The sequence below is a fragment of the Ovis canadensis genome, chromosome 3, assembly GCF_042477335.2.
Source record: "Ovis canadensis isolate MfBH-ARS-UI-01 breed Bighorn chromosome 3, ARS-UI_OviCan_v2, whole genome shotgun sequence".
Lineage (NCBI taxonomy): Eukaryota > Metazoa > Chordata > Mammalia > Artiodactyla > Bovidae > Ovis > Ovis canadensis.
In genome coordinates, this window is record NC_091247.1 from 224,849,972 (window position 1) to 224,993,485 (window position 143,514).

Here is a 143,514-nt window from a genome sequence, read left to right on the forward strand (position 1 = left end):
TGACTGCAGCCACAAAAGTAAAAGATGCTTGCTTCTTGGAAGAAAAGCTATGACAAACCTAGACAGTGTATTCAAGAAGAGACATCACTTTGCCAACAAAGGTCCATATAATCAAAGCTATGGTTTTCCAAGTAGTCGTGTTTGGGTGTGAGAGTTGGACCATAAGGAGGGCTGAGTGCCGAAAAACTGATGCTTTTAAACTGTGCTGCTGGAGAACAGTGTCTCTTGGACAGCAAGGGACCAGTCAGTCCTAAAGGAAATCAACCCTGGAAAGACTGATGCTGAAGTTGAAGCTCCAATACTTTGGCCAGTTGATGTGAAGAGCCGACTCACTGGAAAAGACTCTGATGCCAGGAAAGAATGAGAGCAGAAGGGGATGAGAGAGGATGAGATGATGGCATCACTGACTCAATGGACATGAGTCTAAGCAAACTCCAGGAGACTGTGAAGGACAGGGACGCCTGGGGTGCTACAGTCCATGGCATCACAAAGAGTCGGACCCTGAGCAACCAAACAAGAAGAAGTGAGCTATCATGCCATGAAAAGGCATGGAGGAACCTTAAATGCCGATTACCAAATAAGAAACCAATGTAAAAAGGCTACATACTGTGTAACTCCAACTATATGACATTCTGGAAAAGACAAAAACTATGGACACAGTAAAAGATCCGTGGTTGCCAGGGGTAAAAGGAGGGAGGGATAAAGAGAGGGAGCACAGAGAATTTTCACAGCAGTGAAGCTGCTCTGTATGATACTATTGGTGTTGACATGTCATCATGGGCTTCCCTGGTGGCTCAGAGGCAAACAAGCTGCCTGCCAATGCAGATGTGGGTTTGAACCCCGGGGTCGAAAGATATCCTGGAGAAGGAAATGGCAGCCACTCCAGTATTCGTGCCTGGGAAATCCCATGGACAGAGGAGCCTGGTGGGCTACAGTCCATGTTGTCACTGAGTTGGACAAGACTTAATGATTAAACAACAGCAAACCCATGTCACTGTATGTTTGTCCAAACTCAGAGTGCACACCACCAAGAGTGAACCCCAACATAAACTATGGGCTGTGGATGACAATGATGTGTTGATGCAAGTTCACCAAAGAAAAGGCACTTCTCTGGTGGGGAATGTTGATACTGGGGGAGGCTGTGCATGTGTGTGGGGGTAGAGGATGTGTGGGAAATCTCCATGCCTTCTGCTCAACACTGCAATGAACCTAAAACTGCTCTAGAAATAAAGTCTGTCCAAAAAATATGGAGAACTCAAAAGTGTGGCAGGAGCTGAAATGCCCACGAACAGCTGAAGCTTCTTGCAGAAGCCGGAAAGCTAGAGTTGGGAGTGAGGCGTGGAACAGGGCCACTCCCCAGTGAATGGTCACTTCAGGAGCCAGTTTGAGGAACCATCACCAGTGTTTTACTCAAAGTATCATCAGCCCAGTCAAAAGAATTTAAAAAAGGCAAAATGAAGAAACAACCATTTGCTGTCAGCAAAGTATTTTCCTGACGATACGTTCAAGGTTTGTGGTTTAAGCCTAATACCTGCAATCTCTCAATCTCATCTGAACTGTGTTAATGCCAAGACCAGACAGGATGCCAAGGAAATAAAAAAAACATCATTCCTATGCAAGTTCCGTGGCTCACACAGCACACCCACCCACACCTCCATCCTGGTGGAGCAAAATGAGAAATGGACCACACTGCATTATAACAAAATTAATCTGCCATTTCTGGAGCCTCAAACTGATAAGCACACCAGAACTCATTTATAATTGCTTATTTCTACTTCACAACATCCCTTCCAGTGTTTCTGTTCTCTAAAACAAAGTCCATTAACACTGCATTATTTTTTAATAAGCTTTAAAATTCACGTTGATTGGAATTTTGTCCTCCTCTCAAGTAATCTGGCCATCCTCACACACAGCTGAGTTCCACACGCCAGGCTGAGCGGCTAGAACTGTCCTTGGTTGGGATCATTCCAGGGTCTGCTGCAAGGGCCCTGGGCCTGCGGGAGGCCTAGGTGGCTGGGCCAGTCTGAGGGCAGCCACCTCTGCAGCAGAACCAGAGCCAGCCCGAGGGCTGGAATGGGAGGAGAAAGAGACGCGTTTGCTTCAAACAAAAAAGGAAACAAGGTTAAAATGAAGTTTATTATTTTTTTGATTTTTTTTTTGTTTTTTAAATAAAACTGTTTGTGAAACAGCTATTTTATCCCCACAGCAGAGTGACCCCTGAAAGATGCACTAACCCCTTCTTAAGGCCTTAACAAGATTTTTTTTTGTACTTTTTTTCTTTTTTTAAAACTCAGATATTTAAAAATTATACAATTTACAAAACAAAACAAAACAACACAACATAGAGAATCATGTAGCGTGGGGCTGCTCAACTGACAGGCTCCCTTTTCCTTTATAAAAGTGAAAGCAAAAGAAGAAAGGGTGGAGTGGGTGCTCCTCGTCAGCTTACCCCACGTGACCACACCTGACACCATCCTTCCCTGTGTTCACTCCCATGGCGTAGGTTCGTCCCGTCCGCCCTGTGGGTCAGGGCACAACAGCTGCCTGGAATGTGCCCAGGGGCGGCCATCCCTTGATCCTGCCAGCCGAGCCGCTTTGTGGGACCCTCGGGGCTCTCACCGGCCAAGGACCCAGGACACAGTTGTGACCGTGGGGCCTCCGCCTTGGGGCATCCGCCAATGTCCCCTCCCCCGAAAAAAAATAAAAATTTAAAAAATAATAAATAAATAGTGTTTCTGGAAATGAAAAAGATTTATTTTTGTGTTTAAACATCATTCTCCCATTCTTGAAAACACGGACCATTCCCCACTTCCCTCCCCCTCGACCTTCCCACTTTTGAGACAAATTACTGACAAAGACATGGTTTGGTGTGGTTCATCTGTTTTTCTGACCCCAGGTCTAGAGTCTCTGAATTGTGTGAGCTGGGCCAAGGATCTAAGCCACCCCTGTCCTTGTGAGATCAGAGTTTGTTCGGTTCAATTTCACATTTAAATTTCACGTCATTGGAACAAATTTGGAGTTCTTTAACTAGATAATTTTAAAATAGAATCAAAAGGGATAGCGCACCTTTCATTTAAACAAAGTCTTTCCAGACTAAAAATAGATTTATATATATATATTTTTATCCCTCCCTTTTAATTCCCCCCACCCTTTCCCATCATCCCACCCCCTCCCCCCTCCCCCCACACTGTCACTATGGAGATTGTGTCCATGGAAACAGCCATTCCAACTTCTTGGGCCTCTCTTTCCTGTGGTGTCACCGGTTTGAGAGTGATGTAAGAATTTAGGAAGGAAGTGCTGGCGCGGGCAGGCACGCGGGGTGGGGCGGGGTGGGGTGTGGCTGCACAGGAGGACCGTTTCCATTCCATCACGAGTATCCACCGCCTTCTCATCTCCACAGTCTCACCTGCAAGACAAACAGACACTGGGTGCTGGGAACCTCTGCGCGGTGCTGTAGCCCACAGCCCCAGCTCTGTGGTGGCGCTGGGGTCGGGGGACCTGCAGGGTCTGGCAGCTGGCATGAGACACCCAGGGCCCATGGTAGAGCCGGCTGTGCGGCTCTGGGCCTGAAACAGGGTAAAGGCAGCAGTGGCCTGGCCGGCTGCACCGGGTATGGACTCGGAGTGCCCCTCCCCAGTGCGGGGAGGGAGCTCCCCTGACCCCCGCGGTGGGGCTGCCCGCAGTGGGGCAGCTCTTGGGGTGACCCTTGCTCAGGACGCTGCCCCCGGGGCCTGCAGTGGGACTCAGCACGTGGGGCCGGGGACCTGTCCTCACAGAGGTGGCTGAGCACCCAGCTGATGTGTAAGAACCAGCTCAGGACCACGCCCGGGTCACCTCCAGCCGTGGGCGGCTCCCACACCTAACAGAGAACACTCCTGGGAGCTCCAAGGGGAGGGCGGCTCTCAGGTCACCCTCTGGGGCTCCCCAGGCCCTGCCACTGGCGTCTGTCTCTCCTTCCAGCCCGGGCTCCAGGCTTAGGAAGACTCTCCTGGGGACCACCGAGGGTATGCGGGCTTGCACTGAGGGCATCCTCAGGATACTTCATGGGTCCTTAGATCTCAGAGACACAGCAGTTTCTGAGGAACTCAGTCCAGAAAAATTAAGCCAAAAGCCACGTGTGGTGACACCCCTGTGTGTGTGTGTGTGGGGAGGCTCACCTGGCTTCTTCCTCAAACCCTTTCCGGTGCTCTCCACCAACCAATAAACCTCAGGAAAACCCAGGCATCACCAGTCCCTTTTTCCACTTCTGTAAAACTTACTAATACACAAACTAGTTAAGGCTAGCCTGTGTATACAAGCTAAGAACAGACATTCCCGCCACCCTTGCCAGAAAGAGATTCCTAGCTGCTTGGCAGAGAACAGGAATAGACAGTGAGAGACTTGCAGGCAGCAGGACAGCGTCGCCGCCCTCAGGCAGAAGCAGACCCTGGGCCTCCGGCTTGCCAGGGCCGGGAGCTGAGCCGCCCTGCCACGGCCAGAGTGGCTTCCCCAGCGCCCCCTTGCCCAGCACAGACTCTCTCCACTCTGGTTTCCTGAGGCTGAGGCTGCCAGGAAAGGGGGAGAAGAAGTGGCCTTCTCTAGTGTCGCCCCAGGAACCAAAGGCCCTCTATCAAGGCGATGCCAGGGCAGGGCTGCCAGGACGCCTCAAACAAGGATCAAAGGGGTCAAATCTTGCTGGAGATGTGGGCCACCGGCGGGAACAGAGGACAAGAGCTGCACATCCCGCAAAGCTTGGCTCGTGGAGCGAGGGCCAGGGGTGGGGTCTGCCCTCTCCCCAGCACTTGGCACAGTCTCTGGCCTGCACCCCCCAGAATGCAGGTGGTCTCAGCACCAGGGTCTGCCTGGCTGGAGGGCTCCGCAGGCTGCTGGCCTGGTCTCCTTCCCTTGGTGCCAATGGGGAGCCTGGTGGTCCGTCCACACCCCCTGCCAGTGCCTGGCCTTCCGGCCTTTCTCGCAAGGACCTCCCCAGGGTCTGATACTTGACTGGCCCAAACACCTGGTACCCTGAATATAATGGGGCCCTAACTTCTCCGTTTTTCCTAAAAACTATTCTTTTAGTAGGAATAATGGGAAGAAAACTCTTGAAACATCTAGTAGGGGCCAGGCACTATGCCAGGAGCCCTACAGACACTTCTTCACTGGAACACTGCGAGGCCTGCCCCCTCACCCCATTATTTTGGAGACAAAGCCCGGAGGGAGGGGACCTGTGCAGCCCAAAGCCCTGGGCTGGTTAGACTTGGGACTGGGGCTCACGGCCAGAAAAGCTCTTCTGACTGGGCCCCTGGGACTCTGCCTCGGAGCCTCCATTGCTCAGGTCTGTCCAAAGGTGCCGGAGGTGGCTGAGAAGGCAGCACTGGGGCAGAGCTGTAGCCCGTGAGCAAGCGGGCGGCCCTCTGTGCTGAGGCCGCTCTCTTCTCTGTAGAAAGGTACCGGCATGTTCGGCTGTCGGCGAACAATTGGGCCTTTATCCCAGGCCAAAGCATTCCCATCAGCCTCTTCCTGCTGCCCTTCAGCTTCACCCTGGCCACCTGGACCTGGGTGGGCTCCCCCACCTGGCTGAGGCTGCCCTCGCCTTCGTAAGCTGAGACCCGAGCCTGCTGGGGAGCACATGAGAAGCCTGTGCCCGCCCGATGCCATCAGGTCAGTGCCCTCCTCCCTCGGCCACCCCGTGAGGACAGGAACCACCCTGCGTGCCCCGTTCCCCCCAAATCCTGGGTCAGTGCATGAAGAGGCCGAGACAGCCGCCCCTGTCCTCGTGGGAGGACAGTCTAGTGGAGACGTAGATGGTTCATGAACATACCAGCAACTCAAACCCGTGGTGACACCAGGGAGGTGGCAGAGTGGGGACAAGGGGACTGGGAAGGCTGCTCTGAGGACGTGCCCTGAAGCTGAGGCCCAGAGGGGAGCTGATCATGGGCACAGGAGCCCTGAGGGAGGCGGCGACCCCAGGGCCCTCGGAGGTGAGCTGAGGAGCTGCACTTGGCCCTACAGGTGGCAGGAACCTCAAGTCGAGGGGAGACAGGAGTTGGTGCAGAGTGGCAGTGTGGGGGGCCGTGGGGGGCCGTGGGGTGGGTGGGAAGGGGGACCCGGGACGTGACCACGGGCACTAACCTGGCACCCAGGACAAGGCAGAGCTGGATGGAGGTCACAGCTTCCTGCCCACTGGGTGGGCCAGGTGGGAATGGGGCTTCCCGTGTCTACTGCCGAGGAGAACGGGGGACGGGCGAGGAGCCTCGTCCACTAGCTGCCCCGAGCCGGGGAGAGGGTGGCACTGGCCGGCCAAGGCTCCCGCACCCGCAGACCCAGGAGGGGGCTGCCCACTGACCTTTCCTCCTGGGCACAGCTGGCCTGGCCAGGTACCTCACGTGGCAGTGAGAGATGAGAACTCATATCTCCGTGCCCTCAGCCCTGGGGTTTTCTGCCAGACAGGGCTGCGCCAGGCACAGTGGAGACATCTCTTAACTGCATCCTCACAAGGTTGGCCACTGATGGTCCTCTTTTCACAGGAGACGCTGAAGCACAGAGACACTAAGCGGGCTGACGCTGCCACACAGCACTCTCCATACCACAGGAATAATCACTGCCCCTTCCCCACCCTGTGATGGTGGATCTACGCCCCCAGCACAGACCCCATGGTGGATGCTCCGAGGGGAGGGGCTGCGTCTGTCCCTCATGCTGGGGCTTCCCACCACCTGCAGAGGGCGGCTGAACCCAGGGGAAGGGCCCTGCCTTGACAAGAACTTCCAGGGGCGAGCCAGCGCTCTGTCCCTCCCTTCCCTCCAAGAGGGAAAGGTCTGACCTCAACGGACTCGAAACAACCCCACACTGTGGGACAGGCCACTTAATCACTCAGCGCCTCGCTCCTTTGGTATAAGCGTGACAGTGGCACCAACTCTGTGAGGAACAAACATGAGGCTCGTCGTCCTATGAGAGCCAAGGGCTCTGGAGCTGGCAGAGCCCAAGAATGGGCAGAGAGGAAGGCGAGGATGAACAAAGTTAAAATTTCCAAGAGGAAACTGGGCCCAGACTTCCTATTTTTCTCAAACACAGGCTGGGATTCCAAGACAAGAACAAAAGGCCCCAAGTAACCCATGGTTCTCCTCCAACCGGCTCTTCCCAGACACTTCCGGGAACACTCCCCATGGCTCCAAGTAAGATTTTTGAGTGGGTAGCCATGCCCTCCTCCAGGGGGTCTTCCTGACCCAGGGATCGAACCCATGTCTCCTGTCTCCTGCGCTGCACTGAAGGTGGATTCTTTACCCGCTGAGCCCTAGGGAAGATTCGTAAAAAGGGGGAGGGAACATTCCAGAGACTCAGGCACACAGTGCTGCCCCAGAGAGCCAGGCCTTGCACACTGGTGTGTGGGTCACAGACCCTGGAGTAAACACAGATGCCCTTCCCTGAAGAGAAATAATCCCTTAATGAACATTTCTGAGACAACTGGCCGCCCACCCCATCCTGTAGAAGCAAGTGCCCCAGGTTAGTTACATTTTGCTGCTGCTTCTCATAATCTCTTTTGCTTTTCCCTCGGTGACGCAGTAAGGAGGCGGAGGACGTGGAAGGCGGGGTGGAGGTGGGCACTACGGGCCCACTGCTTCGAGAGACCCAAGTCATATAATCCTGCTCTCACAGGCACACGCTACCAGCCACGACCACGAACCCACAGACACACTCATGGAAAGCACAACTCAACTGAGATTTTTGAAAGAAAAATTAAATGTGGAGCCAAAGTCTACTAAATCTTTGAGGGGATTTTCCTTCCCTTTGTACTTCTATGAAAGGAATCTTTCATAGCACCGGGAGGCAGGGGAAGATTTCACATAGCAAAACTTGGGGAATTTTTTGTTTTTCAAAGAACTCACTCAAAGGTTTAGAGCTGTGGTGGTGGTGTAGTCGCTAAGTTGTGACTCTTTGTGACCCCATGGACTGTATGTAGCCCACCAGGCTCCTCTGTCCACGGGATTTCCCAGGCAAGAATACTGGAGTGGGCTGCCATTTCCTTCTCCAGGGGATCTTCCCGATTCAGGGATGGAACCTGCATTTCGTACACTGCAGGCAGATTCCTTCTGGCTGAGCCACCAGGGAAGCCCAAGCTTTAGAGACATCAAGCAAACTAAAAAGAAAAGATCTCTGGTGAGAAGCCTTTCTGAGACGGGGAAAGAGCGAGGGCTGCAGGCGAAAGCACCCCCACCTTAGAGGCTCTGTCCCAGAAGCCAGCTGCCCCCAGGAGCCCCACCCAAGGCCTGCCTTCAGGAACAGCCCCCCAGTCCCTATTGGACGACGGAACCATTTTAAAGCCCCACAGTATCTTTCTACACGTATTCTGGGGGGCGAAGCAACAGAGAAGTGCTTTGTCCGCCGGGTGCTGGCCTCATGCAGTTAGATACCCGGGTGCCACCTGGCCTGGGCGAGCAGCAGGCAGAGGCCACGGCACCCCCTCGCAGCCCGCAGGGGCGGCGGCCCCGACTCACCTGTGCTTGCTGTACTTTCCATTCCCACGAGCACACTGCCCCCCTCACCCCCGCTCCGACTGCTCTGTGCTGAGGCTGCCTTTCGCTGTCTTGTTCTGCAAGGGGGGGACAGGGCATGGGAGGGGAGGCTGACGCCGACAAAGCCAAGGAGATGAGACAGGAGGGACAGAGAACGAGCGTGTGGGTCAGGGCGGGCGGAGGTGAGGCGAGGAACGCACATGGAAAAGGAAAGAAAAAGCAGAGAGTCAGTACTGAATGACATACAGGAGATACTCAAGACAGGGTTTGCTGAGGCAAAATGTGACCCTTCAAAAATGGAAGTTTAAAAAAATAAAATACAAATGAAGTAAAAAATAAAGAGAAAATTTTAAGATCCAAGGATCCATCTCGGGAAATAATTTTTAAAGAAAAGCATCAGTAAGCATCCTTCAGAAGCAATCTGAGGGCAGACCATCAAGATGACCTCTTTCTAGTGCCTTCTGGCCCCACTGAGTGGAGACTGGAGACTGCGCACGAGTGGCCACCAGGGGTCAGTGTGGCCTCAGCCGGAGGAGCGCCGCCGCAGGAGCGCCAGGTGGAGGCCTCCACCCGCCTGGCCCTTGGTGGGGGGGGCCCCCTTCTCCACACCCTCCCCTCCCCACACCCGTGAGTGGTGTCTTGGAAACAGGCCATTCACACACTCCGCCCGCATCTTCCTTCCCTTCCTAAATTTGAGAGGCGACCAAGAGACCAACTCGTGAACCGAATGCAGACACCATGGGCTGCGCCTGCGGGAGCAGAACCTGACGGGGACGGCATTTCCCCGAGAGCTGGGCGTCAGCTCTCGCTAGTTGGGGAGGACGCCTCTGCTCTGGGTCCAGGCCTAGAGCCAACCTCACCCCACGCCAGTCTGTGGTCTGGGGTTCCACTAAACTAAGGCGGAAACCAGGAGTTTCGTGCATTTCTCTTAACAGACAAACACCTTCTCCCCAGCTCCGCCGACCCCACATCACAGGGCTCCCTCCCGTTTGCCCCTCCGCCCACCAAGCCCTGGCCTGAGACGGACTATCAGGTCTCCAGGTCTTTCAGGAGGAGCCCCCGGCCCCCTCGTCCTGCGGGCAGCCCTGGCTCTGCAGGCTGACTCACCTTGTGCTTGGGGCACCTCACCGAGAAGTTCTCCTCGTGGAGCAAACAATCTGCAAAACAGAGGGGACAGTCAGGAGGAGCCTGGCGCGGGGCACAGCCCGCGGGGCGCGGGATGGGGATCACACACGGAGACAGAGGATCTCGCACTGTGATTCTAATAGGAGAGCATGAGAGACACCCCCAAATAACCTATGGCACCTCAACATGGTGGACTATCAGCCGGTTAGGCAAGGTTTCAGAACAGGTAACAGCATGGGGAAGCACGATGCAGACTGCTCGGATGCACGCACGTGCAAGCACAATCCCATTCGTCACGCTGCTTACATGCATAAAGGACAAAGGAAATCTACCAAAATCTACCTGATCTACCAAAATTCAGTTCTGTTCAGTCGCTTAGTCGTGTCCAACTCTTTGCGACCCCATGAATCGCAGCACGCCAGGCCTCCCTGTCCATCACCAACTCCCGGAGTTCACTCAGACTCACGTCCATCGAGTCAGTGATGCCATCCAGCCATCTCATCCTCTGTTGTCCCCTTCTCCTCCTGCCCTCAATCCCTCCCAGCATCAGTCTTTTCCAAGGAGTCAACTCTTCACATGAGGTGGCCAAAGTACTGGAGTTTCAGCTTTAGCATCATTCCTTCCAAAGAAATCCCAGAGCTGATCTCCTTCAGAATGGACTGGTTGGATCTCCTTGCAGTCCAAGGGACTCTCAAGAGTCCTCCAAGACCACAGTCCAAAAGCATCAATTCTTCGGCGCTCAGCTTTCGTCACAGTCCAACTCTCACATCCATACATGACTACTGGAAAAACCACAGCCTTGACTAGATGGACCTTAGTCAGCAAAGTTTAGGTGACACTAATTTTATTTTTTCTGTATTCCCATGATCATATCCTGTTGTTTTAACAATCTCCAGTAAATGTTCTTTTTAGAATTTCTTATCCTAGGTTAAGCCCACTCCACAGGCCCACGCCAAGGCTTCCTTGTGAAAATACTGAATCTGTAGGCCTCTTTTCTCCTGTCGAGTCACAGGTCAGAGGCAGAAAGGAGGCCAGGCCCAGCCCTGCTGCCGCCCTCTCCCCCCAACCATGGAGATGCTGGAGAAGCTCTGCAAGCCACGCTAAGGGCTTCAGGGGAAAGTGAAACCCCATGAGGGGCTGTGAATCCTCAGCCCCCGAGCCAGACGTGGTGGCAGGAGGTTAATACTGGCCACACGTTCTCAGAGAGCTCCCGGGCACCACGGCAGGGGGCGGCGTGGTACTTAGCCTTGTTAAATTCACAATTTAACTCAGCTTTAAAGCAAGGTCCAGATGAGTGGCCTGTGTAGCCACAGATTTCAAGTGAAATAATAATAAGCAAGGGGATACACAAATGGAAATTTCTGAGGCCCTCTACATTTTATATAGACCAACAGAGACCCTCTCACAATTTGGCTGAGCCACCTCCCCTCTGGAGTCCCAGAACCCTAGGACTGGGCAGGTTTAGTCCTCTCAGCCCTAGGCAAGCCTGAGGGCTTGGGAAACAGCAAGTCCTGCTCATCTGTGCCTCACTCCATACCCCCAAGCAAACAGCACAGCAGTAAATGAAATGTCCTAATTTACAACCCACAGGTATATGGTGTGACCTAGGCTCTTGCTGCTCCAGTTGGCCAGAGAGCTCCCGGACAGCAGGGATGGACAGCTGGAGCTGAAGGCGGCGCCCTTGCCTCACCTGGGCAGCGGCCACAGCATGCCAGCAGAGATGGCGCAGGCCATGCGGGGTGCGGCCACCCTCCCACCCCAGGGGTTTACAGCAATGAAGAGGGGGGGTGTGAGTTGGGAAAGATACCATCAGGAAGGCAGAGGTCTGAGAGGGCCCTCACACAGCCATGAAACAGGGACCAGCAGCAATGAACCATTAGTGAAATGTGCTTCTAGTTAGGAAACATGTTCCCTCAAAGTTAAAAAGCAGAAAAGAAATAAAACAATAGAAGTGCATGCTAAAGGCAACTTGGAACTAGTGCCTGGTACTTCTGGAAACGGAGTGTCCTGAACCAATCTATGAAACCTTCTCACAAGGCCTCCCATGCGGGCAAAGGCGCTCTGCAATCTGGTGAGGTCACAGGCCCGCAGGACATGCACTTCCCCTTCCTGGCAGGATGAGAAGCCCAGCTGCAGAGCGCAGACACCTGCAGGGGCCGGGGAGCCTCTTCTAGACTGCCTCCCGCCGGCCTCCGCCAGGGCAGAGTAAGGAGGGGCGAGCGGCTCGCAGCAGGCGCCAGTGGCTCACTGGCTTCCATGAGCCCCTGGCCTACCCAGTGCAGAGGGCCTGGTCAGCACTTTCCCACAGTGAAGTCAGATCACCACACAGGCCAGCAGAGACTCACCAGGCTGCCGAGTCGGCAGGGCGGCTTCCAGACATGGATGCCAACGCCCCAGGCCAGCGCTCCGCTTTGAGTCCTCTCTAGGTATAGGGGCGGAGGACTCTGCTGAGCTCCTCGCCACAAACTATGTGGAGCCTCAGATACCCATGCGCACCCACACACGCTCCAGCTAGGGTGGTGAGCCCAAGGAGGAAGCAAGTGGAAGGGTGTCTTGGGTCCTTGGGGTCTGCCGAGCCCCAGCAGCCTCCAGCTCAGCTACGGCCTCTCAGGGCTACACTGCGTGCTCTGACTGGCAAAACCAGGCTGGAACTGGGGGGTCCGCCAGCCTCACCCTGCCTCACCGAGCAGCAGTCTCCTGGGGCCAGAGGAAGGGGGAAGAGGACAGAGGAAGGCCTTGAACTGGCTTCTGTGATGCAGACAGCTCCTCTCCAGGGAGTGGCCAGACCACCGGTCGTTTCACAGAGCCCATCAGGGGCTCTAAACCTGCTGCCAAGATCAAAGCTGGCAGAGAGAGCAGCTTTAAGATGCTGTAGGAAGTGGGGCTGCAGGTGAAATTCCCAGCTGTGCTTCCTCACAAAGCCCCTCTAGGCAAGATTCCTGAGGCACAGTGGGATCACTGCCGAGCCGCCGCAGGCCTTCTGTCTCTGGCCTCTGTGTCGTGGCTCGCTGCGTTAAATACGTTCCATCTTTTTCTGTTTCAACTGGTGCTCATGCTCTTATTACTGCCTCTTCCTCTGGGAGATAAGTCTCATGTCTGTGACGTAACGAGCAGCACAACAGAGCGAACCACGACGGCACAAGTGTGTGACCGCAGTTAGCCAGAGCCACAGAGCCTCAGGTTTCCATGGAGACGCGCCCAGAGGTAAAAGTTTTCCCTTCACTACCTACGGCTCTCTAAGGTTTGGGCAGCTGGCAAGAAGGCAGAGATGAAAATGCTAAACTGTTCTTTAGTCTGCACAGAGATGGGGGACTTGACTAGAGGACTTATTTTTATTATAATTAGAAAGAAAAGAAATCAATGAAGGCTTTTCCAGACAAAAAGAGTCCCCACTTACAGAATTCCTGGGAAGACTGTGAATAAATCCAGGCATTAGTCCGCAGAGTGACACGGGCTCTGAGTTACTGTGACTCAGGTCATCAGACAGACCAACACATGCCCCAGACACAGTCACCCGGTGAAACTGCTGCTCTGGGGCCAGCCCCGCGTGGAGGAGCAGAGTGTGCAGCGGCTGGGGCAGCAAAACCAGAGGGCCAGGGCCCCGACCCGGACAGCCCCTCTCTGCCTGGACACTCGGCCACCAACTTCTGCCAAACAGAGATGTTACCAACTTACCTGGCAGGCCACACCAGACAGGCTCAAAGACAGTGACGAGGAAGTCATTGACTTCCTAACTCTCAGCTGGCGAAGTCAGTCCTGCCTCCTCCATCAGAGGGAGGAGAGCCCAGGGCCCTCCCCAAAGAACCCCCACCGCCCCTCTTGACCAAGGTGGCTGGGCCTGTGCTGCCAGCCACCAAGGGAAGTAAGAAAATAAAACCTCAGTCTCTCCCTTCCACTAGCTATCTTCCAAGCACTCACACATGGCCTGTGGCTGCTGCATTGGACAGCAGGTCCAGAACATTCCCCCACTGCAGCAAGTTTATCGCGTAGCACTGCTCAATCCCTGGAGGCGCTGCCTGGAGGCAGGTGCTGGGAGCCTCCTGCAGGGGCAAGGCGGCCTGCCTGCGGCCCACCTGGTGCTCCTGGGCAGAGCCCTGTGCAGGAGACTGCCACTCACTGGCCACTAATGGGAGAGGTAATTCTTGCTGTATCTCCTCCATAAAACTTACAAACCACTGCCAAACACCCGAGACTTAAAAATCTTCATTTAAAGACCATGAAGCTTAAATTAGAAAAAGAAACAAAACATTCTGACAGAACCCTGACTGCATCATGAAAATGAGAAAAGTCAGTGGTTGGCCCCGAGAGAGAAGGATTTAGTGGCTGTTCTACAGAACAGCCCAGACCATGGTCCAGGTGAATTACAGCTCAGATTCAACCTGGAAACACGCAGAGGAGGACAGAGGACGGAAGGGACAGACCGGAACCCAAACTCCCTGAGCTGACATTTCAAGGCTCTCTTCTCATGCCCACTTTCCCCTCCGGCCACATGGGGCCCTGGTGGGCCACATGGAGCCCTGGCCACCAGCTGCCCTTCAGCATGTGCAAACACACTTTTACCAGAATCTAACTTCAGCATAGAGTTAGAGCATTATCTTTCTCTATCTTTCTTGTTTTTTGGCTGTGCCGTGTGGCTCGTGGGGTCTTAGCTCCCAACCAGGGACTGAACCTGGGCGCCCGGCAGTGAAAACCCAGAACTCCTGGACTGCCAGGGAATTCCCAGAATTCCCTTTCTTATTCTTTTCAGCTACAGCCCCTACAGAAACCTGGAAAGAGAAAAGGGAGGGGGAAAGGAGGGACAGTGAGAGGCAGGGGGGTGCGCTTCAGCAAGTGTAGGTGAGCGGGGTGAAGGGTAGTCCAGAGGAACTTGGGCTCCTCCTTGCTTGCCAGATTCGACTCCACGTGCTCTGTGCTCTGCACGGCTGTCACCTGCTCAGCCCCCAGGCTCCGTCAGCACTCTCATCTGTCTGCCCCTCTTCTCTTCCTCCATCCTGACTGCCAGCATTATGAGCGACCTGCTAGGTGAAGGTGTCAGACCCATCTAACACTCAAAAAGTAACTGGTGAAGACAGTCAACAAAGAGCTATGAGTCAGGAGAAAGAAAGAGGATTCTCCCAGGCACTGAAGCTCTGAGTCAGACTCGAGTCTCCTGCACTGCTCACCGGATGGCATTTTTCAGACAGAAGGGATCCCTCTTTCAACAGTTGTCACACTGCGAAACACCACTCTGATTACCTCCAGAGAATTGGGGAAATGTCTGACAAAACCCAACACCAGTTCATGATAAAAACACACATCAAACTAGTAACAGAAGGGAACCTCCTCAACTATATCAAGAACGCCTATGAAAATCCCACAGCTATCATCATAAGGGGTCAGAAACAAGGCAAGCGTACCAGTTCTTGTCACTTCTATCCAACGTTATGTGGAAGATCCAGCCAGAGAACTAAGGCATCTATCTGACTGGAAAAGAAGTAAAGTGACCTATTTGCAGGTGAGGAATCTCGTCTATAGAAATCCACTAAACCACTATTAGGACTAATCAATGAGTTGAGCAGAGTTCCAAGATCCATGATCAATACATATACCTCAATCAATTATACTTCTATACACTCACAGTGAACAACCTGAAAACTGACTTAAAAAACAATTTTATTTATAATTGTACTAAAAATAATAAAAATGCTTAGGAATAAATTTAACAAAGGAAGCGCAAAACGTCTACCCTGAAAATTACAAAACAGTATTGAAAGAAATCAAAGGCTGAAGTAAATGGAAAGACAGATGCCTCATGATCATGGATTGGAGGATACATTGTTACCAAGATGGCAGCACTCCCTAATTGATTTTCAGCATCAGTGTAATCACCATCCAAGTTTCAATGGCTGTTCCCCCTCTCACCCACAGGAATGGACCAGCTGATCCTAAAATTCATGGTAGAACAGCAAAAGATCCAGAAGAGCCAAAACAATCTTGGAAAAAAGGAACAAAGCTGGAGGACTGACACTTTTCACTTTCAAAGTCTACTACAAAGCTACCACAGTCAAGACAGTGTGGTGCTGCAGAGTCCAGAAATAAGCCTAGACATCCACAGGCAACTGGTTTTCCACAAAGGTGACAAGGTCAGTGAATGAGCAAAGAGTAGCCTTTTCCACAAATGGTGCTGGGACAACTGGGATCCACGTGGAAAGAAAGGAATCAACTGGACACCATATACAAAAAATAGCCAAAACAGATCGAAGACTCGAGTAAGGGCTAAGACTAAAACATAGATATAAATCTTTGTGATTTTGGATTATACAATAGTTCTCAAATGTAAGAAAAGCAACAAACAGCATAAGCAGGAAAAGAAAAATAAACTGGATTTGCTTAGCGTCATTAGCCACCAGGGATGTGCAAAGCCAAATCACAAAATGAGATACCACTTCATGCCCGTGGGGATGGCCACGGTGAAGAAGACAGATAAAAACAGGTGCTGGTGATGGAGAAACCGGAACCCTCACACACTGCTGGAGGGATGTAAAATGACTCAGCCACTTTAAAGAATGGTCTGATCATTCCTCAAATGGTTAAACAGAGTTACCATGTGACCCAAGAATTCGACCCCTAGGTTTATGCCCAAGAGAAATGAAAACACTAGGTATACACAAAGACTTGTCTATGAATGTTCACAGCACCACTATTCATAATCATAAAAAAGTGGAAAACCTAAATGTGCATCAATGGAATGATAAATAAAATATGGTGCATCCTTACAATAAAATACTGTTTGAAAATAAAATGAAGTACCAACACATGCTGTGCTGTGGATAACTGTGAGAATCAAGAAGCAAAGTCACATAGAAGCCCGTCATGAAGACCGCATGTTGTGTGATTCCAACACACATGATTCTGTACATGAAACGTCCAGAGCAGACAGACCCACGGAGACAGAAAGCGACTCATGGCTGCCAGTGGGCAGAGGGCGAGAGACCGCCAATGGGCAGGAGTTTCAGAGGTGATGAAAGTGCTCTAAAGTTAACTGCAATTTGCGCCTGCACCACGATGTGAATGTGATGGTAAAAATCACTGAATTGTACACTTAAGTAGTTGAATCTTCTACGAATTATAAAACTTATTAAAAAAATCACCCCATTTAATTCATTTTTAGTACCTTCTCTGCATTCCTTCAGAATTTACAAATAGAACAGGGTTAGATGAGACAAAACAAGCAATAAAGAAGACAGAGAATCACAGTGCATGTCCTACCCTTCAGATGTTCTGAACAAGGGCCCGTGGTCCCATCTTACCTGCGTCAATGGCACACGGGTAATGGTATCGGAAGGAGCAGCCTTTGTTGTAGCAGCCCAAGGTGGCACCTGCCTCCTGGCAGTGGGAACATTTCTGCAAGGGAGGAAGAAGTCAGGCGTGTCAGCATCCCAGACACCCTCTCCTCCAGGCCTGCCCCAGACCCCGCCGGTCAGACCTCAGCGTGTGTCTCTGCGGTTACTGGAGTCTGGCGGCAGGACGGGCTGTCAATTTCTAACCGCCACTCACTGACCACATCGTGGACGCCATCCAGCAGCAGCGTTTCAGGCCAGGCCTCCCAACGTCCACAAATAAAGCAAACAGAACAACACACAGGCCCCCAGCCCTGCCTCTGGCGCTCCCGCTGCCCGCCCGCCCGTGAGCGCCTCCCCTCCATCCTCACCGCTTCGGTGAGCTGCTTACAGATTCTGCCTGTCTATTTCTGCTGTGGAAGTCTGGGGTAGGAGGAGAGGGTGAGATAGTAGAGTTATATATATAAGTCTTTTAGAATTAAAAGTGGAATTTGGTTTCCAGTTCCTATTTTTGTAAGAATTTATTTTTATTCTGCTTATCCCAAATGCCCAATACAAGTATATTTCTCTTTTCAGAAAATGCGGGCTCCTGTGTGCACACGGTATTTTTACACCCAAATCCTATTTTAAAGGCACTAGGAAACCTGCCATGAATTTCTGGCTGAGACGTGATCCTGTAATTGAGACGTTCCTCCTCCTATGCTCAGGTTTTCATAAAGTGGGGCACACCTCTAGCGTGTGATGCGGCTGCCCGTGCGTGCTCGTCCTGTGTCAACAAGAATCACATTTGTGTAATGAGCCCCATTGGCCCCACTGAGCAAAGGTGCAGACTCTTCCGGTAGGTGAGGCCACATAGATGAGGCTACCTGAACGAGGTGGACACTTGTTCTTAAATCTAGGAAAAATAAAAGTGCTCCATAAGCAGTTACACTTGTGGAAAATGCCCCCCACCCAACACACACCGCACCCCTCCAGGGACAAAGAAAACCAAAGGGCGCCCTTCGGTCTTTGCTCTGTTGCCTGGGATGGCAGCCCATCAAGGTCCATGTGGCTCACAGGCCTGCAGCAGTCAGAACGCCTCACAGAGCGGGGCTCGTGAAGCCCGCCTGGACGGAGCCATGGTGTGGACACCCCTAACCCACAGCGGCAGCAGGAGGGTGACAGTGAGCTGGATCGAGCGCCCCTGATGCTGACGCTGACGGAGAACTACACGGATGCAGCCACAGCGCGGCCCCAAGTCGCCCTGCACCGCGGCGGGCATCGCTGGACGTGCCCCGTCTGGTCATAGCCAGCCTGTGATAGCCCTGCTCTCAGACGAGGTGCCTGGAGCCTGAGAAGGGGAGAAACCCGCGCCCGGTCAGAGCCGGTCCTGGCTGACCACACCTGGCCTCCTCCAGAGGCCACCGGGGCAGACACAGCGTGCTGAAAGAGCCCTGGCAGAGCGACATCCTTCTGGGCATGGATAACCACGTGCCCTCACACCCTTGCCAAGAAATAAGACTTCCTGGCCCAGGGTAAACCAAGGGCGGTTGGCAGCGTCGCAGGCAGCCCTTGTCAGTGCCACAGGGTCCCTTCAGAACCAAGGTCTCAATCATCAGCCGGAGAGAAGGAATGTGGCTAACTCCTCCACGGCCACCCGCAGCCCTTTCTGCCATACCCCTTCTCCTAAAGGAGCCCTGAACGGTCAGCCACCCAGGGGGCTCACACTCCGGGCCCTCCTTGCCCTGGTGGCCACTGAGGAATGGGTGTGTTAAACACTCTGGTAGTGAAGTCTGAAAAGAACAGAACTTCTGAGAAAGTTTAGGCCTCTACCAAGGGACAGGAAGCAGGACAGTCAGTCGCCTTCTCACTCGGCCTCTGTGAGGAGGGGATGGTGAGATCCGTCACAACCATCTCGTCACCACAAGGAGACAGCGCCCAACGTGCTGAGCACTGCAGCGTGACGGCGGACAGAGTCTGGATTTCTGGGACACAATTGAGCACCAGGACCACTTTGTGTCTAGACCTGTTGATTAACACACACACACACTCTCTCTCTCTCTCTCACACACACACTCTCACACTCACACTCTCTCATTCTCTCACACACTCACACACACACTCTCACTCTCTCACACACTCTCACACACACACACACTCTCTCACACACACACACTCTCACACACACACTCACTCTTTCTCACACACACTCACACACTCACACTCACACACACTCTCACACTCTCTCACACTCTCTCTCACACACTCCACACACACACTCATACAGTCACACACTCACACACACACACTCACACATACACTCACATACTCACACTCTCACACTCACACTCACACACACACTCTCACACACACACTCCTTCACACACACACTCTCTCACACACACACTTTCTCTCTCACACTCTCACACACTCTCTCTCCCTCACTCTCACACACTCTCTCTCTCTCTCACACACACACTCTCTCTCTCTCTTTAGTTTAACTCTGTACCTGCAGTCCAAATATCCTGACAAGCAGGAAGGGACCCAGTACTCGAGGCCCTGCTGTATTTGGCTGCAGGTGTGGACTCTGGAATCCAAGTCACTCCTTGGTTAAGTGACTCCACTGCTGCCCATCTTTGTGCTGTTCTCGGTCAAAGTTCTAACCTTCGTCTCTTCAGCCTGCAGGTGTGGACCTGCTGGTATGAGCTACCTCACAGAGATGGTGGGAGGGTTGAATGTGTTAATCCAGGCTTTTAACAGTGGCTGGGTCAAAAGTGGTCAGCAAACCTGACCCAAGACACCCATGTGCCAGACACAGGCCGACAATGAGCCACCAGCGGAGCAGCCTTGTCATCCCCTTGGGTCTGAACACTGTCCATTTCCTTCCCACCTCAACACACGCCCCTGTGTCCCTGGCAGGGCTTCACAAAATTTCTTGCCCAGAACCAGCCCACAGGCCCCATTTTTCTCATTTAAAAAAAAAAAAAAAAGCAAATTCCCTCACCAGGAAATGACATCAGTAAAATGATGCTTCTTCTAATTAAAAAACAAACAAACAAAAAAACACACAAACATGCAATTAATTTACTATTACTTCCAGAGAAGAAAGACCCTGCAGGGCCTATTCGGGCCTTAGAGAAAGGACTTAATAGCGTTTAGTTCAGGGCTTCTCAAAGTGTGGTCCCTGGACCAGCAGCGTTGGCATCACCTGGAAACGTGTTAAAAACGCAGATTTGGGGATTCTGGGCAGATTGTAGCATAGGGAGCACTGGGAACCTGTCTCCACGTTCAGACAGTAACTGCACTGGTAGAATCTACCTGATATAACTGCTCCGGAGCCCTGGAGTCTGCTGAAGGCCTGCAAATTCCCAGGTAGACGTGGATGGAAAATGGCAGTTGATTCTGTCCATCTCCCACTCCCAGCCAAGTGCAGGCAACCTAACTTTTTTTTTTATAAGTTCAGTTCAGTCGCTCAGTCATGTCCGACTCTTTGTGACCCCATGAATCACAGCACACCAGGCCTCCCTGTCCATCACCAACTCCAGGAGTTCACTCAGACTCGCGTCCATCAAGTCAGTGATGCCATCCAGCCATCTCATCCTCGGTCGTCCCCTTCTCCTCCTGCCCCCAATCCCTCCCAGCATCAGAGTCTTTTCCAATGAGTCAACTCTTCACATGAGGTGGCCAAAGTACTGGAGTTTCAGCTTTAGCATCATTTCTTCCAAAGAAATCCCAGGGCTGATCTTCAGAATGGATTGGTTGGATCTCCTTGCAGTCCAAGGGATTCTTAAGAGTCTTCTCCAACACCACAGTTTTGTAAGTTAAGGAACTACAAAAAGAACAAACTAAACCTAAAGCTAGAGGAAGGAAGGAGATAATAAGGATTGAAACAAAGATAAATGAAACAGAGAAGAACAGACTACGAACAGAGAAAAACCAAACTGAGGATGTCACTATTGATTCTACAGAAATAAAAAGGATTAAAGAGAGTACTGTGAGCAACTGTACACCAGTAAGCTGGACAATCTGCATGAAATGGACAAATTTCCAGAAACACAAAATCTACCAAGGTTAAATCACAAAAACTCCCAAAAAAGAAACGCCCTGGATCTGATGATGGCTTCATTGGTAAATTTCACCCAGTGTTTAAGAAAGAACTAATACCTGTCCTTTATTTTTCTGGGGCTCCAAAATCACTGCAAATGGTGACTGCAGCCATGAAATTAAAAGACACTTACTCCTTGGAAGGAAAGTTATGACCAACCTAGATAGCATATTGAAAAGCAGAGACATTACTTTGCCAACAAAGGTCCATCTAGTCAAGGCTATGGTTTTTCCAGTAGTCAAGTATGGATGTGACAGTTGGACTGTGAAGAAAGCTGAGTGCCGAAGAATTGATGCTTTTGAACTGTGGTGTTGGAGAAGACTCTTGAGAGGCCCTTGGACTGCAAGGAGGTCCAACCAGTCCATTCTAAAGGAGATCAACCCTGGGTGTTCTTTGGAGGGAATGATGCTAAAGCTGAAACTCCAGTACTTTGGCCACCTCACGAGAAGAGGTGACTCATTGGAAAAGACTCTGATGCTGGGAGGGATTGGGGGCAGGAGGAGAAGGGGACGACCGAGGATGAGATGGCTGGATGGCATCACCAACTCTATGGATGTGGGTTTGGGTGAACTCCGGGAGTTGGTGATGGACAGAGTTGGTGATGGACTCCTGGCGTGCTGCAACTCACGGGGTCACAAAGAGTCGGACACGACTGAGCGACTGAACTAAACTGAATACCTGTTCTTGTGAAACCTCCCAAAAACTGAAGAGAAGGGGATATCTTCAAAATCATTCTGAGGCCAGCACTAGCAGATACCAAAGCCAGAAAAAGACAAACACACACACAGAGACACACAAACCCTACAGACGAATTTCCTTTATAAACACTGATGCAAAAATCCTCAACAAAATACTAGCAAACAGAATTCAACAGCACATGGAAAGATTATATATCCTGACCAAGTGGGGTTCACTCCTGGACTGCAAGGATGGTTCACATACAGAAACGGATCAGCGTAACATGCTACATGCCACCTGTGGGGTCGCACAGAGTCGGACACGACTGAAGCGACTTAGCAGCAGCAGCAGCAGCAATGACATGCAGGAAATGACTGCATGAACTCAAGAGATGCAGAAAAAGCATCTGACAAAATTTAACACCCTTTTATGATAAAAAACATTCAACAAACTAGGAATAAAAGGAAACAAAAGAAATAATATGAAAAACCTACAAGGAACATCATACTCAATGGTGAATGACCAGCAGTGTTTCTTCTAAGATGAGGAGCAAAACAAGAACACTGGCTTTCACCACTTGTAATCAACATAATAAGTTCTAGCCAGAACAATTAGGAAAGAGAAAGAAATAAAAGGGGTTCAAACTGGAAAGAAAAAGGTAGTTATCTGCTTGAAGATATGAACCTTATGTTTATAGAAAACTCTAGAGTTCACACACAACACACACAAACCCCTAGAACTAATAAATGAATTCAGCAAAGTAGCAGGATACTAAGTTAACACAGAAAAATCAGTTGCCTTTCTATACACAATCTGAAAAGGAAATTACAAAAACAGTTTGATTCTTGATAGCATCAAAAAGAATAAAATACATAAGTATTAACTGTGGAAGTGAAAGACTTGTGAATGAAAACTACAAAACAGTGCCAAAAGGAATTAAAGAAGACACGAATGGAAACACATTCTGGGCTCATGGATTAGAATGGATTAGAAAATTTAGTATTATTAAAATATCTATAGAGTGACCCACAGAGTCAACACAATCAAAATTCCAACAAAGTTTTTTGCAAAAGCCAAAAAAGATATCCTAAAATTCATGTAGAATCTTTTTTGTTGTTGCTGCGCCTCATACCTTGCAGGATCTTAGTTCTCTGACTAGGGATCGGACCTAGGCCCTCAGCACTGAAAGCATGGAGTCCTAACCACTGGACTGCCAGGGAATTCCCACATGGAATCTTAAGGAAAACTGAATAGTCAAGACAATCTTGAAAGAAAAAGAACAAAACTGGAGGACTCATGCTTCTAACTTCAAAGCTACAGTAATCAACAGCAATAAAACAGATATCGACCAACAGGATAGAATAAACAGCCCAGAAATAAACCCTTCCATATATGATCAAACAACTTTTGACAAGGGTGCCAAGATCATCCAATGGGGAAAGGACAGTCTTTGCAACAAATGGTGCAAGGAAAAGTGGTTGGGCCTTTTCCTAACAGCAGACACAAAAATCAGCTCAAAATGGATGAAGGACCTAGATGTGAGACCTAAAACAATAAAGCTCTTTGGGGAAAACATGACGCCAATGTTTCATAACACTGGACTGGCAATGATCTTTTTTTTTTTATTATGAACCCAAAGCCCCACATAACAAAAAGTAGACAAATTAAACTTTATGAAAATTTTAAAATGTTGTACATCAAAATACACTGTCAACAGAGTTAAAAGGCAACCTACAAGTTGGGAGAAAATATTTAAAAATCATGTATCTGATAAGGGATTAATATCCAGAATCTGTAGAGAACTCCTAAAACTCCACCAAGTAATAACAACAAAACCCCCAAGCAAAACAAAAAACCTCAACCTATTTCAACAATGGGCCATGGACTTGAGTAGAAACTTTTCCAAATGAAGTAGACAAATGGCCAAAAAACAGGAAAAAATGCTCAACATCACTCATCAGTAACAAAGTGCAAATCAAAACCAAAACGAGATACCACGTCACACTCATAACTACGATCAAACAGGAAACAACGGTGTTGGTAAGGCTGTGGATAAACTGGAACACGTGGGCACCACCGGTGGGCATGTGAAATAGCACAAACACTGGGAAACTATACAGCAGATCCTCAGAAAATGAAAACGGAATTCCCACATGATCCAGCAAATCCACTTGGAGTATACATCTCACCAAAATGAAAGCAAAGTCTAAAAAGTATCTGTACACCCTTGTTCATAGCAGCATTATTCACAATACCTAAAATGTGGAAGTAACTCAAGCGTCCATTGATGAATGAATGGATAGTGACGTACAGTATACACATACAATGGAATATTATTTGGTCATAAAAAGGAAGGAAATTCTGACACACGCTGCACCCTGAGGACAAGTGAAGTAAGTCAGTCAGCAAGAATCAAGGGACACATGACTCAACTTCTATGAGGTATTTAGAATAATAGTAGCATACTGGTGGTTGCCATGGTCTAGAAGGAGGATAAACTGTGGAGTCTTGTTCAACTGATACAGAGATTCAGTTCTATAAGCTGAAAAGAGCTATGGGAAAGTATGGTGGTGACCAGTGAAGGTATTTAACATCACTGAACTATGCACTTAAAAACAGTTAGGCCAGGACTTCCTCGGCCATCCAGTGGTGAAGAGTCTGTACTCCCAGAGCAAGGGGCATGGGCTCAGTACCTGGCTGGGGAACCAAGAGACCCTGCACGATGTGTGGCACAGCAAAAAACAACAACAAAAAACGGTTAAACCTGCAGCTACCACCAGACTCGATGGTGAACAGTTGAAAACACTTCCTCGAAGATCACGAACAAGACAAGGACCCCCAATCTCTCCACTTTTATTCAACATAGTTTTGGAAGTCCTAGCCACAGCAATCAGAGAAGAAAAAGAAAAGGAATTCACGTTGGAAAAGAAGTAAAACTGTCACTGTTTGCAGATGACACAGTAAACCTGGAAAATTCTAAAGATACTAAACAGAAAATTACTAGAGCTCAGCAGTGAACTCAGTAAAGTCCAGGATACAAAACAAAATCAATATATAGAAAGCTGCTGCATTGCTACAAATACACACTGACAACAAAAGGTCAGAAAGAGAAATTAAGAAAACAATCCCACTATCATCACATCAAAAAGAATACAATCAGGAACTCCCTGGAGGTACAGTGGTTAGGACTCCATGCTTCCAGTGCAGGGGGCATGGGTTTGTCCCTGGTCAGGGCAGATCCCGCATGCCTCAGGGCAACTAAGCCCACGCATCACAGCCGCGGCACCTGCACCGCAGAGTCTGTAGGCACAAGGATTAGAGTCACCTGCAGCGGGGCACAGCCGAGAAACAAGAAAGAACGAAAGCAAAACAGCATCTAACACTATCTACAGAAATAAACTCAGAATAGACTCAAGACCTAAATGTAGGACTGGATACTATAGATATAACTTCTAGAGCAAAACACGAGCAGAACACTCTTTGACATAGATTGCAGCAATATCTTTGGATTCGCCTCCAAGAGTAACGGAAACAAACAAATGGGATCAAATTAAACTTAAAAGCTTTTGCACAGCAAAGGAGACCATAAACAAAATGAGAAGAGAACCTACGGAAGAAAATATCTGAAAAGGATGCAACTGACAAGGGATTAATTTCCAAAATATACAGACAGCTCATGCAGTTCAATATCAAAAAAATAAACCACCTAATCAAAAAATGGACAGAAGATCTAAATAGACATTTCTCTAAAGAAGACATACAGACAGCCAATAGGCACATGAAAGGATGCTCAACATCGCTAATTACTAGAGAAATGCAAATCAAAACTGCAATGAGGTACTAACTCACTCTGGCCAGAATAGCCATCATTAAAAAAAAAACACACACAAAAAACACACTGCAAATAATAAGTGCTAGAGAGGATGTGGAGAAAAAGGAATCATCTGGTGGGGATATAAATGTATAGCACAGGAAATGATACTTAATATTTTGTAACAATATGTAAGGGGAAAAATATTTAAGAATACATATATATAATATATATATACACACACACAATATATAACTGAATCATTGTGCTGGACACCTGAAACTAACATGATATTGAAAATCAACTGTACTTTAATAAAAAATAACAAAAATGGTTCAGTTCAGTTTAGTTCAGTCGCTCAGTCGTGTCCAACTCTTTGCGACCCCATGAATCGCAGCACGCCAGGCCTCCCTGTCCATCACCAACTCCCGGGGTTCACTCAGACTCACGTCCATCGAGTCAGTGATGCCATCCAGCCATCTCATCCTCTGATGTCCGCTTCTCCTCCTGCCCTCAATCCCTCCCAGCACCAAAGTCTTAAGACCAAGATAATCATGACGGTGTGATCACTCACCTAGAGCCAGACATCCTGGAATGTGAAGTCAAGTGGGTCTTAGAAAGCATCACTATGAACAAAGCTAGTGGAGGTGATGGAATTCCAGCTGAGCTATTTCAAATCCTGAAAGATGATGCTGTGAAAGTGCTGCACTCAATATGCAAGTAAATTTGGAAAACTCAGCAGTGGCCACAGGATTGGAAAGGGTCAGTTTTCATTCCAATCCCAAAGAAACGCAATGCCAAAGAATGCTCAAACTACCGCACAATTGCACTCATCTCATACGCTAGCAAAGTAATGCTCAAAATTCTCCAAGCCAGGTTCAGCAATACGTGAACCGTGACCTTCCAGATGTTCAAGCTGGTTTTCAAAAAGGCAGAGGAACCAGAGATCAAATTGCCAACATCTGCTGGATCATGGAAAAAGCAAGAGAGTTCCAGAAAAACATCTATTTCTGCTTTATTGACTATGCCAAAGCCTTTGACTATGTGGATCACAACAAACTGTGGAAAATTCTGAGAGAGATGGGAATACCAGACCACCTGACCTGCCTCTTGAGAAACCTGTATGCAGGTCAGGAAGCAGCAGTTAGAACTGGACATGGAACAACAGACTGGTTCCAAATAGGGAAAGGAGTATGTCAAGGCTGTATATTGTCACCCTGCTTATTTAACTTCTATGTAGAGTACATCATGAGAAATGCTGGGCTGGAAGAAACACAAGCTGGAATGAAGATTGCCGGGAGAAATATCAATAACCTCAGATATGCAGATGACACCACCCTCATGGCAGAAAGTGAAGAGGAGCTAAAAAGCCTCTTGATGAAAGTGAAAGAGGAGAGTGAAAAAGTTGGCTTAAAGCTCAACATTCAGAAAACGAAGATCATGGCATCTGGTCCCATCACTTCATGGGGAAACAGTATCAGACTTTATTTTTTGGGCTCCAAAATCACTGCAGATGGTGATTGCAGCCATGAAATTAAAAGACGCTTACTCCTTTGAAGAAAACTTATGACCAACCTAGATGGCACATTGAAAAGCAGAGACATTGCTTTGCCAACAAAGGGCCATCTAGTCAAGGCTATGGTTTTTCCAGTAGTCATGTATGGATGTGAGAGTTGGACTGTGAAGAAGGCTGAGTGCCAAAGAATTGATGCTTTTGAACTGTGGTGTTGGAGAAGACTCTTGAGAGTCCCTTGGACTGCAAGGAGATCCAACCAGTCCATTCTGAAGGAGATCAGTCCTGGGTGTTCTTTGGAGGGAATGATGCTAAAGCTGAAACAAAAATGGCTAGGATGGTAAATTTTATGTTGTCTTATTTCACCACAAAACAACAAAAATACAAGTTTTCAAGCCTCAGGTCAAGCCTCCAGGCAATTCTGATGCTCCAACACAGTTTGAGAATCACTGGTCCAATTTCAACTCCCAAACTTTTTAGATGAGGGAAAACAAAGATCCTATGACTGGCTGAGGTAGAATTTCAGGTTTCCTGGGTGCCAGTGAGTGCTTTTTCCATTATGCTTCTGACCCTTGCAGACTAATGCAGACAGTGGGCCATAAGAGGTAGACCGGACGCCCACAGATGTCTGACCTCATCCTGAGAAGCTCTGCCTTATGGCCTTGGACCCTGCAGATGTGGTTCAGTCAAGGACCTCAGATGGGGAGTGTTTGCTGGATTATCCAGATGGCCCCAATCTAATCATGTGGGTCCATAAAAGGAAAGAACCTCTCCGAGAAGAATCAGCATCACAGGCGCCAGGGAGATGGCGATGACGAGAGCAGGACCAGAGAGATGTAGCACTGCTGGTTTTAACGGTGGGGGACGGGGCCGTGAGCCAAGATGCGGGAGGCCTTCAGAAACTGGAAAAGACGAGAAAAACTCTTCTCTGGAGCCTCCAGAAAGGAGCACAGCCCCGCCAACACCTTAACTTGAACCTAGAGAGACTGTGTGGAACTTGTCACCTACAGAACTGCAAGAAAGCGAGTGTGTTTTCAGCCACGGAGGTTGTGGTAAGGCACTAGAGCCGTGACGGAAAACCCGGGAGTGGGGATTTCCTGACAAACTCACAGTGCGCGAAGCGACTGTTTATCTTCCTTACATTCCTCGATGTAACAAAATCTCACTCACTTTTTCTTAGGCAAATTCTGGCATCAGATCAGTGACACTGGAACTATAAGGGGCCCTCGGTCTGTCTTCAATGACTTTTTTTTTCCTGGTTCAAGAAACAGACTACAAGCAAGATGACCTGCTGAGGATCACATAACTAGAAGTACCAGCACTTAGAACTAAAGATTCTCTTCTTCTGAACTCCAAGTTCAACCATTCTTTATACCACACAGTGCTGCCTTCTAGTCCCCTTCATTTACTCAACTACCTAGCATTTGAAAAGTACTTCCTACATGCCAGGTGCTGAAGATAAAATATAAAAAATTTCCCTAACAGCTTCTGTGTCTGATCACCCTTTCTATCCTAAAATCAATACCCAAGCCAATACTGCTTCCAACTGGATTTTTATTCTTCACTTTTTACCTGAAGAAGTTAGGATACCATTCTCCCATAGTGCAAATAATGCACTAACGTCAGTGTACAGCTAAATGTCCTTGTTTTTCATGCCACTGTTGTTGCAAGTTTAATAGCACTCATTCCTAGGAGACTTAAGTCCACACAGTACTGCTCCCCACACAGGGCAGACACACAGTGGGACTTTTCAGTCATGGTTGCTATTAATAAATCAAAGTACTTTTTCAAACAAGCAATGGTCCAATTATTTCAACAGTGAATCTTTCATTTATTTAGGGGGTGGAATGAAGGTTATTTTTAAAGCAACTCTGCATTTTGTGATACTGTAAATCTTGGGAAATAAACTATAAAATATATCCTTAGCTTTAGGACATGTTTAAACAAGAGAAAGTAGCCAAACACCCTCCCTAACCCTTTCACCAGCCCTTGTCACTGCCCAGAGGCAGGGCTCATTGACTAGAGGTGGCAAACTGCAGGGGCAGAATCTCAGAGGGAGAATTTTACATGCCTCTTCACTCACAGAAACGTCTTTCCTATGAGATGCAGCAGTGACCTGAATAATTGCTTTGTTTTAATGAGTATCTCTGAGCAGCCTCTGTGCACCGAAGCATTTGGGTCAGGGTCTTATTAGTGCTGGCGACAATCAGCTCTATTGGAGCTTCAACGATCACAGAGGTTGCCACTGCTGTGCCCAAAGTGGCTTTTGCCCAGCACCGCACATGATTCTGTTCCTGCTTACAGGAGCATATCTGCCCACCTCCCAGAAACTGCGAGACTCATTCTTGTATCCCCAGGGCCTGGCACAGTGCAGGAACTGTGAATGTGGCCGGATGGAATAAGACGATGCCTGACACTCTTGAGCGTGGAGAAGACTAACGAGGCTACTCTTCAACATCAACTAAAAAGCTGCTGCTGGCAGAGCTGGGAACATGTGGAACATGGTACATGTTAATTTCTGGCCACCAGTGAGAGCTTCCTTTCCTCTTAATTCCGCCTTCCGTATCTAGGACAGAAGCCTCTGCCCCCAGCGGTCACCTCCAGCCACGTGGCAGTGACGCGGTCCACCTGCAAGAGCTGCACTCTGTTTTGGGTTCCTGCTTCTTCGGAGTTAGATAATCTCTTTATGTTTCCCGAAAGCCCGTGAGACCAGCTGGGAGTTTTGCGGCCACTCACCATTCTCAACGACATGGGTGGAGGGTGCCAGCATCTGGAGCTCACCCCACAGCCCAGAGCGCCATCAGGGCTTCTGCCCGCCTCCGAGGCGAGAGACACTGGGCCTTTCCAGGTGCACTTACTCTATGCTACGAAGAGCATCTTCATACTATAACAAAGTAGCATCTATGTCTCATAGCTGTTCCAGCAAAACCATTACATCTTGAAAAAATTATGACGATACCAGTTTAAATGCCATCATTTATGTCAGCAGCATGCACTGGCTAACAGCTAACTGTGCCTTAAGACAAGAGCTTCAGGTCCGTCTGGCTTTTTAGAATAAACACAGATGGTCTAATGAAAATACTACCCACATGTGAAGCAGCACAGGGGCCAATGGGAAGAGAACCTGAGGTATAAAAAGCCAAAAAAAGTTACCACCTCAATTTTATCATCTGCAGAATGGGGATAACAACACCGCTGACCCTCGGACAAGTCAGGTTTGAACTGCTGGTGATGATATGTGGATGGTTTCAGCCCACGGCTGGTTGAATCTGCAGAAGTGAAGAAGCCAAGGGTGTGGAGAGCTGGCCATCAGCTATACTGAGGTTAGCCCCTGTGCCCTTCAAGGGTCTACTTGTCTTCCTTTTCATAAAGTTGTTCAAAGTAACGGTGAGAGTGTTTCATAAACTAGAGTTTATGTAATTGCTAGGCTTATAAAAACATGTCGTCTATAATGTGTCTCGTTTTTGGTAGTTATGTAAAAAACAGACATAACACATACCAAGTAGATCCTGTTAAATTAAGACAAATTAAGTTTAAAAACTGCTTTTTGGAACTAATTTTTTCCTTTAGGGTACCGCCTGAAACAGCAGACCCTGGGTGGTCCTGAGTGTCTGTTGTCCGTCTTTCTGTAGCTTGGTTCGCTGTGTGTCTGTTTCCATAGTATTTCACCTCTGGGGGTGTGTATGAACAGCTGTTGGCCAAATCTCTCAACACTGCGTCTCTTAGCTACTGTTAGCTACTGGTGGAGGGTTAGTTGCTAAGTCGTGTCTGACTCTGTTTGATCCCACGGACTGTTACCCACCAGGATCCTCTGTCCATGGGATTTTCCAGGCAAGAATGCTGGAGTGGGTTGCCATGCCCTGCTCCAGGGGATCTTCCCAACCCAGGAATCGAACCCAGGTCTCCTGCACTGGCAGCCGATTCTTTACCACCACCAGGGACTCTCACTATTAGCTATTATTTTCATTTCAATTCTCTTTCTACTTCTATCCTTGAATAATACAGATTTGTGGGAATTTTAATGTTTTGTGAAGCACTTCTGCATTGGAAGGGAAGGTGTAAATAAGCAAGGAATAAGGCAGTCAAGTACAAATTAAACACTAGCAGGAGGCCAAAAGTGCCGTAAGCTGAGCACAACCAGAGTGGGGCAAAGGCCCCTCAGGCTGGCCTGCCACCTGTACCAGCGTTACCGGCTGCCCTCCGAGCCACCGTTCTCCCAGACTGTCCCGGCCCTTGTTATGCAACTCCCTCACTCACGTTAGAATAATCTCATTTCCGCCACTGCTTCTGGATCCCTCACTACGATGGGCTGAGGCCCAGCAGGCAATCCTGCTCCTCTTCACGACGCACCTGGGCCTGGCGGTTCATCTCCCCCGACCCCCAGGACAGAGTCCTCTGCTTCCCCTGGAAACCAGGAGAGAAAACGCACACGCACAAACTCTCTCTAATCCGACTGATTCTTCAGATAGAAAAATCTGGACTAAAACTATTCATTTAGATTCCCATTCACCTCCCATAAAAATTCAAGTCAAAATGAATGGTTCTGCTGCTGAAAATAATAGTTTCTGAAAAATATTAGTTTCTCTGAGAAAGCTTTTCAAACCACATTACAAACCTATAAAAAATGTGGTTGAGTGGGGGTTGGGGGTGGGGTGACTGGCCTCAGAAGTGGAGCACAACACAGACAACGTGACCAAGGTCAAAATCAAGGTGCTGCTGCTGAGGCAGCATCTCCCAGCACCGCCCTGGCCCGTCCCGAGTTCCCTTCCTATTGTCTTTGCACTTGCAGATGGGTTTACACCGCAGTTACGCATCACGGTACAAGGTGTGAGATTTAAGAACTGTTTTTCTGTCCTTTCTTATTTTTTTGCACTTCATCTGCCGAACAGAAGAGGCCAGAATCTGCCCTCAACCTTGAGCACGTGAAAATATTACAGTGCACACGCTTTTCTGTGACGGATTTGTTCATTTTTTCATTCAGCAAGCAAATAATGAAAACATTAGGACGCAGCTGGGGAAGGATGCCTTTTCTCTAGAAGATTCTATCACATACATATCTTTTCTTGTGGCTGCTGTTTTACAAGTCCGGATTCTCACGTGTTAAGTGTGTTAGAAGTAAGGCACATCTGTTGTACTTCCATCAGATGCAAAGGTTAGTAACCACTGGCTGACAATACAAACCCAGGCTGGTACTTCTCTACAGAATCACGAAATATAAGTTACTCTACTAAATACGAGTTACTCTACTAAAAATGAAGAAAGGATTCTGACTTCCTAATGAGCTGCTCTTGGGACTTTTAATTTGCCTTATTAACATGTCAATTCTGCGTCTACAGGGTAAAACTGCAAAGCCGAGAAACTGGAAACATGGGTTAGAAGGAAATTAGTAAGAACCCAATTCGTTTGGTCTTTATCGGCTCAAGTTTTCTCTACTCCTTATCTTTCCCTCTAACATTTCAACTGCTCTAAAGGTTGAAAGAAAAGAGACTCTCAAGGTGCCTTTGATTATCAGTGGCCTTTGCTTTGATATTCTTCTTAAATGGTATGAACTTCAGAAATATAATTATTTTTCCTTTCTACTCATGCAACAAATTTTACCTGCCTACGTGCCAGGCAAGAGGGCTGAACTGAAGATCAAAAGCCTGCCCTTGGGGGACTTACAGAAGGGCTTGCAAGTAAGACTCCAAAATCGTGAGGTGTCAAGATATAAACAGTGCTTTAGGGCTTAGAGCTGGGGTCCCTGACTTAGTGAGGCAGGTCAGGAAACACTCAGATGTCAGGGCAGAAGGAACAAGCTGCCTTGTAGGAGCAAGCACTTGCGCGTGTGGAGGGCTGACACAGTGGAGCAGGTTCTGAAGGGACGGAGAGCTGATGAGCAGGAAGGTAGGAACAAAGATGGCCCACTGTTGAGTTAGGGGTGTCATGGGAGAGTCTGGGTATGGGGGGTGGGGGCATAAATGCATTCAAGAGGCTGCATTTAGAGATTTTGGGATAAAATCAATAGGATTTGGTGATAAGCGACAGCCATGGAGCTCTGAGACAGGGGTCTGAGATGTGTCTCGTGGGTCCCAGGTGTGTGTGGAGAAGTGGGGGGACCCTCACTGGGTAGGCATGGTGGAAGGGGAGCCCTTCCAGCATCTGTGCAGCTGGATTCTGAGGAGGGGAGAACACAAGGGGCCTTTGAAAAAGTCCATTTAAGAAGAGAATGCTTTGGACTTTGGAATGATGAGGAAAGGGTTTAATTCCAAATGACATTTTCTGGGTAACTGAAGGTAAAACTAGAAACCTTTCTGGAACACACGGGTCTACATTATTTTGAATTAAACTGATTATTCTCTATTGCCCCAGTGACGATTTTACTATTAGGGACAGTCTTGTAAAGTACAAGGTAGAGACTAGGCTTTTTTTTTAATCAAAGTGGCTCCTAGATATAACTTAAACCTTGCTTTTAAAAATAAATCCCTGCTAGTACGCTTTTTTCCTGATGATTTTCTTATTTATCCTAAAGTGGAAAGAAGGGAAAAAAAACCCAGTTAAAGACATGTTCTGGTTCGTTGCTGACATCTCCTGGATTTGCCTGCCTTACGTTCAGCGGGCTCTTTCTCTCCATTCCTGCCTCAAATACAGGCAGCCTAAAGAGAGAGAAGACACAAAAAGAGAAAAATGGAGAGACAGCGGGCGAGGAGAGGAGGCTCCGAGCTTCCTTCCTGGGGCGAGCTGTGCAGGGAAGCTGCGTGCTGGTGGACTGGCAGGCAGCGAAGAACTCCACAGGAGAGGAGACCAGGGCCTCCAGGGCCAGGCCGGCTACCCCTCTCCTCCGCAAGACCAGCCTCAGGCCAGTTCATTAGCTTAAGCCTCAAATTCCCCCCACCCCCCCCCCCACCCAACAGTAAACTGGGAACAATACCCAGATGGGGAAAAAAGGAGGATGGAGAATCTTTCAAGAAAATTAACAAGAAAAACAAACCAAAAGTCTCCCCAGTCAACCCAGAACATGCTTGACAATGAAGGAAAAAAAGAAGAGTATCTGTTTAAATGAAGTGGAGGGGATTCCTAAGACACTGTATAAAAACAGAAGGGGAAAAGAAGGCCCAGCAGCGTTCCCGGGACAGCCCCGAGCGGGAGAGGCCTGTGGGCCGGCCCGGAAGGCTGGGCAGCGGCAGCGCAGACACCCAGGAGCAGGAAGCCCGGAACAGCGCGCCGCCAGTGCCTGCCCAGCACTGCTGCCACGCTCAAGCACTGGTTTGGAACGTGTATCTTTTTATTACAATAGCATTTTTTAAAAACCGGCCAGGCACATTCTTTTTGTTAACCACTTTTTTTTTTTCTCTCCATCGATAATGTTCTCTAAACATGTACTAGTATTAGTACAGGTCCTAGTAATTATTTCTACCAAGGTGCCCACAAAGTTGAAAGTTTTAATTACCGCATGTGGTATGAACTTCAAATGCGGCTGTGGTGGGCACAGACACTGGCCGTTCACTGTGGGTTTTAAATGTTCTATAATTTCCTGTCTAACTCTAATCCTCTTGTGTTTATAGTCGCCAGGTTCAACAATAACACATTTACAGAGGCAAAGTCAAAGCAATACAAAGCAGGTTTCCCAAGAAAATACATCCACTCACCACGACTTAAGTTAAAACCAGCCTTCATCCCCACCCCCTTCTAGAATATTAAAGTATATAAAAGGCTGGGTTCAACCATTTTTCTCCTGCTCTTGAACTGTATATTGTTACGTTAACGTGTACTCTTCATAACTCCACTTGAGAAAGCCGATACTGGCCTCACTAGTGAAGTTTCTTTGGTTTAACCAGACTTTGGTTTTTTCCTGAAACATAGTTTGCATTTTATCTACCCACAGGTACATACACTCCATTAAAATAATTCTAATCAGAGGCTTTCTTTGATATCTGGAGAAGAAAGCTGTAACTCTGTTGAGAACGTTATATAGTTTGTCTAAGGGGAGTCTCCACATGGTAGGAAGAAAAGGGATGTGTGCCCTTTAAGAAGTTAGAAAGGAGGTTTGAGGCAGTAATTAGCATGTTTGCTCTGAACAGCCGCTGAGAACCTGAGAAAGGCCAGCCCAGCAGGAGGAGGAGCACTTGGCAGCCCAGTGAGAAGAAAGACTTTTCTCTAAGTGCACAGATAAATGCTTATACACAGTTTAAAAGAAGACTACACACTAGTTTATTTTTCACTCCTTGCTCAAAGAGTGGATTGGCTCGCAAGGAGAAATGACTGCCTTCTGAATCTAAAAAGGCATCTTTTAAAAGAAATTACCTGGTAGGAAAGTGACTCCCGCTCCTTTCCAAGGCTCCTCCAACCCAGGAGTTGGGTCTATGCATCTAGAGAGGGGCTCGTGTTTACCTGTTTTATCATTTCAGCAGCAGGAAAGATGGCTTCCTTTAACAACGTCTCAAACCTGCCCAGCTTATCCTGGAACTTCTATCTCCGAAGACCTTCCAAACTCTCGGAGATCTTTCCGCTTATTTCCCTGCCTCTCTCCCTACTTGCATTTGTTCATATCTTCTTGACCAGATCTGCCCCTACCTCATCCATCCCCGACTCCCCAACGGAACAACGGAGTTCTTCCTGCAAGTGCAGATCTTGCCAGGCAAGGCCACCCTATTCCTGGAAGCAGCAGGTTCTCCAGGCGGAGGGCAGCTTGAACAGGCACAGAGGGCAGAAGCGCTTATACACAGGGACACAGTGCCAGCAGAAAGGAATTTTTTAAAATGGGGACGTCTTGGCGTATTTAAGCACATTAAGCCAGTGTAACCATCCACAGGGTCACTGGTCTCCACATCCAAGAGGCAGATCCCACCAACACTCCGAGTGAGCTGCACAGGGCCACTTACTGAGACAGGGCCTATTCTTCCCAGAAACCTCGCACCGGAAGCGAAAACTTGGCCCAAACCTAGCATGGAAACTTTGCGACCGGGTTAACTGACCAGCTTACGATCGAGCTTTAGTCAACCAGCTAACACTGAATCTACAGGGTTGATTCCAGTCTGCCACCTGCCTTGGCATCACCACCACCCAGAAAGATTGAACATGCAGCAGCCCAGTGTTTCTTCCACCCAAGGAAGTCCAACAGCTATTGGCTCACTCCACCTTCATGGATGGGGATACTTTTCTTCTTCAAGAGCAGGAAGATACTCAGCAAGAAGCCACTGCTCACTTCAGCAGATGGAGGAAATGGGAACTTGGAAATTATACGACCAAGGTCACAATTAGTTAAATTAAACAACTACCTTTGCCACCACCATTTTGCCATTTTTTAATGTCAAGTGACTGTGGACATATTTTATCCCTACAACAATCTGACAAGGTAGCTCAGTTTCTACCTCCACTTCATAGGTTAAGAAATTAGGCTGGCAATGGGAATTTGCTGTATGGCTCAGGAAACTCAAACAGCGGCTCTGTATCAACCTAGTGGGGTGGGATGGGGAGGGAGATGGGAGGGAGGTTCAAAAGGGAGGGGATAATGTATACCTATGGCTGATTCATGTTGAGGTTTGACAGAAAACAACAAAATTCTGTAAAGCAATTATCCTTCAATTAAATAATAAATTTAAAAAAATGAAATGATGGGGGAAAAAGACTAGAAAAATAATTAGGCTGGGATAGGCTAAAGTGACTTGTGTTCTGTTACAATTTCCCAAGAACTCAATCCTTATCAATATTTGGATGAAGGGAAAAATGAGATCTACAAAATGCTCCCCAACAGCCTCTTCCTGTTTTCAGAGGCATCAGTGGGCTAAATCCGAGGGCCTCTTCCCTTCTCCGCTGGTCCCTGTTCTTGGGGCAGCCTGTGAAGTGATGTGATGAACAGGGATGTGATGAAGTGTGGTTCCACCATATATTGGGTTTTCTTCCATGAGTGAGATTACAAAAAGACAACAGAAAATGGGGCTTCACAATTCCCAAGTCAAAGTAAGGAGCTAAAGGCAACAACTGGTATTTGCTGCCTGTGTGTATGTGTGTCTCTCTCTGTGTGTGAGTATCTGGATCATTTCCTGGGCTTCTGAGAGTTAATTGGGAAGGTTGTGAATGGAGTGTCTTCCAGAACTGAGCAATGAGATCTTGTTGGCATATTCACCTTAAAAGGAACTCTCTCTTTTCCAAAGCGGGGGTGGGGTAGGTGGAACTCCCCCGCTGGAGAGGCAGCACCCCGGAGGGGAGGGGCTTTCCTGAGGAAAGGTCTGAGGCACTGCAGGGCCTTGCCTGCCAGGAGGCGGCAGCAGCAGCATTCACAAGGATGCCACCTACAACCACACGGTGGCTTTGCGTATCGTTCCTCAGGGGCTGCCTTTTCAAGGCATTAATATATTTTGATTTCTTCCAGAGAGAACTCTATCAAGAAACAAGCAGAGAGAACCATCTGGCAATTATCCTATTCCTTACCTTAATTAGTGTAAAGCAATTTTTGAATGAAAAAAACAAAGTCACACTTAAGTAAACCAAGGACCTACATCTGACACCCGTCTGAACCAAGATTTAAACTTCTTAGACTACTTTCCAAGTCTGGAACCACCTGGCATCTCCATGGAGCCAGTCACAGTGAATATGCCTTACAGTTGTTAAATGAACATACATTTTCCTAAAACTCTTCCACTAGCTGCTTAGTGAAACAGATAAGAAATTAAATGCCTTTGAAGTTGATGTCACAGGAGAAAAGGTAACCCTCCTACACTGCCTGAGGGAATGTAAACTGGGGCTGCCACTTTGGAGAACAGTATGGAGGCTCCTTAAAAAACTAAAAACAGAGTGACCATATGATTCAGCAATCCCATTCCTGGGCATGTATTCAGAGAGAACCACAATTCGAAGAGATACACGCACCCCAGTGTGGACAGCATCACTGTTTACACAGCCAAGACATGGAGAAAACCAAAGTGTCTATCAACAGAGGATGGATGAAGAAGATGTCACACACACACACACACACGCGCGCGCGCGCACACACACACACAGAGTGGAATATTACTCAGCCACCAAAAGAACAAAGTAATGCCATTCACACCAACACAGGTGGGCCTAGAGCCTGTCACACTGCCTGAAGTGAGTCAGAGAAAGACAAGTATCGTATGCTATCGCTTATAAGTAGAATCTAAAAAAGGGTGCAAGTAAACTCTACAAAACAGAAACAGAATCACAGATGTAGGAAAGCAAACTTTTGGTTACCAGGGGATAAGCCGGGGAGATAAACCAGAGATTGGGTTTGACATACACACACTGCTATGCATAAAACAGATAACTAATGAGGACCTACTGTGTAGCAGAGGGAATTCTATCCAATGTTCTGTAATGACCTGTATGGGAAAAGACTCTAAAAAGAGTGGCTATATACATACACACACACATATATATAAAGGCATAACGGACTGACTTGGCTGTACACCTGGAACTAACACAATGTCGTAAATCAACTAGACTCCACAAAAAAGAGAGGCTGACATCACTGCAGGCAGTCCCCCAGAATGCACCGGCGTCACTTCAGACTCGACGTCTGTGACTTTGCTGCCCCCAGCTCAGGTGTCTGCTTACGTGGCAGTTCTTTAGTCCTGTTCTCACGAGGCACGTGACTTGACCGCAGTGTGCTGTGGATATACTCAAATCTAGTGTCAGCTGTAAGCATACACAGACTGCACCTGGCTTCCTGGGACAGGGTCCCAAAGGGCTGCATTTTCTCTTCAGTTTGACCTCTACCCAGTAAGCTTAATGACAGGAACACATCTTTACTAAAATGACATGGGAGGACACCTTCTAGGACTGACATCAGCCCACAGAACTTGTTTTGTCTAAAGACCACAACTCAAAAGCCTCTAGGAATAGTCTGGAACCCACCAAGGAAGCTACCTGATCTCCAGTGAAGTTAATTTCAACCCAACAGTCCTCTGTCATCTTCCTATTTATAGATGAGAAAACCATCTAAGAGCCCCCCTGATGCCTCACTCAGGTGGCGCTCCTGAAGAAAGGGCCTTCACACATCTGACATTTCCAGGTAACAGGTAACTTACATTTCCAGGTAAGTTATTCAGACTGGGAAAAAGATGCACAGAAAAACGGCAACACCCTGAGGAGAAACTTTCAAGTTCTAAATTAACGATCATCAGGCATAAAGCTTTAAAGCAGGAAACAGCCATACCACCAATACAAGAAATAAAATTAAAAAGAATAAAACAAATTTTAAAAATATCCAATGTCATGAGACTGTAGTAAAACATACACTCACATGGATGATCACAGTTTGGAATGATCCTCTTCAGTTAAACCACAAGATAATGCCTATCAAAAACCATAAAATGGTCACTTTTTGATTCAGTAGTGGACATCTTAAAAATTTCCCCTAAATAAAACTCCATGAATAGAAATGTATACTCATCTGTTTGCATAACAGAGGAGCCTGGCATGCTACAGCCCATAGGGTCACAAAGAGAGACTGAGCGACCGAACAATACGGATAGCAAACTAGCTGGAAACCTCAATGTCCAAGAGTCTAAGAACACTTGCAGAAATTACAGCATTAAAACAACAGACATTAACATTGTTATTATTTACTTTTATGTAGATAAGTGACACCTTTGTAAATGGTATTTCATATTTGCACAGCGTGGGAGTAAGGGACCCTGCCGGGTGCCTCCTCCAGGCCCCGAGGCCAGTCTGCCCGGTTCTCTCTCCGGCCGCCGTCTTCCATGTTTCCTGTGAGCACAGCAGCCTCAGGCCCTCAAAAAGCAAGTGTCCGTCCATGGACACAGCCTCAGAGCCCAACGGACCAACTGGTAAAGCGCATGCACTCTGCCTAGCCTCAATTCAATACACAGAAGGCTTAAGCTACATTCTGGAACTCTGAGAATATGGGTGCCTCCGTGCACCACAGAGCCTTTTTCAGACCCACCTATCAGCCAGCCCTTCCTCACCGTGACTATATGCAATTCGGTATTCCACTGTGTTGTTTATAATGTCAGTATCTTGGAAAAAACTATTCAAAAACCAAAACCAGCAAATTTCCCCTTCTGCCCCACCCCAGCCCTCCACAATCATATTTTAGGCAATGATTACAATGATAAGCTTAATTTCTTTCTTTGACACCTTTTCAGCGTTCGCTACATGAGATTTTTAAAAAATGACACAGATATGATTTTCTATTTTCCCTCCACTTTCTTGCAACTTAGATTTAAAAGTTTTCTAGTTTTCATATTAACTCAAAAAGCTAAACACAAATCAACAAGTCTTTATTAAGGAGGCCTAGAGTGCTGACTCATGTGAACTGCTTTCGTACCAGCATCTCCGGTCTGCTACGCATCAGCCACAAAGCGGAACATCACCCTCCTCTTTCTCAATCTCTCTCTCTCTGTGGTTGCTGTCCTCCTCACACTCACATGCCCACTGACCTCACTTTCTTTCACCTGCCAGGTCTAGTCAGTTTCTAGATGCTATGCACTTTAAACTCTGGAATGCTGTTAGCACCTGCCCCTCCTCTGACTCCTCACCACCCCTTCTTCAGCCCTTGCCATCTCCTGTGTAAATGAAGCCACAGCCTCTCATCTGTCAGCGTGCTCGTCTCTCCCCACGTCCTTCCTGAGTCTCTTTCATGCAACACACACCTGAGCATATGATACACGCTTAGAAACTGTCAATGGATTTGCATTGCCCACAAATTAAAGGCTACGACTGAGGCCTCCACCATCCATATATACGACACATATTAACTATTTGTGGTGGGAGACGGAGTGTGGCTGTCCTAAATCATTCCATGAATTATTTTGCAGCTCCGTTTATAGGGCTGACCCATCAAAAACGCTTATTCAAAGAACTTTATTACTAGGTAGACTCTTTACTGTTGCCTTAGGTAATCACTATCAAAATTTACCAACTCTCAAGAATATTAATGCTTTTACTTAGTGTGCAGGCAGATTTTATTCTCTTCCTTCTGCTCCTCTCCTTTGAGAAGTCTAACTCCTGAGGGTGTTCATGTGGGCTAAAGCTATTTCATGAGACAGTAATTAATACTGCACCTTACATACCAGAATCCCTGCTCCTCTCAAACTAGAGCCTCCCACAAGAATAATAAAAATGAGGAGAAACTGTTTGTTTTATGTGCAAGGCCACTTTGTTATCCAGGAGGATATGTTCTGGACACTGCTGGGACGAACCACCAATTGTGCTAGGATGAAACGATGCAAACCAGCACTTACTGAGTTCACAACGGGAATATAACTTTGCCAAAACAACACGTGAGAATGCCGCTCGAGGGCAGACGCCAGGCCACGGCACATGCCGAGCCCTTCTCCAGGCACTTTCCAAAGAGCACCTTGTTTCATGCTCAGGACAAACTGATTTATGGCAGGTGACGTCTGCTTCCATATTTCACAGATGAGGAAAGTGAAATACAGAGGTCAGTGGCTTGAGCAAGTGACCAGCTAGGAAATTCCCCAGAAGCAACGTGATTCCAGGGCTGACCTAGCCCCCTCCACACACACGCGCGGTGGCTGAGCCACACGGTGAAGGCAGGAAGGGGAGGAGGGTCTTTGAGGGCAACCATTAAGCTGACTGGATTTTCCCTTCTCAGACTTCTTTCCAATAAATGGGAAGATGGGAAGAAACTGGCCTGCACCTGTGACCTTCAGGGTCCTGGCCTTGGCGTGGGGAGGGCAGGGCTGGGGGGCGCGGAAGCCGCACCTCCCTCGCGCAGGAGTGTGTTGGGCGACACAGCGCTTTCTGCAGGAAGCACGCAGGCCTCCCTGATGGAGGCCAGGAGCCCCTGCGCGGGCTGCTGTTCGCACCCCAGCCCTGGGACCGGGCCGAGACCCCCTCACCTGAGAGGGACCAAGGTCCTCACCTCACCCTAACGTCAGACTCTTGGCTTTCTAACAAGGACCCGGATACGTGCCGAACTGAAATGAATACTTAACTTTTATGTGCTCTTTGACTCCGTGAGCTCTTTAACAATACCTAGTTTAACCTCTCAGGGATGAATTATTCAGCCTAATATACAGTGACCTGTCAATATTCTTATTTATGGTCCTTTAGCACTCCAGTACTCTTGCCTGGAAAATCCCATGGACAGAGGAGCCTGGTGGGCTGCAGTCCATGGGGTCGCTGAGGGTCGGACACGACTGAGCGACTTCCCTTTCACTTTTCACTTTCATGCATGGGAGAAGGAAATGGCAACCCACTCCAGTATTCTTGCCTGGAGAATCCCAGGGACGGAGGAGCCTGGTGGGCTGCCACCTATGGGGTCGCACAGAGTCGGACATGACTGAAGTGACTTAGCAGCAGCAGCAGCAGCATTTTCAAAGAATAGTCTGAGCCTTATAAGTTTTATTTATAAATCAGGGGTAAAGCTTCTCTCATCATCCCTCCACCCCTAAAAGAAATAAAGAAATAGACCATAGGAAAACTCTTCCAATGTGTAAGGTAATATCATCAATAAGATTAAAAACTTCCAAGTTTCATAGGAGATTCCCTAGAATTCAGAAAAGCCAAATTCTGAAAGAAAATTAACCCTTTCTCTGGAGGTTTGGTCTCAAGGCCATCATGTAGGAATAGAAAAAGAGATACCTATCACACGGATAAAATGTTAAGAAAAATAGGAAATAAGATAATTACACAACCTTCTGCTGCATGGTAACACGGCGACAGAGAGATGAACAAACCTTGGTGCCTTAATGTTACTGTGGACAGGCTGTGCCAGCTGTGGTGACTGGGGGTGGTGAGGGGGGCGGTGTGAGGAAGACGGAGGAGGAGGACAGAGAATAATGCAGGAATGAGGGAGATGGAGAGGAGAGCGGAGGGGCAGAGCATGGGCAACGGGCAGGCACGGTCACTAGGGGAAGCGGGAGACTGGAGCCGAGGGCAGAGGCCAGGAGCCAAAGGAAGGCTCAGAAGGACCTGGGCTGGTGGCCGTGTGCTTGTGAGGCTGCTGGCTTACGGAGCACACAGATGGGGTTCAGGGAGAATATGGGAGAATGTCTTTACTTTACAGATAACCGGAGAAACTAACTAACTCGCTTTTGACATTTTAACATGCAATTCCATGTTCAAGATAATCAACGCATTAGTACTTTTACACTTTTCAAATTACGTTTTTTGTCATAGTTTAAAGTAAATTAAGGGGGGATGTTAACCTGTTAGATGTAAGAGGGCCCCTTATTTACTTATAGACACTCAGAAATGCAGAGAGTGAAAGCCGTTTGTACAGGAATGTTCTAGCTTTCAGCTGTTTTCAGGTTAGTGTAACTTAGGCTTACAGGGAGAGGAACTAGTGTGTTTTGAAGACTTCGTGTTATTTTGTGAAAATATCACACTTGTCAAAACACCTGATAAATACCCAGGCCAAAATGGATCTTTAATCAAATATGTGGCCTTATCTCAACATGATAGGACTGAGAACACACTTACGAGCAGACCAAAACTGAAGGCATCTGCTAAAACCTCAGATAAAACTAGACTCAAAGTGACCTTGACAAACTGAAACAGCATGTATCAAATTAAATAAGAGAAGTCAAGTTAGTGTAGTTAGTGTCATTTTAATTTGTTCTCAAGTACATTACGGAGAATAAAAGCTAGACAAATAAAACTGAAAAGGATCTCGCAGTCACAGCGGAGCATCAGTTCCAAGAGCCAAGAAGCATAACTTTTTAAAACATTTAAAAAACCAACACATCACTGGGGGCAATGCTTCCCAGGCATGTGTCACTAAATCCAAGCCATCCTGTATTCTGAGGGTGATGGACTGGTGTCTTCTCTCTTCCTATCTCACTGGGAGGCTTGTGAGAATAAAACAGATGTGCAGTGTACTGAAAAACTAAACTCAATATACCAAGCTGGCATTCTGTTCTAAAAGAGGGATGTAAAAGATAGAATGGGATCAAGGGAAGAGAAATGTCATATTCTTAAAGGGCACTGGTAGAGTGAGAACAATACAAGACGATAAAGCGGCAGTAAGAGATTTATTTAAGAGATTGGCCATGAAAGTAATATAACATTCAATATGTCAATTACATCTCAATTTTAAAAAACAAAAGTAGGTCAACTGTTATGAAACCTGTCACTAAAGGAGACAGTGGAACCTGCGGTCCTGATGGCGCCACCGTGGAACCGCAAGGTCTAAGTTCGGGTCTCTACTGTAAAGAGAAGTGTAGGGTCAAAAAAAACCCTGTTTTCGTGCCTTTTACCTTTAAGTGAAACATTCCAACTGAGACAACTAAGGCTGCAATTAATATTTTAAAAAGCAAAAACTACTTTCAATGTTCTCTACCTAACGTGCTTCATGTTATTTAAACCATATGAGGGATGGGTTAAAGAAAGAGACTGCTTTCTTACATTCAGCATATTTGTTTCAATTATAATGTTCCGGATTTTATTTTGGGATATCAAAGCTGACAAGTAGAAGACTAAACTGGTACTTTCGGAAGACAGGAGTCCTGACTAGGAATTCCTGACTCCTGAAGATGGAGGGGGCTGTGATTTAGGGTGGGCACATCACTATAGGGTACTCTCTACCTTCTATGAACTAGGCTTGAACTGAGACAGAGGATCTAGTGACCTGCTGAGAAGGATTTAGCCTGCTGATTTAGGATTCAGGCCATCAACTGGACAGGGACACACACCAAAAACTAACAACAAACCAGCCCACCAAATACTGTAAGCTTCAGAGGAAAGCTGGCCATCAACTGGGCAAGAGGATGATTAATAGATCACTGAGCTCTCAGAACCAACTAAAGAATTTTGTACTGACTTGGCCAAAAAATTTGTTACAAGAAAACCCATAAGAACTTTCTGGCAACCCAATACGTAAGGGTCTTAAGTTTTATGTCCCTTTAGGACTGTCACAAATGCCGCTGTGGGGGAGTTTCCTGGCGTCCTAGTGGCTAGCATTCTGGGCTTTCACTGCCGTGAAAGGTTCAACCCCTGGTCAGGGAACTGAGATCCTGTAAGCCAGGCAGTGTGATCAGGAAAAAAAAAAAGCTGCGTGTCTAAGAACCAAAGCTACTTCAAACTTGGGGTTTGGGAGTGATACTGATGGTGGAGAGGAAAAAATCCTGTGAGGAAGTAAGGGGATAGGGAAAAGGTCTAAGAGGGGAAGGCGAGATCCTTGTGAGGCAGAATCAGAATGTTCTCATCTAAAATATATGTAAATTTCACACTAATTACATCCTTGACTATAGTTTCCAAGTACTCCCTTTTTCTCAGACACTGTTATGAATTCTGGGGATAATGCAGTGATAAAACAGAGCGTTGTGGGGAAGGCGTAGTGGGAGGGAGAGGACAGTATAAAGTGCCCAAGAATACCATGGTCTTGGCTGATAGGACACTGACTAAGTATGGCTGCAAGTCACCAGTACCTATGTCAAGTACGTTTTAAACATAAACCAACACAAAAATCTCTCATCTGACTATACATCACAGACTAACAAACATGTACACATCTGTTTCCTTTCCATTAAAAAAAAAAAAAGGATAAACTTATCAATGGAATAGACAAATTAAGGAGGACATGAAGAAAGGGCAGGGAAACAAACAATGCACAGGAGATGTCCCAATTCTAAAAACCAGAAACAGAACAGACAGAACAAGTGCTTCAGCTGACAGAAAGCAAGCAGAAAACGCACGCAGGAGAGGAGCCGCTGAAAGCCAGTCACCTCGTGGCCGGGAGCCGGGAACTGCAACGCTCAGCAAGTGGGGGTGTAAGACAGGGCTGGAAACCAGAGCATTCGCTCCAAGTTTTTATGAGGAGCTAGGTCCCTGGCACCCCACTCCAGTACTCTTGCCTGCAAAATCCCATGGACGGAGGAGCCTGGTAGGCTGCAGTTCATGGGGTCACTAAGAGTCAGACACAACTGAGCGACTTCCCTTTCACTTTTCATTTTCATGCACTGGAGAAGGAAACGGCAACCCACTCCAGTGTTCTTGCCTGGAGAATCCCAGGGACGGGGGAGCCTGGTGGGCTGCTGTCTATGGGGTCGCACAGAGTCGGACACGACTGAAGCGACTTAGCAGCAGCAGCAGGTCCCTTACTTACCCCAACTTAACCAGGTAACTGTCCCCTCAGAGAAACAGTCAGAGAAGAAAAAAGTTATTGAAAATATCAGAAATGAAGATAAATAAATAAAAGGTTGATCAGATTAAGTTGAAGAAAGCACGGAGAAATCAGAACAAAAGGAGTTAGAACACAGAACAGGAAAGAAAAGACAAAGCCAGAAGGTTAAGCCAGGAGGTACAATTCCTAATTAACAAGAATTCCAGCAAGGAGAGAATAGAGAAAACAGGAAATTATCAAAGAAATAACACCTGACAATCTTCCTGATCTAACAGCTATGAGTTACAGATGGCACGATCTCATAGCAGCCACCCAGTACATGAAAAGGCCAACAAAGGCCTATCGTTTGAGATTTCAGAACTCTAGGGAAATGAGAAGGTCCTCAGACTTTCAAAGGAGAAAGACTCAATGCAAAATTAAGGCCTGAAAATGAGAGCAGTTCCAGTCAACTGTAACGCCTGCTTCTCTAGGAACTAGAGAACAGGTCAGGAACCAAGACAGTGAGAGACAACTAGATTCTATACCCAAGCAACCTTCTGTTAAACAAGAAGATGGAAAAAAGACATCCCGATTCACACGATCTCAACATACTGCCTCCCAGGCATCCTTTCTCTCATGAAAATGCTAAAGGATGACACACACCATTAAATGTGGCCCAGATCAAGTAAGGCGAAGACATGGATAAGAAAACAGCGTTCAACAGAGCAAAGAAGTAGACAACGATGACGATGAAGAATGCCCCAGAAAAACAGACACAAAACAGACCTGAAGAACAAAAAACCCCTTGCAAAGTTTGCATCAGAAATGTGTGGCCCAAGAAAATAAAAAGCAAATAAAAACATGAATTAGTAGTTCTAGGAAAGTGAAAAAATTTTTAAAGAAAGAAGTTACAACCACAGTATTAATTTCATCAATATTACAGAAACAGATGTTGAAGAATGAAAAAAAAGATCCATAGATAACTCAAACAGCAGTAAAAGCTTATTTTGCTCAGAAACAGAGGAAACTGGCAGAGGACAGGTTTGAGAAGGGTGAAACACTGATGTTTGTTTTAATGAGCAGGAGGAGACTCATATGACCTGTATAACCTGTGAACACAAATTACTGATAAAAATAAAAGCTAAACAAACGCCTCAATCACTTCATTTTCTGCCCCGCATTTGGGCCTGGGGGCTTTATCATTACTGACGCACTGTGTTAGTAAGTTACAGGCATGCAACACAGGGACTCACAGTTTTTAAAGGCGACACTCCATTCAGAGCCATCACAAAGCACCAGCTGTGTCCCCTGTGCTGACCATCAATCCTGGGGCTTTACTGTGGAGGAACTACCGTGTGATTTGCAAGAATAAAAAGTACGGCTGAAACAAATGAAGGTGGAAGAAAAAGAACCCAAAGGAAGTAACCGAGAGCCACGGCAGGGGGATTTCTCCTACTCACCATCTCTCTGGCTATTTCCAGCGCTTCCTGCAGGCCATAGAGCCGGCCACAGACCAGGTAGATTCCATTGGCCCAGAGAATACAACCCTCGTGGACCCAAAATTCATTGCTGTCGAGAGGTAGTTCAGGGATTTGTAACTCCAACTCGGGGCCACCTTCTGAAGTGGTGGGCACGGAGGGCTTTGAGTCCAAAACAGTCTTTTCGCAGCTGCCCTCAGTGGTGGCTTTTTTACAAGGGAGCCCCCTGGACAGGGACCGGGGGCCTCCGGCACAGTCTTCCGAGCGGTGTCGCCGCTTAAACCTGGGGTGCGCAGCCAGGCTCCTCTGCTCCTTCTGCTGCTGCTGCTCTTCCTCCTCCTCAGTGTCCGTCTTGGAGCCGTTCGAAGCGCTTTTGTGCCGGACCTTCACCTTGCTCTGCGTTTCCGCGGCCCTCTTGGGAGGTGGATTCTTGGGGAGAGTGGCTGCATAATCTTGGGGGTAAAAGGGTCCAAAGAGGTCGCCCATGTTCCGGTAACTGGCCCACTTGCCGCACAGACAGCAAACCAGGTGCCCCATCACAGAAGACTCTGTCACCACGGGGCCCTGCAGCACGAAGGACGAAGCTGGGAGAACCTTGCTCTCGGTGCTGCTGGGCGGAGGCGTCAGGGACCGCTGGCCCTTCCTCCCCCTCACCAATTTGGTCTGCTCCTCCTCCTCGGCGTTGATGATTGTACACACGGCTCCAAGTTCACACTTATTTACTACGTGGATATAAGGGAAAAAAGACTTGTTCTTGGCGTCGGTTTTGTCCAGGGGCTGGGTGGCGTACTTCAGCTTGATCTCCGGCTCCTGGGGCTCTACGATGGGCGCGGCCTGCTTGGCCCTCCGCTTCCTGGGCTGCGCCCCGGGCTTCCTGCGCTCCCTCCGCTGCCTCTGCTTTTTCGGCTTTGGCTCTCCATCAGCAGAGCCCTCTGGTATCTGAGGGGGCTGCGGGGGTGGCGGCGGGGGCTGCTGCTGTTTCTTCTGCTTATTCACGCTACCAATGGGTCTCCCTTTCTTCTTTCCTGAGGGGAAGTAACCCTTCGGGGGGAAGCCCTCCTGTTTGGGGGAAATCGTCACGGCATCGCTCTCTTTCTCTTCAGCCTTGGGGTTTGCCTCGGGAGCCAGCGTGCCCACTGGAGGTGCGCTCTTCGAGTCAGGAAAGATTAAAGGTGCTGTCCCGCCCAGGGGCCCGTCTGGTCTCCCCTGGTTACTCCCAGGCTTCTGTGAGGTTGCGGATGCCATGGCACCAGGGGGCTCCTTCCCAGCAGCGACAGCGTCAGGGTGCGTCTCCGTCTTCACCTTGTCGTCCCCACCACCGCGCCACTCCTCCGAAGACCGGGCCAGAGGCTTTTCTCCGCTCAGCTCCTGGCTTGCGGGACAGGCCAGCTCAGCTATCACCTCACCTTTTCTCTTCTCCAGCTCAGCGTCCGGAACAGCACCGCTCCCACCTTCTGGAGGGCCGCTTTTCAAAGACAGGATGTCGTCAAGAGTAACCGTGTCTACCCCGGCCTCTGCGCTGTTCGAGGACGCACTCCTCCTAATGTTTGGGGATGTGATCTTCTGGACGATAGCTTCCAGTTTCAACCCCCGGCCTTTCCTCGGGGGCAGGATTTTGGTCTTAGCAGGACTTGTAAGGGTAACCGCAGGGCAGTTCCTACTATCTGGACTCGGAAGGTCCTTGGAGGACTCCCTCTTAGGGATGGACTTGATCTCCTGACTGTGAGAAAGATGGGCATAGGAATTGTACGCTTTGTCAGTGCCTTCTTTTGACGGGTGAAGGAGGCGCCCTTTATCTTCAGAGTTGCTGTTCTTCATGTCCTGTGACTGTCTCTTACTGGGAATGGGAGAGATAAAAGAACGGACACGCCTCCTCATGATTAAGGGGTTTTGAGAAGAATGATCCTCTTGACCTGGAAGTCTCAGCATAACGTTACTCGGTTTGGATGACTGCGTAGACTCTGTGAGCCCATGTCCGTCGGTCTCGTGGGGTGGTCCGTACCTTTTCTGACTGGACATTCCTGGGGGGCCGCTGCTTTTGGCTGGAGAAGTCTGCCGAGAGAGATCCCAGCAAGACTCTTGCTGTAACTTCTGGGAGCTGTGCTTCAGTTCAATGCCTTTGTTAGAAAGACCATCACTGGACATGAGGCAGCGCCCGCCGTCCTGGCCGCTGGGGTCATGGTGCGTCCCCACCGGTGGGCCGTACATCATGCCATCTTTGTCATTCTTCAGGGGGCTCCGGACTCGGTCAAGAAACTGCTGCTGCCGTGGACTCTTGCGGGGCCCCTCCTGCCTGTGCTGAGCCGCAGCGATCACTCCCTGAGCAGAACTGCCGCCCCAGTCCTTATATTCCTCTTGCTGCTGTTGGTACATCTGTCTCTTGTAATGGAGCTGGGAATTCAAACCTGCACTGGGGTCCCCATAAGCATGAGCACGTGTGTTTGTGTGATAAGCAGAGGCCAGGCTTTCTGAATTGGGAGAAAAGGGGGCGTGCAAAGAACTCCTGTTGGCCCTCTCGGAGAAGGTCATGTGTGGGTTCATGTGATGAGGGTCGCCCCCTGGGCCTCTGCTCCTCCCAGGGGACATCTTCAACTTTTCTGAAAAGTCATGATACTGAGAAGGGGACCGACCCCTCATGCCCTCCCGACCGCCAACTCTGCCGGGGACTCGCCGCATTGGTGTGGGTCTGCTGTCCTGCGGGCCGTAGTCTGAGATGGAATCGTGGGTCGCCGCTCCGGGGCTGGCGTTGCCTCGGTAGGACTCGTGCTTGATGCTAGCAGGGTGGCAGTGGTCTCCTGATTTCTTGTTGTTGAAACTAGCTTGGGACTTGGACTGTTCAAAGTCCTCCTCTTTTATCTGCCCACTCTGGGATTTCAGCTTTGTTTCCATGGACACCAGCCCACCTGGAAGAATGACTGACTGACTTAAACTGAGATTGAGACGCTCATTCCTCCCGAGTCTGGTGTCGGCGCCCATGTGTCCTAGCGAGTGAGCCCCTGGGTCTCTGACAATCTGTCTTAGTGGAGAAATGTCACAGATGACTGATCTTCTCTCAGAGAGGGAACCCCCGGGCTCATGGGCTGATGACGGAGGCTCTATTTCAAACTTTCTGGGAATTGGATAGTCAGCCAAATTGATCTGTTTCATCTCAGGAGCTGTGCCACTTGACTTCCTTTCCCATGGACCCCAGTGGGGGTTTTCTAACAGGGACCCAATGCTTTTGTTCAGAAGGCCCCTGCTAGCCAACTCATTGGTCTGACTCACTAAGACGTTAGGCCTTGTGGCTCCTTCGAGGCTGCCAGCCATAGCCTGGTGCTCCTGAGAACTCCGGGAGTACCTCCTGTCGGGGTGGTGGTGGTAACCCTGAAGCACCTCCTGCAGGAGGCTGGGGAACTTCTCATTTCTACCCTTTCGCTCCCCGTGGCTGGTGAAGTCCCCTTTATCTTGTCCTGTAGGATACTGAGCAAAGCCACTCATGTTTCTCGGTACGGCTGACCCAAAACTGTCTTTGTAACTATAGCGCAGGCTTCCAGGAGATTTGCTGGGCTCAGTCCTGCCTGTGAAACCAGAGCCCCCTGCGGGGTGCCCGGTCTGGCCATTCCCTTCCCCGTTGTGGTTGGAGTTACTGTCTCCGCTCTTGTTTCCTTTACTGCCTCCTCCCAGCGGCTCTGGCTGTGGAAGTGATGCGTGGCTGGCTTCCTTTGCCCCCCCGGTGCTGGGCGGCCTCTGTGTGGCTGCAGGATCCTCCTCCTGGGAGCCCTTGTCCTGCCCCCCAGGCTTTTCCACCCGGCCTGTCATGGCTTCCCGGGAGACAATCACCCCGACTGCCTTCTCGTTGGCTTTCGGGTTGCCCTCAGATGACAGCGGTGTGTCCTTGGCACCCGGCGAGGCGGTCTCTTCTCGGGCTCCGGGACTGGTGCTGAGTCGGGGGGCTTCGTTCTGAGTGCCCTGTGCTGGTGAGGAGCCTGCCTTTTCCGAGGCCCCGCCCTTGTAGGTGGTGTCCGAGCTTGTGCTCTGGCCGCTCAGCTGCCTCACCCTCTCGCCTTGATCCTCAGAACTGCTGGAGCAGCCTCCATCCAGCGACTCTGCCATTGGGGACTTCAGCTGTTCCTCGGCCTGTGAGGAGCCTTCCGAGTTTGGGCAGCTATCTGTTTTCTTGGATGACGAGGAAGGCCTCTTGGAGGTCTTCTTCTGAGGGGTCAGGGCGTCGGAAAGTAGCATGTGCTGAACCGTATTAGGAAGGTTGGCCACCTGAGTACTCAGGGCACTCAAACTACTCAAGCCGGGATCGGTCAGCCGCTTTTCAGGCACCCCTTCCAGCCCGAACCCTTTGAAGCCCGCAGCGTGAGAGTTGGGACTGGGCATCATTGACGGGGTTGGGCTGAGCTGAGGCATTAACTGCAGGATTCTGTTTCTGGAGCCCATTGGCACATTGCCTTGCCCACACTGGAGGTTCTCCCCGCTCTGCGTGAGAGGAGATGGGGTAGAGCTACAGCTTGGAGACTGAACCACAGAGGCAGCTGGGGAAGGGTTAGAGATGGGGCTGAAGTTCTGGTGAAACTGCATGGGGGACCTCACGGGAACCTCGGGCTGGCTGTACTGCCCGACCTGACTTTGCAGGGGTAGCTTCGTGGCGGCGTTGGAATACTGCATCACGTGCTGAGGGGGGTGCTGCTGCTGCTGCTGCTGCTGCTGCTGTTGCTGCTGCTGCTGCTGACCCTGCTGGGTCCCTGGTGGAATCTTGGCCTGTTCAAAATTCTTCATAGATTGAGGCTGATAGCTGTAATTGGATTGTGTTCCGTAAGCCTGTGCGTTGGAGCCCACGTTATGCCCTTCATACTGTGATCCAGCGTTCACACTGTAACTGCCATCGTAGCTCTGCCCGGACTGGCTGAAACGCTGCGGCGATGGGAAGGAGGAGGCGGCGGCAGTGGCAGAAGACTGGTAGTGCTGGCCGAACTGCCCCACTCTCAGCTGGTAGCCGGCAGCCGAGGCCGGCAGAGCTGAGGGCCGCTGCATGGGCTGCAGGTGGGAGGCACCGGACGCCGGCTGGCTGGCGGCCTGCGGCAGGGGCTGATGGGACTGGTAGAGCTGCTGTCGCAGCTGCTGCACTTGCTGCTGCTGCTGCTGCTGCTGCTGCTGCTGCTGCTGGCTGGAAGGCTGCTGCTGGTACTGAGCGCTCCCCGGAGAGAACGGCCCTGTGTAATCCTGTGAGTAATGAGACACACCGCCAAGGGCAGAGTGCTGTGCTTGAAACTGGCCCACGTGACCCTCACTGCCATACTGATTGCCAAAGCTGCTCCCCTGGGGGGGTCCGTAGCTCTGCACCGGCCCGGAAGGCCTTCGCGGAGGAGGCTGCGGGGTTCCTGCAGACACGGGGTCCTTGTTGCCTGCCATGTAGTAGAAGTCTCCAGCCTCCTTCCTGAAGCCCTGGTAGCCCTGATGGCCAGAGGTCTCGCTGGCCATCGCGGCCGCCGCCGCCGCCGTTGCTCGTCGTCCACCACCGCTGCTGCTGCCGCCGCTGCCACCACCAGCACCCCCAAAATTCTGGAACATCTGGGCCTGGCGAGGGCTGAACTCCTCTATCCGGGATGAGCCGTGCACCTCCTGGGGGTAGCTCTGCTGGTTCCCGTGGTAACTGCTTTGCTCCCGGAAGGACTGCATACTGCTCAGCAGCGCAGCAGCAGGCCAGCAGCCCTCCTGGAACCAGAAGGAGAAAAGAGAAGCATTAGACACGCATCTCCCGAGGACAAACAAAGCCAAGTTTAGAGATGGAGGGGACACGGAAATTCAAATGCCCAGGTGAAGTTAATTATATCTTCTTTATTTCTTATTTGGGCTTTCCTGGTGGCTCAGCTGGTAAAGAATCTGCCTGCAATGCGGGAGACCTGGGTTTGATCCCTGGGTTGGGAAGATCCCTTGGAGAAGGGAAAGGCTACCCACTCCAGTATTCTTGGGCTTCCCTGGTGGCTCAGCTGGTAAAGAATCCGCCTGCAATGTGGGAGACCTGGGTTCGTTCCCTGGGTTGGGAAGATTCCCTGGAGAAGGGAAAGGCTACCCACTCCAGTATTGTGGCCTGGAGAATTCCATGGACCATATAGTTCATGGAGTTGCAAAGAGTTGGACACGACTGAGCAACTTTCACTTTCCTATTTCTTATCCTATCTGTTTCTAAAGACGCAAATACACAGAGAAATGGCCATAAGTGTGAGGCCAAAGTCTATGGCAGCAGGAAAAGAAAGCACTCTGGGTAAATACAAACTACAGCACACTTCACTGCAGTAAGGACCTCGCCCCAAACAAAGGAGCCCCGCCCCCGTCCAGCTGGGCTACCATAGGGGGCTATATCACCACTGTCAACAAAGTATCCAGCTAGTTTAAAATAAGTCTTCCATTTATGGTGGGGGAGAGATGAGAAAAAAACACATTCATTTAGTTTGGTCCATATAGTATTAGACTGATCACGGAACATCACGTGAGAGCCTCACATAATGACGAGGCAGTCACTCCCCTGGCCTATTCCCTCCCCGACTTAAAACAGAAGTCAGCTTCGTATATCCTTCGTATATCCTGCATGATCTTGCAGGTTTACTATATCTACCAACAACCTGTGATGCTGGGTGACCCCAGGACACTCAACTCTTATCACCACACCTCTTCTTGACACTTAAATATGTCCCAAGACCCGCCCCCCCCCGTGCCCCCATCCTCAATTCCCATGCAAAATCAGCCAAAGTAGCAGTGATGATTCTTCCAGATTTTTCCAGAGGTGTGCAAGAAGTTTTTGCATCTCTGACCCCCATGTGGTTTCTGACTCGCCAATAGTGTTCACAAAGTTACTATGGCCATTCCTATGAAGGAGGGGAAACAAGTCACACAGGAGGGCAGCAAAAGATAACAGAGGCAAATTAGACTCCACCGAGCTTAGGACCCAGACTCTTCCCAAAGTCATCTGCCTCAGTCAACACTGCATTCCCTTCGTCAATGTAATTCTCATGTAATGTAATATTCCTCTTACACAATTAATCAAGAGCTGATTTTATTTTGCCTTTCACCTGGGCCTGTCTCCTTCTCAAAGTCAGAGATGAAGAAGACAAGGCCAAACTGCTCCAAAGGATTTTAAAATCAATTATTCAAAACAGAAATTACAAAACACACATGGGTAGGTTAAGACAAAGTTTTCCTACAAAGTTCTCCTACCTTTTAAATTCCCTCTCAGGGGAGCTGAAAAAGAAGTTGCCAGCAGGAAAGGCCGTGGTCCTTGTTAAAGATTAAGTTGATTCCTCGCGTCCAAGCCCTGCGGTAGCTCCCCATCGCATCCCAAGCGAAGCTGGCCCAGGGGGCCGCCCTCGCCTCAGCCTCTCTGGGCTCCTCCTCTGCCGTTCTCTGCTCTACTTCTGCTGGCGCCTCCCTGCTTCTGGGACAGGCCACCAGCCTTTCCACACGGAAACTTACTAGCTCTTCCTCCAGGCACCGGCTGGCCCCTCTACTTCCTCCCCAGCCCCTGGACAAACGTTCCCTAACCGGTTCGGCCTTCCCCTGGCCAGCCTATTAAAGAACAGCTTCCTCCACACGCTCACCTGGGCCTTCCTGATTCCCCGGCTACTTTTCCTCCGCAGCGTTCATTCCCAACAAGCACAGACACACAGCCCCCACCCCAACAGAACGCAAACTCCCAAGGGCAGAGACGCGGCGCCTTGCTGCAGTCCCCCTGTCATGGAACAGTACGGAGCACACGGCAGGCGTGCTGTCAGCCTTCGAGAGCCGGGCTCCAGCTTCCATACAGTGGCGGCAGAGTGCCACTGGCTGAGAGGAGGGCAGGAAGGGAAGGCAGAATATGACAGATCTGAAAGCCAGATGACTCTTAAGACTCTGCCTGTAAAATTCTCCCAGTTCCAGGGGGAAAAAGCCCAACTCAAGTCCACATGTGAGGAGACTGCAAAAAGCAAACAGGGATCAGAGCTGAAGACAGGTAACTCCAAAGTCTGAAACGCTAGAGCCACTTCTTCCTGAAATATCTTAAGTCTAAACAGCTAGACAAGAGTCTACTACTCGGATATTAAGTTTGATGATATGATCACATGACGCAAAGTCACCCTGAAACTTTCAAGTACAAATAACCTCAGCATCTAAAGGAAACTGCTTCTCAGCCTCCTCAGACTGCTGTTCTCTGTGTTGCGGCGGATCTGCTGGGCACCAGGTAACTCCTACTGGAGAGTTTGCTGCAGTGCCTGACACTGGACCAGCACTTTACAAGCCCCAACTCATCGAATCCTCACAAAACCGGTATCCTCATCTTCCGGGAGAGGAAACCGAAGCCCAGAGTTCACAAGGCTGGCCGGGCAGTCTGCCCCTCAGGCCATGTTCTCAGCACTGCAAACCAGAGGACGGAAGACGTGGTCAGTGACAAGTGCACTGGTCCAGCGACACGTCAGCCTGGAAAGTGGGTGCCTCCACCTTCTCTGTTTCCCTCTCATAAGGAGCCCCTGAATAAGCCACCTGGGTAGGACTTCAGATAACCAGCACCGCTTCTGTCCACACAGGTTATCTTTCCTGTTTGTGGTGTTCTTCTACCCTGGCTCTCAGAGCCAAAGGCCTTCTCTACATAATAAAAGGCAGCTGTAAGGCTGTGGACAGAGGAGCTGGCCGGCTACAGTCCATGGGGTCACAAAAGAGACACGACTGTCTGAGTATGCACGGCTTAAACAGAACAAAAAGACTAAATCTGGCAGTTTAATGGAAAGCTTCCTGAAAGATAATCTCTCCATAAATAAATACCTTACATGTAGTTTAATTAATCATTCTGCAAATAAAATCAGGCTTCTGAAAACTGAATATATAAACAATGTTGCCACTTGCTCCAAATTTTTGCTAAATAAGCACTGCTAGGAAGCAAAGGAGAATCCCAGGGAGTGGGGAGCCTGGTGGGCTGCCGTCTATGGGGTCGCACAGAGTCGGACACGACTGAAGTGACTTAGCAGCAGCAGCAGCAGCAGCAGCAGGAAGCAAAGAACCCTCAGCATCAGCACTCCCCACCTCTGGCTGCCAGGCTCCTTGGAAAATCCCATCTCCATTCCTTAAAAAACTGGAAATAGAGCTGCCTTATGACCCAGTAATCCCACTGCTGGGCATACACACCGAAGAAACCAGAATCGAAAGAGACACGTGTACCCCAATGTTCATGGCTGCACTGTTTATAATAGCCAGGACATGGAAGCAACCTAGATGTCCGTCAGCAGATGAATGGATAAGAAAGCCGTGGTACATATACACAATGGAGTGTTACTCAGCCATTAAAAAGAATACATTTGAATCAGTTCTAATGAGGTGGATAAAACTGGAGCCAATTATACAGAGTGAAGTAAGTCAGAAAGAAAAACACCGAAACAGTATACTAACACATATATATGGAATTTAGAAAGATGGTAACAATAACCCTGTATGCGAGACAGCAAAAGAGACACTGGTGTATAGAACCGTCTTTTGGACTCTGTGGGAGAGGGAGAGGGGTGGGATGATTTGGGAGAATGGCATTGAAACATGTATAATATCATCTAAGAAACGAATCGCCAGTCTAGGTTCGATGCAGGATACAGGATGCTTGGGGCTGGTGCACTGGGATGACCCAGAGAGATGATATGGGGAGGGAGGTGGGAGGGGGGTTCAGGATTGGGAACACGTGTACACCCGTGGCGGATTCATGTTGATGTATGGCAAAACCAATACAGTATTGTAAAGTAAAATAAAGTAAAAGAAAAAAGAAAACGAAAATCCCATCTCCAGAGACGGAGACAGATGTGAGTGTGGTTCCTTCAGAGGTCTGCTCTTGGCCTTACTTGGAGGTCTCCTGTCCTGTATAACGATGTCATCCTCCCTACTATTATAATTGTGGTTTTGAACTAGATGAGGGGGAAAAAAAATCACTCCCAAGTGTACTAGCAATTGAAAATGTAAACCCAGAATATTTTAGTTTTAGCATTAGCATATAAATAAGCTACTAATTGCTAGTGGTAAAGAACCCGCCTGCCAATGCAGAGACGCAAGAGATACGGGTTCAACCCCTGGGTCGGGAAGATCCCTTGGAGAAGGAAACAGCAACCCACTCCAGTACTATTGCCTGGAGAATCCCATGGACAGAGGAGCCTGGCGGGCTACAGTCCATGGCATTGCAAAGAGTTGGACACAACTGAAGTGACTTAGCAGGCAGTGGGCAGACAGGCAAGCTGCTAACACATTGATCCAATACTGTCCCACCATTTAAAAGAAGCAAAGCCGTCAGTGTAATCAGTTTTACAGCATCGTGATTAACAGTGATGATAAACATCTGAATCTCCTCGTTTGAATGAGTATGCATGTGGTAAAGAAAATGTGATACTCTAAAAGGAAGCAAGCCACACTGAAAAGCTTACTAATGCTACCTCCCTCCCCAGTTCTCCCCTTTCCTGGTTTTCTCCCATTTTCCTAACCTCCTGAATGGTTTCAGGAGGGCTATGGCGGTGCACTGGTGAGGTCCAGAATCAAGCCTTTTTTGTTTCAGGGGCCATGATCCAGAGTCCACGTGAGACCTCAGGACAAGCAATGCTTCCCGCCTGTGCCCACACTCCCCACCGTGCGCTTGTGCCAGCACCCTTGCTGTCTGGTAGAAAACCAACACTAATCTTCCCTGTCTTCCTTCCTCTGCCCAACACTGTCCCACTCCCCAGTCCATTCTCTTCTCCACAGTTTTCCAAACTCTCTTCAGACAGTTTCCTTGAGAGACCTTTTCAAGTACCTGCTTCCTCTTTTATTTCGGGTTAACCCTTGATTTTCTGCGCATATCCTTCCTTGCCTTGAAAAAAATGTTTTAACCCCCAAGATGTTAACAACACATATGGATGGCGCTTGTCTGGAGGATTATTCTGCTTTCTCTCAATCTTACTCCTCACCCACCTCCATCCTACTCTCTGTTCTGGGAGGGTCACCATACGGACTCAGGAGGCTCCACCGCCCCTCTGGCTTCTGGTCCAGTTGTCTGGGAAGAGGCAGGAAGAGAGTAAGAAGGAGGAATTTACTGTCCTGGTGCACCCCCTACGGTGGCTGCGATCCCTCTTCTCCAGCCTCCAGAACGGCTTCCTCCTCCCGCCTTCCAGGCGCAGGGATAGGAACCCTACTGCTGCCAGCCCAGGAGACGCCGTTTGCTCCACTGGTGTCCCCAGGCCCTGCTCACCCTTGGTAAACAGCCCCAATCTGCACTGTGGACAATTCAGCAGCACTGTGAACACCCTCTTTCTAAGCTCTCTGCAGATCAGAACCTGGAAGCTAAGTTTCCAAAACCCTTTTCCAGCATAATCCAGACTAGAGTTTACAAAGAGAAGCACAAGAGAGATTTGAAAGGCAGAAGAGAACGAGAGGTTTTACACTCCCAGAGGTGGTTGCAGCACACGGATTCACGGCAGCTTCCCCATGAGCTCCTGAGAACCACTCACTGGGGGGCTCCAGTCTGAATGGCCAGGAGAGGCTTCCCTGACCATCCCAATCGCGGTTCTCCCAACAGCCAGGCAGATCCTAGTTCCTCTATCACAGCTCTTCATATCTGGAACAGAAGCTTCCGGATGCCTGAAGGAAACAAATGCTCCTGAAATTACTCAGTTTCTGTGTGCCATCTGTTTCCTACCAGGACTCCAACTAGTATCATTCCTCTCTCAATCCTAGGATTTCAGAGTAACATATTTTTTATTTGGGGAGTGAGAGACTTCTATTTCATGCAATATACCACAAGGTCTAAAAGTCCTCCCACAACAAAACACCTAGAAACATCAGACACAATGCAGAGCCAAGCTGCAAGGAAGAAAGAAATGTCCAGGATTCCAAACTGGTCGGAACACTGACCACGAGGGACGGGTTGGGTCAGGTCTACAGGACTTATTAATTGCCATGAACATGGTAATGCTTTTAATGATCACACAGGGACAGCAGACAAGGCCTCCAGCCCTCTTTTGGTGGTGATGCTGGTGAAACAGAACAGTCACGTTTGCACGTAAAGACTCTAGACAGTGTCACTTGTGGCTGGATTAATCTCTATAAAGATGACAAGATACATTTTTAGGCAATCACCAACTCATTCTCAAAGACAAAAATGTTCTTTCCTCAACTGACCCTACTTCCTATTCCCAAGGAGAACCACGAACATCTCTTAGACACTCTAAGGAAGATGCCTTGGAATGACCCCACTCATTTTTTGCTTGAACTCTCTGTATTTAAGGTGTTCTCTAATCCTGCAACTTCTTCGCCACCTGTGTTTGCCCCTTACCTCTCCAGCCTGGTCACTGCCACTTTCATCTTCCTTGGACTAGAATAACATCTCTCTTCCCCAGGACCAATCTCTTGGAACAGCTTTTCTTCACCAGCTGTTTGGATAGCACTGCCTCGCCACATGCCTGTGGCCCTCTGGCATCTTCCCATCCCAGTTTCTGCTCCTCTCTGCCCTTTCAAACAGACCTGCTCAGATCCCTCTGTGCTATCGCCCTGCCCTCACCTTGAGGGCATCTCTGAAACATCCCTAGGTCCACAGTTCTTCCTACCAAGTCAGGTCACATGGTTCCCGGAACGAGTGCTGGAAATGTGGCCTTTTCCACAAGCCTTCCTTAAAGCAGGTCATATGCTGGCTTTTCTCTGTTAATAAACAGTGAAGCGCATCTGCCTTTGTGCTGAGTCGCTCAGTCACGTCCAACCCTGTGTGACCCTATGGACCGTAGCCCACCAGGCTCCTCTGTCCGTGGCCATTCTCCAGGCAAGAATGTTGCCTGGAGTGGGCCGTCATGCCCCCTCCAAGGATCTTCCCAACCCAGGGGTCAAACCCAGGGGTCCCACATCACAGGCAGATTCTTTACCATTTGAGCCACCAGGGAAGCCCTTTAACCATTTGGGAAGGATCTGCCTTTAACCACTATCTGAGGGATGTGCTACTGATGATAACAACCACCATTTATTCTGTGTGTGAGGTGCTGGTAGTTTTACAAGTATTTCAACTTATGGATTAAAAAAAAAGATAAATTATGTTATTTGCCAAAAGTCACTCTTCTGGGGTAAACTGAAGCTGATAACCTATAGCTCGAATTCTTTTGGTTCTAAAACCCACTTTCCCTTCTCTCACTGTACCATAAACTGAGCAGGGAGCACTTGCTCCAGGTCTTATAAGCTTCGAATGCTTTGGGACTTCCCCAGCGGCCCAGTGGTTAAAACTCCGCACGTCCACTGCAGGAGGCATGGGTCTGCTCCCTGGTCAAGGAACTTAAGGTTCCTCACGCCATACAGCATGGCCAAAACCAAGAATCCTAACAGACAGTAATTATAGCTGCTGCCTATCTTCTTCATGTCTAACACAAGTCACACACTGCACCAGGTGCTTTAGATAAATATTAATGTATTTAATCCTCCCCATGCTCTAAACAAGTATTAGTGCTCCTTTTTGTAGAGTGAGGCTCAGAGAAGTTAAAACAAGCAAAACATTCATAGTAAACGTCCAGGTGGGATATGGAATCCCCACCCCAACCCAGTCTGTTCTTCTGGCAGAAGCCTTCCGTGAAACAGCAGCAAGACTGGCACAGACTGGGAGGCATTTTATAAAGGAATCGTGACATTTCCTAGAATTGAGTTTACTGTCTATACCTGGATAGTTCTATGTTATTTGCTCTATGTATGTGCAAACATGGGATCTTCTTAAGTAGATCAGGCAAAAAGATTTGCTTGAAGATTTGACTTGGTATTTCAGATTCTATGTTCTATTTGCCGATGAACAGAGCTTAGATCTTTCTCAGTGGCTTACAGGTGTCTCAGTACAATTAGGCCTTAAGAATAAGATAATGTGCTGATGGTGCTGGCTTGTCCCCTGGTTTGGGAGCCTAGGAAACAGCTTAAGGAACCAACTCAATCAACATTTGCAAGTCAACAGTCTAGAGGAAAAGACACCCACTAGAATGTCACAGATCTAAAAAGTCTTCTCCAAGGGTGAAAACTTGAATTATATTCGCCATGCAAGCTACAAAAAACACCCACCTTCACCTGTGATCAAATACATGCCGGCAAAAAGTGGGGACACAAAACTACAGCTTTAAAGTTTCAAAAGAAGAAATGATACGATACCTGGTGAGGCTGGGGCAAAGCTGGTACAAACAATAACAAAAGCAGCATGAATTATTAGAACCCTTTGGAAAAGCCATTTGGTAATAAAAATATTCATATCTTTTGACCCAGTAATTTTATTCACTAGATTTTTATCCTAAAGAAATCTCAGAACAACCAAGCAAAAACCAAGGTACCAACATATTCACTCTGGTGATATCTACAAGCAGTGAAGACAGGCAAGAATCTAATTTTCTATCATCTGAAAATGGTTAAACATATTGTGGCATTTTCACTCAATGAAATGGTACATACTCATTGAAAACAACTGTGAAGTTTCTAGCACCATAGGAAATGCTTATTTTATATACTAAGATGAAGGAAAATAACCTGTGCTATGGTTGCACCTATCTAGAAATCATTAGGTCCAGGGCCAATCAGCACGGAAAAATGAAAACCCTTCCATTATTCAAGGTGGCGGGATTGTGGATGCATTTTCATCCTTTTTGTTTCTATTGACATTAATTCTTGTGTAGAAAATAACCACTTTAAAATTTCATTAATCTTATTTTAAAAATACACCTCTCACACTATCTCAAAAACATCTTGTCCAGGGGCAAGTGGGAGAGAGAGGCACTTGCAGAAATCCTCGCTTCAGAAAACCTGGCATTACCAGTGCCCAGGAGCCGTGGTGCCCAAGTGAGTGCGCACGCAAAACGCTGTCTCTGAGCTGCTTCTCAGAATTAGGCATAAAAACAACTGAATTCCACCCCGGAGTGGGCAGGCCTATTTTTAGACATAATCTCAAATAGTAAAGAGACAGCAGCATCCTATCACTGCATGCTGCCGTAACGGCATGGAGATGCCATAAACCTGCTCCCGGGCAGGCCAAAGGGGTCCCAACGCCATCCACCAGATAGCTGCCGGGCCCTTAACTGCGGTATCAGCCTAGATGACCCCCTCTGTGGGCAGGATGGCCAAAGCTGCTGGAAAAAGGGCAGGACCACTGGTGTCTCTGGGGCCCGTGGAGCACAGACTCCCTGTGGGTTTTTCCTAAGTTAAGCCTGAGGGGTTTTGAGATGTTATTAATTTTTCCCCTCACTTAAAAGCTGTATGAGTACATAATTTCTCAACCTTCACAGACAAAAAGGGTCACAGAAAGCAATCCTGTCACCACCTGTAGGCAGAAACAGCTCCATTTTATAACAGCAAGAACAAAAAATACCAGAGGACTAATTCAAAGTAGAAGAGGGCAAAAGCTACATGTATAGATAAACTACTGAAGGGCCCCAAAGAAGAGCTCAAAAACCAACCAACCCACCAGAGAAACACACAAATGTATCCACAGGCAAAGACACAGTATCATACAGAGGTCACGTCCCTACAGACTAGCTTATAAAACTAGTTAGTAACACGCCAGTCAGATTCTCAGTTGGGTCTCAGACTACAACTTATTTTGAAATAATTTCAAATTGTACAGAAAAGTTCAAGAATAGTACAGGGCTTACACAGCCCCTTCAACAAGATTCCCCAACTGATAATATCACTTCATTTTTAATTTAATGATATTTTATATCATTTGCTCCATTACTTGTACATACTTATTACCTATACAGTCAGCCCTCTGTTATCTATGGGGTCTGTATCTGTGGATTCAACCAAACGCAGATCAGATGTATTAGGGGAGAAATTACAGAAAGTTATAAAAAGCACAACTTGAATCTGCCACATGGCTAGCAATTATTTCTATAGTACTCACATTAGGTTTATAACTATTTATGTAGCATTTACATTATGTTAGATATCGTAAGTAACCTAGAGATTTATATGCAACTACTATGCCATTTGGAGAAGGAAATGGCAACCCACTCTGGTGTTCTTGCCTGGAGAATCCCAGGGACGGGGTAGCCTGGTGGGCTGCTGTCTATGGGGTCACACAGAGTCGGGTCACACTTCAGTCACAACTGAAGTGACTTAGCAGCAGTAGCAACTATGCCATTTTATATAAGGAACCCAAGTACCCACAGAGTTTGGTGTCTGAGGGGGCCTTGGAACCATTCCCCTACAGATACTGAGCAAGACGATATATAACCTGTATAGATACCCTTTAGCTTCTTCCTGACCTCTTTGAGAGTAGGCTGAAGACTGACGTCCAATCACCCCCAACCAGTCCAGTGTACATTTCCAAAAACAGGAACATTCATCTACATAACCAGCAAAAAACCCTCCACACCAGGAAATTAATATTCCTTTACTACTGAGCCACCTGAGAAGATCCCCTGGAGAAGGAAACAGCAACCCACTCCAGTATTCTCGCCTGGAAAATCCCATGGACAGAGGAACCTGGTGGGCTACAGTCCATGGGGTCACAAAGAGTCAGACACGACTAAGCAACTGAACAGCAACGTTGCCTGCGCCACTAGCCCAGCGCAGAGCCTGTCCCACTTTTGCGAACTGCCCCAACAATGCTTCCTTTTCCCCTCTGGCCCAGACCCCATCCAGGAGCACAAGCTGCCATGCCTCACCAGCGTCTCGCCAATGCAAACTGGCCCCCAGTGTTCTCCTGACTCCCGTGTCCTTGACAGAGTGTGGTCCTCTCATTCTGCAGGAGGCACGTCCAGCCACGTCCCCACTTTCTTGGCAATGATACCAGAGATGTGGCGCTGTGCTCTGCTCAGGGCACTACGTCAGGGAGGGACGGCAAGTGCACCCTCCACTGGCGATGCCAATCACTTTCACCCAGTCAGGCTCATCCCTGCCAGGCTTCCCCAGCGCAAACTTACCACTTTACCTTGTTAATCAGTCAAGTATCTTGTGCCAATAGCTTGTTCTTTGTCAAACATCCACTTATTGATGACTCCATGTCAACCAAGCACCACTATGATGATCGTTGTTGTTTAGTTGCTCGATCATGTTTGACTCTGCGACCCCGAGATGTAACCCTGCCAGGCTCCACTGTCCATGGAATTCCCTAGGCAAGAATCCTGGAGTGGGTTGCCATTTCCTTTGCCAGGGGATCTTCCCAACCCAGGGATCGCACCTGCCTCTTCTGCCTAGACAGGAGGAGTCTTTACCACTGAGCCATCTATGATGGATGCCAAACGGTGATCCTCTGTCCATCATTATCTGGCAGAACTTCCCCTCCTAACCCACATATCCACTCACCTATTTGATTCTCAAACTATCAGCTCTGGCCAGTGGACGCCTCTTCAAAGTGGCCCCTATACCTTTTGGACATGTTCCTTCCCTTGAGCATGCCTTTGCTTCCCGGCACAAGGTGGTTCAGGCTCATACTGCCACCCGCAGGAACAAGCCATATCTCCAAGGACACGATTCATTTTAGAGAAGGATAATATATAGAAACAAAGATCTGGATGCTAGGATTGTTCACTGCTGCTGGGATGTCACTGCCTGTAGCTAAATACTATGTATGAACACCCACACCTATAACTATTTCCATACCCACAGTTGTATATACGTTTACAAACCATGGGTTCATCTTGAGACCTCCAATTTCAACCCAACACCCTCTGGGATCTTTCCAACCTTTTCTTTCTATGTCTGCAATTTCCTCTTCAAACAGTTAAGGCACCTGGCTCCCATCAGCCTCAATATATACTTATATACTTGCTGACTCAATTTACTTATTTTGCTCATTTGTTCAGTAAAACTGATCTCCCAAGCTCTGCAGCCTCATCCTTCACGTCTCCTCACCATCAACCCCTCAACCAGAAAGCCAGGATACACTTTCAGCTGACTGCAGATATGTCAAACCAGACTGAGGGGGTTCTCGTCATTTGGTGGGATCAAACTTTTACTCCTTTTACTGAATTAGATGAATTAGCAACGGAAAACTTCCAAACCAGTTCTGTAGCTCTGTATGTATGGACATGGATAAAATTTAGAAACACTACACACAAAAACAGTGAAAAGAGTCAGACATGACTTGGCGACTGAACAACAACAAATACACGGAAGAGGCCTGCTGTTTGGGAATTTGGGTCTGAGTGGAAGGAGGGAGACCCTCAGAAGGATCCGGTGTTACACTGCTAAGTCTGGGTGATGGGTATACAAGTGTCATTAGTCTTTGTGCTTTTTTGTGTGTTTGACGTATTTTGTAAACAAACAGAATTCTGGTTTCCCACTTAACCAGTCTGAGGAAAGATCACCGGTTCACGGCATGGAATTTCAGATCCTTCAGCTTCTGACATGGACAGAATTTCTAGCTCCACATCTCGTGACCTCATTTTGCACCTCCTACTCCAGTGGGCTTCCCTTGTGGCTCAGCTGGTAAAGAATCCACCTGCAATGCAGGAGACCTGGGTTCAGTCCCTGAGTTGGGAAGATCCCCTGGAGAAGGGAAAGGCTACCCACTCCAGTATTCTGGCCTGGAGAGTTCCAGGGACGAGTTCATGGGGTTGCAAAGAGTCGGACACAACTGAGCAGCTTTCACTTTCACTCCAGTGGACAGTGAACTTCTCTCCGTTCCCCAAAGGTGCACTGACCTCCAGGTCTTCGTCCAAGCTGTTACCTGTCCGGAATGCTAGTTCTCTGCCCACTTTCACCATTCGATTAACTCAGATGCTTCTGTGACGACCTGCTCAAACATCCTTTCTTCGAAGCCGCCTTCCAGTGAGTCAAGCACTCGCCTCTCTCCCCACAGCTCCTGGGAGCATGAAGTGGTGGGAGGGGCATGCCTGGACCTTGAACTCAGACACAGTCAGATTCTGAACTGGGTTTTGCAGCTTAACGCTAGTGAGCTCTTGAGCAAAACTGCTCACTTCTTAAGCCCTGGTTTCAACAGAAATGCCCTTGGAGTTTGCCTGTGGTGAGGTGAAACAGTTCTTCCACTAAGAAGACTTCTTGATACTGGAAGTGAAGCAAGTCCCGCCCCTCTTTTCTCTTATTACTGATACATTTCAAAATAGTAAGTGGGGAAAATGGCTGGAAAGGATACATCGCAACCTTAACTAGGAGAGGAATGACTTTTTAATTGTTTTTTTATTTTTAGTAAGACTATAGTCATGTGTTATGCGGAGAAGGAAATGGTAACCCACTCCAGTATTCTTTTCTGAAGAATCCCATGGACAGAGGAGTCTGGTGGGCTATGGTCCACAGGGCTGCAAAGAGTTGAACACGACTGAAGCGATTTAGCACACAAACGTGTGTTCCTTACATAAAAGTCCGGCTGTAAAATGCACAAGGAAATCGAAAGCCCCCAGCAGAACGGCCTAGCAAACACCAGCTAACAATCACTGAGGACTGCTGCTCTGAGGGTGGGGCAGGCTGAGAGAGGCCCGGAGTGAGGATGCAGGCTAACCACCTGAAAAGCAGGAGTAAGGAAGGCCCCTCCCTCCAGGGGCCCGTGTCTAACACGGGGAACATTTACACACATGCAGTCATCCTTCAATACACATTCTGAGCAAATATCACATTCCAGGCACTGATTCTAGGTTCTGGAGATACAGCTGCAACAAACAAGTCTCAAAAGTCCCGACCTACCACGAAAACAGCAAATAAAGACAGAACAATTACAGACAGACATTGGGTTGGCCAGGAACTAAGCAATGCTTAGGGAAAACTAAGGGAGGCTAAGGGGACAGAGAAGCATAGAGGGAAAGCGTGGGACTTGAACAAGATGGTTTACACAGGATGACAACCCCCCCTTGAGGAGGTGACAACCGACTGGAAGGAGGGGCAGGGATGGGCTGTGCAGGGATCTGTGGAGAGGTGGGCACAGAGGCAAGGCGGGGATGGCCTTCCCGAGAGGATCCGCAAAGCGGCTGACACAGCAGAGGCCAAGTGCCAGGGGGAGAGAGAGGGGTGCAGCCAGAGAACGGGACCCTGAGCACACAGGCCCTGCTCTCGAGGCTCCACATACCCGCGGCACAGCCGTCTGGGTTCTTATTGGAGATGCAGAGTCTTGGGTCTTGGGGAGCGACTGAACCAGAATCCGCGTGTTAACACGCTCACCAGTCAGTCACACACACGTGACAGTTTGAGTACAGATGAAGGGCCTTTTAAGCCACGTAAGAACATCGGATTTTATGAGGAGGCTTTGAGCTAGAGAGCAACACCCTCTGGTTTCAATTCTCAAATGGCCAACTCGGCTCTGGCTGTTTTGCGGAAAACAGACTTTGGGAGGGGCGAGGGCAGAAGCAGGGAGTTAGTGAAGAAGCTATTTTGGTTGTCTGGGTAAGGGGTGTTGGCTGCAGAGACGAATGCGGTGTTGATGGAGGTGGTGATATGTGGTCAAGGAAAGGACGTATTTTGGAGTCAGAGCCAATGGGAATCGCTAATGGAGCAGAAGTGGGTGTGAGGGACTTGACGACGGTGACAAACTGCAGCAGCCACGTGACAGTCACCGCTCCGTGTCCCCTACAGGTAAAAATCTATGCAGGCTCCACAGCAGTCCCAGGAAAAGGGACAGCTGAAAACCCTGCTTTACTGAAATGAAGACAGTCGGGCAGAGGGAGGTTCAGTGACTGCCCAAGGCCCGTCAGACTGCAGCACCAGGCCCACGGAGCTTGTACTCGGGCACTGTCTCGTACTGAGCGGCTGGAACCACAGCATTGTCTGTGGAACGGGACGAGGCAGGGAGGGGAGGGGCTGACGGAACCAAGGGTGCTTTTTCTGGACACGTTAACTCTGAGATTCCTGGTGACGTCCAGGTGCAGATGTCAGGGAGATAGCTGGCGTGTCTGGACCTCAGAGAAAGGTGGGGATGGACATACATATGGGAAAGTCATCAGCACAGAGATAGGACTTGAAGCCAGAAGAGTGGATGAGATCACCCAGAGCAGTTTTTCAAACTGGCGGTTGTGAAATACAATTTAGTGGGTCATGAACAGCATTAAAAAAAAACAAATGAAATAGAACGGAATGGAAAATAACAGAGACGATGGCTCAGAGTAAGACGAAGCATGAGAACTTTATTGGGAAGCTTTTGTTCCAGGCTTGAGTTGAGGTGCAGAAGCGAATGCAGTGAGTATGTACCAGGCTGGCATGTAGTTTGGTCAAACAACAGTGTAAAGCCGCTAGTCTGGGGACTGAGAGTACGCTTGGTCCCTAAACCCCACCAACATCTGGAGGCTGGCAAAGAGGAAAAGGAGTCAACAAGGGACAGTGAAGGGAAGACACAGCAAGAGGAAGAAAGGCCATGCGGGTCCCCGGAGCTGCGGGAGGGGGGCGTGCTCGCGGGAGCCCACACGGGTACACCCAGATTATGGGATGGAGAGGTCGGGAGGGGGACCTGTCTGAGGCCTCGCAGCTGAGGGCAGAATGAAGCGGGGAGAGATGACACTAGGGTTTTTAGACCTTGATTTGTGGGGACAACAGGGTATCCAGTCATAATTTCCATAAATAGCAAATACTCGGCTGTTCAGCTGTTGTTTTTTTAAAGCATTTACTATGTACTGGGCCCTTTACCAGGCCTGGAAGCGCAGGGATGACTGAAACTCTGCTGCCTTTTTAAAAAGCTTACACTCTGGGAAAGGAGAGCACTGCAGTAGAGTGAGGCCAGAGCTGGGGGCAGAGCGTGAGCAGCCTCACGAGGTGCCAGGCAGCCTGCTGGCCCGCTGAGGCCCGCCACTCCACCCAGACCGACTGTCGACCCTGCTCTCCTGCCTCCTGCCTCGTGCTCTGCCCCTCCCAAACACTTCCCAAGTCAGAGTCACTCTTAAAGCCTTGGCTCACACAAGCACTTCCAGTCCACATGCCACATCGGTGCCTGGTCCCTGCTTGGTCCGCACTTCCTTGCCTCAGGGAGCACCTCATTTCCCCAATGAGGACCACATAACAGTTGGAAGCAGGTAACAAACCTTTTCAACATCTACCTGGCACTCGAACAGCCAAGCAAAGACTTGCTTCCCCACTACAAGCCGACTCATGTTATTATTCAGCATTATTACTGAAACAGAGCTGATCATACACTCTGGCCACCTGATGTGAAGAGCTGACTCACTGGAAAAGACCCTGATGCTGGGAAAGACTGAAGGCGGGAGGAGAGGGGGACGACCGAGGATGAGATGTCTGGAGTGCTGACTCGATGGACATGAGCTTGAGTAAGCTCCAGGAGTTGCAAGTGATGGACAGGGAGGCCTGACGTGCTGCAGTCCATGGGGTCACAAAGAGTCAGACACAACTGAGTGACTGAGAGCTGATCATGTTACCCCTGACTCTAAAACCTTCCCTGGCTCCTAATTATTAGCACAACACATAGTCAGCTAAGTCCTGTCTTCTAGAAAAAAGATGTACAGAGTTGAAATTAGAAAGAAGACATTCCTGAAACTGTTGACAACAGCTGTCTTTGGAGTGAGACTGCAAGGGACCTTCTAGGAACTGATTTAATGAACATGTTAACTTTAATACAAAAGTTAAAAAGCAAAGAAATTTAATGACTGCAGCTGTTAACTTATTGAGTGTTTACCCTATGTACTAGACAGCGTATTACAGTCTCATTTAGTTTTAACAAGTCTGTGATGCAGGTGTTAGCCATTCTGCAGAGGGAGAGACTGAGGCACAGAAAGTTGGAAGTGACTCACACAAGGTTACACAGCTCGTCTATGAAGAAGAAGTGCTGGGATTTGAACCCAGGTCTAATTAAGAAAGTGCCCGTAACCTCTCCTGTCCTTAGTCCTGTTCTGCGCGTCACCCAGCAGCCCTCATGCACCATGCAGCCCTTCTTTGTTCCAGCTGGCTCTTCTGCCTGAGTAAGTGAGCTGTGCTGACACGCCACTGGCCTTCAAGGTCCAGGGCAAATCCTGCCTTTCCCCGACTTTTCCTCTCCCTAGAGGTGTTTACCAACATTGCCCAGTGATGTCCGACTCTTTGTGACCCCATGGGCTGTAGCCTGCCAGGCTCCTCTGTCCACGGGGTTTCCCAGGCAAGAACAGAGGAGCAGGTTGCCAATTCCTACTCCAGGGGTTCCTCCCCACCCAGGGACTGAACCAGCACCTCTTGTGCCTCCTGCATTGGCAGGTGAATTCTTTACCACTGAGCCACCTGGGAAGCCCTCGCCAGCATTACCTGAGAGTAGTTAAACCTTCTACTTCCCCAATAGAGGAAACATGCGAGCATTCAAATCCTGGGTGAATTAAGTTGACAATGTAATCTCTTTCTGACAAAAGCAAAGAAAACAGAGACCAAAAGTTCTCATCTGTGAGGGAAGTTAATCTTAAGAAGGGAGTTTCTGTGAGCCCTCCCTCACCCCCTCCCCCACTTTCAGCCTCAGCTTCCTGCACTCATTAAAGGAGCTGAGCATTTTAGATCGCCACTTCTGACAAATAAAAACTACTTTTAAAAATGTAAACAGTGTAAATCAAAAGGTTTTCTTTTTAAACATCTCTTTAAAATTGGTTACCTTTTCCCAAACGCTCTGACCTTTGAAAGATACTTTTTAAGTTCAGCACAAAGTGTAAAAATATTAAGATACTTTGCATACACATAAACTTGGAGAGACGTGACCCCGTGAATCAGACATGCCTAAAAATGCAGAAAGCTCTTTTAACACCATCTGACCGCATCTCAATTTATGAGCCGAAGTAAGGCCAAACAAACAACACACAGTAAAACAAAAGCACTGCCCCGCAATCCTAGAAGGAAGCCCAGGGTGGAATGAACAGACTCTAACGTGTCCTTGGCCTTCCTGGGCAAAGCGACGAGAGATGCAGGCAACCGAGCATTACGACTTGATTCTACTGGAGGCCCCAAGGCCACAGGTCAGCCTGCCACACAGAGCAGGGGCAGCGCTGAGCTCTAAGGGGGCATCCACCCCCAATAAAAGCCAACGGGCCTTTTCACAGTTTATGGGATCCTCTGCGTATGGCTGGGAGGTAGGCATGGGAGGAACACTGCCTGGATGGCTGCTTCCTGTGAAAGAGCACAGGTGGTCAGGGGTGAGCCGAGTGTCAACGGCTTGGACCACTGCCTCAGACTCACAGCTTGAAAACACTGAGGAACAACGTGTTAGTTCTTGCTGAATGCATCTATAAGCTAAGTGTCCTAAAGATTACTGAGTTTTCCACTTAAAAACAGAGAAACGAAAAACAAAACAAAAAAACCCACAAAAGTCCCACACCTATAAATAGTTAAAAGATTGTTCTAAACATGCCAGCAAACTTCTAAACTACAACTCCAAACTAAAGAGAGTCACCTCTAAGCCTCCAGGAAGAGCCTCAAGAATCAGCAAATTAATTTGGGGTTGGAGAACTTTAAAGAAACAAACAGCAGGTCATTTCAGTAGCATGAGATACCTCAGCGAATGCACTGTACTTTATGTTCTCATTTCATTTCAAAAAGGCAAAGGGGGAGATGCCAAATGCACAGTCAGGACAGACAGAAGCAGCCGCTCCTGGCAACCGTGCGCTCTTTCCCAAGAGGCGCGCAAAGCAACAGCCATGAAACCCCCTTGACTCCCCCACCCACGAGCACAGCGTCCCCGCGCCCCCACAGGTGAGGGCAGCACCAAGCATCGCTCTCCCCTAACCAGAGGCAAGCCAGCTGTCTTGAAGAAACCAAAAAAAACATGTTTAAAAAACCTTCTGGGAATAGAATTTTATTTTAGCAAGCAAGATGAGCAAAAATACAACTTTATTTTTGCAAGGTACAATTGCTTTCCCTATTAAACCTGTTTTCAATGGATTCTCCTGGGTGATGCATAGGAAAAAAATACTACATTCAGAATCAGGAAACCTATATTTAAATGCTAGTTTTGCCACTTGTTCTGTGACTTGGGCAACTTCAAAGTCCCACTTTCCTCATTTGCAGAAACGGAGTTACCTACCTTGCTGCCTCACAAGAATGCTCAATAATAAATCTGTAAGCTGCTAAGCACCATATAAATTCAAGTGATCTTTATCAGTATTACCATCATCTCTTTCCCAGATAAAAGTCTGAAAGAACAACAAAATAGGCAAAAGACAAATAATGAGGAAAAACAATGGGAGAAGTTACTTATCAATCAAACAAAACACAACCAAACAAACCCTGAAAAACAAAATAACTAATTTGAGTGTTAATTTCTGTGTCATTCTCTCCTGCAATGCGGGAGACCTGGGTGCAATCCCTGGGGTGGAAAGATCCCCTGGAGATGGGAGAGGCTACCCACTCCACTACTCTGGCCTGGAGAATTCCATGGAGTTCATGGGGTTGCAGAGAGTCAGACCCCTCTGAGCAACTTTCACTTCGCTTCACTTTACTTCTCTAATTAAGAAAGCTCCCATACCCTCGGGTCTATAGTCCATTCATAAAAATCACATCAAGGTTAATCAGTGCTCCTAATTCACAATCAAAACGCCAATGGAGCGCGTTCCTCCTCTACAGGCAGGAGCCACCAGCCACAAGACAAATCCCTGCCCTCCCCACCAAGGGGGGGACCCACTTGGAGGCAGTCGGTCTCTGACAGCAGTGGAGTGTCTCTTTCTTCCCTGACCACTGGCATGGAGTTAGCAAATACCAATCTCAGTTCTTCTGAAATAAGCCCAAAGAGAACAGGTGGCTAATAAACAGGCATCACCACTTGCAATTCCAAGTTTTAAAAATAAAAGTCAAAACAACAAAAACATTTTCTGAAAAGTCAGCAATTTCCAAATTTTCTAGATGGTTATAACAGTAACTAAACTTTATCTGGTGATTACTATGAGTTAGGCGATATTCTAAAAGCTTGAGTTATTAACAAATTTAATCAGAGCAACCACAGGTAAGCACATTCATGTCTTCATGTTTTAGACAAGAAAACAGAGGCACAGACCTTGCTTACAGTCACACTGCTAATAAGTGGCAGAGCTGGGATTCAAAAATCGGGTGATTGGCTTTGGAGACCATCTCCAGATGCTGACTGCTGGAGAATCCTCCAACCAACAATGCCTGGTTTTCCTGCTCAGCTGTTCTTTCCTGTACTTGCTGTCACACTGAGCATGTAACCGAGACTACAGCGTAGTGTCTCTCACCTTGCGGTCACTGGAGTCAAAGTGAACATTAGAATAACATGAACCCATGAAAATAGGGTTTCCTTTTCTGCGTTCAAAAATGATGGGTTAAACAATTTGGGGAAAAAAAAACTGGATGAAATATACAGACATCTTTAAAAAGTAACAGGAAGCTAACAGGATAGTGAGGCGTTACCTAGTTAATATCCTAGATGGAATGAAAACCCAAAGATGTGATGGAGACTCGAGGACAACTGCTGATCTGCAGATGTGGCCAAGAGGCCCAGGGGGCACGTCTGCCCTTCCAGGCCCTGCAGGGGAGACGCTCAGTAACCTTGGCCTGGCCCCAAACCAGGGGACTGAGGCCCTAAAGGGCTGCATCCTGGGGCTAAGAGCGAACTAGAAGTAAACCAGTCTTCTCATGGACTCAGCATCCACTCAGCTGGATAAAATCTCAAACTCTCAACCTGGATTAAAATAATCCTGGTTTGCCAGTGCCCTCAGGCACCTGGAAAAAGTAAACACAATCTTCCCTGGAAAAAGACATCCAAGGCCTCTAATTATTTCTATAAATAATGTTTCAAATACTACATCCAGCGCACAAACACATGAATAGAGAAAAAACCATGAGTAAAAACCATCAAAAACAAAGACACAGGTAACAGAACGGAGAAAAGGAGATCACTAAAACAACTACTTTACTCTGTTTTAGGAAATAAAAGCCAAGCTTGAAGAATTTAGCAGGGAACGGGAATCCATAAAAAGCAACAAAGCAAATTTGAAAGGTCCCAAACGTCTCAGTTTTTGTTGTATTTTTTCAAACTTATCCATTGAGTGCTTAATTTCAGTTAAACACAGATTAGACAGAAAGAACTGGTTAGATACGAATACAGGTCAAAAGAAACCACCCAGAATGAAAAACGGAGACAGCAAAAAATACAGGAGAAAGGAAGAGTGCTCAAAAGGAAACCCTGAGAAGGTCTAGCATATCCATATAAGCGGAGCTGCAGAATGAGAAGAGAACGGGGCCAGAGCAGTGTGTGGAGAGCATCGCTGGGAATCCTCCAGGACAGATGAGAGGAGTCAGGCCACAGACTCAAGAAGCCTGCTGAATACAAAATCAACAATCTTTATTATCCTGGAAGGTCTTCTAAAAATAACATGGCCTGTGCTGTGAGGTTAGTGCCACAGCTAACTGAGCATCCGCTGCAGTCCTATAAGGGGCCAGACATGCACGAGAGAAAGACATAAGGCTCCTAGCCTGTGAAGAGCTCAAGTCAAGCCCTCAGAATCACAATAATCTAACTCTCTCTTTACATCTGCATTACTGAAAATAAAGGGGGTGGGGTGGGAAGAAAAGGAAAAGGCAGGAAAAAATGCTAGAAAGAAGTATTTAAAAAGAAAATGGGTTAAGCTGAAAAGCAATAAACTAAAAGGTGCTTGCAGGAGTAAAAGTAAGGACGTGCCAACATGAGCCAAGGCCCAGGCCTAGACGCCACTTCTGTTCAACACTAACGAAGAATCCTCACAAGCTAAACTCAAGTCCTCGGCATGAGAAATCAAAGAAGCCTCATTTCTTCATATCTCCTCCTCAATCTAAGCAATTTTTTTTTAATGTTAAATCTAAACAGACAATTCTTACTGAGAAGACCCTGATGCTGGGAAAGATTGAAGGCAGGAGAAGGGGACGACAGAGGATAAGATGGCTGGATGGCATCACTGACTCAATGGACATGAATCTGAGTGAACTCCGGGAGTTGGTGATGGACAGGGAGGCCTGGTGTGCTGCGGTTCATGGGGTCGCAGAGAGTTGGACACGACTGAGCGACTGAACTGGACTGAACTTAGCTCTATTAGTGGTGACATCATAATTATAATGACCATCTTCTCCTCTATTACTTGAGACAACGTGGAGAAGCTGGCTCTGGAGGATCAGGCAAAGGAAGGAGTGTTCCACCAGAAGCTAGCTGAGTCAAGAGGAGAAACAAGCGAAAACAATACACGGAATTCTCAAGTTATAGGTAAATCAGACTTGTGAAAAGCCGAAGGTCTCTGCCTTCTAGAAAGCTCTAAGTGCGCAGGGAACTCCCTCATCCAGCGAGAGGGAAACAGCCTGCATTGTTGCCGTTCCCGCAAGCTTCCGTGGCACGTTCATCCCCACACAGGAAATCAAGTGGAAGAGGAACTGGCCGAAAGGTTAATGCAGAAATCCTGCCATGCAAAGAAGCAGGTGATACAGTGACCAATGTGTTGATGAAATAAACCCTTCCTGAAGCCTAGTGCTACTGAAGTTTCAGGACAGGCTGTCCACCACTCGGGAGCACGCCTGTGTTTCTGTGTTTGGAATATGACCTTCAGACTAAAACACGGAGACATTATTCAATACATAACTGTAAATGTCTGTCTTGGGAATAAAGCGGCTTAGAATGACTATCTTATGTATGCTAGGTCTGCCTCTCAAAGCGTGCTCTCTCTAGATCTCATGAGTCTTGTGAACGGCATAGCCTTCCAAGAGATCAGGAAAGGATACAATGACTAAAATAAGTATACAGACACCTAACAAACTCCAAAATCCTTCAAAATTTCTATTTCTGGGATGCAAGTACTGTTCAGATCTGCATACAGGCTTATTCATATCTAAACCAAAGTGTCTCAGGAATCCCCTGGTGGTTCAGTGGTGAGGACTCAGCGCTTTCATTGCCAGGGCCCGGATTCAAACGCTGGTAAGGGGAACCAAGGCAACATGTCCAAATTTGTTCAGAGGATAACGGAAAAAAAGGATCCCAAATTCTCAGACAATGTAAATCACATACCTAATATCTGATCAGAGTAAACATATAAAGAACTCTTACAACTCAACAAGATAAAGACAACAACTCAATAAAAAAATCAGCAAAGGACTTGAATAGACATTTCTCCAAACATACGAAAATGGTATACTACAGGACATGAAGAGAGCCACAACATTATTCAATTCACTCGCTCAGTCGTGTCTGACTCTTTGCGACCCCATGAATCACAGCACACCAGGCCTCCCTGTCCATCACCAACTCCCGGAGTTCACTCAAACTAATGTCCATTGAGTCAGTGATGCCATCCAGCCGTCTCATCCTCTGTTGTCCCCTTCTCCTCACCTCCTGCCCCCAATCCCTCCCAGCATCAGAGTCTTTTCCAATGAGTCAACTCTTCGCATGAGGTGGCCAAAGTATCGGAGTGTCAGTTTTAGCATCAGTTCTTCCAATGAACACCAAGGACTGATCTCCTTTAGGATGGACTGGTTGGATCTCCTTGCAGTCCAAGGGACTCTCAAGAGTCTTCTCCAACACCACAGTTCAAAAGCATCAATTCTTTGGCGCTCAGCTTTCTTCACAGTCCAACTCTCACATCCACACATGACCATAGGAAAAACCATAGCCTTGACTAGATGGACCTTTCTTGGCAAAGTAATGTCTCTGCTTTTAAATATGTTATCTAGGTTGGTCATAACTTTCCTTCCAAGGAGTAAGGGTCTTTTAATTTCATGGCCGCAGTCACCATCTGCAGTGATTTTGGAGGCCCCCAAAATAAAGTCTGACACTGTTTCCCCATCTATTTCCCATGAAGTGATAAGACCAGATGCCTTGATACTTGTTTTCTGAATGTTGAGCTTTAAGCCAACTTTTTCACTCTCCTCTTTCACTTTCATCAAGAGGCTTTTTAGTTCCTCTCCACTTTCTGCCATAAGGGTGGTGTCATCTGCATATCTGAGGTTATTGATATTTCTCCCAGCAATCTTGATTCCAGCTTGTGCTTCTTCCAGCCCAGCGTTTCTCATGATATACACTGCATGTAAGTTAAATAGCTGGGTGACAATATACAGCCTTGATGTACTCCTTTTCCGATTTGGAACCAGTCCGTTGTTCCATGTCCAGTTCTAACTGTTGCTTCCTGACCTGCATATAGGTTTCTCAAGAGGCAGGTCAGGTGGTCTGGTATTCCCATCTCTCTCAGAATTTTCCACAGTTTATTGTGATCCACACAGTCAAAGGCTTTGGTATAGTCAATAAAGCAGAAATAGATGTTTTTCTGGAACTCTCCTGCTTTTTCCATGATCCAGCGGATGTTGGCAATTTGATCCCTGGTTCCTCTGCCTTTTTGAAAACCAGCTTGAACATCTGGAAGGTCACGGTTCACGTATTGCTGAAGCCTGGCTTGGAGAATTTTGAGCATTACTTTACTAGTGTGTGAGATGAGTGCAAGTGTGCGGTAGTTTGAGCATTCTTTGGCATTGCCTTTCTTTGGGACTGGAATGAAAACTGACCCTTTCCAATCCTGTGGCCACTGCTGAGTTTTCCAAATTTGCTGGCATATTGAGTGCAGCACTTTCACAGCATCATCTTTCAAGATCTGAAATAGCTCAACTGGAATTCCATCACCTCCACTAGCTTTGTTTGTAGTGATGCTTCCTAAGGCCCACTTGACTTCACAGTCCAGAATGTCTGGCTCTAGGTGAGTGATCACACCATCGTGATTATCTGGGTCGTGAAGATCTTTTTTGTACAGTTCTTCTGTGTATTCTTGCCACCTCTTCTTAATATCTTCTGCTTCTGTTAGGTCCATACCATTTCTGTCCTTTATCGAGCCCATCTTTGCATGAAATGTTCCCTTGGTATCTCTAATTTTCTTGAAGAGATCTCTAGTCTTTCCCATTCTGTTGTTTTCCTCTATTTCTTTGCATTGATCGCTGAGGAAGGCTTTCTTATCTCTTCTTGCTATTCTTTGGAACTCTGCATTCAAATGGGTATATCTTTCCTTTTCTCCTTTGCTTTTCACTTCTCTTCTTTTCACAGCTATTTATAAGGCCTCCCCAAACTGCAATTTTGCTTTTTTGCATTTCTTTTCCATGGGGATGGTCTCGATCCCTGTCTCCTGTACAATGTCACAGAACCGTCCATAGTTCATCAGGCACTCTGTCTATCAGAAATGATACACCACCTCATACTCACTTGGATGGCTATAATCAAGAAAAGGAAAATTACCAGTGTTGAGCAGGATAGAGAGAAACTGGAATCCTCATATATTGCTGGTGGGAAAGGTATAGCCACTCTGGAAAACAAGCAGTTCCTCAAAAAATTATACACAGAATTACTATACAACCCAGCAATTCCACTCCTGTATACACCCAGAAGAACTAAGAACAGACACACAAACAGATACGTGTATGCCAGTGTTCACTGCAGCACTATTCAAAATAGTTAAAAGGCAGAGGCAACCCACGTGTCCATCAGACGAACGGATAAACAAAATGTGGCACTTGCATACAATGAAGCATTACTCAGCCACAAGGAGGCGTGACATTCTGACAGGGACCACAACAGGGACAAAACTTAAGAACATTAAACTGTGTGAAACATGCCAAATACTGAGATACATACTGTACGATTCCATTCATGAAACATTTAGAATAGGCAAGTTCACAAGGACAGAAAGTAAATTAAGATGGCTGAACGGCAATTTTGTCATAGAGTTTCTTAACTAAAATTTAAAAAAGAGAAGCTAACATGCAGCCTTTAATTTGGGGGCTGCACTGTGCGGCATGTGGGATCTTAGTTCCACAACCAGGGATCGAACCTGTGCCCCCTGAGGAAATGCGGAGTCCTAACCACTGGATTACTAGGGAAGTCCCACACGCAGCCCTTTTGGAAAACAGTTTCACAGTTTCTTATAAAGTTAAACCAGTCTTATACAATCCAGCAGCCATGTTTCTAGATATTTATCTAAATGAGTTGAAATTCATGTAAACACGAAATCTTACACACGTTTACAGCAACTTAGTAAGCTACCAAAAGTTGTAGGCAAAAGTCCTTTAATAGGTAAATGGATAAACAAATTGTGATATATACATAAAATGGAATGTTATTCACCTGAAAAGGAACGCACGTGCTACGAGGCAGATGAACCTAGAAACATGTGGAATGAAAGTCGGGCATAAAAAACCACACACTGTATAATTCCATTTACATGAAATAATCTAAATAGGCAAATCTATTGACAGAAAGCAGATTGGTAGTTGCCAGGGGTTGAGGGGTTAGAGGAAGGCAGAAAACGGAACTGTCTGCTCAAGGAGTATGGGGGTTTCTTCTGGAAGTGACGAAAATGTTTTGGAACTAGACAGAAATTGTGGGTGCATAATGTTGTGAATGTACTAAACACCACTGAATTGTCGAAGTGTTCACTTAAGAAGAGTTGATTTTGGTCGAAGGGCACAAACTTTCAGTTGTAAGATGAATAAATTCTAGAGATCTGAGGTATGGCACGATTAATATAGCTAACAATAACGTTGCTGTTTAGTGACTTAGTCGTGTCTGACTCTTTGCGACCCCACAGATTCTAGCCCATCAGGCTCCTCTGTCCACGGGATTTCCCGTGCAAGAATACTGCAGTGGGTTGTCATTTCCTTCTCCGGGGGATCTTCCCAGCCCAGGGATCAAACCTGCCTCTCCTGCATTGGCAAGTGGATTCTTATACCACTGAGTCACTTGGGAAGCCTCAGTTAATAATATTACATTAAAAAAAATTCACTTTATATTGTGTTTCATATCAATTTTTAAAAAAGGGAACAAAACAAAACCTAAAGGAGGTACCTTAAAGAACCTAGATACCGAAGAGTGAAGTCCCCTCACTACTCGGCGTCCCCTCCTCTCGCTCAGTCCTGCTCACTGCCATGACTTTCAATCTCCCGTCCTGCAAACACACGAGGTACTGAAGAACAAGCTGCTCTCTGGGTTTCAAACACTAAATTCACCATTGTTTCTGTGAATACTTACTTCTCCCTTAAGATCTGAGTTGGAACACTAAGAGCTAACATTTCACCATCAATGTTCTAAAATAGCTTTGAGATGCCCTCTGTGATGCTCATTTAACGGGACAGGACAATGGACGTCCTGACCCTAAGACTGTCCCCTGTTGTGTGATGCCAGCCTTTCTGTCCAGCCGTCAGGACCACAATCTTGCTAAGACTGCTGGTTCTTACTGTTATCACGTTTCTAGAGCCAACAACCATTTTCTAGCACCTTCCCTTCTCTGTGGCCCATATTTTTACAATGTATAATCACTGATCTACCTGTTTGCTTCCTCACTACACTCCTGAACACCCTGAGGATAAGTGCCAGGACTCATCCCAGAGCTCCGAAAAACAACTGCTGCTGCGTCTCACCTGGTCATGTCTGGCTTCCTGTTGTGTGGAATGTCGGAGACCTCCTGCACTTCATTCTTTACCTCCATCCTGATTTCTTTCCCAAAAGGCTCCTAACCACCAAAACAACCTTTGGATAAGGACAAGACTTCCCTGTGCCCAAACCAAATACAGCTGGTTCTCTGTTCAGCCAACCATATGAGGGGAAAAAAGATTCCAGAAAGTTTCAAAAAGTAAATACTTAAGTCTTCAGGAGATGAACCACCTGCAAACAAAACCTCAGAATATTTTGTAGAACAATACTAAGAACCACCTTCATTTGCAAATAAAAAGACAGTTTTGTTACTGAGTTACTAAAAAGACAGGAGCCATCAAGCCATGAAGAGACAAAGAAGAAATGTAAATACATATCACTAAGTGAGAGGGCCAATCTGAAAAGACTATGTACTGTGTGAAGCCAACTGTATCACATTGTGAAAGTCAAAATTACAGACAATAAAAAGACCATGGCTGCCAGGGATGACGGGGAGGGAGGGATGAACAGGTGGAGCACAGAGGAGTTTCAGGGCAGTGAAACTGCTCTGTAGGATCCTGTAATGACGGCTACAGGTCATAAATTTCTCCCAAGCCACAGAATAGACAATATAACACTAAGAGGAAACTATAATGAAACTATGGACTTTGGTGAAAATGTGTCAAGGTACGTTCATCAATTGTAATAAATGACCCACTGCGGTGGGAGATGTTAATAAACGGGGTAGGCTACACATGTGGGAGCAGAGGGTATACAGGAAATATTTGTATCTTCCTCTCAATTTTGCTGTGAATCTAGAACTGCTCTAAAAAAAAAGCGTATTTTTTTTAAGTACTGGATATGCATAAGCTATAAACAATAGCTATATCCAGAGAGTAGGATTATACACCCATGTACTGTTTGAATTTTATACCAAGAGCATACACTAATTTTACAATAAAACGATACATTTCAAGAAAAAAAAAAAAACAGTTCTAAAAGTTGTTTCAACTAAAACACTATGCTAACATTCCTGACATTTTTCTGTAACATATATAATTATTTCCACGTACAACTATTTCAACAAAAGTAACTATTTTCATATGACTATTTTAACTCTAGAACAAAAATACTTTTAAGAGTAGTAGGTCGCTTTTTTTCCCCCAAATTTTTAGTTTAGCATATTCTAATCTTATTCTTAAAATACTATAAAGTGTATCTCAATAAAATGTTAATAAGCTGAATCAAGTCAACAAGAGAAACGATGCACAGGCTTACAGAACCAAGTCTTTGCTCATCTCTAGATGGAAAGACAGATTTGCCCATTTTCCTGTTCCCAAATGATTCAATTTAGAATGAACTAAAGCAGAGAGAAAACATTAGTTTCTCCTCTCAGAACTGGTATCATCTATTAATTTGCTAATGAAATCAGATACATGACTTCTACACAGTCAATGTTGTGACTTTACATTAGCGGAGACACCCCTTGAGCTGTATTATCAAAGGCTTCCGAGAAGAGATTTCCTGATGAATTACTCACTGAAGAAGATTCTTGCGCAGATACAGAAGGACTGGTATCAAATATTAAGAATATGGCAAAAAAAAAAAAAGGGGGGGAAGTACAGATAATGTTTGGTCTGTTGAGAAAAGATTCAATAAACATATAATCAACTACTATAATTAGAAGTCAATCTCAATTCTCTTTAATATTTTCAAGGTTTGCATCTTAAACATAAGCAAAAAGCATCAACAAAAGAAATCTTTTCTATATAAAAAGATTTCTGATGAAATCTTAAAACCTAATATTTTGATTTTGAAGACAAGCTGCTGATTTTTTTTTTTTAATCCAGATAACAGTAGACTGGGCTGGCATCCTTTGAAAGCTGAGCAAGATAAGTTCAAGCAAGTAGTAAACGCATGGAACTCATTAATTCAGAAAGGGATCATGAACAGCGAGCCAAAGGGGAAAAAGAAACTGAAGCTCCTATGGCACATTCCTTTGAAAGCTGGCAGGAAAACTCTACTTCTTTTATTAATTCACACAAAAACTATTTGCTGAGCACTACCTACTTGCCAAGCACCATTCTAGATGCCGGGAATGTGATGGGGGACAGAAAGTCCCTGCCCTCACACAGATGATGTTCTAACAAGCAGGCCCCAAAATGGCACTTCTGGACCCCACTCCATTTTTTTCTAAATCCAAACCCGAACTCTTCCCTTCAAAGGTATCACAGGGCAGGGAGTTCTGTGGTGTGTCCACCCCAGCCACTAGCACTCGCTCTGACCTCACCTGCTGTCTTCCTTGTCAGAGCAGAGGAACAGCAGGCCGTCACCCTTTAACATACCCTAAGACCCTCATCAGCTCACTGCCGAGAATACTTTATCAGGCTAAATATTAACTCGTTTCTTTGACTGATATTATCTCTGAGTTTCTCCCCATTCTTCAACTATTTTTGTTACTCTTAGAGATGCTGTGCAAGTTTTTTTTTAAACAACAAACTCAAATTTAACATTACTTTAATACCTACTATGTGAAGGGGACATAAAGAAATAAAGACTAACAAAGTAAGGTGGCCATCTAAGAATACAATCTCGTGGTGAAATAGGCACACTCCCCATCAACTATGACACCCGCCATGCGTCCCTGTGACACATGGACAGACACGGAGGACAAGGAGAGGACTCCAGGGAGAGGCTCGAGGCGCTCACTCCCCATGCGCTGACAGGCAGCGGCGCCATAATATGGAACCAAAACACAGCCCTGACCACAAGGGCCTTAGAGCCTCGTGCAGTAGTAGTTGAAAATATTTTGCAGTTTTTCCAGCAAAAATCTTACAGGTACCCAAGATAAGAAGAGAGAGATGATAGCTGCTCGAGCTGTGGAGCTCGGAAGATGGTACACTTCTTCCACTACAGCCAGGCCACCTGGGGCATCCAGGTCCGAGGGGATAAGCGTATCCCCCACCTGACCTGTGCTGACACAACACTGAGAACCCTGCCACCCACCTAACACAGGGAGTGCGTGTAAGCAGTGGTTAAGTCCAGAGAGCTCTGGGGTAATTTACAAGCCACCGGTCTAATAAACGGGAACAGCAGAAGCATATGGGGACACAGGCAAGAGAGGCTGAGTCTAAATCACTGGAATACAAAACTAAACAAACAACTAACTGTCAAGGTCTGACCAGTTTTTCTAAAATCCCAAGAGGCAGCAAGCTCATCTTAACTACTTTCTACTTCACCCCCGCAGACCTTGTTTCCTCAGCCAGCTCTACCTGCCTGCCACAGCAGTCTCTTCAAAGCTTCCCTTGTTCAGGCTTCCCGCTCTCCACCTCGCTCTTGCCCGCCAGCAGAGACCGTCACAGAGCTCACCGGAGAGCACTCTTGCCCGCTGCCCCCAGGCCCACATGTATCCCACCCACACAACTTGCTTTCCCCCAGAAGGGGATATGCCTACAATTCAAAGCCAACCGCCTGGATCACACGGAGCCCTGAGATCTCCTGGAAGGTCCTCAACCCAGTGATCTGGATCTTCAGCTCAGCCCTGTGCTGGCTCCTTCCCACATCCATTTACACGTGCTTAAGTTTTCCTTATGTCTAAAAAAACCTCTTCGCTTAACCCCAGGTTCTTCTATAGTTACTTTTTACTTTCCTCGGAGGCCAAGTTTTACAAAGGCTTGACTCCAAACTTACTGTCTCCACTTCTTCACCCCACTTTCTCATCAAGGCACAACCATTTGGCTCTAGTCGTCCCCTCTCCTTTCAAATGACATGTTTCAGTAAGCTCAGCTACCGCTTCTGAGGCTCTTTCTTCATGCCAGGCTGTCTGGGTTTTCCTTCTCACCTGCTGGTTGCATCCTCTCTGCTCTTCTTTAAATGCTGCCCTGCTGCCTTAAATGTTCACATTCCTCAGAGTTCTGTCCTGACCCTTTGAGCACTTGTCATCATTAGCAGCAACAATATAACTGGGGCACAAGGTTGGGGGGGGGCGGGGCGGGCGGGAGTGTCAACTACAAGACCCGCGAGGGGCTGAGTTCTGTGAAGTCCCTCTTACTGGCGGCAGATGCCCATCACTCAGGCAGGAAAGAGGAAGGAACACTTTCCTACATACAGACATCCCCTGTTCACTCTGAGAGCAACCTCATCTACTCCCAGGCTGGAACAGACATGCTCACCTCCACGTCTTACCCTATAGCCCAGTCCCTTCCCCTAATATCCGTTTTGTGCCTCAAACACCTGATGCCGTTCTTACAAGCGTTCCAAATTTCAGTTCAAAATTAAACTGATCACTTTCCACCACCCCCCTATCTGCTCATTCCCCACTGTTTTCTATCTCAGTGACTGGCACCGCCACAACCTGGCTTCCGAGCTAGAAGTCTGGACTCTCCGTGGTTCCTCCTTCTCCTTCACAAATCCACTTCCCCGTCGGCCTGTTCTCATCCCACATCACTGCATCATTACCTCCACTTAGTCAATACATAGGGCCTTGTTGTTTATCTAGTCATGAAGTCATGTCCGACTCTGTCCCTCTTGCTCTCAATCTTTCCCAGCAGCAGGGCCTGCTATGGGCCACACCAACCCACTCCAGTATTCTTGCCTGGAAAATCCCATGGACAGAGGACCCTGGTGCGCTACAGTCCGTGGGGTCACAGAGGAGTCAGACATGTCTTAGCGGCTAAACAACTACAATGTGTCAAAATCTTCCCTTGTGGCTCAGCAGTAAAGAACCTGCCTGCAATGCAAGAGACCCAGGTTCAATTCCTGGGTCAGGAAGATCCCCTGGAGAAGGAAATGGCAACCCACTCCAGTATTCATGCCTGGAGAATCCCATGGACAGAGGAGCCTGGCAGGCTACAGTCCATGAGGACGCAAGAGTTGGACACGACTGAGCGACTAAACCACCACCACCACCTCTATGGGCCAAACACTGCTGCTGACACTGAGTGTACAATGGTGAACAAGCCAAGCTCAATCCTGGAGGAGGGATGGGCAAACAAATAACAGGATGAGGTAATTTCAGGTGGTGGGAAGAGTTATAAATAAAATAAAGCAGGCTGATGTGACGGAGCACTACTTCAGACCGTAAGGGCTAGAGAAAACGTGCAGAGAAAGAAATACTTAAATGGAACCTGGGGACTTCCCTGGTGGTCTGCTGGTTAAGACTCCCAATGCAAGGGGTATAGGTTCGATCCCTGGTTGGGGACCTAAGATCTTGTAAGTGACTTGGTGTGGTCAAAAAAGAAAAGAAAAACCGAACCTGAATGGCAAACTGAAACAAGTCTCACACAGATTTGGGAAGCAGGATGCCCCAGGCAGGGGGAAGGCTGAGTGAACAGCTCCTAAGGCAGAAATAAGCCTGAGGTGCTCAAGAAACAGAGAGAAGGTCAAAGAGGCTGGAACTGAAGGGAGCAAGGAGGAGGCCACGTCGGATGGGCTGAGAGGGAGGCAGGGGTCAGAGACCCTTGTAGGTCACCATGAAAGCAATGGGAAGCTACTGAAGGGCTGCAGGAAGACAACTGACAAAACCCAATGTGAATTTTTTAAAGATCATTTTAGCTGAAAAGCAGAAAAAATTAATTGGGAGGGCCAAAAATATTGGAGGCTGAAAATCCAGTCAGGAAACTAGTAGTACAGTAACCTGGATAAGAGGAGATGGTGTTGGGAGAGGGTGGGGACAAATTCAGAATGTGTTTTGGACATAAAATGAACAGAATTTTCTGGGAGATTAAATATTGAGAGTGAAAGGGAAAACGAAATCTAGGACAACTCTTAGGTTGTTCTTAGGTATAACCTACTCTTGATGAAAGTGTAAGAGGAGAGTGAAAAAGTTGGCTTAAAGCTCAACATTCAGAAAACAAAGATCATGGCATCCGGTCCCATCACTTCATGGGAAATAGATGGGGAAACAATGGAAACAGTGTCAGACTTTATTTTTGGGGCTCCAAAATCACTGCAGATGGTGATTGCAGCCATGAAATTAAAAGACACTCCTTGGAAGAAAAGTTATGACCGACCTAAATAGCATATTCAAAAGCAGAGACATGACTTTGCCGACTAAGGTCCATCTAGTTAAGGCTATGGTTTTTCCTGTGGTCATGTATGGATGTGAGTTGGACTGTGAAGAAGGCTGAGCGCCGAAGAATTGATGCTTTTGAACTGTGGTGTTGGAGAAGACTCTTGAGAGGCCCTTGGACTGCAAGGAGATCCAACCAGTTCATTCTGAAGGAGATCAGCCCTGGGATTTCTTTGGAAGGAATGATGCTAAAACTGACACTCTGATACTTTGGCGACCTCATGCGAAGAGCTGACTCATTGGAAAAGACTCTGATGCTGGGAGGGATTGGGGGCAGGAGGAGAAGGGGACGACAGAGGATGAGATGGCTGGATGGCATCACCGACTCGATGGACGTTGAGTCTGAGGGAACTCTGGGAGTTGATGATGGACAGGGAGGCCTGGTGTGCTGCGATTCACGGGGTCACAGGGAGTCGGACGTGACTGAGCGACTGAACTGAACAGCAAAATTATATACAGTATATCACTCAGTAAGATTTGATGAATGCTTATCAAGGTGCAGAACATTTCCATCACTCCAGAAAGTTCTCTCATGTCCCCTTCCCAGTGAACCCCCTTCTACCCAAGAGGTAGCCACTTGGGTACCACTGATGTGATTCTCGGTATCACAGACTTTTGCCTATTTTAGAATCTCTTATAAATGGGATCATCCATCATGTGCTTTTTTGTGTCTGTATGAAATTCTTCCTTGTTATACACGTCAGTAATTTCTTTTTGTTGCTGAGTGGTCTTCCACTGTATGAATATACCATTCTGTTTATCCATTCTTCCAATGATGGACAACTGGACTGTTTCCAATTTTCAGCTATCATGAACAAAACTCCTATGAATATTCTCGTACAAGGCTTATTTGTGGCCATAGGTTTTCATTTCTCTTGGGTAAATACCTACAAATGGAACTGCTGGGTCACAGGGCAGACATATTTAACCTTTTAAGAAACTTTCAAAACAGTTTTCCAGTGGGGTGGCATCATTTTAAAGTCTCATCAGCAGTACAGGGAGTTCTGGCTGCCTGACTCCTAGGTGTTTTGCTTGAGTAACTACACCTGCAACACAACCAAACTCACATTCTTTTAGCTCTTCAAACATTTCTCTCTTTTTTTAAGACTCTGTGAAGCTCCAATGAAGCTCTGATACTTTGGCCACGTGACAGAAGAGCCAACTCACTAGAAAAGACCCTGATGCTAGGATAGATTGAAGGCAAAAAGGGAAGAGGGCGGTAGAGGATGAGATGGTTGGATGGCATCACCGACTAAACAGACATGAATCTGAGCAAACTCTGGGAAATAGTGGGGGACGGGGAAGCCTGGCATGCTGCAGTCCACGGGGTCGCAAAGAGTCAGACACGACTTAGTGACTGAACAGCAACAGCTGCACTTTAAGGACACCTTCCCTCCTTACACTATCCCCTTTACTGCTTTGTGTTTCCAATCCACAAATATTCTGAAGGATGAGAAAAGGCTGGGTTGGCCAGTGTTCTGAGCAGAGGACATAGCATATAAAGAAGTTCCTGAGCAGAGAAAGAGTTTGGGGCCTTCTGGGACATAGAGAAAGTCAACGTTGCTGAAAGATGGCAAGCAAAAGCAGCGGACAAGCAACTGGGGAGGTGGGCAAGGGCCGCGGCATTCAGAGCCTTGTGAGAAATGAGAAGTCTGGATTTTCTACTTAGTGCTATGAGAAACCACTGAATGATTTAAAGTGGAGGAAAGACAGGTGACTCTGACTGCTCTGGGCAAAGCGGAATCGAGTCAGACAGGCAGAAGTCAGGGGGCCATGTTAAGAGGCAATCACAATGTTCCAGGTAAGAGGCGATGGTGGCTCAGAGACTGTGGCAGGAGAGTGGACAGATTCAAATGATATTACGGCAACTGCACTGACGGTAACGTGATAGATTAGATGTGGAGGGTGGCGAGAGAAAAGGAGGACTGGGATCTGAGAAAGTGGTTAGATGTTAAAACCACTTATGCAGAAGGGAACAAACGGAGGAGAGTTTAAGGAGTATGTGTTAGTTTTGGACTTACAAAGCTCAACATACTGATGAGCTATCCAAATTGCAGCATCAAGCAGGAGGAGCTGGAGGAGCCAGGAGTCTGGATGAAGATATTAACATGACGGCCATCAACTTATGGGCAATCATCAAAGCCTAGTGATATCTGAGAGCATCTGGAAAGCGAGTACAATGAACTAAGAGGATCCAGAGAAGCCAACAGATAAGCAAAAGCGGAGGAATGAACCACAGAGGTGGCAAGAGACTGTTGAGAGAACGACAAGTGCCAGGACAAAAAAGCCAATGGCCCTCCTTTGAGAAGCCTCGTATGACCGTTTGAGTCAGAATAATATGTCTTGGTTCAGCTCCATGTATTTCCCCATTAGAGCACTTCCAATAGCCCTGTTTTAACTGCTCTTCTCTACTGAGCAGATGGCTTCCCAGGTGGCTCAGTGGTAAAGAATCTAGCTGCCAAAGCAGGAGACTCGGGTTTGATCCCTGGGTCGGGAAGATCCCCTGGGGTAGGAAATGGCTACCCACTCACTCTAGTATTCTTGCAGGGGAAAGTCCATGGACAGAGGTGGGCTACAGTCCATGGGGTTGCAAAGAGTCTGACACAACTGAGCACGAGCACTGAGCAGACCTTTGCGGATGTAAAATCAATAGGACTGGCAGGAATCAGTCAGTCAGTTCAGTCAGTCAGTGGTGTCCGACTCTTTGCAACCCCATGGACCGCAGCACACCAGGCTTCCCTGTCCATCACCAACTCCTGGAGCCTACTCAAACTCACGTCCATTGAGTTGGTGATGCCATCCAACCATCTCATTCTCTGTCATCCCCTTCTCCACCTGCCTTCAATCTTTCCCAGCATCAGGGCCTTTTGCAATGAGTCAGTTCTTCGAATCAGGTGGCCAATGTATTGGAATTTCAGCTTCAGCATCAGTCCTTCCAATGAATACTTAGGGTTGATTTCCTTCAGCATGGACTGGTTAGATCTCCTTGCATTCCAAGGGACTCTCAAGAGTCTTCTCCAACACCACAGTTCAAAAGCATCAATTCTTCGGTACTCAGCTTTCTTTATTATAGTTCAAAGTAATGTCTCTGCTTTTTAATATGCTGTCTAGGTTGGTTATATCTTTTCTTCCAAGGAACAAGAGTCTTTTAATTTCATGGCTGCAGTCACCATCTGCAGTGATTCTGGAGCCCCCAAAATAAAGTCTGTCACTGTTTCCATTGTTTCCCCATCTATTTGCCATGAAGTGATGGGACCGGATGCCATGATCTTCGTTTTCTGAATGTTGAGTTTTAAGCCAACTTTTTCACTCTCCTCTTTCACTTTCATCAAGAGGCTCTTTAGCTCTTCTTCACTTTCTGCCATAAGGGTGGTGTCATCTGCATACCTGAGGTTATTGATATTTCTCCCGGCAATCTTGATTCCAGCTTGGACTTCATCCAGCCCAGCGTTTCTCATGATGTACTCTGCATATAAGTTAAATAAGCAGGGTGACAATATACAGCCTTGACGTACTCCTTTCCAGATTTGGAACCAGTCTGTTGTTTCATGTCCAGTTCTAACTGTTGCTTCTTGACCTGCACACAGGTTTCTCAGGAGGCAGGTCAGGTGGTCTGGAATCAGCTCTGCTCTAAAGGAAATCAATTCTGAATATTCATTGGAAGGACTGATGCTGAAGCTCCAATACTTTGGCCACCTGATGCAAAGAGCCAACTCACTAGAAAAGACCCTGATGCTGAGAAAGACTGAGGAAGGAGAAGGGGACGACAGAAGATGAGATGGTTGGATGGCATCACCGACTCAATGGACATGAGTTTGAGCGAGCTCCGGGAGATGATGAAGGACAGGGAAGCCTGGAGTGCGGCAGTCCATGGGCTCACAGTCAGACATGACTGAGCGACTGAACAACAAGCTCTGCTGCAGTCAGCGTCTTGGCACACAGCACAGTGTGGAATGCTTCAGTGGGCAACTACCATTTGCCTATAGGTGGCGCACTCCACTATATACTTTTCCTATTTTAGTTCCTTTTCCTATCGGCCCTGAGCAAGATGTATCTCCATTTTACAGACAAGGAAACTGTGGCTCAAGCAAAGTGCCCAAGCTCACTCATGCTAATAGTGATGGAGCCAGACTGAGGCCACATGCTCTCCTTCACACTCTTGTGCCTCCATAAACTGCCCCTCACATAGACTTGCTACAGCAAGAACACCCTTGGCACATTACTACAAAAGGGACACAAAACCTGCCCCCAGGCCACTGACCCACCTGAGCATGAAGGCAGGCAAGCGCCCAGGAATGCAGTCCTGCTCAAGAACCCCTACTCTGATCAGGCACCGTGGATGATCTCCAGGCTCCTAAAGGAACGCTTTAGCTTGGGGTGCTTCCAATTTCAAAGTGAAATATTCCCTGAAACTGAGGTCGAGAGATGAAAACCTTAGGATTGCCAGGGCCTTACCTATTTTGAATTCTAGAACTCATTTTTAGCCATGTATCAGAAATTTCTCCCTACCTCTAAAGGGCCTAGCGTGAACTTCACAACTAATGCTACATGTGGCAGAACTTCTCCAGGCCATCCATTCTAGACCAAGATAAAATCAGGGTAAGATTATGTCTTGGGCCCAAAGAAACCAACACTATATATATCTTATGTGCAAAAAAAGAGCAGCACAATTCCTTGTCCATACTCTGCTTTCCAGGTTGATGTGTGTCTTCTCCCTGCCTTCTTAAGACTGGAACTACATAGGCTTTCCTCTAAAGGAGTACATTAGCAACCCAGGCGGCCTTTCTTTTTCTACTCAGGAGCGAATGTTAACGACCAACCCTCTGGTCAGAGCATGGGCTACAGTGGAAGGAACACCAGCCTTGCTGGCAAAGAACAGGGCCCTAGCCTTGACTGTCAGTACAAAGCTACATTAACTATGGGCAGGTCACCACCTCCTTGGCCCCTTCCCTGATTTGTAAAGAGGTTGTAAAGTGCTAGACGAGACGATTTCTTTCAGCTCTCTAGATAACTGCCAGAGAGCACAGAAAGGGTGGGTGAAGGTATCTGGATGCCACTGGCTGGATGGCAAAAGTGCAGAGGGCGGAGCCTCCAGGCCGTGGACAACAAAGCCTCTCTGGCTGCGCTGTCTCCTCTCCCGCCAGTCCCCACTCCCCGAGACCCCTGCTTCCTCCACCCCCCATCCAACCAAGGTCACTTGGGATCTTCTCTTTGAAGCAATATCTAGCAGAGTGTCCTGCATACAGATATCACTAATTTTTGCAGCTTCAGTTGAACTTTTAACCAAGTACAATGACTGTTAACGCCGCAATCCAACTTCTCAACAGAGAAACACAAACATAATTAAACGATGTTTCTAATAATACCCAGCACTCATCAATATAACAACACATCTGGGCAGTTTTGCTTTTCTCTTTTGCGGGGCTGGGGGCACCGTGCACGGCTTTTGCAGGATCTTCGTTTGAACCCACATCCCCTGCAGTGGAAGAGCAAAGCCCTAGCCGCTGGACCACCAGGGGGATTCCCTCCACATTTCTGGGTTTTATCAGAACAATTTCAATAAAGCACACACATTTCCCTTTCTTGCCCTTTATAAAGTACCACTAATAATCCCTCTCAAGTTCTTTGGAGCCAGGTCCCCATTCACAAAGCAGAGATACAAACAGAGGGAAGACTTCAGCCAACCCACTTCTATTCTTTGGATTAACTTCTCAAGATGTTCAGGACTAAAGCAAATCATTTACTTTGTTTAACGCCACTTTCATCCATCCCACAGATCCAGTCTGACTGCCCTACTGGCAGACGATTCTCCAGAAGAGGGGACTTCTTTATGACTACCACGAGCAGCTTCCCTGGAGTCACTATCACATTGTCTTTTTATCCTCTTCATCACTATATTCACCGCTAGACGCACTCACTTACTGTCAACAGTCCGTCTCCAGAGCAGGCTCCTTCTCTATCTTGCCCACCACTGCACCTTCCATGTTTTAGAACAGTGCTTACAAATGCTTGCCAATGAAAATCAGAACATAGAGAACCTTAATCCCTGTACAGGGCTGTGTTGTTTAAACACACAGAAAACAATCTTCCAATCAGGCTGATATTCAACTGTTGCAATAACTTCCACCCTTTCCCACAACAGCTTACATACGCAGGCTGCAGTAAGGGTATTTTCCCCTGTAGCTAATGTTTTCTTGTTCTTAACTTTCCCACAATGAAGCATCAGATAACAAGCCACAGATACACCAATAAGTCACTTTACAGTTCATCTTCCTGCTGGGCCATGCACATTACCTACAAAGTAAACACAACTCTAATGCAGAAAGTACTGATCGTGTTTGTCGCCAGAGAATCTTTCCGCTCACACTACATGTACCATAGGTATTAAGACGACCTTCAAACCTAATAATAAAAAAAAAAAAACCTATTCAATCTAAATGCAATGTGACCAAATTATGCTCTATGAAAGGCTTGATTTCATTATATTTCAAATGTATGACTTTTATGTATACAGTTCTGTTCCAATGTAAATAGCATTATGCTGTTTTCCTTTGTTACTTTTACCGCCACAAAATGGAAATGAAGGCACACAGTCAAAAGCCCCAGATATATCTAACAATCACCAAGGTGTCTTGAACACAAGCCCCCGTGAGGAAGAGAGCTGAAGGCATACTCGAGTAGGGCTGTCTTTTATAAGTGTACATTTTGAATCCCATCTGGGTAAAATGAGAGCATGTACCAGATAATGATTCCTGTACACTGTAAACCAGTAACACAGACAGGAAGGGAGACAGGCTCTTATATATTGTGTCACTCTTTGAGCTGACAGAAGTTTTCAGCTCAAGACAGAATGGCAGAATTGGGTATGAAAGAGAAACTTTTTTGATTAAATCTCAGGTGCACTGGCAAAACTGGCCAGGTATGAAGAAAGTGAGATTTTAGAAAACTCGCGGGGATCACTAAATCACAAGGCACAGCCTTGCTGAGTCCAGGTTTCAAATCCATTACAACTTTTAAACTAAAAAAAAAAAGGAAAAGATGAAGAAGGGAAACACAGCAGTACATTTCGGTTCCAAAGCCAATCCACTAGCTGCTTTGTTTCTTGAGCTGCAGTGAGCTGTAACGGACCTAACAAAGGCTTTGGAGCCAGGGGGACAGTCACAACCAAACCCTGACCCTCATCAGCTCCTTGACCTCTCAGGAAAAGAAGAGGTGATATATCTCTCAGGTCTGCTGGGTGGATTTTGTTAGATAAGTTAAAACGCCTTGGACAGAACATACTGGGGTATTTCTGGTTTTGTTTTTCAAAATAAATGCTCTACCATCCTTTCTCTCCTTAGAAAGAGAAGGTTGAACTTAGAAGCAGTCTAACTCTAATTTCTTGATCTACATTCCACTACACTTTATGAAGGTAAAAAAAAAAAAAAGGTTACAAAATCGAAAATCCTTATCTCCTGACATCTTACCGCCTTGGCAACCTTCTCTCACAAAGGTACACACAAATAAACGTTTCCTCTGTAAGTTTTATAACTTTTCCCTCATAAGTTACAACTAAAATGTAAATTTACCTGAGTAGGATAACTGTTTACAATTTAAGTAATTGCAAGGTTTTTAAAAGCCCGCAGAAAGCAAGGTCATCATTCAAATACCAACATAAATTGTTTATTTTGGAAAACTCCAAATAATCAATCTGCACAGCCATATAGAAGCATCTACCTATGTGACAGGCCTGATGGCAACACACAAGGAAAAGTCTACCAATCCGTCTCCAAGGGGAGCATTATGAGCATACCTCCCAAAGCGGTGACCCTTTTTGAAACATGTGCACAGGAAGAATTAAAAAGTGGTCTAAGAAAGACATGTCACACATTAGGCACATATTCTTCAAGAATCCCAATACTGGAAATTTAAGACAAACAAGACCAACCTCTGAGGTTGGTCCAGAAGGCCTAGCCAGTCAAAGGCATGGCCTAAGGCCCTCACACACCATAAAATCAGTGAAATTAATTGGGGTTCTTCAGCATCTGAGAGGAAGCATCCAGCTACCATTAAGGAATAAATTGGGGATGCAAATAATTAGTGCACCCTGAGGTGATAGTTAATTCCACTAGCATGCCACTTCCCAGGAGATGTTACAGAATTCCACTTTATTCCTTCTCTGAGAATACTGAAGCTGGAAATTTAGAAAGTTAGCCAAATATCCCTGGAAGGAACTTTAAATAAGATCCCTTCGTAATACTCTGCATAGAAAGATCTTGGATCTCCTTGAAGCTAACCAACACACACAGAATCAAATACACATTATCCACAACTCCAAGTAGTCAGATGATGACTGAAAAACCTTTTCCCTGATAACTCCTTCTTGCAAAGACAGAAAAAAATACAAGGCACATTCAGCCCAGGCTAGAATATACTTTCAGAGAAGCACAGAACAGCATCAACAGGAATTTAAGGAAAAACTGCACCCTGACCAAGTCGGTCACTCTGTGGGAGTAGAGGCTGAAAACCAAAAGGTGAGACAGGCTTTTAAAAGCCAGGTAAGGAACAATCTGCGTCTGCCAGGAAGTCACCTACCGCTAAACCAAAACCACAAGACAGGAGGGACTACCTAAAAGCCCTGTAACGTTTGACCTAGAAGGGAGCCTTTGTTGGGGAGGTAGGTAACTTGGCCAGGGTTATAGTCTACTCGGTGGCAAAGCTGGAAGTAGATTCCTGGGTCTTCCAGGTCGAACTTCATTCAGGGAAGTTCCCCACTTCAGCCAGCTGCCACTCCCTTTAAGATCTTCACTGAGGATATTAACTGAGGATCCTCCCTCTAACTCCACACAGAGGCTGTTAACAGAAGGGTCCGATTATCATTCAAAGATCTGCCTGTTAGATAACAGCTCGAAAATTCCATCCACTTTACAGAAGTTATCATAGACATCTAATCTTCGCGAGGTGGGGTGGTATCCTAATTTTGATCTGTCCCCTAAGGGCAAACTAAAGGGACGCAGACAGTGCTGGTGTCCACAACCACAAATACAGACAGACAATAACCCCACCCACAGGCCCAGGAAGGCGGCCGCTCCTCTGCGCGGCCTCCCCACACCCCCGCCCCGCGCCCCTCAACTCACTAAATTCCACTCCCATCCCGGCGCACGGGAGACATCCCACCTCCATCCTATGCCAGAGCGGGCTGGGCCGGACCGGCCGCTCTCCTTCCACCACCACTCCCCACCGTCCCCCAAAATATCAGAAGCCGAGAGCGTCAGTCACCACCCCCCGCCAAAAAAATAAACGAGCCGTCCGCTCGCACACTGGGGACCACCGGATCCAACACTCACAGCCCTGCTCACCGCGGCGGGGAAAAACCCCACGCAGGAAGGGTGTCCCGCGCTCGGCTCTCCGCCCCCGGGGGGGGGCCCGGTACCTTGAGCCGGGCCAGCTAGTACCTGCCCTCCACCCCCAACAGGCGAGAAGCAGCCGCGTCCACATGGCTTCAGGTGTTCACATGGCAAGGAGCGGGCCCTCTGCCCTCCCCGCGGCGGGGGCGCGCGACGGCTCCCCAGCTCCGCTCCCGCCCGCGGGAGCCCGGCCGGCCCCTCCCCAAGCCCGGCCCTCCGCCTGCTCGCCCGCCTCGCCCCCAGCAAAGCGGAGAGAGCTGCAGGATATACCCGGGGCTGCCAGGGGGCACCCCCCAACCAGGGGCGGGCGGCGCTGACCCCGCCGACCCCCTGGGCGCCGCCTGCTCACACCCGCCGCCGGTGCACCCGAGGCCGCAACGAGCAGGTACCGTTCTCCCGGCACCCTCAGGCCAGGACCGGTGCCCAAGCCCGGTCAGACCGAGACCCCCAACCCCGCCTCAGCGCCCTGATGATGCCAGGCCGGGCCCTTTCCCCTCAGCGCCCCGAGGCCAAGGCAGGCCGCTCCTCTCTGCACTCCGGGTCGGGTCGGGCCGGCCCCTCAGCAGCCCGAGTCCTGGCCTCGGAGTCCGGGGGGCTAGGCGCACTCTCAGGTCGGGCCGGGCAAGGACCTCTGTCTGCCCCCAGCCCCGGAGGCCAAGACACCCGGCCTGGCCCCCCCGACAAGCCCCTCAGCCCCTGACCCCGGCCCCTCCCCCTCAGGCGCGGGCGGCGGTTACCTGCGGGAGCCCCCCGCCCGGTCCCTCGGCCTCAGCCGGGGGCGGGAGGGGAAGGAGCAGCGGCGGCGGACGGCGCTGCGCGGGGTGGGGGTGGGGGAAGCCTCCGCCGCCTCCAGCTCGGGCGCCTGGGGCCGGCGGCGGGGCGGGCCGGGGGGCCGCGGCCCCTCGACGCTCGCTCCGGCCCGCGCGCTCGCGCTCGCTCGCTCGCTCCCCGGTCGGGCGCGCCTCAGGGCGGGCTCCCCCGGCGGAGGCCGCGGCCGCCTCGCAGGGGCCGAAAGCCGCTCGGCTCGGGGTTTTTTCTCTCCATTCTCCCAACACACAGGAAATAACAGAGCGTCAGGTGACGCCGGACGGCCAATCGCGGGGCTCCGAGCCGCGGCGCGCGCGGGCGGGCGGGAGCGGGGCGCGCGGCGGGGGCGGGGCGCGCGGCGGGGGCGGGGCGGCGGGGGCGGGGCCGGCGGGCGCGCGCGTGCCCACCCGCGTGCGGCCGCGCCGAGGCCTGCGCGCGCCTGGCCGGAGACCTCCCCGCGCCCCACCCCCAGCCCGCCCAGCGGCCGGGGTCGCGCGGAGGCGGCGGCAGGTCCCCCTCGGCAGCTGCGGGGTGCGGCGCGCGTGTCTCGCCGCTCACCCAGTGCCATCTTGGCCCGCAGATCCCAGCCGTCCTGGGAGTGGCCGCGATCCAACTTTCTGGGGAGTTGGTGGCCCGGAATCTCTCCTTGCGATTTCAGGAGTTCCCTCGGAGCCGCCAAAACCAGGATCGCGCCTCTGGCCCTGCGTGGGGAGCCCCACCCGCTGCTCTCTCTCCCTGTACCTTGCCTTAGTGGGTCCGGCCCCTGCCTGCCCTAGCGCCCTCCGGGCCCGCAGGCCTACTTCCCTAACCGCCCTCCACCCCTTGGCGCCGCGTGTCCTTGGATGAATGACTTGGGCCCTCTTGGGACTCAGTTTCCTCCGCAATAAAAGCAAGGATGAGGAGGCCCACCAACCTCGCCTGTAAAATAGATGCTCCCCAAATGCCAGTTGCCTTTGCCTGAGGCAGCCTTAAAAAAAAAAAAAAAAAGCTGCCACGCCTGACTGGCTGGACCCAGGGTCCAGAATTAATTTGGAGATGAGGTGGAGGATTTGTGGCGCCAAGGCTTCGGGCCGTTCCCAGCCTTTTTTTGCAAATCTCATGTACGTTTTATGGAGCAAAGGAATGGTTGACTTTTTTTTTTTTTTAAGAAAATTTCAGTTGTAAAACAACAGGAGATGTTTCTGCTGCGAGACCCACTGTGATCACCAGTGAGGGTCGATTGTGTTTGGAGTGTTTGTGATCCCCTCTCCCACTCACCCAGAAACCTGGTCAGATTCTCTCCCCACTCTAGGCCTGTTTCTGGTTGGTACAGTGGGAAGGAGGAGCATGTGGACTAGATGTCCCTAACGTTAACTAAAACTGCTAATTCTAAATTAGGCCCCCATCTGCCCTAGATGTTAAGAGAGTATATGTGGCTTCCTTTCCTGGAGCAACCTGACTTGAAAGTAAACTGGAATTGTAAGAAGTGGGCAGCAGGTGGAGGCTGATAGGAAGCAGGTGTGGCCTGGGGTGCAGTTTCAGTGTATTTGAGGTCCACAGCTCCCCAGGGCCTGGCTCTGCTCTTTCACCACTCACCCCACCTAGACACAGGCATTAGCTTTGTCTTGCCCTGGGCCACCAGAAGAGGATTCTGGCTGTGGCAACACCTGCTGCCAGCAAAAGGATCCAAAGCAGGGCCTGAGTTGCTGCTGGCACCCCAGGAGGATGTGGCTGGGGAAGGCCGTGATTTCTCCTGGCTTCTGTCCAATCATACAAAGTGGGGGCTGGCTCCAATGTGGGTCAGAGCTATTCTTGGACACTTGGTCCCCCAGCACCTCCTGCATGCCAGGTGGGGTGCCGGTCTCTTCCGGGGTAGAGCTTAACAGGCTGCCAAGCCCTGCCCTCTGGCTGTTCCCATTGTTCTATGAGTTTCATTTTCAAATTCTTTGGCACCAAGACTTAAAAGACCAGTGCTGGCTTTTGTTTGAGTCAGAGCTACAGAGGGAAAGAGGGAACTCTTAACACAGACCCATGCTTTCTGGACAAACACAGAAAGATGTGTGAGAACTCCCATTTGGTGTTGGGAGCTCCCTCAATTTCTTGAGAGAATTCGTGAGGAAAAGGGAAGCCCATTTCCTAAGTCTCCTGCCCTCATCCTTCTCCCCTCCCTGTCCCTTCTTCCTCAGCCCCTTTGGGTCTCAGACTGGGGGACCAGAACATGAAAGGGATGGCAACAAGCCATGCAAAGCCTCATTCAGAAGGGAAGGAATGCAGACAGGTAACTGAAGTCCAGGCTTTTGTTTGTTCCTGCCTCCTGTCCTGAGGCTGACCCTACAGCTCCCTGCCCACACCCCCCACACACACACTTTGGACCCTGCTGGAACAGTGGCTAGCTAACCTCCGACCTGGAGACTTCCCCAGTCCTCAGGCCAGGCCAGCCTGGACATCTTCCCCTTAGCAGCCTATCACGTTTCCTTCCAGTATCATCTGGAAAGAGAACATGTGTGGGCATTATGACCAACAGACAGGCTTGGGCTGTGTGGCCTTGGACTAGTCACTTCACCTCTCTGAACCTTGGTAAAATGGGGATAATGTGACCTCACCCATAAGGTGTTATGGGAATCTAAAGAGATGCGTAAAGAATTCAGTACAGTACCAGGCACACATTAGCAATAGCAACAGTTCTATGATGTGGACAGACAAGCAGACAGGTCCAGAGAGCCAGTCAGTCACTGGTCAAGACCCCATAGCGGCTGGAGCACAATCAGCTGGGGGCGGCTTTGATTCCGTTAGTGTCTTCCATTGTTCTCTCACTGTCTCATCTGTGAGAATCCTGTTTTTCCTACCACACTTGAAGAACAGTAGATTGGTTGGGGTTTTTTTTTTTTCCTTTTTCTCTCTCGTCGAACCCAGTCCCCTCGAAAAATACTTATTGAATTGAATCAGTGGTTTCAATTCCAGAAGCAAAATTAATCCTTTCCCTCCTCCTCCAGCTCCGAGATGGCTTTTGGAAACCCCGTGTCACTCCCTTTATTACAAACTCCTCTGCCCTCCTCCAGGCGCCTGAGCCACTCTGGGATTACAAATGGAGCCTTCTGCCTCTAGGTCAGTGATTCCGCTACCATCTGTCAGCACGGATTGATGGAGGAGACTGGCCCTGCCCGGCATATCAGTGACTTGTGCGAAGTGAGCCGGGTGCGGCGCCTTCAGCGGGAGGCGGATGTCCTTCCTCTGGCTCCCTGGCTCGCTCTCGAGCACACTTACCGCCCGCCCGCACCTTTATCCTTCAGTGGGCCCCAGCTCTCCTTCCTCTTGGGAGGGGCCTCCCGCTAACTGGAGACGAAGGCGGAGGCTCCTGGAACTCCTGCTCGAAGGGCTCCAGAAGACGACTTACCAAAAAAAGCCTCCGCTTACCGGAAGTGGGGGAACCCGCCCCCCTTCACCGGCATCCTGCAGAGCCTGTCCCCAGCCAGGCACTTTCCCCACGCAGAGCGTAAACAGCAGGGGTGGCCAGAACCTCTGTGGGCACGCCTTCCTTCCACACAGAGCACCTGCTCTGTGTTTGAGGCTGCGGGCCCTGATGGAGGGAACGCTGGACCTCAGAACAGGTCTTTCCCAGGCAAGGGCAGGGCAGGCAGGGAGGCGCAGGGGGTGGAGGGACGGCTCCAGATAGATTGTCGGGGGATCCCAAGATGGAGCTGCGGGCAGACAGCCACCACAGTTCCCAGGAGAACTGTGTGCAGCGCAGGGCATGGGAACCAGAGATGGGGGTGCAGATGTGGGCAGGGGTGGGATTCTACAGGGCCTTGTATCTGGGACACTTGGTTTCATGCGGTCTCCCAGTGACCTCTGACCCGGAGATCTGCCCCTCAGTCCTGCCCTCCCCCTCATTCCCCCAGGGCCTGAGTGGTGGCTGCCCCCTCCTTGGCCCTCGCTGGTGGCACTGGGCTGTCTGTGCTCACATCTGTTCTCTCCCACAGGACCCTGAGCACCAGCAGGCAGACCCCTCTGCTTCCCTCGGGTCTCTAGCATTCCAAGGCAGGGCTAGGCACCATCACCATAACAATGATCCCATTAGAAATGATCTCCAGCCCAGAAGAATCCAGGCTCGCTGGGAACAGGCACTGTGGGTTTGCAGTGACACGATGAGGTTGGTACTGTTCCCATTCCCACTTTACAGGTGGAACCACTGAGACACAGAGAGCTGGACAGCTTGTCCGAAGTCACACCGCTCAGAAGAGGCCAAGCTGGGACTGGAACCCGGGTCTTTAGAGGTTGCACTCTTAACCACCAGGTTTCCCAGCACTTGGTAAACACAGGAAAGATGGACGGACACAGACAGTTCGTGGGCCCGAAAGTGTGCAAGAAGACAGGGAAAGATGGGAGGGGACACAGCAGGTGGGCACCAGCCTCTCCCCAAAGTAACACTGTAAATCCCTGGAGCCTGGGCAGTTTGTAGGCGTTGGACCCTCAGACCCACACCTGGAAGACCAAGGCCTGCCCACCAAGCGGCAGGAGCTGGGCATCAGCGTACTCAGAACACCGGGAGGAGACGCAGCTAAGCAACGGGAGGCCCCTATCACGGTTCAGATCACCCTTCAGCCCGCTCCCCACTCCTGCCACCCGTGGCTCGAGTCTCCCTGGGAAGTTCCTGGCGTGGTGGCCCAGCACAGGGCGCTGAGCTGGGGGCCTAGCCTGGTGTTACTGACATGTGTCTTTCAGCAAATTATCTGATGGCCCTGAGTCTCATTTCTTCAAATCGGAACAGGTGGGAAGAAGGGCCAAGTGGTCTTCCTGCCTCCGATCCCTTACAGCCAACCTCAGTCACTCCTCCCACCCCCAACCTTATGAGGCAGGGATTGCCATCTTCACAGTGCAGAGCAGGAAATGGGACACACAGAGAGGTTAAGAAACTTGCCCGAGGTCACACAGCTAGCAAGCCGCAGAGCTAGTCTGAACTCAGCCTTCTGGCCCCGGAGCTCCCTCTGAGTCACTTGCAGCCTGGCAAAGTGTTAAACTGAAGACGAAATGATCTAACAATAGTAGTGACAAAGGCGTGTTCTAAGCGCTTCACCTGCATTAACTTGCTTAATCCTCACCAAAGCTCCATGAGGTGGATACTATTATTACCTCATTCCGAAGATAAGGAAACTGAGTCACGAGGCAGAGACGAAATCTGAACCCAGGCAAGTCGGGCTGCGGAGCCCCTGCATGGCTTTATCACAGGCGAACAATAGGGAGGTTCCTTTCCATCGGGATTATTTCTGCTTGAAAGCTCAAGACTTTTAGCCCCGTCCCTGTTGGGCTCCACGGGAAGTCAGTGCTGCATGCTGAGGCATGCTGGGAAAAGACTTTGTTCCGTCCTGTTCTGTTGACACGCTCTTCACTTTAAGCCTGAAACCCCAGCTTCCTGCGAAGATTTCAAACCGTGGAGAAAATCCGCAGCCATGATAACAGCCACGACTTCCCGTGCCTCCAGTGTTGCCCACACTTGGGGCTCCATGTATGTGTCCTCACCCTTGACCCTTCACGACACCCAAGTAGCCCCCGCTTCACAGTTGAAGACACTGAAGCCCAGAATTGCTAACAAAAATGCCCCCCCACAGAGGCACACAGCTGCCAAGTTGCAGCTCCGGGTCATTCTTGAGAATCCCGGTTCTTCGGACCACGTCGGCCACACCCCGCGGTGGGGGGGCGCGGAGGTGGCCCTGGTGTGCTGGGCTTTGATGGAGATGCTGCTGTTGCTCTTCGACCACACAATGTCACAACTCCTGGGCCACAGGGAAAGCACGAGGACACAAGTGTGGGAAGCGTGGACGTCAGCGTCCGCTCCACTCCACCTCCCTCCCTCCAGGGACTCAGGCGTGGCTGCCTCGAGGTGAGAGCTTTCTGGAAGCAGTCCTGCCCTGTGAGGTTCCACATCACTGTCTGCGTCTCCCCAAGAGCTCACAGGATAACTCCAAGGCACATGTGTGATGCCGGGGAAATAGAAAGCAGCCAAGTCAGTGGATTCTCCAACTCCCAGCTGGTCTTCTGGATGGCAGCCTCTCTTCCCGGCCCACCCCTCCCTGCCGCAAACTCATTACAGTTTCCAGAAGCCAGCTTTGACCCTACTCCCCCTGTCCCCACCTCGGGCTCAAAGGTTGTCGGTGGGTCCCAAGGAAATTTCAGAATTCAAGTAAATGCTCAAAGCCCTTGTATGGCCCCTGCCACCTCTCCAGCCTTCTCTCACGTGTCCCATCCTGCTTCTTTGCCAAACCAAATGAGTCGTGTTTCCACCGTGTGCCTGTCGGCCTATCCAAAGCAGGAAGCCCTTCCCTCTTCCCTACAGACTGAACTCATAACCCTCTTTCAAGTCTTTTTCAAGTCTCACGCAAATACTACCACCTCCACAAAGCCTTACCGTAATACTCATCATAAATTCATTCAACAAACAGTATTTGAGCCCTCATCATACATGAAGTCTTGAGCCTAAGGGTCTCTATTGTCATGGAGCGTATAGTCCCCTGGGACCATTAGAGCAAAAACCATCACATAACGAATCATTTGGTAATAGCCACAAAGGAGACAGAAGATGCAGGTTTGATCCCTAGATCAGGAAGATCCCCTGGAGGAGGAAATGGTAACCCACTCCAGTACTCTTGCCTAGAGAATCCCATGGACAGAGGAGCCTGTTGGGCTGCAGTCCATGGGGTCGCAAAGAATCGGACATGACTGAACGGCTAAGCACGCACGCAAGCACGCACGCACGCACAATACACATTGATAAGAAAGCGGGCAGGTGCACCGACGGTATGTAATAGGAGCCGGGTCTTGGGGGATCCAGGACATTTGAGCTGATTCCTGCAGGACGGATAGGAAGTTGCCAAGCAATGAGGTTGGAGGAGAGAGCTCCAGGCAGTGGGCACAGCACGGGCAAAAGCCCTCAGGCAGGAGGGAGCGAGCAGATTTCCAGGAAGGAAAAGGAGGCCAGTGCAATTCAAATGAAATGAGTAAGCTGGAGGTGCAGCTGGAGCAAAACAGTGCAAACCGCGAAAGGCTTGGGGACTTTATCCCAAAGGCAAAACGTGGAACTGCGGAAGGTTTCCAAGCAGAGAAAAGAGTCAGTGTTCATTTATAAACGATCCCGCCAATTGCTCCATGGCTGAGTGTCTTCTGAAAAGCCCATGCTTTGCATCCAGCCACCCCTGACTCTTGGCCGTCTGGTCATTTAGGGGTGGAGCTTTCAATCCCTTCCTCCCAGACTGAGCTCTCAAGGGTAGAGCTGACCTCCAGTTCTCCAGCATCATCCCCCGTGTGTGGAGCTGCTCCAAATCCGTTTGTGGAATGAGCTAACAGACACAACACTTACCAGCTTTTCCCCTGGAAGGGGCCTTCCACATTCTCTGGAAATCACAATATTCAAGGGTTTCAGTGAGGTCACTCCTCAAGGAGCCCTTGCAAGTAGTCGGCATCTCACTGAAGCCCACGTCCAGGGCCAGCACCCAGCAATGACACCACGCAGGCGTCTGCCCGTGACCGTGTCCCGAGCGACCAGAAGCAGAACCGAAAGAGCCCAATGGCTGTAAGGTGCTTTCGAGCTTACAGAGCACATTTCACACGCGCAGCCTCACATAGGGTCAACCCTCGTGGGTGCATTCGGTTCCTGGCCTGTATTACAGATGGGAAAACTGAGGCCCAGGCAGGGGAGGGTCTCCGAAAAGTCATCTCAAAGCCAAGACTGAAACCTGACAACCATTCAGGCTACGTATGTTCCCCGTGAGGTTAAGACAGCGTTCTGGAAACTTCTTTTGAAAAATGTTTTAAAGTGACATATCTCATCAGGATGTCTGTCACGCCAGCAGTGGGAGCCAACACACCAATTCTCGCAGGCTGTTCCCCCTGCAAGTCAGATCTGTTGCACGCTCCAGCCCCAGGCCCTGGAGGCTTAGCCCAGGGCGTGGGAGGGGCCTGAGTGATGGAGCCTCAGCTCCCTGGGCTGGGTGCTGGCACAAAGCAGGTGCTTGGGAGACTCTGAGAGTTCCCCAGGGCAAGCCAGGTGGATTGGAGGGCTAACAATAGAGAACATTCCTACAGCTCTCCTGTGCGCCAGGTCTTCCTTACAACAAGCCCGAAGAGGTGAGTACCACAGTTACCTCCACTTTTGTTGCTGAGGGCTCCCCCGATGGCTCAGAGTCGACAAGACTGAGTGACTAACACTTTCTTTCACTTCTGTTGCTATTTAGTCGCTCAGTTGTGTCCAACTCTTTGTGAACAAACCATGAACCATAGCCCACCAGGCTCTTCTGTCTGTGGGATTCTCCAGGCAAGAATACCGGCGTGGGTTGCCATTTCCTTCTCCAGAGGATCTTCCTGACTCAGGGATCGAACTCATGTCTCCAGCATTAGCAGAAGGATTCTTTACCACTGAGCCCACCAGGGAAGCCCAATTATCCCCACTTACAGATGCGGAAAGTGAGGCTCAGAGCAATAACTAATTAGCCTGCAGTCCCACAGCCAGCGACTGGCAGAGCTGGGATTTGAGCCCTTTAAGAAACCCCATGCTCTGGCTAAGTAAAATGGGCAGAGACGTCCCTGGCAGAGGAAATGACAACTATGCGTCCTCCAGGACTGGGACCACGTGGGGCACCCCTCCCTCACACACCTGATGGCCATTACTTTTTTTTCCCTTTCTTTTCTGTTTCTCTCTTTTTCTTTTGTATTTGATGAACATTATTTGGGGTTCCTCTGGTGACTTGAGGACTTCGCTGGTGGCTCAGAGGGTAAAGCGTCTGCCTGCAACTCAGGAGACCCGGGTTCGATCCCTGGGTCAGGAAGATCCTCTGGAGAAGGAAATGGCAACCCACTCTAGTACCCTCACCTGGAGAATCCCATGGACAGAGGAGCCTGGTAGGCTACAGTCCATGGGGTTGCAAAGAGTCAGACACGACTGACCTACTTCACTTTCTTTCTGGTGGCTCAGTGGTAAAGAATCTGCCTTCCAATGAAGGAGATACAGGTTGGATCCCTGGGTCTGAAAGACCCCCTGGAGAAGGAAATAGCAACCCACTCCAGTATTTTTGCCTGGGAAATCCCAAGGACATAGGAGCCTGTTGGGTTAGAGTCCATGGGGTCGCAGAAGAGTTGGACATGACTGAGCGACTAAACCACAACATTCCTGTTCCAGTGGCATGCTGGCATAGTAACTACCTCATTGCAGGCTTTGCGTCTCCCCAGCCTCCTCCTCCCACCTCTGCCCCATGGTCTCTGGGCTCCCTTTACCTGTCCTGCTACCTGTGAGCTCCCAGCATTAGAATCTGTCCCATCTCCTTTATGGTAGTTAGCTGGGGTGTACAACAGGCTTCCCAGGTCATTCAAGTGGTAAAGAACCTGCCTGCCAATGCAGGAGACGTGAGAGTTGGGCTTGATCCCTGGGTCAGGAAGATCCCCTGGAGGAGGGCATGGCAACCCACTCCAGTGTTCTTGCCTTGAGAATCTTATGGACAGAGGAGCCTGGCAGGCTACAGTCCATAGGGTCACAGAGTCAGACATGACTGTAGAGACTCAGCACGCACGCATGGGGTATGCCAAAGAAAGGGAGGGCAGAGAGCGATGCTGCCTTGAGAAGCTCCCTAAGCTCTGGAGCTTCAGCTTTTCCATCTGAGGAATGGGGACATTAACATCGCCCACCACAGAGGGCTGCATCCACGCAAGTGCTTACTCTGTGACCTCGCACCTAAGCGCTGGTTCTCTTATTCTGATTTCAGGTGCCCTTTGAGGTGGAATAACTCGTCCTTTGAGCAGGCAGGCTCACGTTCAGGCAGCATTGGTCACCCGCACAGCACAGTGGGACGAGGAGTGAGCAGTCTGTCCGACCCCGAAGTTCGAGAGGAGGGAGGGCAGATGAACCATTTGGGTCTTCCAAGCAGCTCAGCATCACCCTGCTGGGTGTGGCTGGATGTGGCTCCCAAGTCCTGTACCCACCCACTCCCAGGACCGTCCCCAAACGAGTGGTGTACATCAAGTGGTGTGGGGGCAGCCCCGTGCCCTCCTGGGCACCCCTATCTCCCTGGACCTAATCAGCCCCCTCCTCCAGGCCAGGTGAGGGATGCTGGTGGGGCAGGAGGAGCAGTGGGAAGGCTGGATGCCCACGTTGTTCAACTGTGGGCTGACTGCAGAGCGGAAGGGAGGAAAGCATCCTTTCTCGAAAAATCAATGGACAGAGGACACCCCCTCAAGTCACAACCTTCATGGAAGCCAGCCAAGAAAACCGGAGACCAGAGAAATGGGCGGCCCTTACAGCAGCTGAGAGGTGAGCGAGCCCAAGCCCCCATCAGACAGACAGGAAGACCGAGACCTAGGGTGGGGCCACAATTGACTTGGGGCCCCAGGTGTGTCCGAGGCTCTGCCCTGTATAAAGGGGTGTCCAGTCCCAGATGGCCCATTCACAGTGGTGGGTGGGCCCTTGTGTTGCTCGTGCCTCACACCCCAGCCTTCCAAACCCTCTGGTCTGGCTCACAGTACCAGGGGTGCCAGCTTAGCCTTGCCCGGAAAACAGCAAGTCTCTGGGGCTCTTCCCTGTGTGCTTCTGGCTTCTGGGATCCCCTGCCCACCCCACCCCCACCCTCACATGTTAGTCAGTTACTGTATTCAATAAGATACTACATAGTTATGCAATAAGAACAGAGCCTGCCTGACTCACAGTAAGAGCTCGTGTGTGTGTGTGTGTGTGTGTGCACATGCGCGCTAAGTCGCTTCAGTTGTGTCCGACTCTCTGCAATCCCATGGACTGTAGCCCACCAGGCTCTTCTGTCCATGGAATTCTCCAGGCAAGAATTCTGGAGTGGGTTGCCATGCCCTCCTCCAGGCGATCTTCCCCACCCAGGGATCGAACCCGCATCTCTCACATCTCCTGCATTGGCAGGTGGGTTCCTTACCACTAGCACCACCTGGGAAGCCCAAATGCTCATAAATATTAGCTATTATTACCAGGCGTGATTATCTTCCCCACTTTACAGCTAGGAAAACCAAGGTTCAGAAGGATTGAGTGATTGGCCCACAGACACGAGATGCTACACTCTCTTGGGCTGACTTTTCTTTGAGCTAACAGTTCTTGGGTGGCTCTTGGGGAGCCAGGCTCTGGGCTGCCTCCTCTGTGAGAGTTATCTCCCCTAATCTTCACCCTAGCCTGTGGCCAGGAAATCGAGGCTCAGAGAGGGCAGGTGATTTGCCTGAGGCAGCCCAGCTGGTAAATGGCAGAGACAGGGTTGAAGCAGGCAGCCTGGCTTCTTTTGTGAACTGGAGAGAGTGGTGGCCCTAGCCTCTTGCAGGAACTTCCAGTCACGTCAGGGGCCCAGGCTAGAGAAGCTGCTTCAGGAGCCCTCGCTCAAGCTGGGGACCAGGCGGCTACCCTGATTCCCCAACAATGTTGGCCCTGGCTCAGAGAGGGGACTGGGCTGGCTCTGGGCACCAGAGATGTCCTGAGACTACAAATTAGAAGGAGACCCAGGCTGGTCCTTAAACTCCCAGGCAGTCCGCGAATCCCAACAATACAAGGCCACCCTTCGAGGCTGATTTGGGAGGAGCTAGAATGAGCCAGCTTTGTGGGCAGCCTGCCCACTCTCATCAAGTCAGTCTCTCCCTCCTCCAGAAATGGCTCCCGATGTCCCTCCCCCTTCCCCTTCCTGGGCTTCAGCCACTCGAGGTGACTGGCCTTTCACACCTACAGCTCTGCTGTTGTTCTTCCTTCCGGTGATACACCTTCCTCTGCCTTAGCCTGGCAAACTCCTATTCATTCTCCAAGACCTTCAAATGACACCTCCTCTCTGAAGCCCCTCTTGAGTGACTTGTCAGAATTCACAAGGGGAACTTTTTGTTGTGCCTCTAGGTTGCTGGCCCAGCCAGCTCCCTCACAGCGATGGCTGCCATTCACTGAGCACCTGCTGTGTACAGACATGGCACCCGTAGTCTCCTTAACCCCATAACAAGCCTGCAGGAAGAGCTTACTACTAGTAAGTCTCTGCATCTCTGAGAGATTAAATAACTCGCCTAAGATCATATAGCTAGAGAATGGCCAGGGAGAACCGTAACAGGTCTGCCTGCAAAGCTCCTGGGGTCCATCAAATTGCGGGCATACGAAGGAGAGGGGCTTGCTGTGCGTCTCCCCTCTATGTAAGCTGGTGGGGTGGGCACACAGCTCCAAGGGGGAAGGCTCTGTGAGCCTGGACTGGGTGAAATGAGCTGACTGGCCAGTTGGAACCTCACCTGGTGCTCCCAGCACCTCTGGCAGAAGGCTCTGGAGCCCAGGCCTGGAATGGACCCAGCACCTCAGCCTTGAGCAGAGTCTATCAACCATTCCTTCCTTTTCCATCTGGCAAAGGAGGCTCCATGGGGCACCAGAGCCCCGCAAGGGTAGCCCAGGTGGGCAGCTGCCCCTCACACACAGCTCGTGGCTCCCCCACGCAGGTTGCCTGTGGGCCTAGGACCTGAAGACAACTCTGGGGGAGATAAGCAAGCCCACCACCAATTTTCAAAGGGGACATTAGCCACAGCAGTCTCTCCAGCTTGGGGCACACAGGCGTAGGTGTGGCTTGTCTCCACAGGTCAGGCTCCATGGGGAAAAAATCCCCTTCTGGTGGGTGTGTCCAAAGGAAGTGAGCCCATGACCACTTCCGGGGTGCGAGGCAGGGCAAGTGTTCCACCTTGGTGGCCCGCCTTCCTGGGGTATAGGCGAGTCTGGATCTTTACCCACACCACCCCCTGCCCCTGGTTTCTGGGCACAAACCTCTGTGCTCAGCTGTGGGCAGGTGCTGGGAACATTGAGGATGTCTTAAAATTCCTGTCGCCCAGGACCTGAGAGTGACAGTGCTTCTCACAGCACTGTGTGTGTGTATGTGTATGTGTGTGTGTGTGTGTGTGTGTGTGTGTGGAGGCGAGGATGAGCAGGCCCCCGGTCATTCACACTGAAGGCCGGGAAGACTTCCTGGAGGAGGCTAACTGAGTCCAGAAGGATTTGACCAGGTGAGAGAGGCGGTGAGGAAGCAGCTCCTGAGGATGGAAGACCCAGAATGAGGGCCACAGCCTGAGGCCTAGTGTGCGACGGGCCAGACCCAGAGGGTCACAGCCTTGCCCTCGACCCTCCATGTGATGCGGGCTCCCACCTCGACTGCTCAGCTGGGGTCCTCCCATCCCTACTGGGGCCTTCGCTCTATGGCCCAGCCCTCTCTGTGTCCTCTGACCTGCTGTGTGCTTGCTTCTGCCTCTGCCTGAGCCCTGTTGGCAACCACAGCTAAAGGGCTATGGCTGCCCTCAGCCGGGGTCAGGCTCACGCGCTCTGGCCTCATGGCTCTGCCAGAGGAGACTGGGGGTTCCGGGACGCTCTGCCATTACCTGCCTAGCCACAGAACCCATGGCCTGCCTCCTGCAGCAGGGGCAGGCCCATCTCTGGCCTCTAGAAACCCCACCTGAGCCCCAGCCCCGGGCTGTCTGTCTCTGGTTACCCTGGGGAAGCAGCTTGGGTGGACATAGCCTTCTGAGACCTCAGGCCGCCCCAGTCAAGCGCATGACAGGATGGTGACCCTGGGCTGGGGAGATAGCCAAGAAGGGCGATGGCTGGGGGTCAGGAAAACCCCCGCCGGGGGCCTCCCGCGGAGTGAGGAGGGGGCTGGTGGGCCAGGGAGGAGGGGGAATCAGCTCCTCCCCGCCATGCTGGCCTGTCTGTCTCCAGCACTTCACTGTAAAAATAAATGGAAGAAGCACACGCCAGACAGGAAAAAAAAAGGAGGAAAAAAAAAAAAAAGCCCCAAACCGCCCCACACAGGGCTCCCTCGGCGGGTTTGGGCCAAGGCCTTGGCCTGGGTTACTCACTGCCGCTTCTCCCGGGGAAGCTGTTGGAGCCAAATTTGCATTTACCACAAACAGAGACAACACAATGTCATAATCCTTCTCCTGTCATTCCCCCTCTCTTCCTCCTCCCACCTCAGACACACACACGCACACGCTAACACAAAATGACGGCTCCCTCGACAGCCTGAATGAGCAGAGCCCTCGATCGGCCTCTTAATTGTCGGCGTTTCTCTCCGGCCCGGCACTCAGTGCCCCTCGCCCAACTTGGAGCGGACCACCCACTGCCCCCTCCTTTGTCCCGAATCACCGCTGACAAATGGCCTGCTGGAGGGGAAGAATAAGCCTTGGAAATAACGGTGGGGGGGGGGATTGGGGGGGAGCAGCCAGCCCCCACCCCCTGCCACCTCTGCCCCCTCAAGGCTGGGGTCCCGGCCCTAGGATGCTGGCCCGACTGGAGGGGACCGGAGGGGGTGGGCAGTGAGAGTGACTCGGCCCCTGGGACTCTGCCCCGGAGCTCTGGCCTTCACGCCCCTGCCCTGCCTCTGCCGCCCCGGGCTCCCAGAGCAGCGCCCCCCGCCCGCCTCTCTCGCCCCTCCTCTCCCGGCCACCCTCCGGGCCCTGCTCTGAACATCCCCCGCGCTCCCCTCCCGCTATCGCTCTTTATGGCAGTTTCAAAGCTGCAGCCGCCACTCGAGCAGCTGCGGCCTTTGATGGGGGACAAGGCAGTGAAGGCCGCCCGGGAGGCCCCTGCCCGCCCTGCCCTGGCCCGCCCCGCCCCCGCCTGCCCCCCCGGGAGCCTGGGCCAGGCAGCGCGGGCGCGGCGGAGCGCCCAGCGGGCACGCCTCACACGCCAGAGCAAACTTTCGTGACCGGAGGGAGAGGCACAGCACACACGCCGCCTTTACCTCTGCAGCAGCATCCTTCCGGCCACTTGCTCCAGACCCCTCCAACAGCCCCCGGCCGGCGACAGGCTGGGAGGAAAACAACTCCGGCGCGAGGCTGGGGAGGAAGGGGGCGGGGAGGGGGGGTGGTGGAGGGAAGGGAAACAAGGAGCAGGAGAAGGAAAGGGGGCAGTTTCTCTCGTCTCTCAGCCTCCTCGCGGCGCCTCCTGCCCGAGCCGGCAAGTGAAGTCACAGGGCCGGGGCGGTGACATCAGCTGAGCCTCTGACATCACGGGCCCCTGCCCGATCTCACCTCTGCAGGGTGGAGATGGAGGAGCAGCGGGGAGGAGGGATGGATGGAGGAGGGAGGGGAGCACCGATCCCTCTCCATCGCCCTCAAATGCGGAGAGCGCGTGCCAGCGTTGGGGGGGGGGTGCGCTGGGGAGGGGCGGGCAGCTCATCTCTGAAGAATTATGTTTTATCTCTATAGATAGGGGAGATTATGTGTCTATTTATAATTGGCCCTTGAGGGAATGGCTTAAAAGGGGCTAACGCCCTCCAAGGCGAGAAGCACAGCTCACCCCACTGTTCTTGGTGCCCAGCAGGTAAAGGCCAGCGTGTCATGAGCAGGTAAAGGTCATGAGCACCTACTATGCGCATGCACAGGAACTCGCACTCAGCCTCTTAGGCGGTGATGGCAAAGGCCTGGTGTGGCTACAGGAGGGGAGGGCCTCCCCAAGGCAGCGCAGCAGGAAAATGAGCTGGGATTTGAGGTCGGGGGCACAGAGGGTGAGAAAGGGCTGGTTCAGTACAGGGGCCCAGAGCTTGAGGGGGGCCAGCCAGGCAGCCCTGGGGCCTCTGGAAGCCTTTCCCCAGCTGCTGGAGCGAGGCATTGGGTTTGATCACTCAGCCTACGCTGCCTGTCCCCTCCACCCCACCCAGGAACAATGGGCTTCCCAGGGGCAGGCAGAGTGCCCCAGATCGCATCTCCAGGGGCAGCAGCAGCAGCAGGCGGCCTGCCCTCGGTGTGCAGCACCAGTTCAGTGGGCTGAGCACCCACTATCACGTGCGGTCCCTGCAGCAGGTGTTCACACCCCCTCTTACTCCGTGGCCGTGCCTAAGAGACACGAAAGCCCCATGTCAAGACGGGGAAACTGAGGCCCAAGGCACAGCGGGACAAAACAAAGACCCAAGCATTTAGTGCCTAGGCGCCAGACCATGGCCAGATTCTTGGCCCTGCAATGCCCTCTGCCCGAGCCGCTGCCTCCACGGCTGTGCAGACCTTCCAGATGCCCACTTCCTTAAAGAAAACTGTGTGCTCGAGCGTCTGCCCTCAGATGAGTGGCCGCACAATCTGCTCTGCTGTGCTCCCTTCAGCTCAAGACCCCAGCCCCGCGGCCCCCCAAAGGCAGCATCATCCTCCTGGCACCATGGGGCGTCTGGGCAGCTGACCACTGGCTGCCCTGACTCAGCTCACAGCTTTGTCCAAGCTCTGGAGCCTGGCATTGGCTGAGGACCTACGAAGCGCCAGGCTCCAGTTATCTCACTTCATCCCTCCCGTGTCCCAGATGTCAGGGGTAGAGGCCAGGAGGCCGGGCTGCTCTCACTGTCTGGAAAGTCATTCCCTTTCTCCCAGGCTTTCCCTGAAGCCCAGAGCGAATGGCTCCACCTCTGTTCTCGGGACTCCAGCCATGCTTTGCACTGGTCCTTTCCCCACCTGGTGGCTCGGCTGGTAAAGAATCCGCCTGCAATGCAGGAGACCTGGGTTTGATCCCTGGGTTGGGAAGATCCCCTGGAGAAGGGCAAGGCTACCCACTCCAGTATTCTGGCCTGGAGAATTCCATGGACTGTACAGTCCATGAGATGGCAAAGAGTCGGACACGACTGAGCGACTTTCACTCTTTCCCCCACCAGGGCCTGACACGGTGCAGAATCTACACCAGGCACGCAGTGAATTGGCCCTATTCATAGAAAATGTGCACACAAGTGCAAACCTCAGTGAGCAGACCCAGGAGAAACAACTCCATTCAGTCCCCTAAACAAACCACGTTCCCTCTCACCTCCAGGCCTTGGCACCTGTGGTTCCGCTGCTTGGAACACCTCACCCCACCCTCCCCCATTCCCTGGCCACAGGAGGGTCTCCACTGAGACATCACTTCTGCTAGAAGCATTTCCTGAATCCCAAGTCCAAGTGAGATGTGACTTTCCATGTTTATTCCCCGTTGTAGCTCTTACTCTGTCCTGGGAAGCAGCAGGAAGTGATGGAAAGGGGTGGGGCTCCAAGGCAGAGGGCCAGGGTTCAAATCCCGGCTCCCCAGCTCCCTCACTGCGTGACCCTAGACAAGCACTTGACTCCTCTCAGTCTGTTTCCTCCTTTGTGAAGGGGGGCCAAGAACAGCAGTGCCGATGGGAGGGTCTCAGTGCAGTGCAGACCCTCAACAGACCCAGCAAAACCGTTCCTCCCAGTTCAGCTGCCTGCCTCGCCAGCCAGGCTGCTACACCAGCCAAGGAGATGGCGCTGGTTGGTTCTCTGACCCCTGGTGTGGTGCCTGCACACAGTGGGCACTCAAGAAATATGCACTGAGGATACCAGGCAAGGTTGGTTGACACAATGGCTTTTCATTTGAATTCAGTTCGGCAGTGCCTGGTTTTAAATCTTGGTTCTACCACTTCCTTCCTGTGTGATCATGGGCAAGTTACTTAACTTCTCGGAGTCTCATATGTTCCACCTTAAAATGGGTATAAGACTAGATCCTACCTTATAAGGTTGTTGAGATGACATGAGAGAAGGGATGCAAAATGCTTATTAGCCCAGTGCAAACTCATAGCAGAAGCCAGATCCATGTCGGCTACCATCGTTATTACCAGGCTCCAACACAACCTCCCAGTAATAATAATGGGAAAAAGCAGAAGTAGTGACAGAGACCATTATCCTGGGCTCCAAAATCACTGCAGACGGTGACTGCAGCCATGAAACTAAAAGGATGTTTGCTCCTTGGAAGGAAAGCTATGACAAACCTAGAGAGTGTATTAAAAAGCAAAGACATCACTTTGCTGACAATAGTCCATCTAGTCAAAGCTATGGTTTTTCCAGTAGTCATGGACAGATGTGAGAGTTGGACCATAAACAAGGCTGAGCACCAAAGAATTGATGCTTTTGAGTTGCGGTGCTGGAGAAGACCCTTGAGAATCCCTTGGACTGAAAGGAGATCAAACCAGTCAATCCTAAAGGAAATCAACCCTGAATATTCATTGGAAGGACTGATTCTAAAGTTCTAATACTTTGGCCACCTGAGAACGAAGAACCACCTCATTGGAAAAGACCCTGTTGCTGGGAAAGATTGAGGGCAGAAGGAAAAGGGGGCGACAGGATGAGAAGGTTAGATAGCATCACTGACTCAATGGACATGAATTTAAGCAAACTCTGGGAGATAGTGAAGGACAGAGGAGCCTAGCGTGCTGCAGTCCATGGGGTTGCAAAGAGTCAGACACGACTTAGCGACTAAACAACAACACAACCTCAGTGAGCCTCACCTTCCCACTCTTGAAGGAATGTAACTAACACTCCTTGGCCAAGTTTCTGAGTGGGTAACTGCAGACAAGGAGGATGAATGAGCTGAGCACAGAGTGGGCGCTTAGTAAATGCAGAATAAATACAGGTTCCCTTCCGTTTCCTCAAACTAGAGAAACACATGGACAGTTACTCAGTAACTTTTCACAAATATGAGTGAGGTGGGATCACAAGTCAGGAGCAACAGCTGCAGAGAAGAGGCTTAGCAGGGAGGGCAACTGGTGGAGGAACCAGGAAAGGCTTCCTGGAGGAGGTGTGTGATCTAGGTCAGGAAGGTGCAGGGAAAGCAGAGAGGTGGGAGTGAATGTATGGACAGAAGAGTTGGGGCACCCACCCCCGCAAAAGCAAAGGATTTCAAAGCAGCATCTCAGAGGGTAGGGGAGATGTTTCCAGTGCCTCTGTTACGGAACTTGGGGTTTGGTAGCACAGTGGCTGAGCTGGAGGGCTCCATGTGCACGGAGCCTCTGTGCTGGGAATGTTGTCATGGATACAGGCCAACACCACAAACAGCAGAATAACTGAGCTGGGGACAGGGGGACGTGCTGGAATCATCTGCCCCAATCATTCTTCAGATGTAGAAACTGAGGCCCAGAGAGAGGAGAGGACTTGATCAAGGTCACACAGCAGGTCAGCAGCAGAGCTGAGACCTACGCTTAGTCTCCTAGTGGCTAGGTCAGAATTCTTTCACTGACTATAGCAATGACAAGTTCACGGTACTTATATAGTGGTTACTGTATGCACCTGTGTCTTAGCTTCTTAGGAAGATGAAGTCATTTGAGCCTCACAACTACCCTTGAGTGAGGGACTACCATTACTCCCATTTTTCAGGTGAGCGAACTGAGGCCCAGGGAACTCAACTGAGTTGCCTGAAGTCACACTGCTAATGAAGAGCAGAGCCAGGATTCAACCCCAGGCTACAAAGCCCCAGAGTCTGGGTGCTTAACCAGTACACTCAACTCTTCTCAGCATGCGTCCATCCCATCACGCATGCGTGCACCCTTCCATCCAGTCAAGCATACATGCATTCATTCAAGCAGCATTTATTTTAGCGCCTACTGTTCCAGGCACTCAGGAATCAGCAGTGAATGAAAGCCAACCCCACAGAGCCCTGCCAGCCCCTCTGTGACCCCTGCCGCCTTCTACTGCACCCAGCCATTTCAGCTCGCTAAAAACCGTCTACCTGTAAAGCCTGGTCTCAAACGTAGCCGCTCAAGACCACAGACTGCTGTACTGCTGGGAAACCACAAACCAACCCCCCTTCAAAAGCCATTCTGTCACTTGCTTAGGAAAGGGCAAGTGAAGACGATTGATCCAGTATACATTTCTGGATAGAATGATGAGTTGCATGGAGGACCAAGGCCTCACTGGCGAAAGAAAAAAACTTCCTCAAATCAGATTTAGAAATAGTACGCACGGCTTAAGGCAACAGAGCCAAAAAGTGCAACGGTCGTGTTTTGCCACCACAAGAGCTTTCAACAAGTCCAGAACCCTTGGCAGGGACGAAGCAGGTCAGTCACAGGCCCTGGACAGTCTGTCCATAGCTGAGTACTCTTTCGGGGCTCCCAGAAGACCCAGACCTTCTCCTACTTATAGCAGAATGCCTGCATGGTTCCAGGCCCACAACACTGTTCTGCCCCGAAAGGCTGGCATGACTCTCAGAAGGAGGAGAGGAGGCAACATGCCCCCAGAGGAGGCAACAGACTCAGAAAAAGGAAGACTTTCCCAAAGTCAACACAGGCCTGGCTCTCCAAAGACTGTGGTTCCCCCCTCAACATTGCCACTTGAGTGCAGCCTTGGGCAGGCCTTGTGGCTTCTCTGATCCTCCAGTTTCTTCTTCCTTAAAGTGAAGACACTGAGACACAAGAGCAGAAAGCTCCCTGCCAGCCCCGGCGTTTGGTGCTTTCATCTGATGAGGCTGCAAGACTGGGGCCAAGGACAGGAAGAAGGGCCAGGCAGATTTTTCCCCAACCCACATCACCTCCAACATCTTCATCCCACTTCCACTAGGACCCTGAGTCAGCTTGTAAACAGTCCCAGAACAAGAGATCTTAAAACAGAGATCCAATTCAGGGAAGTGAGGTGTTTTATGCCCATTCTACAGATGAGACTACAGATTCAAATCTATAAGAGAAATACTCTCTCCCTGCCACTGCCTTCCCTCAGCACGCTGAGAGGTTCTGAAACTCCTGTGCCATTTGACCAAGTGAGAGGAACTGAGTGGCTACTGAACTCAGGTTATTAATAGAATTAAGTTGCTGACTTAATTGAGCTGCTGCCATGTCTGACTCTTTGTGACCCTATGGACTGTAGCCCATCAAGCTCATCTATCCATGGGATTCTCCAGGTAAGAATACTGGAGTGGGTTGCCATTTCCTTCTGCAGGGGATCTTCCCAACCAAAGGATCAAACCCATGTCTCTTATGTCTCCTGCATTGACAGGCGGGTTCTTTACCACTAATGCAACCTGGGAAACACATGCATGCATGCATTACTAGTAATCCCCAATATCTGCATAATTTCCATCTCTTGGCTGTGCCAATCTCACAGACTCAGTTTCCTCTTCCATAAAGCGGGAATACTCATCATTATCCTTCCCTGAGATGGCAGGACAGGAATCACACATCCCATTTTGCAGATGAAGAAAGTGAGGCTCAGAGAAGTAGCATTGAGTGCACTGAAGCCACAACTCGAACACGGGTCCCTGACGCTTAATGTAGGAGGCAAAAGAAGAGAAAAGATCTGGGGTGGGCTGAGATTGCGAACTGAGCACACTTTCATCTGCTGGCAGTCTGCTGATGGTCACAAATGAGGGGTGATTGGCCCGCCCGGGGGCCATCAGGGGCCTGCAGCCTGCCCCGGGCACAGCTGCCACCCTGGCAGACCCCCAAAGAGCCCCCCGAAGAATCTCCGCGCTCTCAAGCTTTTTTTCCCATTCCAAACATGCCAGAGCCCCACGGACCCCGGAGGCTGCTACTTAGCGCCAGATTAATCACACCGAATTCTCCATCCAGATATTGCGTGCAGGCCGAATTCCCACCGCTAATCGCCGTAATATTCTCCTCGGCGTGTGCAGGCAGCCGGGGCGATGTTCCAGGAATATTAATTCTCCACCGCTGGCTCACTCCCGCCACACGCATGCGCCCCCTGCACCGCCAGCTGGTGTTCAGGGATCAGGGGGCCGGGCAGGGGGACCGGAGACCAGCAGGAGGCAGAGCCCAGGTGGGAAGCCCTTCCTGGGGTCTGGGGACCCTGGGTGGGAAGCAGTGGCCCCAAGGCCTGGCTGACAGTTTAACTGGAGCCAGTGCAGGGCTGGAGGTGGCTCACGCCCCGCTTACCCTCTCTCTCCTTCCAGTTTTGTCCCAGAGGCCCCTGTTCCTGGATCTGCAGGAGTCTCAGGGCTCCTGAGAAGTCACATAGTACAAGTCCTCTGATGTCCTCTCAACACAGCAGAGCTTTGAGGAAATGGGCAGCCAGGGACTAGCTAATCCCAGCCAAAAAAAAAAGCACACACACAAAAAGGAGTAAAATCTTTCATCTGCTCAAAATATAAAAACGTGGGCGGCGGAGGGGACTCGGGTGAAAGAAGTTAGGCTCCACTGTGGGCCTGTCCGGCCTGGAGGGGACAGGCCTCTGCTGCAGGCAACATGGACCCTTGCCTAGCACATGCAGGGGACCCGCTCTCCACAGTGTGATCATTAGCAGAGGAGCCCGGGAAAGGCTGGTGGGGACAGCGTCTAGCTTCTGGAGGGTCTCTAAGGAAAGCAAGCCCACTGGCTCTGATTGAAGCATATGGGCATATGGACAAGACACTGGCCTGTCCTCAGGGAGTGCCCAGCAATCCAAGAAAAACAGTCCTCCTGAGCACAGGCCCTGGGAGCACCTCCTGCCCACCCCGACCCTGGGACCCCCAGAACAGCGCTGGGAAAAGCCACATACTCAGGGGCTTTGCAAAACACCCTTCTGACCTTTGCTGTTCAGTCGCTAAGCTGTGTCCGACTCTTTGCCACCCCATGGACTGCAACACGCCAGGCTTCCCTGTCCTTCACCATCTCCCGGAGATTGCTCAAACTCATGCCTGTTGAGTCGGTCATGTCATGCCTCTGATCTTATCCTGGTTCAAACTCAGTACCACTAGGGGAAGCAGTTTCGCACGCAGTTCACCGATGAGGAGCCTGATGCGTGGCCAGGTGAAGTGAATGGCCCAGCCAGAGCGGTCCCCAGGCCGACAGAATCCAAAGCCAGTGCCCTCTCCTCTCCAAAGCACAGCCTCACCCCACACCCCAGGGCTCCTCTTCTCAGAAATGACTTTTAAGGTTCTTCCTGCTCCCACAACCTGACCAACAAGCAAAAGCATTTACTGAGCACCTACTGTGTACCAGGCCCAAGGATCCAGAAATGCATAAGGTTGTATTGTTCAAGGAGCTCACCATCGGGTGGGAGGAGAGAAAAGTAAACCAGTGACCATGTTCCAGCCTGAGCGGGAATGGGGCCTTCCCCTATGGGCTTGGGGGTTAGGGAGGCCTTCCCGGGAGAGGAGGAGGAGGAGGCAATTCTAGAGGAGAAAGTGGGGGTGGGGGAGGGATCCCTACACTGGTGTTTCTGGACCAGAGCAGACCGATAAGGCTGAGAGTGATTTCTGTGAGTGGTTCAGTGAAGGCAGCCTCAGCGCACCAGATCAGATGAGAGCAGGAAGGACGTGGCTGCAGGTCGGACGGTGTGCTGGGCAGGGCAGGGTCCCGGGCCCAGTGTGGGTCCAGGTGAGCTGAGCCAGCCCCTGGCCACGTAAGGGCAGGGCCCTGAGCTACAGAGGGCTGAGGAAGGGGCCTCTTGACCCCAGGTCTCCTGACTCCTGGTCCAGGGATCTGACTGGGAGGCGGGCCTCTAAGAACACCCCCAAAGATGGGTCCAGCCTAACAGAGTGAGCAAAAGGGGGTGGTATGAGGGTTGGGGCTCAACCCAATTCCTTTCTGGCACTAAGAGATTAATAAGAGAATCAAGGTTTAAACCACAGAGGTGGGAGTTCCCTGGTGAATTCCAGAGGTTGGGACTCTGCGCCTTCACTGCTAAGGGCCTGGGTTCAGTCCCTGGTCGGGGAGCTAGGATCCCACAGATGGTGAAGGGCAGCCAAAACAAAACCCACAGAGGTGAGGGATGGAGTCCAAGCCCCTGGCCTCTCCCACAGCCACCAGCTCCTGTCCAGCCCAAGGGACACCAGTTGCCCCCCATCCCCCGTAGGGTGCCCAGTGCCTCTCACGCTGCCTCTCGTATCGGCCTCATGCGCGAAAGAGAACCAAGGGGCCTCACTGGTTTCTCAATGCGGACACGCCGCTGGGAGACAAAGCGCAGGTGGACATAAACACGCACGGGCCTCACACGTGCCGGGCTCTCTGCCATTGATCACAGGGTGGCATCCGAGGAGGGAGCTCACCCAGGTCCCGCTGGCAGCAGGAGGGAGCATTGCACGGCTCTTACGTTTGGGCCTGGGTGTTCAGTGTCCCATCCCTCAGGCCCACTGTTCCCAATCAGAACAGGCTCACAGAGGCCAGGATGGAGCAAAAGGACAGCTTCTCACTCTGTTCCTGCCCTCACCGTCGCCAAGCACCAGTCCTGTGCCTCGGACTCACTCTTGAGAAACGCAAGGCAGGACAGAGACTTAGCTGAGACCCAACAGATACTCTGAGAGACTTGGTGGGGGGAAGCCAAGGCCCAGCCCTGCCCCCAAGTAACATCCCAGCCTGTTAACTATAACCGAGGTGTGCCACAGGACCCCAGGAAAGTAGATAGCAAGTTACCCTGGGAAAATCCCTGAAGGCTTCCTGGAGAAGGGGGCATTTCACAGCAACCTAGAGGGCAAGGAAACCTGTGTGAGCTGCAAAGCTCCACACACATAAGACACGGGGCCTCATAACTTCAAGGGAGACTGGGTCCAGTTTCAGTTATCTGACCTGACCTCCCTCCCAACCCCATTCCAGGCCAGCCCTTCCCATTGTCTGTACTCCTATCTTCCGCCTCCAGGTACCTTATGACTGCGGCTAGTCCCTGTGAAAGGAAAGTCCAGCTGAATGGCTAATGTGACCAGGAGGCACAGACACGCACTTGGTGTGCCCTCGGGCTCCGGTCCCACACACCATCTCCCCTTTGGCACTGCCCACCACGAGGGGCAGGGCCTGGGTGTCAGGCATTCGCTGAGTCAGGCTCTGGGCTGTCTGTCCCTAGACCCAGCCCTGGAGCAAGGCAGAGGACAGGGCACGAAGCCTGGATGAGCCGGGAGCCCAGTCAGTCCCCCACAGGAGCCCTCTTGGTCAGGCCCAGGCTCCTGGAGGAGGCTGACAAGTACCATTCCTGAGCCCCAACCCAGAGAGCCAACAGTATCAAGCGCTGGCCCTGGCTCTTCCAACCAGGGGAAGACCGGGGTCTGGGCTCAGCCTCCCCACTCCTGAGACTGAGCAAACCACCTCTCGGCTCCAAGCCTTAGTCTGTCCATCTGGAACATGGACTGGCCACACCTATCTCGCAAGGTTATTGTGAAGACTCTGATGAGTGATCGAGTGATCATTATCTCAAAGTAACAAACAGCAGAGGTAAAATGCTGGCTCCTCCCCCAGGGCTGGGCATTTAAAGAGACCCAGGCAAATAAAAGCAGGGCCTCTCCTGGACAGGGGAATTCACACTGGCCTCCTTCATGGCTCATAACAGCCCAGAAACGGAGAAACTACTCTTCTAATTGTACGGGTGGGAAACTCGGGGCAGGCAGGTGAGGGGCTCACCCAAGGTCAAGGAGCGCCAAGTTCCCAGGTGTTCCATGCCTGACCCTTTTAAGTGGACGCTTTCAGGCAAAGAGGTGGCAGAGAGGCCAGGGGCACCAAAAACCAGCCCACTAAACTCCAGCTAAGAGGCTTAGTTGGCCCCAAACCCTGAACCCTAGCTCAGGAAGAAGACCCCCACTGCCAGCCTCCCCAAGCCTGCAGCCCTCCTGGACTCTGGCGTGGTGGGTGGGTGGGGGCTTGCTTTGAAAGCCAGGAGCTTTTCAGCCCTAGGATGGAAGCCAGGAAGGGGCTGGGAAGTGGGGAACAACCCCGCAGGATGAGCCTCCCGGTGGGGAACCACCCCCTGCCAGCACCCTGCCCGCCGAGCCTGCAGTGCGGTACATTAAGGGAGCTCAAGGCGCAGGCAGGCACCTGCCAATCTCAGCCCACGGCCCCCGCCCCGGCCCCCCTCTCCCGGAGGACAGATAATTCTTTCGCTCTCCCAGCCTGACAAAATAACTAATGCTAACTCAATAAAGTCCCCCTTGAAGGTTTTTAATTACCAGACTGTGCCGAAGACTAAAGACTCCGGGAGCGGGAGGGAGGCCAGGGGGAGGAGGTTGATGGAGGTCGGAGGGGCGGAGGCAGGAAGCAACTCCCCTTCCAGCTCGGGGAAGCGGGCAGGGCCAGGCCAGCTGCTGTCCAGGGTGCTGGGCTGGGCGGTCACAAGGATTTTTAGGAGTCATATTCGCAACAGCGGCCACTGATGGAGACAAGGCTAGTTACCTAGCAGGGACTTGACAGAGATACTGCTCTAAGCCTCACAGCTGACCGCAAGGTAGCTGCTCATGTCCCCACTGTACAGATGAGGACAAGGAGGCTGGGGGGGGGGGGGATGGAGAGGGGGGCAGGCAGCGGTGTGCTGTGGTCACACAGCCAAGCCAGGATTGTCCAGCTATACTTGGCAACAGGCAGAGTGCCTCGCTGCCGGCAGAAGGAAACTCAACCCAGGGATGCGGTTGGAGGGCACAGGAATAACCCTCAGGGAAGGTCGAATGATATGCCGTGGCGTCTATGCAATAAGATGGGCTGGGCTGGGGACCCAGATAGCAGAGCCAGGAGCTGGCTGGCTACAGGCTCTGCCCGAGGGCACCCAAGCAGAACCTAAAGGTTGGGGCAGAACATGATGTCATGGGGCAAAGGGGGCGGGGCTCAGACACTCCCATGATGAACCCCCACGGCCACCCAGGGAGATGATGAAGGGAGGGGAAGTCACCCCAGGAGAAGGGGTGGTATGTGAGCCACGCCCCCCATCCCTGGCCTGAGCACTTCCTCTCTGAAAGACAGTAACACCTGACGGGACCTGCATGGCTGCCTCTGCTCCAAAACACCCCCAAGCCCCTCCCTGCCCCGCCCTGAAGGCACCCAACCACCCACTCCTCTCTCCGGAGCCAGGGGCTTTCCTTCCCTCTTGCCTGAGCCTGTTTCCACCTCACAGTTCCCTCCCCTGGCACAGTCTACCCTGATATCTTTACCCCAAAGGTCACAGCCCAAAGGATCCCTCCTTGGGTAAGCCTTCCTCGGGACTCCGTACCTCAGCCTTCTTGCTCACAGGCCCCCCCAGAAGCTGCTGGCAGAAATGCCGTGCAGCCTCCAAAGGTCCCCACCCCACACCCAACCCCTCCCCTGGGCAGTCTTCCCAGGTCCCAAGGTGGTGACCAGCTCCCCACTCGGTACAGGGTGCTTGGGCATCAGTGAGGTGGAGACGCTGAAGCCGTCATGCTGGGTTCGAATTCTGCCTTAGCAGCTTATGAGGCATATGAACTTCTCTGAACCTCAGTTTCCTCCTCTATAAAATGAGCCCCTTATTTGTAGACGACTTAGTGCCCAGTGAGTGTGTGGTGTTGCTTAGAATTAATGTCACCTTCAGCCCATCCTCCCGCAGCCAGGTCTCTCCTAACTGGACGCTGCACCCTTTGGCCTCGGCACAGGCCCTGGACACGTGCGTATCAGGGGCACCACTTCGATGTCTGCCCCTGGGAGACAGGCCACGGAGGTCCAACTGGCTCCTTTTCCCAGATGAGGACGTGGAGGCTGCGGGAGGCTTGCCGCTATGCCGTGGACCCACTGCCCGCCTCTGCTCTTTTCGCTGCTGCTTCTGAGAATTTGCTCTCCCCAGCTCTTCAGAGGCACCAACTTGGGGGGCGGTGCCGAGAGCCAGCGCAGCTGTGCCTGGCTCCCGAGGGCTGCGAGCGGGCGGCTGGAGGCCCCAACGCCCAGCCCTGCCTCAAGCCTCCTGGCTGGGATCACAGCCCTGTAGCATTCGAGCTGCTGCCCACCAGCCGGCCCCCTGGCATCGGGCCCGGGATGCCAGCCAGCCGGGAGAGGAGGCAGCTTGGCAGGCAGCCAGCTCACGGTGCCTGAGCTGTCAGCCAGGAGGCAGGCTCGGCAGGGCTGAGACCCCCTGCCTCTGAACGGGGCCCCCGGCCAGGCTACAGGACAGGGCCAAGCTTCTCATCACCACAGCTACAAGGGGGGCCTGAGGGCACCCGCTCCATGCTGGGCTCAGGGACGTAATGTTGCCGGTGGGGACCCAGGAGGACTCATTCCCATGTACTCAGCTTAGCTTTTCACTACCGTGTAAGGAGCACGTGGAACGGAGGGAATTTTCAAGTCAAATAATAATAAAAACAGCAACCACCACAGCTGACATTTAGCAAGCACTTACTCCGTGCCAGGTGTTTTATGTGTGACTGCACTGATTCCTCCCAAAGGGAGATGCTATTATTATCCCCTCTCTACAGACGTGGCAGCTGAGCTCAGAGAGGTGTAGCAACTCACCCGGAACCGCACAGCAAGCTTGGGAGTACTCAGAATCTGAATGCAGCCTTTAGAACCTATGCCTCAACCTCTCCACCGCACTGGCTCAGGCAGAGCTAGGTGTCCACACTGGACAGTCCAGCTGGGTGGCCTTTGGCAAGGAGGCCACCCATCTGCAAAATGGGTATCCTCAGGAAAGACCGCACTGTAGAGCTGACTGGGGGCTGAAGAGAGAATTGGGGTTGGCCGAGGACATGTTCCCTAAATATGGCTGGGGGGCTGTCACATTCATGGAGCAGCTGAACAAGGAGTGAGCCCCGGGATAAGGAGCCCGTCTCATCAGAGTCTCTGCCAGCCTGCCTCCATCCCCGCCCCCAACAGCCTCCTGGGCACCCCCCACGGGCACGGCTGAGCTAGAAGGAGTCGATGCTGGGAAGGGGCAGTTCCCGGGGCCAACCATGAAAGCCCAGCAAGCCACAACTTTGAGGACTGGCCCCAGAAGCTCCTCTCTGAACCTGCCTCTCCGCACTCCAGAAGGTAGGCTCGGGAAAACCTGGCCAGAGAGCAAAGAGCCACCGGGCTGAAAGAGATGTGCGCAGACACTCCCCTCTGCCCAGATTCTCCGCCCTCCCAGCAGCTAGGGACTATCAGGCAGGGCCCTCCATTCCTGGTCAGGGTCTCACAGGAAGGGCGCCGAGCAGTCAGTGGTGAGCGTGTGCCAGGCTCAGCGCTGCCCACTGAGGCGCACAGGCTACTACTCAGCCCAGCTGCTCACATCTGTACAAAGTGCTGGGGCTTGTTTTTTTTTTTTTTTTTTAATTAACATTTCTCTTCTCGCTCAATTCAAAACAATCCCAATGGAGAGACCATATTGCCATCGTCCCCATTTCCCACTTGCCCAGAGAGGGACACTGCCCTACCCAAGGCCACATAGCTGACCAGGCTGCAAACCTGGCACACCTATTACTAGATGCCCTAACCCAGGGAGGGCCAAGCCCTGCGGTGGACAGCCACGGCTTTGCTCCCAGAGCAACTCCTTTGAGAGGCTGAGGGGAGCAGAGGAAGGACTGAGGGCCCTCTGGATGGGCAGGGAGCACTGTGAGGGAGGACCCTCCGGATGGGCAGGGAGCATCATGAGGGAGGACCCTCCAGATGGGCAAGGAGCATTATGAGGGATGACCCTCCGGATGGGCAGGGAGCACTGTGAGGGACGACCCTCCGGATGGGCAGGGAGCACTGTGAGGGAGGACCCTCTGGATGGGCAGGGAGCACTGTGAGGGAGGACCCTCTGGATGGAAAGGGGTCTTCTGGAGACAGGGTAGGTAAGGACCCAGCTGACAGCGGCTGGGGACGTCCAGTGGGCACCCCAAGGCAGGAGTCAGCCCCAGCGCCACTGACTGAGGCCTCAAGGGAAGCCACGCAGTGCCAGGAGCACTCCCAGTGGCTCTGCAGTTGGAGAGCTGCTGAGAATCGGTGGGAGTCCCCATGGCATCACAGGAGCCCAACCTGTGCCCTCCTGCCAGACACCCAGGCAGCGGAAGGCACCCTGATCCGGGAGGGGGTCGGGGAGGCAGAGGAGGTCTGGGCTCCAGCTCAGCTGTGCGACTGTGTGAGTCTGGGCACCTCTCGGAGCCTGGGCTCCTCCCCCATGCACTGGTGGGGCAGGACGGCTGACCCCCTTGCCGCCCTAGGACGCACCAGGCACGCAGTAGGCCTACTGGCCCGCTGGCACAATTACAGTCTTTGCCCTAATTCCTTCAGCTCGACAGTTGCCTGTCATGGACACGCCTGCCAGGGGGACAGATTTAACCACAGAAAGTAGAGCAGGGCCAGGCCAAAGCCTGGGGGCCAGCGGGGGGCGTCCCTGGCCACCAGCACACATTGCCCTTCTCAGGCCAGCCTGGGACCGGCCAGCCCAGCACCTGGACCCCGTCCCTGTGTCAGCCAGCCCAGAGGAGGCCTTGGCTGGAGTGTTCTCAGCCTCAGTGGCTGTGGACCAGGGCATGGGGTGGCGAAGAACCCGGGCGCAGGGGGTGGAATCGCAGACACCGAGGTTTCTACCCCACTCCCTGCCCCCTCTGGAAGGGGAGGAAAATGGAGGTTCTACAAGGCCACCAGGCAAATCTGAATATGGGCCCTGGGGACTCAGCCTTTAGAAGGCTTGGGAGAGACAGGAAGGGGTGGTGGGGGGTCCCAGGGACATCTACTAGGCAGGAGGTGATGTAGAGTCCTTCCTAAACTCTCCCCTTCCCTCCCTTCAGCGCCCTCTGGGTGGTCACAGCCTCCCACCTGCACCCCCTCTGCTCTCTGCACTGCCCACCCCTACCGTCCTTGTCTTACTCCCCCACCACCAAACCCCTCTCCCAGTCCATTCCCTCCCCTCCCCCCATCCTGCCAGTGGGCTTCCAAAGTCCCAGGCCCCAGTTTCCCCCCAGGACAAAAAAGGTTGCAGCCCCCCACCCCCCCAACTGGGCAGCTTTGGCCTCGAGACCTCATGAATAAAGGATGCTGGCAGTGGCAGGTCACTCACTCAGGTGCAGGTAGGACTGGGGCAGAAGGCAGAGGGCAGAGGCGGGCGGTGGTTGGGGGGTCACTCCTCCACAGTGGCGACAACCCCGGCTTGTCAGGGCTGCTTCTCCCTGTCCTCAGCCAGCAAGGTGCTAACCCCTCTAACACCTCTCCCCACAGGCAGCCCCCTCCCCAAAACTAACCTCCCGTGGGGGTGACCTGGCCAGGCATGTAATGCCAGGAATGAAAGCAATTAGCAGGCACCTGGAGGAGGAGGGGTGGGAAAGAGAGAACAGCAGAGGAGAGGAAGTGGAGGGCAAGGGGGAGGAGGGAGGAGAAGGGAGGAAGGGGAGGAGAGAGAGGGGAGAAGGAAGTAAGGGAGGGGGGAGGAGGGGAGAAGAGAGAAAGGGGGAGGGGGAAGGGGGAAGGGAGGGGGAAGCGGGAGGGGAGGAGAGAATGGAGGGGAAGTAGGGGGAGGGGAGGGGAGGGGGAGGGGAGAATGCAGGGGAAGGAGGGGGAGGGGCGGGGAGGGGAGGGGGAGGGGCGTCTGAAATCCCGCAACATCAAAGCCTTCCCCGCCGCAGAGCTCAGTCACGTGCGCGGCCTCGTTCCTTCGCTGGGAGAAGCCGCTGGGCCCGGGGCTGCTGAAGGAATTTTAAAACGAGGCAGGCTGCCTGGAATATTGGGGGGGCGCGGGGGGGTGGTGCAGGCAGAGAGCTTTGTCTGGAGGCAGGTTTTGAAACCTGTCTCTCCGAGGAGAGTGGCAGGGCGGATGGGGGCCTGTGGTCAGCCGCCGGGCAGGTGGCCAAGAGTCAGGACCACCCAGTGATGCCGGGGGCCCTGGCTGGTGGGAGGCTTGTGGCCGGGCCAGCCCAGTGAGCCAGAGGCGCAGGAAACCTGGGCTTTTTACGGGAATGCTTCCTCTTTTTAATACTGGAGGTGGCGGGGAGGGAGAGAGAAGAGCACACGGGCCAAAGAGGGCCTCTGCTCACCTGGTCCAGGACTCTGGGATGCTGGCCTCCAAACCCCATTTATCACAGTGAGGACACGAGAGGGCAGATGCCTGCTCAAGGGCAGGCAGCCGGGCCCACCTGAGGGTCCCAGAGGGCTCCCCAAGGGGCCGGCATGACTGTGGCCGACGAGCAGGGGATGGGGTCATAACCCCGCCACATTCAGCTCGGGGCCAGGGCGCCCACCTTGTCTCACCGAGGCCTCCCCACCGCCGTGGGGCCTGCTCCCCATGCCCACCTCTCACATTCTGTCCTGACCCATCCGGAGAAGTCCTTCAACTTCCTGAAGGTCCCAGGCTCAGCTGCATTCTTATGAATTCACTCAGCTGTTCGCTGTGCGGTCTACTCCCCCCACAAATAGGGCCCGACCGGGGACTCTGGTTGGGACAGAAAGGCTGAGCCTCCAAGGAGGAGGCAGCAGCTAACCCAGCAGAGAGGTGAGCAGGGTCAGCGGGCGGGGGTGGGGGTGATCCCCAAAGGCAGGCCCAGGGCAGGGGACAGAGAATTCCAGGCAGAAGGTGTGCGTTGTGGGTAGGTTGGTGTGTGTGTGTGTGTGTAACCAGGTGTGTGTGTGTGTGTGTGTGTGTGTCTCCTGGAGACACTGGGAGCCGCTGAGGTGTCTGAGCAACAGAGGGGCAGCTGAGACCTTCGCTCTGGGGTCTCAGGACGCCTCTCTGCAGCCGTCTGTCCCTCCCTGCGTTCCCTGCACAAGGATTCACTGCGCACTGACGCTGGGCCAAGGCCCCGGGGCAGGCAGACAGGTGCCAGCCCTCGGGTGATGGGGGAGGCCGATGTGAACACCACGGGGTGAGAGGGGCCGGGACTGGGCGGGCCTGATCCCTTGGGAGTCCCCCCTGCTGGGGGAAGGCCAAGGAAACAGCAGGGGCCCGGGCACAGAGAGGAGGCAAAGTGAGGCTTTCCTAAGTAAGAAAAGTGGCTCAGCAGACCCAAGTGTGGGCAGGAGCCTGGCCAAAGGGCACGGAGCTTCCCGACTTTGTCCCAAGGGCGATGGGGGAAGCGAGGGTGGGAACAAGACGACTGATGCTGATGGGGCTGCGTGCCCGTGCCTTGGCTCTGGGAAGGCCATCCCCAGGTGGGAGGGAGGACTCCTATTCTATCTGCGGAACCCGGGCGGATGGGCAGCTGTTCCTGCGGAAGACTTCATTTCCAGCCAAGAAGGAACCTCCAGGGCAGGGAGCCCTTTGGCTGGACAGCCACACAGGCTGGTGTGAGCAAGACTCAGACAGACAGCCCCCTTCTCCCCCCACGCTCCCCAGACAGCTAAATGAGCTCCGGCAAGGCCCTCAACCTGAGCGCCCTGGAGAGGAGCTACTGGGGAACTCGACCCCGCAGGGCACTGACCCCTGACCCCTGACCCCAGAGCCAGCATCAGAGGAGCAGCCAAGGGGACAGTGGGGAAGGGGCCAGGCTTGGGGGAGGTGGAGGGCATCCCTCACTGAGCAGGCTTCCCTGAATCCACTTGCAACGCAGGAGACCAGGGTTCGATCCCTCAGTCAGGAAGATTCCCTGGAGGAGGGCACGGCAACCCACTCCAGTATTCTTGCCTGGAGAATCCCATGGACAGAGGAGCCTGGCGAGCTACAGTCCATGGGGTCATGAAGAGTCAGACACGACTGAGTGACTAACATTTTTTCCTCAATGAGCAGGAGCCTGATGCCATCAATAACACCATGAGGTCTTATGAGCCTTGCTCTCCAAACGAGAAAACTGCAGAGTTAGGACTGGACTGAGGCTGGCAGAGAAAACAGTCAGAGTCTCCGAAAGGGACATGGACTGGGCAGATGGGTCCCAGCAGAGGGGCTGCTCTGGGACAAAGCCTAGGATCTCTGGGGAGAGTGTCCAGAAATGGGGCGGCTTTCTCCTCAATCCTGGACTGTCCACGGTCAGCGGAAGTGGGGGCAGAGAAGGTGGAGGGGAAACCACCCAGGCGGCTTGCCTTCCTTACTCATACTTCCATTCATCCACCACGTACCCAGGAGACCGATCTCTATCCTCAAGGAGCTCCCACCCCAACCTGCCAGCCACCAACGACTGCCCCCCGCCTTTTACAGATGAAGAAACCAAGGCAAGGAGAAGATACTTTACCAAGGTCACCAGCCAGTGAGAGGCAGAGCCCAGCACCGGCCCTCTGTTCCCTAGTCCTTCGTTAATGGGATTCTTGGATGTCTCGTGTTGGAGGTGGGGGCAGGAAGAAGGAGAGGAAAAAGGGAAAAAAGAAGCTGGCACTGTTGGTGGCCCTGCCCCAGACAGGCTCTCTGGGGACACGTCCCCAGCATCGTCATCGTGCAGGGCACAGAACCCCCTCCTGCCGGGCAACTCTGGAGTGACTTCTTCACTGGTTGCCCCCCACCACTGGCCCGAGTTGGGGCCCCATGCGGCTGAGCCCCAGCCTCCAGCCCTGCGCACTGTAGGAGGTTCTGAAACACTGCAGTGCATTGTCCATGGAAACCACCATGTGCCAGGTCCCATCACACGTTCTCTCTCTGTCCCCCAGACAGCTAGATGAGCTCCAGCTAGTCCCTCAACCTGAGCCCCTTGGGGAGAAGCTACTGGGGAACTTGACCTCGCAGGGCAATGACCCCTGACCCCTAACCCCTAACCCCGGAGGCAGCATCAGAGGAGCAGCTATGGCTAACACCCCATCCTAGGAGGTGGTGGGTGGGCAGTGTACAATTCATCCCATTGTACAGAGGAGGAAACAGAGGCCAGAGAGGTCCAGCCCCTCCCCTCGGTCATGGAGAAATGGTGACTTACTGGGCAGAGACCCAAGCACTCCGCATTTGTACTCACGTCACTTTTACCACAACCCCTCAGGCAGCTGTGACAGTGGCCCCGTTTTCCAGGCGAGGACCTGGATGTGCAGAGAATTTAGGTAACTTGCCTGATAGGCGGGAGGGACACTGGGTTTCGATCCCAGGCTGCCTGGCCCCGGTCCACACCACGAACTGCCTTCTCCCCACTCCCAGCCTCCTGGTGAGGAAGGAAGTGGGGGGTTTCAAACCCTGGCTAGTCTGTGCCCTTTCCAGATGTTCACAGAGGGGACCCTCAGGGATGGTGGGGTAGGGGGGTGACCAGTGGATGGGAGTCTGGATGGCACAGCTCTGAACTGGCTCAGGCCAAAGGGAGGAGGAGGAAGAGGAGGGGAAGGGGAGCACATTGGGGAAAGGAGAGGGGCGGGGGAGAAAAGAGAAGCAAAGGGGGTGAGGGAGGAGAGGAAGAAGACAAAGGAGGGGGCGGGAAGGAAGGGAGAAGGTGAAGGGGGGCACTCTTAGGAGCCACATTCCAGCCTGCTGGGACCAAGGCCCCAGCCCTTTCTGTGCCAGGGAAAGTCTGCCCCGTCCCCCTGCCACTGGAACATCAAAGCTGGGTTCCCAGCCAGCGCCAACGTAGCGTCCTTTGAGGTTTGGCAGAGATGGGGCCATATTTCAGGCTGATGCAAAGCAGGCTGCACCCACCCCCTCCTGCCCAAGATCCCCATCTGGGTTGTCTACTTAATACCCCATTATGGGAGAAAATATACAGTCAGCTCCTGCCGGCCTCAGCTGCCCCACTCCTCCTTCCCTCAGAAAAGATCAAAGCTGCGCTAGATTCCTGCCCAGAAATTCCGTAACCCGGAACACAAGACTGTTGGGGAGAGACAGGTAGAGCCCAAAGCAGGGGTGACTCAGGAAGTGGGGAGGCCGGGCAGACGCAGGTGGAACCTGGCTTCCAGGTGGGCGCTGGGGTGGCTGGCTCAGGAGCTCGGCAGGGAGAGATCGCCCTGGACTTGGGGAGGGGGGAGCGTCACATCTCACCCTGGGTCCCGGGGGTCTCCTTGGCCAGCACCACCCCACACTGCTCCACCCAGCCCCTCCATCGCACCATCCTTGGCTGACAAAGCCTGTTACCTTTATGGCCATGATGCCCTCTGAGATCTTTCCCGGTCCCACTGCAAAGCCCTGGGGACAAGTGACAGCTACGGGTCAGTCTGTATCTACTGTAACCAGCACAGCACGGCCCGGGCCGGCCTCAGGCCAGGCCTGTGCCAGGTGGGCACTCGGACGAACACTTTGATCTCAGAGCCACGCTGTGAGGCGGCACCTCCTTTCATAGCTGGGGAAACTGAGGCACGGGACTTGGGTGACTGGCCTAGGCTCATCAGGTGACCAGGAGGGCAAGCTGCAGCTCCGGACTGCCCAGCGTCCTCTCCTCCTTATCTAGGCACATGATTTCCCTTGGCCACCACACCCTCACTTGGTGATCTTGGAGGGATACAAACCGAGCGTCAGGTTCCCGCGACGGGAGCTGACGGCCACGTCCTTTGCGGTGGGGGCGGGCACCTCACCCTCTTCCAGGCTGAGTCCCTGGAGTCACCAGCTCACCCGATCCTAGCTTCCACCAGCGGCCCCATGCCCTAGGCTTTGTCTCCGTGGCTGGTGCCTTTTCCAAACCAACGAAGTAAGTTCAGAGAGGTTCACAGACCTATGGAAGATGCGCAGCTCCCGGGGCGCTCTGGGCACACAATAAACTCTCTCCCCGGTCACCCCGTGGGAGGGTGGGACTGTTAGGGCACACCATCTGGGTCATGAAACACAACTGCAGTCAATGTCAGCCCGTCTGTTCCAGTGCTGCCTCCTGGGCCTGAAGGCTGTGGGTGAGATTTAGTTAATGAGTTGGGCCAGTTCCCTAACTCATACTAGGGAGTGGCTGACTCCTTCCTCTTGATGAGGACTGCACCCCTGCTCCTGTATCTCCCTCCTCTCGTCTAGTTTGGGGGCATCCCACCCCCTCATCCCACAGCGCTCTTCCTGCTCTTCCTATGTCCCCCTCCCAGACACACTCCACACTGGCCACCCCATCAACCTCTCATACTGCACATCAAACCAGGCCCCTCTCAGCTCCCAAGGGAGACCCGACTCCTTGCCTGGGAGGGACACCCGATCTGCCCTTCAGTCCCTGCCATCATTTCCCCAGCAGCTGTTTAACCGTCCTCTATGGGATGAATGGGTGGATGAAGTCCTGTTCCCTTGGCACAGGCTGTTCCAGAACTGGGGGATCTGTCCCCCCGACCCCATCCATCCTTCCAGATCCTGGCCTCCCCATTCTCTGCCCTCCATCCCTTTGGTCTGACAATGACCCTTGGCCAGGTGTCATCAATGGCGTGTCATCACGTCCCCATGGCTGGGGGTGGGGGTGTCTCTGAGGACCGTGTGGTGTCCGCCCTTCCTTTACCTGCCCATGTCCCTCCCTGCACCTCAGAGGAGCTCAAAAGAGCCTCTCGAGAGGGATGTGCAAGGCACGGGCCACCCCACGTTCACCCCATCAGCAATCAACCACAGAGACAGGGGTGCCCCCGGGGGACCCCTGGCCCCTCATGGTCCACCAGGAAGCCGGCCCTGGTGGGTCTCCATGTCCACCTCCCTGCTTCACTGGCGGTGGAAACAGCAAGCACAGGGCGAACCAAGCCATTTTCCAGACCGAGCAGGGCTCGGCAAGTCGATCCAAACACAGAACAAACCTCTGGCCTCTGCAAGGGGGCACGGCAGACTCCGTGAGCAAGAGTGGCTGCTGTGACCCTCACAGCCACCCCCCACCTTGAGCAGAGCTTGGGGTGGGCCAGGAGACGTGGCGCGCACACGGCCGCCGGTTCCCCGGCTCAGCAGAAAGCCTCCATTTTGCAGGGAGAAATTAATGAAAGGGAGAAGCCTGGGAAATTATGAGTTGCCACCTGCAATTTCTCCTTCCAAGGAAAGTGGCGGGATGGCTGATTGAAGCAGCAGCCGCCCTGCCAGGCTGGGCCAGCAGCTGAGGACCTGCTCTGCCTGCAAGGAGGCAGGTGGGGAGCAATGTGGCAGGGCTGGAGGACTGCTAGGGGACCTCCGGGGATTATACACCCCCCCACCCCGGGAAGCTTTGGACTAGGGAAGCTCCAGTTGATACAAACTTCCTAGCCCCTTTTATCAACAGGCAGTCTGTGGGCCTCCATGTGACCCATGAATTAAGAGGACCCCATCGTCACCCGGTGCCTTCCCTGATGGCTCAGCAACTAAAGAATCCGCCTGCAAATCAGGAGACAGGGGAGACGCAGGTTCAGTCCTTGGGTCGGGAAGATCCTGCAGGAGGAAATGGCAACCCACTCCTGTATTCTTGCCAGAGGTTTTTTCTGTGTTCAGATCGGCTTGCCAAGCCCCACTCGGTCTGGAAAATGGCTTGGTTCGCCCTGTGCTTGCTGTTTCCACCGCCAGTGAAGCAGGGAGGTGGACATGGAGACCCGCACAAATTACCCACTCCCGACCCGGGGAGGTAGTGACGAAAAATAACAATAAAATAAAATAAAATCCCATGGACAGAGGAGCCTGGCGGGCTACAGTCCATGGGTTGCAAAGAGTTGGACAGGACTGAGCAACTAACACTTTTTAACACATCACCACCCCAACCCCCACCTTGCTGGGTTCTTGTAGACCAGTGGGTGGTCTCGGGCTTCACCTGTGCTGTGCTGTGGAGCTGAGCTGGGTGCCTCCACCCAGTGAGTCCACAATACCCTGGGATGCGGCCACTGTAGCCATTTCACAGATGGGGAAATGGAGGCTCAGGGAGCAACACCTGACAGAGGCTGAGGATGAGAGAGAGTCAGGGCTGGGTGCCAACCCAAGCCACTTGGTGACAACAGTGGGTCGCTGCTGACAGCAGAGGGCAGCTCCTGGGAGGAGCCACGGGAGGACAGCTGGACAGGGCACCCACTGCGGCAGCCACGACTTGCACCTGGCCAGGGGCACGGAACTGTGAAACCACAGTTGTCCTCTCTCCCTGCTCGGTCGCCACTCTGAGCTTCTCCTTTCATACTCAAGCCTAGCTCCCCGATCCTGGCCTGCTTTCTGCATTAAGGGCCAGCGCGTGAGTGCTCAGCCATATCTGACTCTCTGCGACCCTATGGACTATAGCCCACCTGGTTGCTCTGTCCATGGAATTTTTTCAGGCAAGAATACTGGAGTGAGTTGCCACACCCTCCTCCAGGGGATCTTCCCAACCAGGGGGCGAACCTGAGTTTTCTGCATCTCCTGGACTGCAGGTGGATTCTTTACCCACTGAGCCACCTGGAAGCATTCAGGGCTAGGGCAGTAGACAGCGCAGAAGGGTGACTTCAGAGCTGCTGCTCTGAGTCTCACTGCCCCACCTAGCCCACAGAGCTCCCTTAGATATCAGCCTTATTCAGGATATCAATTCAGACTAAGGTGTGAATGACTGATACCAGCTTCATCTCTCCTCCTCTAGGGTTTATGCATTCAGAAGGACTAAACTCGGCTTCCTGCAAAGAAGGTGGTTCACAGGAGTGAAGGGCTCCCCTGGGATGAGAATCTGGAAGCTCCAGTCCCAGCACCAAGCATCGAACACAACAGAATATAACCACCCCAGAGGAATACCAGGCCTCCGGTGCCAGCTCATCCTCTTTGGCTGTGCATCTCAGGGTCAGGCCCATAACCTCTCTGAGCCTCAATCTCCTCTCACGCTCCCCTCCCCAGGCAAGTCCCTCAGCCTCCCTGGGCTCCAGCTCTGAAAGCCTAGAGGCAGCCTGCCGTGATATCCTTCCGAAGGCAAACTTTGAAGCACCGCTATCTCCCAGCTGCACGGCCCTGGCCGTATATTATTATAATGGCCTTGGCCAATAGGGGCGCAGGCTATTAGAATGAGTTAAGACCAGATTAATCTGCTTAAAAAAATATGCCTGGTTTTTACGCTGTGTATTCCCTCCTAACAACTCAGGCTCCTTCCAGGCCATTATCTCGTTTTATCGTTAATTCAATTCCATAAACATGTATTAAGTGTCTATTATGTGCAAAGCCCTGGTCTGGTAGCTGGGGTGGGGTGAGGGGGCTATGGAGCGGACAGCCCCAGCCCCCGAGGTGCCTACAGTCAGGCAGGGAACCCACCTGACCCTCAGATCTCATCACTGGGACATGAAGCCAGCGAGCCATAGCTGGGGCCTGGGGAACACTTCCTGGAGGAGGGGGCCCCTGAAACTGGACTGGAGACAGTAACATGGACAGAGGGTCTACTATGTGCTAGCTCTTGTCCTCAGCACTTCACACACAAAAACTCAATCCTACCAACAACCCACAGGGTAGACACTAATGTCACCCCCATTTCACAGATGAAGAAACTGAGGCTCAGGGAGGTGATTTATCCAGAGGTATCAAAGCTGGTAAGGGCAAAGCTATGAAATCTAACCACAGAGCCTGGGGTTCGACCTCTCTGTAGGATCCTCAGTGCCCAGAAGGGTGCCTGAGGCAGAGGGCGGGCACACAGTACCTGGGAATAAATGGAGGGAGGGACACAGAGCCACAGGCCAGAACTGGGTTTGGTTCCTCCCAGCAAGGCCTCGAAGGATGGTCGGATTTGGGTGAGCAGAGATGACGCAGGGCCCCAGGAGGACTCCCCTGGGCAGGGCCACTGGGGAAGAAGCAGGACAGTAGAGCCAAGCAGGCTTAGGTCCAAACCCTGGCTTCAGCTCACTGGCTGGGTGATCACACTGTTCCTTAATCTCTCGGAGCTTCAGTTTCCATCTCAGTGAAGACGGGACAGGAACAGCTGCCCTGCTGGGCAGAGATGAGGATGAAATGGGCTAAGACTGCCCACTGTGAACCCAGTGTGGACACTGGTGCCTGCTGCCTGGTGTAGGGGACTGACAGGGCAGACTGGAGGGGCCAGCTGGCCCACACCACTGGCTTGGGAGCCCATGTCAGAAGCTTGGACCACAGGCCTCAGAAAGATGGCTCAACGCTGGGTTTGGGGGAGCAGGCGGCTCACACCCATGATGTAAACCAGAAGCCAGATAAAGAGGGACCCAGCAAATGCCGTGTGACACTCATAGGGCTCCTCCTGTCCTCCCCCAGGAAGCATAGATGGCAAACAACCCCTAGGCTGCTACCTGCCCTGTCCGCCTAGACGGAACAGGGTGGAGACTGGATGAGCTGCAACAAAGGCCTGTGGAGCCTGGGAGCTGCCAGAACCCAGAGGCCACAGTGGCCTCACGCCAGGGCCGCAGCAGCAGACCGCACGCCAGGAGCTGCGACCCATCGCCCAGCCCCCTGCAAGCATCCACATCCTGGGCCTCCCCACCCGCAGCCCCCTTCCCCAGCCCCCCCTTCCCCAGCCTCCTTCCTTATCATCCGCTTTCTCCCTGCCCCCAGCAGCCCCCAGGCTCCCGAGCCACCCCTGTTCAGGAATTTCCCCCCCCGCCACTTCCTGCACACCCCTAACCCACCCCTCCCCACTCCCAGCAGAAGCAGGGCCTTATTTGACTGGAAAAAAGTGTGTTCTTCCTTTCACACTCACCTTAGACGTTTTTCCCCTCTGTAGAACTGCCTGTGTGACCCCACCCTTGGCCCACAGACACTGGAGGAGGGGGCTCCTCTACATTCTCAGAGCCCTTCACGCTCCCCTTAGTGCAAGCAGAGCAGCAAGAGACAAAGAATGCCTGTTTGGGTTCAAGTTCAACTTTTCATGAATCGGTGGCAAGTTTTGTCACCTCTCTGAGCCTTGTTGGAGAAGGCAATGGCAACCCACTCCAGTATTCTTGCCTGGAGAATCCCACGGATGGAGGAACCTGGTAGGCTACAGTCCATGGGGTTGCAAAGAGTCGGACACGACTAACCGACTTCACTTTCACTTTTACTTTGAGCCTTGTTATCCTCGTCTGTAAAATCTAACACTGGAACCTCAGTGTGGTCGGTAAAGATGAAATGAGAAAAACATGGAAATTCCTTGGAATAGTGCCTGACTTGTGTCACCATCATCCCCATCAAGATGCTCTGAGGCTGCGGTCCACAGGGCTGACTCCTCACTGATCCTAACTCCATCCCTCCCAGTCCTGTCTCCCCAGTGCCCAGCACAGGATCTGATGCCCAGCTGCTGCTGCTGCATCAAAGGGCTGCTGCGACCAACTCTGCCTGGAGGAGCCGGGAAGGCTTTATAGAAAGAGTAGTACCTATGGGCGTTTTGAAGGATGCATAGGAGTTCGCCAAGAAGAGCACAGACAAGGAAGAACTCCAGGCAAGGAGAACTGTTTCAGTTGGATCCCATAAGGCCTCAAAGGCCACAATGAGGAGTCTGGCGATGGGAAATTAATTTCTTAATGGGAGCAATGGCAGTCGTCTGACGTTCATTCATCAAACATTTGCTGAGGGCCTACTATGTACCAGGCACTAGGGATACATTGGGAAAACAAGACGAATGCGGTCCTGGGGCCACAGAGCTGACATTCCAGTGGGGGAAGACAAGACAGTAACAGAGATTCTCATAAATAATTCATTGATTCCAGCTGTCGGGAGAGTTCAGCTGGAGAGCTGAGTGGTGCTGAGAGACCACTGACAAGAAGAATCCAGCCTGGCGTGGGTGGGAGCTCCGAGGAGGTGGGGTTTCAGCCAGACGTTAACAGCGGGGCGAAAGCAGAGACAGGAGGGGACAGGGCGTGAAGAGAAGCGCTCCAGGCAGAGTGAGTAGCGTGGAAAAGGCCCTGGGGCAGGAAGGGGCGTGACCTGCGTGGCTGGAAAGTGACACGGGGGCACCAGGTGGCAATGGGGTCCGCAGGGGCAGGGCCTGGGGGCTGAGGTGACCAATTTGGATTTTATCCCTCAGGCCATGAGCAGCCAGGCTGGGAGCCTGAGAATATGGAAGACTGCCAAGTCCTGGTCACCCTGCAAATTCCCTCACAGGGAGCAATGAATCAGCCCCGACAAAGGTAGATTTGTGGTTGAAGAAGACCACACGGCGAGCCCGGAACCCCCCCACGGCCCAGCCCACATGCCCGCCCTCTCCTCCCCAGCAGAGTGGCCGCAGGCAGATTGATGAGGTGGGGACCCGATCCGTCTTGAGTTTAGCTCAGCTTCTGGCTGCGTCCTGGGTGACAGAGGCTCATCAATACTGGGGAAAATACAGCCTGGAGGGTGGACAATTAGGAGCTGCCTGGCTGACCCACGGCTGGCCAGAGCAGTGTCCTCAGACCATTCCCCTTGTGAAGGCAGACACGTGAGCAAGGGAAGTGGCGGGGTGGGGTGGGGTGGGGGGTCCCCAGAACCCATAGCCGGCATCAAGCTGGAGGCCCACAGGCCAGTAACTGGACCTGTGCTCAGGGAAGCAGAAGGGGGCCGTCTGAATGCCTCATCTCCTGGCACCAAGACCAGCCCTGAGACCCTCAAACCCCCCCAGTGCAGGGTTGGGGGGAGGCTCTGGGTGCTGTTCTGTGAGAATGCGTGCTCTGACTCTCACAGCCCCTCGCTGGAGGGCTACACTGGAGGCCCCTGGACTCTCTCTGCCTGTTCCCTCATCAGAGACATAGGAACACTTCTGCTTCAGAGGGTAGTTGCAAGGCTCAAACCAGATTCCAGAGAGACTGCCTTTCAAAAGGCTAACAGGATCGGGCCCTCCTGCTGCAGCCGGGAGCCCAGAGAAGCTGAGCTTGGTGGCCCCCAGGGTCACACGACCAAGTCCTGGGCAGGGCAGGTGCAGGAAAGGGCGTGGGTGGGGGCCACCCAGACCCAAATCCAGCTGAGGAAACTTCGGGGGACTTTCTCAGCTGGACTGGGCTTCTCAAGCTTCACTTGCTCCCTGAAACAAAAACACCTTCAGTCCAGGGCTGCGGGGTCAGGTAAGAGTAAGAATGTGTAATACTAGACAGCGTATTAAAAAGCAGAGACATCATTTTGCTGACAAAGGCCCGTATAGTCAAAGCTATGGTCTTTCCAGTAGTGATGTACAGATGTGAGAGTTGGAGCATAAAGAAGGCTGAGCACCAAAGAACTGATGTTTTTGAACCATGGTGTTGAAGACTCTTGAGAGTCCCTTGGACAGCAAGGAGATCAAACCAGTCAATCCTAAAGGAAATCAACCCTGGATGTTCATTGGAGGGACTGATGCTGAAGCTGAAGCTCCAATACTTTGGCCACCTGATGTGAAGAGCTGACTCACTGGAAAAGACACTGATGCTGGGAAAGACTGAGGGCAGGAGGAGAAGGGGGTGACAGAGGATGAGATGGTTGGATGGCATCACCGACTCAATGAATATGAATTTCAGCAAACTCTGGGAGATAGTGAAGGACAGGGGAGCCTGGAGTGCTGCAGTCCGTGGGGGTCAGAAGGAGTCGGACGTGACTTGGAGACTAAACAACAAATATAATCTCAGGCCCCTTGCAGGTGCACAGAACCCACCACCTGTCCTCCTGACTCTGTTTCCCCTGTTTCTCTTTTAAGTCCCTTGGCCACAGTCCAGTAGGTTCAACTATCAGCTTCCTGGGAACATGGGTCATCCAGAAACTGGGACTCAGAAGGGTCTCCTCCTTGAAGAGAGTACTGAGACTCTGAAGGTTTGCATTTTAGAAGAGGAACTTGGATAGGGCAACGTGCTGCTGAGCATGCGCGTGCTGCGCATGCTCAGATGCTTCAGTCGCGTCCGACTCTGTGCGACCCTATGAGCTGTAGCCCACCAGGGTCAGGGCAACAGTTATGCCAAAGGAATGAATCATTAACGGCAAAATTTCTGCCAGTTGGCACAGACGAGGGAGGAAGACACTGAAGGCTGGGAATAGATCTTCCCAGGACTGTGAAATCATCTTGTAGAGATGGGCAGTATTCACCGGGTATGTACTATATGGCTGGCAGTACACCCGGCACAGCGACCATAGAGAAAATGGAGAATCTCAGATGCCTAGGAGGTGCCCATCATGAATGAATGAATGAGCAAATGACTGGGGATTAAAGCATCAGGGACTCTACCACCAGCTGTTTCTAGCTGATCAGTAGGCTGCCTGCCTGGCCCCGGGATAGCACACACAGCCAAGGCCCTGCCTGGTCTGGCCAAACTCTGCTGGGGATGGGATTCAAATGGACACAGCAGAAGCGCTGGATCCCTTGGTTGGATCTGACCTTATTAAGGGGGTCTGACAAAATCAGGCCAAGTGGGGGCCCCAGGCCGTAGGGACATCCTTGAAGGGAGCTGTGAAGGTGGGCACAGGGGACAAGGGTGTGTGATGTCAGCCACTCAGTTGTGTCTGACTCTTTGCCACCCCATGGACTGTAGCCCGCCAGGCTCTTCTGTCCATGGGATTCTCCAGGCAAGAATAGTGGAGTGGGTTGCCATTCCCTTCTCCAGGGGATCTTCCTGACACAGAGATTGAACCTGGGTCTCCCACACTGTAGGTAGATTCTTTACCATCTGAGCCACCAAGGAAGCCTTCAATTCTGGAAGGTCCCTGCCCTGGCAAAACAAGTGTCAAGGTCAAATCCCAAGAGGTCAGTCCACCTTCAGGGCCACCACCATCCTCATTATCATCCACTGCCTTTGGCCGCCTCATGCGAAGAGCTGACTCACTGGAAAAGACCCTGATGCTGGGATTGGGGGCAGGAGGAGAAGGGGACGACAGAGGATGAGATGGCTGGATGGCATCACGGACTCGATGGACATGAGTCTGAATGAACTCCAGGAGTTGGTGATCGACAGGGAGGCCTGGCGTGCTGCGATTCATGGGGTCGCAAAGAGTCGGACACGACTGAGCGACTGAACTGAACTGAACTGGTCACTCTATGGGGAGAGACAGCCCGTGGCTGCCCTGGTTCAACCACGATGGCTGTGATGCCCCGTTCCTCCTGTTCCTGTTCTGAGCCTTGGGCTCCTCATCTGAAACACGAGTGGTCACCCTGGCCATGAAAAGCCAGGAAGCTGCGGACCCCCGGAAGCGCATGGAGGGTCTCCTCCCCCTCCCCACATATGAGCCACAGGTGAAGGCAGGGGGTGCCCAGCTCCTGGCTGCCACCCTCCCCATGCCTGTGCCCCACAAGCCCATGCCCAAGCCTCCGAGCACACATCCACAGCTCAGGGGTGGGTGTCAGGGATAGGCCATCATTCCCTGTCCAGAAATGTTCAGGAAAACCAAGTTCTTGCAAGCTTCCCAGCTCAGGCTCCCCTGCCTGGCTCACACCACCACCAGTACACAGGCCTCCCCACCTCTTCTCTGGGCCTAGGCTTGCCCACCTGGCAGTGCGGGTGATAACACCCACCTGCGGGTGGTGTCCAGCGCATTTGTGGTGCCTGGCACTTGGTAGGCCTGTGATGAATGGAGGTGGCATCTGGGATGTGGGTGGATGCCCGGATGCATGGCTGGACTTCAGCCCCCATGCTGCAGACCCCCTGTGCCCGACTGTATGCGGTCAACCAGGGAAGCTTACCAAAGACTTGCTGGAGGTGGCCTGCAACCCCCAATCCAATAGGGCACCCTCTCCCCAAGTCGGAGAGGAGCCCACAGCTGCACACACAGAACCCCGCCCAGCAGGCTCTCTCCTGCCCACCATCTAGGCCACATTCAGACTGCTCCTGCCTCTTGGAAGGCCCCTCCTCATATCTAACTCCACCAGGCAAAATCCTGCTGCTCTTCATGACTTATGCCCACCACTACCACCTCCTCCAGGGGTTTCCTTGATCATCAGCCAGAATTCTTCCTGCTTCCTCCAGGCACCCCCCAGGGCTCTGAGAGGACCCTGGCTCTAACCCTGGACAACTCCTGAGGTTCACCGCGGTGCAGACAGGATGCTGTCCTGTGAACACAGGAAGCTTCAGGGCCTTCCCATGTTCTGTTCCCTCTTCCCAAAATGCTCTTCCTCGAGACTGAAGCATGGAAGTCTCCTTTGTGATTTTTCTTTTTTTTTTACCTTTTAGCTAAAACATCACCCTCCCAGGCCAGGGCAGGGTCCGTCTGTTGTGTTCAAAGCTGAACCCTTTGCAACTAGAACAGAGTCTGCCTCAAGGTGGATACAGGGCCGCAGGGTCCTGGGCTCCTGCTGGATCCGACCCTGACAAGGGTCCCGCAGCACCTGGTGGTGGTGGTTGTTTAATTGCTAAGTCATGTCTGACTCTTTGCAACCCCATGGATTGTAGCCCGCCAGGCTCCTCTGTCCATGAGATTTCCCAGGCTAGGATATTGGAGTGGATTGCCGTTTCCTCCTCTGGGTGGGGGAGGCAGGGGCGTCTTCCTGATCCAGGAATTGAACCCGCCTCTCCTGCACTGCAGGTGGATTCTTTACCCCTGAGCCACCTGGGAAGCCCCAGGGCCCCACAGGGTCACCCCAATACGGGGTGAGGGGGAGACACCTCCACGAACCCAAGGACCTAAAGAGAGACTTGGCGGC

General features: G+C 50.9%; 1 protein-coding gene and 1 long non-coding RNA gene across 3 annotated transcripts; one reads left to right on the forward strand and one right to left on the reverse strand.

The window, feature by feature from the left end:
- Window positions 1-2,117: 2,117 nt before the first annotated feature.
- On the reverse strand, window positions 2,118-97,252 carry TCF20 (transcription factor 20). 2 transcript variants are annotated; one of them, XM_069586154.2, is made up of 6 exons: window positions 96,932-97,244; window positions 47,507-53,224; window positions 16,904-16,997; window positions 9,597-9,646; window positions 8,472-8,599; window positions 2,118-3,406 (listed from the first exon to the last, which is right to left on the reverse strand). In XM_069586154.2, exons 2-5 carry the CDS (start codon window positions 53,186-53,188, stop codon window positions 8,516-8,518), a joined length of 5,910 nt encoding a protein of 1,969 aa, XP_069442255.1. In that variant the 5' UTR covers window positions 53,189-53,224; window positions 96,932-97,244; the 3' UTR covers window positions 2,118-3,406; window positions 8,472-8,515. The 2 variants fall into 2 exon arrangements, with proteins under 2 accessions (XP_069442255.1, XP_069442254.1); XM_069586153.2 differs by lacking the exon at window positions 8,472-8,599 and having other exon boundaries at window positions 96,932-97,252.
- Window positions 97,253-104,754: 7,502 nt separating this feature from the next.
- LOC138437968 (uncharacterized) lies at window positions 104,755-107,639 on the forward strand. The gene is made up of 2 exons (XR_011256216.1): window positions 104,755-105,098; window positions 106,727-107,639. It is a non-coding gene; the product is annotated as an uncharacterized lncRNA (long non-coding RNA).
- Window positions 107,640-143,514: the final 35,875 nt, after the last annotated feature.

Excerpts from the sequence above, each read along its gene's own strand:
- TCF20 (XM_069586154.2), bottom strand. The coding sequence starts at position 53,188 with ATGCAGTCCTTCCGGGAGCAAAGCAGTTACCACGGGAACCAGCAGAGC. Across the intron at positions 16,998-47,506 it reads TGGAAATAGCCAGAGAGATG|AAATGTTCCCACTGCCAGGA; the intron begins GTGAGTAGGAGA and ends CCTCCCTTGCAG. Across the intron at positions 8,600-9,596 it reads TGAGGTGCCCCAAGCACAAG|CCTCCCCTCCCATGCCCTGT; the intron begins GTGAGTCAGCCT and ends TGTCGGCGTCAG.